Source organism: Phaethon aethereus (genome assembly GCF_964289735.1).
Source record: "Phaethon aethereus genome assembly, chromosome: 2".
NCBI classification, from domain to species: domain Eukaryota; kingdom Metazoa; phylum Chordata; class Aves; order Phaethontiformes; family Phaethontidae; genus Phaethon; species Phaethon aethereus.
This window is the reverse complement of record NC_138582.1, coordinates 140,620,831-140,749,686: the sequence shown is the minus strand read 5'-3', so window position 1 is coordinate 140,749,686 and position 128,856 is coordinate 140,620,831. Positions and strand designations below refer to the sequence as shown.

The 128,856-nt window shown below is 40.2% G+C and overlaps 2 protein-coding genes across 2 annotated transcripts; both read left to right on the top strand.

The window, feature by feature from the left end:
• Positions 1 to 47,577: 47,577 nt before the first annotated feature.
• Positions 47,578 to 99,624, top strand: SCIN (scinderin; the record flags this gene model as incomplete). Its single annotated transcript, XM_081996502.1, has 16 exons — positions 47,578 to 48,109; positions 52,480 to 52,634; positions 54,184 to 54,345; positions 66,659 to 66,808; positions 84,192 to 84,284; positions 87,441 to 87,573; positions 89,400 to 89,488; positions 89,690 to 89,905; positions 91,093 to 91,214; positions 91,399 to 91,489; positions 93,938 to 94,108; positions 94,611 to 94,788; positions 95,252 to 95,373; positions 97,100 to 97,177; positions 98,479 to 98,539; positions 99,491 to 99,624. The coding sequence occupies exons 1-16, from the start codon at positions 47,911 to 47,913 to the stop codon at positions 99,622 to 99,624; spliced, it is 2,154 nt and encodes a 717-aa protein (XP_081852628.1). The 5' UTR covers positions 47,578 to 47,910.
• A 17,773-nt stretch (positions 99,625 to 117,397) lies between these two features.
• ARL4A (ARF like GTPase 4A) lies at positions 117,398 to 118,694 on the top strand (the record flags this gene model as incomplete). Its single annotated transcript, XM_081996808.1, has 1 exon — positions 117,398 to 118,694. One exon carries the CDS (start codon positions 117,398 to 117,400, stop codon positions 117,998 to 118,000), a length of 603 nt encoding a protein of 200 aa, XP_081852934.1. The 3' UTR covers positions 118,001 to 118,694.
• Between the last annotated feature and the right edge of the window lie 10,162 nt (positions 118,695 to 128,856).

Genomic DNA, 128,856 nt, shown 5'->3' with positions numbered 1-128,856 from the left:
CCTCTGAGTTGATGGCGAACTTGAGGGTTCACGGACTCTGAGAGGCATCCCACTCAGAGGGAGGTGCTGGTCGCAGCCCGCTGCAGTCCAGGAGAGCTCAAAGGGTCTCACTTGGGACCACTCTTTAAAGGACTGGGAGATGATTGACTTCAGGCATCAGTAAATTTCCATCCTTGCCACAAATCATTTGTTGGTAATTGCTGGAATTCTCGACATCCCAGTGACCCTGGTACTGATCCATCCGAATCACGGTTAGATAAAATATGTTCCAAGGCTGTCTGGGGATGGTGAGTTACTCCCATCTTGCAAGAGTGCTTGGTACAGTCAGGGGGCCCTTAACCGCCAAACTCTCTGCTCCAAGGCTGAGGCTTATTGAGCAAGGAAGAGGGTGGAGGGAAAGGGGGGAAATGCACCATCACAAAACCTCACAATTAAGTATGAAAATTTGTCAATGCTTTGATGTCATAGAAAATATTTGCAATTTTCCAGTTGTTGGATGAAAGACAGAGAAAAAATTTTTAAAAGTATAAAAGATTTTTAAAGTATATCCTAAATTTACAGGCTTACACACTTTCCTGTCTAGTTTGACATACCCTTATTTATGAAAGCATTACTTTAAATTGAACAACAAAGGTTTAAGAGGATTCAAGATTTGTAAACTGTTACTTCTTTTTGTAATTGATTATTCTTGTAGTGTCTTGGTTGAGCCATACTGTGAATATACCACTGATTTCTCCATTATTTAAAATATACTTCTATCTATGCTAAAAGTAACATAATTTTGACATTACCTTGGATGAGAGAATAGATTTTTGACTTTTAAAAGGTATTAGTATTATAAACCACACTGATATGAGTTTTTCACAAACGTTATCACAAGAATTTATCTCCCCAGCAAACCCTGTGGTCATGGTCCCCACTTATTGTCTCTAAGTCATGGCCATGGTCCTCCCATGTCTTTAAGTATTGTACTTATGAGATGGCACCTCCAGCAGATCCAAGAACAAAGCTCAAATCTTCTGATCAGTATTACTGTATCTGAAGTGCTTTGGGGCTAGAAGCAACTGTCAAGCTTTCTGTTGTCTCTAGTCAGTCAAAACTCTCTGATTTTGATTTCTGCAGTAAAATGAAATATCTTTCTTGAAACCTGGTTTGTACCTTTGTAGATAGCTACATACTTCTCTGTCTATGAAATCTTTCAGTTATATCCCTGATTTCAAATTTGGATACACACATTTTAATTCCACTTGATCATCTTAAACATGCATCTATTGCCACGTTCATTAGTAATGAATGCGTATTCTTATGTGCATTTCTGTTTGAAAAGGAACTTCATTAATTGTGTATGTGATTCATGAGGCGATGCATAATGTGTAGTGACTCCTTTGTTAAAACTGCTATTGCCTTTCATATGCAGAAATGTATGGAAGGGTCAAAATCAGACCACAAGACACCGTTGTATACTCCTTCATATCTGGTGTGGGCGGGATAGCAGTGGATTCAGGATTTTATTGGTCAGAAAGCCAGATGAAGTATTCTGAGGGGATGACATAAAACTCCAGTGAGGTACAGATAACTATGCTGTATTTGTTCTAAGGCTCCCCAAAATATCAACATAGACAGGTTGGCAATTATCCTGTAATTAGGTCCCCCAGCTGTGCCTATTTTCACCTCTTTCCTTTTCCTGCCAGGAGGTCTGTGAATGCATGGTACAAGAAAAATCTAGACCAAATTAGAGCAGGTTGGCAAAACTTCCAACAAAACAGTTTGTCCTGATGAAAAATATATTCATTCCTGTGAAATTTCAGTGAAGCGATAATGTCGCTCTTTGCCTGGTAGGCTGCTTAGGTTTCCTAAATCAATGGTCTCTGACAGCTTCGTCATGACTTCATCTGAGGCTGAGAATCTTGAACAATAAAACAGGGAAGGTAGAAATACAGAAGACTTTTACATAAGTGTGGTGGGTTGACCCCAACTTGTAGCTAAGCCCCGACCCAGTTGCTCACTCAGTCCTCCCCCAGTGGGGTGCAAGAGAGAATTGGAAGAGCAAAAGTGAGAAAACTTGTGGGTTGAGATGAAGACAGTTTAATAAACAAAGGGGAAAAAGAGCAAAAAAAGCAAGTGATGCAAAGCAGTCACTTGCCACCAGCTGACCAATGTGCAGCCCATCTCTGAGCAAAGACTGCTTTGGAAACCCCCACCCAGGTTTTATTGCGGAACATGATGTTATATGGACTCTCTCAACTTCTTGCCCACCCCAACCTACTGGCCTTTGGTGGGGTAGTTGGAGAGAGCGCCTTGACAGTATGCAAGCACCGTTCAGCAACGGTTCAGCCAAAAAATCGATGTGTTAACGCTGTTTTGGTCACAAATCTAAAACACAGCACCGCATGGGCTGCTATGAGGAAAATTAACTCCATCCCAACGAGCACCCATACAATGAGATTTTTAATAAGTACATTCCTGCATTCCACAAAAAAATGCTGTGTCAGTTGTAACTGTTTTCTAGGGAAGACAGAGTACTTTTGCTCTGTACTGACATCCTAACTCCCTAGGAAAATACTAGGATGTTACGTCAGAACACTTTTGCCAATTTGCCTAGTTTTCACTAGGAAGTGGTGATTGCTCACAAACAATAAAGGCTTTATATTAGCAGATAACCTGTTTGTCAGTCATAACTTCTCCTTCTCATGCATGTTTCCCAAAAAAGGGAGAAAAGGATCCTATATGTACAGTTTTTAGATTTAGATGTTGTATGCTATGCGCTATTTTTCCCCTGCCTGAGTTTCCAAAAGCCTTTTTTGCATATTTGACGTGTACCTGCATAACTTGGTAGTGTAGAAAGGGAAGGAATGCAGCATGAGAGTAATTTCTGCAGAAGTCAGCATGAGGCTTGTTTATCATTGAAGTTACAGATGGATGGTTTAATAGGACTTAAACACCACACTAGCTTTGTACTGACTTTCACACAGTGTGGACTGTGGGCCAGACTCTTAAAATTTTGAATCTCTAGCTAAATATAAATACTAGCTCTTCACTGGAATTTAAACAGATTTGGGGGCTGTTAGCAGCTTATTTATTTTTGTATGTATGAAACATCTGGTACTATGTGGCTTTCAGAATTGGGATGTTAAGAATATTGTATTCTTACCTTAAAGCAGAATCAATCCCACTTGAAATCTGCTGAGGGCAGTGGTGGTTATCTAATTTGTAGTTAATTGTCCTGTAGGTTCAGTCCTTAAAGGTTCTTTTAGTTTCCTAAATTAGGGGTTATTGCACCCTTTTTAGGTATGTACAAATAATGTCTCCTATTAGGAACAAATTCATGGATTTTTTTAAAAAAGATTGTTTTGTTAGAGAAATGAAGTTCACAAATGTTTCATGAATACAGCCTGCAGATGAAAAGCTCTGTATCAGCTACAGATGCATTGCCATTTGCCCAGGTGAGCAGAAAATGACATGGGAAGAGCTGGTGGGTGGTGAAGTTAGTTTGCTTCCTCACACACCAGCTTGGCTTTTAATTCTCTTTATAATTATATATGAGAACACATTATACAAGCAATCAGGCTCAGGAGAACTCCTCTTATTTATTATCTGAATAAAATACATTGACATTAAATAACTATCATGAAGAAGTAAGTCATTGTCTCCCACAGGGAAGCTGTTCTTTTATCTTGTCTTGGAGATTGATAATTTCAGAGCCCACAGACAGATCTCATCTTCTTTTCCATGTTTTTCCATTTACATATGCTAATGGCTATTCTGTCTGTAGATGGTACCAGTTTCCTAAAGCCATTGTTAAAGAAAATTAAATTTCTCAGAATTGATTGATGACACAGTTAAAAATTTAACTTAATTAAAAAGTATAATTAGTAGCATGTGAGCTACTACTTTTTGACAGAAAAAATACAGCATGAGGAGTAGACTTAAACAAGTACTATCACAAAAATAAGCTAATATAATACACAGAATGACCTTTATTATAAACCCTCAGATTCCCATACTGGATGAACAGAACAGCTATTTTATCACTATCAGTAATCAGTATCAGAATTACTCTCCTCAAGGAAAATAAAATTACTTCTTGATTCTCATAAGTGGAAATATAACTGTCTACCTCAAGTTTTGTAAGATTATTTCAAGCCTTCTAGTGTACTAGACATAGATGCCAATACAGTTCATGTTGTTGAATGAGGAGGAAAGAAACATACCACACAGAAATGCCTCCTTCACTACTGTGTAATTTAATGTCACGTCTATTTTCTATGGAAAGTGCCATGCATTAGGGTTTAACCTTCTCATGTACACATGAAATAGGGGGGAGAGAGGAAAGTAGGGTCTCACTTTTACAAGAAATTGCCTGGGTGTACAGATGAATCTTCTACTGCAACTCATATTGCACATACATATTTGAACTTCCAGAGTCCCAAGAAAGTGCTGGCATGGAGAAGACAAAGTGTTTTCATAGCCCTACAACTCTTCAATCAGTGATGATTTGCTGTCTACAGTTCTTATATTCAAAGCTCTCAAGTTGCCCAGCTCTACAGTTGAGCAGAACATGTGGTCAATAAAAGATTCAGCAAAGTTTCCCTGTTGACTTTGCTGAGTGCCAACTCAGTGGCAAACCATATTCTTATTTTATTTATGTACAAAAGCTGAGGTTGCATTTAGAAGACACGGGGAAGAGAGCGTTCTCAGGAACAACTAGATAGCACTGAGTATGACGTCTGCAGTGTGGCTAGGAGGAAGAGGGGACAGGTTTTAACTTATGCCTAGAGCTTCTACCGATCTAACATTACGTCTACATGTAAACAGCATAAACACATTTGAATTTATCAGTCTTGAAATGGAGTCTCCCAAACAAGGTTCTTAACATGCTGGTCTTCATGTTCCAGAGGAGTATGTCTGTAGGTTTTAATACAATATTCCATATCCTCTCTTTGAGTGCATACATAATAGATACAACATTATCGATTCTGGGTGTTTGAAGAAATATGAAAACATTTTTTATGGACATTAAATATTAAATGAGGACATTACTTCACCTGGTGCCTCAACAAAATACATTTGAGTTCCTTTTGGTTATGACTTACTGACTTGCAGCCTTTAGAACATGTAAGTTTTAGTGCTCACAGAGTGGGCTCCTTTCTTTAGAACAGAGTTCCCTTCAGGTCTACTTGCTGCAGGGGAAGGGTGGCTTCATTAGGTTGCCAAACTAGATATAAAACTATTCTGTATTTAAGTTGAAAATTCAGCAGCGTCCCTAGGGATTACAGTCTTGTACTTTTTCTTCGTTGCTGATTTATCCTAGTTCTTCAGGAGGTTAAAGTCACCTTCCACATTTTATTAAAGACAACGTTTCTAATATTTCTCCTCTCTGTTTAGGTCTGCAAGTGTATTGCGTATCTTGCTAAAAAAAAAGTCTGTATTTTCATTTCCTGCAGGAAGAAACTAGAGAAAAAAAGAAAAAAAACCTCAGGAGCTGAGGCTGAGAGTCCTATCTCACAAATGATGTAGAAAAACTGTTAAATGGGACATTTGGAGGTGCCAGATTCCAACAGTACTTCTATAGAACCTGATTTTTCTCAGCAGCTTTGCTTGTGCAACTTGAGGCAATTAAAGCTCCAACGCTTCAGTGCATGACAAATTTCCTTTTGTCTATAGCAAACTACAGGCATATCTAAGAGTATTTTCTGGTTGCTGTGTTTTTTGCCTTGATGCATTTGTTTGGATTTCAAAAATAAAGTAGTGTTCACTCAAGCTTTCATCCCTGCTGTGATTTCCTTCAGAGTGAACCTAACAAAGCAATGAATATAAAATTGGCCCTGTCTAGTCTGGATCTAATTTGAGAGTGAATGTGAGACGACATTGTCAGTTAAAGGAGGAAGGAAATTCAGACAGGGCCCACTGAGTTACTGATATTCCCAGATGCTGCGTGTTGACAAGTAAAATTTGTCTTAGGAGCTTAAGGCACTTTCTCAGTTATGCCTTTATCTTTCTTACTGACATATCAGCAGTAGCAGGAGGGACACTAAGGGACACTAGCTTTTAAAATAGCTTTTCACAGAGGTATTTTTGTATTGTTTTCTTCAAAATTTTTTTCAAAAGGAGTGTCAAAAGCCCTAAGGTTTGACAATGCAGGAGTACAAGTGACATTGTTCAAAGAGGTCAAGCCAAACCACTTGACAAAATGAGTTGAAGTTGTTCATCTGCGCTCTAATATACCCTATCCTAGAACAAAAAGCACATTGCAGGTGAAAGTACACAAGACACAGTTTTACATCAGCATGCTAGTGTATGTATTCAAAAGTTTATACTCTTTTGCAGTCTGAATTCTACCATACTCATACCAATCAGAAAACCATCTTGATTTGCAACAAAAAATTTCCCATATATAAAAGCGCAAAATTGCCAAGAACTTGGTTTCGCCAGAGTGGGACCGCATATTCAGTAGCCACATTGAAAACTGTGTGAGAACTATGGCTCTTTTAACTTTTCAGCAGGCTTTTCCCCTTCTGGTGATGTTGGTACAATTAAAGTTGAGTGCCATCACTAAAAGTTTAATCTTTTTGCTGCATTGTAGTCATATGGTAAATTTTTATAGCTATAACTACTCCTGCTTTATTTGTTATCCCAGCAGGGCATGGCTGAGATATAACGATATTGCACAGCAGGGCTGTCTCTTTTCACAAAACATTTCATTGAGGCTTTTGAGCTATCTCCTACTAATCAGATTTCTCACCGAGGTGCCCACCTACCCAAATCAAGTGTGGTCAGTGGACGTGGCAGGTTACCACGTTCCGAACAGTTTAATGGATATCTACTCATTTAATTTTGCTTAAGAAGAAACAGCAGGGTGGCTTTTTAGGGTGGGATTATTGCCTCTGCATCCTGTTGTTCTTGACTGTGGGTTTAATTCCTGCTTCTGCTATATGAGTTGGTAGTTGTAGTCTGAGATAGTACATTTGATCTTGCTGCTCCTGGCAATGGAATCCCATTGAGCCACCTATTCCAAAACAGTGTGTGGAGTTTTCTTATAAACCTAAGTATTGCCTGACATAAAATAGCATATCTAACTGTAGAGCAACAGCTGGCATTCTGAGGATATATTCATTTTCACCCTTCTGCACTGCCTTAAGCAGATATTGCTATACATAAAAGAATTGGAAGATGACATTAAAATATTATTTGTAGAGACAGTATTTGTTTCCACAGCTGTTTTCAGTCCTCTTTTCTTATTTCTAATGTTTTGCAGTTTCCTTCTTATTCTTGTTTTTCTAGTGGTACCTGTGATGTAATTCTGAAATTTTAATAAACAATATTCTTTGCAGAATCTTCCATGTAGAATTTTAATTTGTTTTATAACTGTTACAATATAGTACTTTTTAGGCATATTATCAGACAGCTTTCTGGTCGAAAGGATTAAGAAATTAAAGCAAAAGCAGATGAAAACCAAATAGATAACTTGGATAGGTTCTGAAATATCCATTATTTTGCTGCCTGGTTTATGCCTTACACAGTGCAAGGCAGCCCAGAATTCAATGTCAGCTCTATATATAATTGTAATTTTTTTTGCTAGCTGTGTTCCAACTTTATCATTAAGAGACTTAATTCTGCAATTGCTTATGAACAGAATTCCCATTTAAGTCCCTGAACATGCATTCAGATTACAGAAGGGAAAAAATGGTCTGTAGAAATATGATTGCAAATACAGCTATAAACAAGTGGGTTGCTGGAAGTGTCATACAGAAGACGATACTTAGCCTACGGGATTTCATCTGATCACAGGTTCCTGTAATACAATAAGAAAGGTATAGCTGTCTGGAAAACAGTTATGTTTTCTCTAAAATGAAGTGAAGCTGTAAGACAGAAAATGAAAGCTTAACCATTTTCTTTCTCTCTCTCTCTCTTTCTCTCTTTCTCTCTTTCTTTTTCTCTTTTTCTCTCTTTCTCTCTTTCTTTCTCTCTCTCTCTTTCTCTCTCTCCCTCCCCCCCTTTCTTTCTCTCTTTCTCTCTCTCTCTCCCCCCCCGCCCCTTCTCTCTTTCTCTTTTTCTGTCCTGCCCCAGCCTATATGGTTCAATTACATTGGTTTTCACTCTACCTCTTACTGTGAGATTTACAGGACATTACAAGCACAGCTCATCATCATTCCTTAACGCATTGTCTCATGGAGATAGAGTTTGCTTTGTTTGTTGTGAAGTGATTATATTAAATTTTTCAGTGCAACTATCGTGGCACAGGGTCTTGGACTTTTCAGAATGGAAGAGTGGCTTAAACACAGAGCAGTCAAAAAATAGAAGAGGGTGTTGATGGAATGCTGTTTTAGAAACTTCAGAGCTGCACTAAACATTTACCTTTTAACTGCCACAAGCAGTCCCGAAGCCCTGATGCAAGAAACATTGAAGCTGCATGGAGAACAAATCTTAGCATCTACACACCGATAAGACCTACCTGAGCTTCTTCTCCAGGCTAAACAGTCCCAGCTCTAAGCCTCTTCTCATATCAAGGATGCTTCAGTCCCTTAATCATCTTCACAGCCTTCACTGGGCTTGCTCCGATGTGTCCATGTCTCTCCTGTACCGAGGAGCTCAGAAGTGGACACCGTATTGTTACAGCACTAATAACTAGAAGGCAAATAGGAAAGAAAATATAGCAGAAGCTCCAAAGCAACTTTTCAAAATGATCACATATGACCACCAGAATTAATATACCAGAGCTGTGGGTTTCAAGGGCTACAAAACTTACACAAAAGTGACTGTTAGAAAATGTGAAATAACTGTTTCCTACAGGAGAAATCAATGCAAACTAGAAATCTGCATTGGACACTTTGGATCATCTTTGCAACAGAAAGGTTTAGAAATCATATTATATTGTTGTGGTGCTGAAAAAAAAAAAAGTAAAATATTAATGAATCTTTTTACGCAATATTTTTCCAGATGCAGTGGCTGGGGGGAGAACACCATGGCTAACATTGTACTCCAGGAAGAAAAATCTGAGAGAGCAATGAAATGGAGTTATTGAACTAGTTAATGAGTATGCTGAAAGCATCTGTCTTTTCATTCTGTTTATAATTTTTCAAAAGAATGCTAATATATTTTGACATGACAGAATGAATGAATAGGAAAAACAACAACACTAGTGCACTGGGAAAAAAGGAAACTAAAATCTCAAGGGGAATGGGAAATGAGAAATTTTCATGTTCTTCCATAAAGAGAATCACTCTTTATCTAAATTCCTAAAGCCCAGGTTGAAAAGCATAAAGTAATGCATTCAATTTCCTGGCTCTAGGTAGTTGCTTATAAGAGACCATCATGGGGTATATTTCCTGTTCATGTAAATGTTGAGCTTCTGGAATAGATCAATAATATTTTATCCCCCTGCCCAGGACCATTTTCAAAGGACACTATTGAGAGATGGTATCAAATTTGAATGTCTGGTTTCTCAGAACTTAAAAATTAAATTCTTTATAACTGCATATATCATCAGGGGGTTAAAAATAATGAATACTAACTTTTTTTTTCCTTCTTATGCTTAAGAAGTAAGATTGAATCCTTCCAAAGTCCGGAAAGTTTATGGCTATACACTGAATGTTCTGTTCAGCATCAAGGCAAATCCCAAGTTAAGCTATCAGAGATGAAGCACAACAATACCGTCGCCTTATCTAAAGCTTTCCTTCAGAGGATTCAAAAAGCATTCAGTGAACATTAGCAAATTTAAGTAATTCTCTGTGAAGCAGATAGTCAGAATTTCCAAAAGCCTGTAAGTGCCAGGAAATCCATTAACTCTCTATTATCAAAGGGCATCCCAGAGCAAGCCAATGAAAAATAGAGTATGTTAGAAGAAAGTCAGTCACAGATTACACAGACTCTTACTGTCAAAAGAGTATCACTTGAGAAAGAGCTGATGTATGCAGTTAGTTTCTTTTCCTTTTATGTTCTGATTAAATGCTCATTAGTGTTGATAGCAATTCTCTCGTTAATTTTCATGGGACTTGGCTTTCATATTCAGAAAGCGTTCTGAAATTTGGTCTGACCATTACAATCTGAAATTGTGATGTTTTTTGAATCTGGAACTGGAATCTCACCCTTGGTCATGTACAGTGGTGTAGTGACTGTGAGGCAGGAGCTTCCAAAATGTTGAGGTCTCTGTGTCATGTGCCAAACCTTTGCTGAACTCTGGTCTTTGCACCATGATCAGATACTGGTTAATGGAGAAACTGAAACACTCATCAAATCTCACTCTATATATAAAATCAATAAACATATTTTTAGTGGCAATAAGCCTTGAAACTAAACTAGGTCTCAAGTCTTATACTTTATTGTTCTTACCCCACACTTCCTTGGTGGGTGGCTCTTTAAATTCGGCATCTGAAATCTTTTGGCACTGTATAAATAACCTCTCTAGTGAGCTGTCATTAGGCATATTGGTTTTACTCCCCCTCTATACTTGCTTGGTATAAAATAACACCATCAATCTTGTAAAAAGGACCCCTTGTTTTCCTCCTCCAGCCCAGTTGCCACTACTGTCTCTCCATAAGTCATGAATACTCCTAGCACAGCAGGAACACATTAATGATTTATTTTTGCTAGGGAATACCCTTATTACAAATGATTTTGTTACCTAGCTTGGTACTGTCACTGCAGGACATCATTGCTAATAGATCCCCTCAAGCATTTGCAGTCTACGTTCCTCATTTAACTGGATCCCAGGTGCTATGCATGTTAAATACCTCATCTATAATCTCTTTAAGCATGAGATTTCTGTCACAATCTCTTTTTTTGGCTAGGCAGTTTCTTGCAAAAACAGTAAAAACATTGCAAGGCTTTTCTAAAATTCATGGAAGAAGTTGCTAGTTGTAGCTGTTTACAGTTGCATGTAGCAATGGGCTCATATTTAGGGAGAACGTCAGTTCCAGTAACTCTGCCACTTTGCGGTGTGGTAGATTGAACAGATATACTGGTTTCCTCCCAGATTCACAGCATCTAATCTTTAAATCTTTGTTGTTTTGGTACTCATCTGTAAATTCTCTAAAGCTTCTGCAATATTTGTCAGTTCTTCCATATTTAAGAAAAGCTGATCTATAAATTGCATATATTATCTAAAAATTTAAGAGTTTTGATAGTGCCTCAGGTATATAGCACAGCTTGGCTCCCAAGCTCCAACAGTTTAGTTGGAAGAATTGTACTGAAAGAAGATGCAGAATAAGTTTCTTTTCTGAGATGCCAAATACACTGGCTTTATTGAAAACATTTCTGCAATTCTGCACTTACTTACCCTATATAAGTAATATCTAATCTTTATTTAGTGAAAACAGCCATTGACACCAATGGCAGGAAGGAACTTGATAGAGTAAGAATGTTTGGTTTGGATCAAGGTGGTTTTTTCCTCCCTTTTGTATAATCTCTCTCTCAAAGAAAAGGCTCATTGAATGAATAGTGTTTGCTAGGACAAAATCATTCTCTTTGATTGAAGACGAAAGAATGAGGGATTAGCAAAGTAGTTGGACCCCATGGTTCTCAGATAATGGATCTGTTTTACCAGAACACTTTACAAGAGGAGACTTCATCCTGTTAGACAGACGGTGTTTGTTCTACTGAACCAGGCTCATCCAATGCAAAATGTAAACATTTGAAATGGAAATGTGATTTTTTAAACTTTTTTTTTAACATTTAATAAAAAACAGGCCCTTGAAACTCTGACAATCTCTATCCCTCATCACTTCAGTATCGGTTTCATGTTTCATTTAGTGTGATGCCAGCAGGAGAGCAAACTTTTGGCTAGGAATATCACTAATTCCATCAAAAACATTTCCCTTTCTTAATAGAATACAGGTAGAAGGTATAGGCTAAACTGCTGGAAATCAATGGAGTAACATAGAGGTAACCCTGGAATACCACTAAATACTGTCACAATACTGACTGTGGACCTGTGCCTGAAATGCCTAAAAGCAAAAAAGACATGTTGACTCTTCTGCATGAGAGAAATGCATTGAGCTTAGAGACACTGAGAAACATTGAAAAGACCCAAAATGGTATTTTGTCTGAAAAAACATCAGACTCTAGGGATTAGGTCCAAATCTGGATTTATTGCCAATGCTTATGTGAACACTCACTTGAAAGTGCCTAGTCCTTGGCCTGGACCTTGCACTGGTTTTTGGCCAGTGACATACATATAATCCATGTATCCATCAAATAAAAAGCAAAGTGTTAGAATATCTTCATCTCTTCCTTTGGTCACATGCTAAAGGAAAGTGGAAGCTATTACTGAATTTTAAAGGGAACCAGCAGCTTATTAGGCATGTGGAGAGTAACCAGCAGATAAAGCCTACCAGTATCTTAGTTATAATGGTTCTGCAACACTGGACTCTGATGATGTGATCTGGATGCCCAACTGCTAATTTCCAAAAGCACTGGGAGAATGCTGACATAGATCTGTAAACTTACTGCTATTTGAAGTTTCTCAAGTGCCTAGGAGTACGTGGTAATTGAAGCTGAGCATGGGGTTTTTGTGAATGATGTTCTGGTCTTAGCTCCAGATATTCCTGAAGGAGTTGAGTTGTTACAGGACAACTCAACAACTTTAAAATATTTGAAAAAATGCTGGGCAGAAATTAATAGTTAATGTAAGAGAGAGATTCTCAGTAAGAAATACAGAAATCTGCACCTGTGCCATGCAATATAGGCATAAATGAGCTGGGTGGGAAAAAGTGCATAGGAAGATGACAATTTGCTGGTGATTCAAATTATTCAGGGTAGTCAAAATTAAATGGACCATGAAGAGGTATAGGGAATGGCTGGGTAGTAAACTGGCAGATTAAATTTTGCTTTGATAAATGCAAATAATGAGTATGGGACAAGGCAATAATCTTAACTGTACATGAAGGGCTTTTATTAGTTATTGCCACTCAGAAAAGATAACATGTTATTGTAGATGGTTCTCTGAAAATATACTTTTAATGTTGTGACTGCAGTCACAAATCAGCAAGCAGAACGGTTAGCTTTACTGGTAAAGGAACAGAAAAAATTGCTATGAGCCTGCATGAGTCTGTAGGGTGCCCAGATGTCTCAGAATTTGTGTGCATTCATATACAGAGAAGGGTGGTGAAGGCACTCATGGTAAGAAATGGCTTCCAGCTCAAGGGAGAGTTCCTGTGAAGCTAGGACTCTTCTGCTTGGAGAAAAAGTGACTCAGGTGAGTCAGGGGTTTATCAAACTTGAGTGGGATGAAGGAAACAAATAGGAAAAAAATCTTTATTTTTCATAAAACAAGAACTAGAGAGCAGTTGGTCAAATAATAAAGTTTATCGTTTTAAAAAAATTCTTTTCTTCAAACCGCATAATTAAACTGAATATTTGGAATATCAAATATTTAAATGGATAAAAAAAAAAGTTTAGAAATTCATCAAAGCAAGCGTTACCTGAGGACCATTAAAGACAGAGATTTGAAAGACACCTGCAGCACAAGAAACTCAATGTTAAGACTGCCAAAATTAGGAGGATATACCAAGGAAACTGCCAGTTTAGACTCACCCTGTTCTTTCACATTTTTTTTAGTACAATTTATTATTCCCACTAGAAACAAGACTTTTCAACATATATGCCTAATTTTGCTGAAAACTCACTTTAGACTTAAACTTATGGTTCTAACTACATTATCTGACCAAGACATTCTGTGTCTCAAATGCTTTTCTGTAAAATGTAGGCATTTATACCCTGACTTTGGGGCACCTTATAACAATAAGCTGTAAGACAGTCAGACACTACAGATGGAAATATCAAAGAGTGAATGAGCCACCCCATATGGCTGCTGTTATGGTTTTATGATAATAGGGATACAGGCTTTGCCTGAGATGCGCTTTAGTGAGAAAGTGCAGATTTTTATCTGAACAACAATTGATAGTAGATGTCTTAGTGAGGCATTAGAAAAGTTCATGTGCTAAAATATTAGAGACAACTGAAAATGAGTGAGTCTACTTCTGGAAACGGTGCAGTGGCATTAGTGTGACGCTCTGCTCAATCTCATTATTTTTGCTGGGAATTCAGGCACCTGTGCTTCCTCTACAATGTGCCATTTACTCTTAAAAGCAAACAGCTCCTTTAATCTTGAAAACTAATTTTAAACTTCCCAGTTCTTTCTCAGACTTGCTACATTAATTTGTGTTACTCTAATCTGTATTTAATTTGCTTTATTTACACCATTTATAAAAGAGGATACTAAGTTCACCTTACAGCAAACACCAAACTTCTCTAACAGAGAAAAACAAACTGTGTAAAATAATTTTATTAACCCTTTTCTTCATAGAGGATAAGAAAACAAGTAAGTATTTGATACCTATTTATGTAACAGGTCAAATCAGAGTGGCTTTTCTTTGTGTTAAAAGATATACACGGAAAAATTTTGCAAAGTTGGGAAAAGAGCCATTAGAAAAAACAAAGTATATTGTTACACTGTGTAATTAGCATAAAATTAGGGATATATCAGAGTATTTTTCAGTAAATTACTAATTTTTTAGTACAAAATTAGATATAACTATTTTATATCTTAAACCGTGTTTTTCTTGGCATACTATCTGTCTTCAACTTTGTTAACAAACCAAAGAGTGGCCTTAGGAAGTTGAAAAAGCAAATCACAGATACATCATTATCAGCAGAAACTAAGTTCATTTTCACAGGTGTTCCAGGTCAGACCAAGCGGGGGTGTTCATTACTGAGAACTAATTTTTGAAGTGCCCTTTGCCATGGAGCTGTAAAAAGCTTTCTGATGTTCAGAGGGCTTAGTTATGTGGATTTCAGCAATGTACACAGATATGTAGGAACAGGATCTATTCAGCTGTGAGCTGAAGTCAGTTGTGAACCAATGACTTGTCATAAATCTTTTCACAAAGTTAATTAATTTTAAGGTCTTTTACATAGGGAAGCTTTGACTATTCCACTGATCATGAACCTCCTGGAAAACTTTCTAACTCTGAAAGGGGGATGGATAGTTGATCTATTTTAAAAATTTCAATCAAATTCACAAAATATAAAGCCTGTAGTGAATTTAAAAGGAACATAAAGATTGTATTGTGATTTCCACCATATTTAATATATCTTTCAGGGCTTGGGTTTTGCCACAGAACTGAAAAGCACAATCCTACCCAGCTGTATGCACATAACTTGTCCATACGAGTATTCAACAGAAATACATTCTGTGTGAAATTCAATGGAAGGTAAGCTGCAAGCCTTGTGTGACAGGAAACAAGTTACGCTCCTTTTCAGAGTAATGCTTTCAACTCCTGACATGGTAAAACCATAAATTCATGATATGTTGACTTAAGAAGTTTCTGTCTCTTCAGTTCTGTCAAGACAGCTGTCAGTGGCATCTGATAGACTATCTTGTTTGATTCCTGTCTATCACAGAGTAATCATGTGGGGAGCACATTTGACAGATACAACACAAAGTCTTAGTCTTTGGAGCAGGTATAAACTGGTTTTGCTTAAGCACAAATCTGTAAAGCGATTCCATTTCCTATTCCATGTTCTCTTTACTGCACTTGCATGCCTGATTGGGACAGACACAGCAGGAAGAGCACAGAGGAAGTTGTGCCCTCTAGTGAGCCTGAGTGATAGGCACAGGAAAAAAATGATTCTAGTGATTCATGTGGAAAGACAGTCTCCATAAAAGGACCCACAACTCCATTTCCCAGGACTTTCACTGAGTGATGGAGTCAGCCAGCTACTTTTTCATTCTCTAACTCCTGATTCTTCCATTACTGATTTCTCAGTGGTCCAGCTCCACTAGAAATAGCAAAGAGCTCTCCCCACTGCCTTCCCATAAAGCACTTCTCTCGGAATTAGGAGCTATTTATGGCCTTCAGCTCTGCCCTTCCTCCTCCCCTTCCAAATGAAGCGGGTGCATAACAAGCTCTTTGGTGGATGGTGCATTTATCTTTATTGGAGTGTCAGCATCACATCTGCAATTGCCCTCGTGTCATGAGCTGGACCTGGCACAGAGCCAGGTATGAATGAAATGAATTAAACAAGCTAAAGGGCTCTAACCTTTACAGAGACTTAAGCACAGTTTTGCAATCCTCTTCACATATCTTGGCATCCCGGTGAATTATGTATCCGGACCTGGGTATTCTGCAGCAATCGTGGGGTGAGGAAGTGAGAGAATAATCTTACCCCAACTTGAAGTAACATTTGTTTTAATCTGTTGACTTTTTTCAGTTTTGTTAGAGATCATAATCGTGCTCTGAGACCCAGGCACCAAAGCTGGAAATTGGGGCAGAAAGCAGATATTTTACTATCAACAAACAAATTGAGTTGGGAAGAAATTACAATGCTTTTTTGGTGCCTCTCTTGAAACAGTAGCAGCTGATTTGGAAATTCAGTCCATCTGCAGTTTGTTTTTCAGTATCTACAGATGAGGAAAAACATCTCTATTGTTCCCTGTGGGGAAGATGCCATCAGTAACTCCAGGTGGCAGCTGGAGGCAGAGTGATACCATGCAGGGCAAAGTCTCTTTCAGTCAGGCTGTCTGAAGTATTCCTTAGGAATACTACACTGAGTGAACAGAAAGAGGAGTTTTCTGAGGTGGAAATATAATCTATCTATCTGACCATCCTTAAATTAAATCAATATTGGGAATGCCAGCAAATTAATTTATTGTCATTATGACTTATGTGGATTAAAAGACAAAAAAGATTTTCCTGTGACTTTATCCTGGCTATTCTAGGGTGTCTGAATTTTTACAGGATGGTGTCATGATGGTGTCATGACAATTTAGGCAGCAAATTCGTTATGAAAGTTTATAATATTTCTAAGTCCTCCAAACCTCTCATTCAAAAGAAATCTGAACCTTTCTGCATCCTTCAGATCTGTGATGCATAACCTACCTCTGTATTGTCTTATGAAAGGACTGCTAATTTTTAATTCTCTGGTGTCTCGACTGTTCTTCAGTGTCAGTTCCCTCTGATTATGCAACGCATTTTTCCTCTCAGAAAGTAAACACTATTATTCCTGGCAAAGTGAAGTGAAAATAAAAATGAGGCTTTCAGGTATTAATATTCATTCTGGCAACACTTATCCACATGGCCATATTCACAACCTTTTTTAGCCAACTCTCTCTGCATGCATACTGTGCAGATGAAGAGTAGTTAATCCAGTTGCAGATACCTCAGCACAAAAGCCCATAAAAAAGCACTTTAGTCTTTGCTAGCCTCCACTCTCTCTTTTACTTTATAACAGGGAAAGTGAGTGTTTCCACTCCATTTCAAGAAGGAAGCATCTAGCTCTTTTTCTTCAAAGCTCTGGCAATAGCTTATCCATCTGTACACTCAGCTGTCCTGATTCAAAGCAATTTGAACTCAGAGGGGCTTTGGGCAGCATTCTCTGCCATATCAGTCACTGTTACAGAAGTTCTGCATAAAGCCTGTCATGAATTTCCCTTATTGGAAAATTATTATTGGATGATTATTGATAGATACGTAGTGACTTCTTCCTTTGCTAGTTTTACCACATATTTCTTCAAGATACAGCGCTGAGGAAATATTCCAGAACATCTGCTAACTGGAGAACATAATTTGAAGCCTTCCAGAACAGTAATTGATTGTGAGGGTTAATTGTGAGGGATACTTGTAGCTGATCACTTGCTTAAAGAACAGCAGCTCAAAATACATCTAGTGAGGGATATACATCTAGATAAGCCTTACCTTCCAGATAATACATCCCAGTATGGATTTAGGACTATCTGTGGTTTCACTCCTTTCACTGAACTCTGCTGTGCTGCCCTGGCTTTCAACATCTAACCCTCTACATCAGTCCTTATTAAAGGCAGTGTGACTGTCAGTCAATATAAGAACTGAAGTTTCTTGCTGCAAAAGAATCTTGATATTCATTTGATGTCTATTAGTATAAGCATGCATCACCACTTGATTTGCAATGGAAGATTTTAGTTTACTTTTTGGATGATACGTACGCAGTCTTGTGAGTGCCAAAGATGCTGTCCTATTTTAGTTTTATTTAAATAGCTTTCTGAAAATTGTAGAAATAGAAATGCTCACTGGATAGCTCCTTTTTCTGAATTTTTCACTACCTTTTGCAAAGACAGCTAAGAGCCAAGCCCTGATCTATGTTGTTGTACTTGCATTAGAAGTGTTACATTTGGAACCAGAGCACATACACAGATATGATGTACAGAACACTGTTATCAGGTTTGGCACACCAAATACTGGGCACTGGTAGAGTTTAATCATGTACCGTGCAGGTTCATGTTTTAGGGCAAGCAACTTGATTCACTAAGGTTCTTACCTGTGTAATTAAATCTATATTTATTCAGAAATTTTCTTAAATACATGCTTAAATTTTATCAAGCGATAGGGTTAATGATATCCCCTTTCTCAAATTATTAATTGTTCAACAAGCCTTAGTAAAACAGATAGTAACAAGGTCTTTTTGACTGTTTTGCTGTTATAATCAAATTCAGATCACTAACAAATGGCACCTCCTTTCAATAAGAACCATGCAGTTAATGTGAGACATTTGAAAGAGAAAAGTTAGGACAGAAATACAATATGAAAGTGTAGCAGATGCACGGATTCATGTACAAAGCAGCATGTAACAGCTCCATGTGTCATCACCTTCTTTGAGATGATACAAGAAAGGATCAGAATTGAGCAGTTTCAGGCAGAGAACAAAGTGCACTTGGGAGAATTGTAGAATTTTGGGTTTTATTTAAAAAATGTGTATAGTAGGACAAAGCACAAATGTGTTATGAAGGAAAGCTTCCTGAAACTCACTTTCCCCTCCAGTATCTGCAGCAGTCCCTGTACAGAGGAAGACATGTACATGAAGACATGGGCTCAGAAGCAGTTGATTAACCAAAGCTGTGCATCTAATTCTCAACATCCGGCTTAGCCAAAAGGTGCCCAACCTCTGCAGAGCCACCAGCTGATGCTACACCACCCTACAGCCCTGTGGCGAGAGAGGATGAAGTAAAAGGAGAAAAAACCAAGGGCTTAAAACTAAGACAGAAGAAGAAAGAAAAACATAAAGAATGAATAGAGAAAGAGGTCAAAGGTGGTATTTCAGCCAAAGGATGGTCGAGGCTGTTTGTTTTCACTGTTCTGTCACAAGGGAACTCCAATACAAAGGTCTAGTTCACAAATGTGAGGGTGCTTTCGTGCTTTCACCAAACACTCTTTTCACAAGGAAAAGGGTTGCAAACATGAGGCAGAGAGATATTTAAGCAGACAAAAGTAATATTTGAGTGTTGTTAGATTAGTATTTTCTTTTTTAATTTATTTTATTGCTAAATAAATAAAAGCTAGGCTTCTTCATGCAGTGATCTACCTACACCAGTCTGACTCATTATTGTTTTCCATTTATTTTTGGGGGGGGTAAGCATATTGAATTATGAAAGCAAACTCCATCCACCTTCATGTGAATATATATTGTAAGTCCCGTGATGTGACACATTATTGTAATATGGTGGTTGAATTAATGATTTCAATTTATAAATGAATAGTGATTTAGAGCTGGGCATATACATAATCTATTCGAGTTGATATTAAGCCTTTGGAAGCAGTGTATATTTATTAGCACCTCTGTAGTAATGCAAATTATACTTGATTTGGCTTCTGAAACACCGAACAAAGAATCTTGGGAATTCAGAATTTTTAACTCCATATTGTACAGTGTATAATTGAGTGTGTTAGAAAATGAATAGTCAACTTACCTGGAAGAGTCCTGGCTGATTGAAATAATATCCAGCCTCTAATGGTAGAATTTTGTATTTATACTATAAAGCATTCAGGATTGCAGATTACAAAGACAATGTTCATTTGGCTGTTTCAAAAAGTATGCTTAGCTAAAGGAATGTAATGGCTTAAGGATATTCAGCAGAGCCAATATAATTATTCTCATCTGTTAGACAAATATGAGGATTACTGGAAAATTAATTTGAAAGAGGAAAGGACTCATTATATAATTAAAGAATTGTCTTTATTAAGCAATCACTGAATTCTAGTAAATTTTGTCTCCCGTTTAAGAAGTTAGTTTCCTACTAGGAAAAACATCCTGCAGAAAATTACTTTCATCTGTATTTAGCAAATCAAGACAAGGTAATTATTTTAAACTGTCTTTCAAAGACCATTTGCAGAGAACATTTATTAGGTCCCTACTTATTCACAGCGGACAGAACCAGTAGGTTTTCTCTTGTTCACCATCTGCAAGAAGTCTGAATGCAGTGCTAATCAAGACCGATGCCTTCTTCCATACCATACATCCGTGCCTGTAATGCTTTCTGGGACTACTCCATTCCTCCTCCCTTCTCTTGCAACTCACTCTTTCCTCTCCCTGGTTTACAGCCTGTTAAAAGTACTGGTAAGGACACCATCATATGTCCCTGTCATATGGACATAGAGATACCTCTCCATCAAAACTGCAAACCTTTGTGGATGTAGGAAGATACTATTATATATGTTTTATGAATACTGACGACTCAACAGGATGTATCCAAAATAATGTTTTAGGAACCATACTGCGTACCGCTCTAATTCCTTCAGGTTAGGTACGTGGCTATAAAAGTTAATTCACAAGACTGAGATAGAGCATATTGAATGAGGAGAGTTAGATACCCAGCATTCGATCTGCAACAATCCAGTGGGTTGTATGAACACCTAATTGAAGAAACAGGATTACCCATTTCTTCTGGTGTGTTGTTTCTTCTTTTTAAAGGAAACACTGTTCTTGAATATATTTCCATGAGATTATGAAAATGTTCTGCATTGCTCTTCATTTGTAGAAGTTGGCCTGAATCATAAAGCTCTGATACCAATATACACGTCTGTAAAGTTTAAAGAAACCAAGGTCTGTAAGGAGAGGTTAGACCCTTGTATTCCTAAGCACATAAGGATGTTATTTTCCACACCTCCCCTACTTACCTTGGGGGGCGGGAATGACATTACGATTTTCACTAATAGACAACCCTCACAGAATAGCAGGTTTTCAGAACATTCATTATGTTTTACACACACTTCGTGTGTTGTGCTTGAACTCATTAAACTATTTGTTGTGTATGATTGTTGCGATGAATCCTCATCTCTCATCCACCAAGCGATCTTCTACGGACAGAAATGTGGAAACTGCAGGACCCCAAATTTATGGTACTGATTAATTTATGGCAGATATTTTCCAGTGTATGACTGAAACGGAGCATATGCTTTCTATGGCTATATTAATGAAAAAATTATCAGCCTGAGTTCAGTTTATGGCTTGCTAGTGTTGGGCTACAAGGAAGCCTTCTGGTGTGTTTTGGTGTACTGGATTACATTGTGCGTTTTGCTGTTAGGCCCAAGACAGAACGTGTGAGTTTCTGTCTAAAACGCTGTACTGTGAGCTGGTGGCAAGGCGCTGGCAGCAGGGGCTGCGGGGCGGCCTCCGTGAGGAGAGGCCGGGGCTGCCCGGTACTGGAGACAGCCGGTTCCAGCCTGTTCTGCAACAGAGCCACCTGAGCCCCTCGGCCAAGATGGTGGCGCCTCTGGGAAAACATGTTTAAGAAAGGGCAGAAAAGCCAGACAGGCAAAGGAATGCGGGGAAGAAAGTGAGAAACAGCAGTACGAGTTTTCCTAGGACACGTAATATTCAGTACAAATTGCAATATTCTACCTCTAGTCCTCTTCCCAAAAGAAACCATTTCCCAGGGTTTTCCTCCTGTATCTCTGTGAAACCTTCTTCCTCAGTCAAGACCTTTTTCTAAGAAAGTGAGCTGTTTCAGCACTTCTTTAATGAGAAACATACCTTTTCCCCAGATGATTCCCACTGATTGAATAATCCAATTTCGTAACCTCAGACAGGTAACTTCAAATGTTCGTTTCCTACTTCTCTGCACTGTGAGGTAGGGTCTTGCCTATGATGTAGCAGAGCATAAAGGCTGCAGTCCCGAAACAGGATTGTGTTGGTAGGAACTGTAGAAGTGGGAATAAAAAGGCATGTCCTTGTTGGGAGAATTTATGCACCCCAGTTGGAAGACTGAAATACTTTAAACAAGGTAGCAATAAACAGCTAATGGTAAATGTTTATTTTTAGGTATCATTTCTACGACTTTTTGACTCCAGACTACATTATCAGTGTGATAAAATGGAGTTATAGCCACTCAGAATTGTCATTCATGACAGAAACAGTCTTGTGCAAGTTATTTAGAAAATAATTTGTGAATATCCTTTTTTTCCCTAGCAGACATTGGATGTGTCAGTGCCTTCAACTGAGATACTTTATTCCTCGTATATCATCTACATGGATATAAAGACCCTAGTTCTGGTGGTTATTTTCCAGCCTCTTAGGTGGATGGTTTCCAGCCTTATGGAGATCATGGAAATGTCTGAAAAAAGCTGTCTGATTTCAGAAAAAGCAGGATTACAACTAAAAACCTCAAAGAGTGGGACCAGGAAAATAAAAGCCAAATGTATGATGATGAAGTTTGCTAGCTCATAAGAAAAATGTTGGACTATTTAATGAAATATATATATATGTTGATCTACTGTGCCAATCTGTTATTGAATTATAGAAATTATTAGAAATAATAGAAATAATAATGTAGTGTCTAGCTTTTGATGAATTAAAAATTCAGGGAATCCAATCCCACTGGATTCAAACTTGGAAAATGGAACATCATTACTTCAGCAGCAACTAATGTAATGACTCAGATCCACAGCAATGTAGATTCCCTGTTTTAGTTTTGTCAGCAATTTGGGTAAATTAAATCCTCTTAGTGAGGGGTTTAAAACTTGGTGATAAAGGCTAAAGCCATAACTTGGCTTAGACCGAGACTATGAGGTGATAGTTGTTTTAAGGTGTAGGAATACCAAATATTTAAAAGCTGATTTTATACACATACACACACTTACATTTGTGGTTCTTACTGGAAAAGCAGACATATGAGGGGGACAAAATTGCTGTCTGGCTTAATTTTGCTTTAGAAGGGCATTGCAAATCTTTAGAGACCTTTGTGCTATCATTTCTACTGCTGACTACTCTTTGTTGTGTGTTTATCTTCTCTTCAGTTCTATGTGGTTTGGAAACAGCAGAATGAAAGACTGATATCAGAATGGATTAGAAAAGACAAAATAAATTTTCTTATGGTTTTATTTTTAATAAGTCACTTTCTAAATTTTCCATTTAAAATTTTTTTTAATTCTCAGAGCAAAAACAGGTGAGGCTTTCAGTTTTGTGGCATACAATATCTTAAGGTAAACTATAATGGAGGTGTTTGAAGGTATAACCAGATAAAAGAAAAAAATTTATAAGGACTCAAATTTGGCACTTATGGGGGCTAGTTTTCAGGTTTGGGTTTTGGTTTTTGTTTCCTTTGTTGTTCTAGGTATCCCAGCTGTTTTTCCTATCTATTGCTTTTTTTAAGAAATTAAGAATTGCCCCTACCTAGCCTTTGGGACGGTTCTATTTTTCTTTCATCTCTGTGGAAGGAACGATGATAAGGAATTATCTTCACAATTCCTTGTGTAGCACAGAGTAACCTTGAATAGCTCTGAGCTGGCTTGCATTTCTTAACTTCAGCACTTGAACGCAATAGAGTTACGTTTGCATGAGGCTAAATACGAAGGCTAATCAGTGGCGATGGATGTATCACCTTGGCCTGGATGTGCAGGCATTGATCCTGGAGTTAGCTGGGATATTTCAGAGTTGCACTGCATGGGGTAGACATGCCTCTAATTCCTAGGCTTGATGAACAACTGCTTAAAATAATGGAAATGAAACAGTTATTTTAGTGTAAACCAGGATTTATTCTACTCAGTCTCTAATAAGATTTCAGAAGTAAGAAGTGGTTTTATGAAATCTGTAGGCTTGTTCTTTACTTACACAAGTTATAGCAAGGGAACACTAAGCCACCATTTGCCCTCAAACACCACTCTATGTCCTAGTTGAAGAAAGATATTACCCTGTTATCACATTCTGATCAGCATTTTATAGAGTAATGCAAACTTCTGTATTTTAATCCTCCTTTCCTGTTGCTGCAGCAGTAGTTTTAAATAGTTAATTCTGATTCACGCTGCTTTTACACTAACTTCAGTGGACATACTCAGATTCCACATGAAGGTAAGAACTAAATCAGACCTGTAAACACCTACTGACATCTTCCTGATTTTCTTGAGTTATCACTGGAGCATTGCTACAATATATCCCAAACAAGGGCCCTGAACCTATTTGGTTTAGCTGCCACAGAAATTAAGGAAAAAAGTAGGTCACTATCCCAAAAAGCTGAGAGCCTGAGGAAAGGAAAGATTCTATTTCTAACATAGGCTGGAAACTGGTGATAAGAATTGTTTGTCTGTTTTCCAAATCAAAAGTAAATCTCCTTTTCTCTTTTTTCTTTTTTTTTTTTTTTTTTTGACTCTTTGGAATCAATACAACATAGAACAATTCAAGTTTAAAAAAGCCTAAAAAATATTGAACACAAAATGCTCAAAAGGCCATGCTAATGGTCCTGTCAAGTGATGTGTTTCTCTTATGGTCTGGGTTTTGACTGATAATGCTTCTGTATGATATGGTGTTTGAACAAAATATTTTTCATCCCCCTTTCTTTTACCTTTTATAGGTAATGAATGGGCAGATTTTTTTTTCCTCTCTTTTTTTTTTTTTTTATGAAAAACCCTTTTTCAAGATAGAAAGTATAGATACTGTTGGCTACTGTTTTCAAGGTTAAATCTGGGTACGATATTCCATCTGGGTTTGCTTGTCCCTAAGAAGATTCTGCAGCTCAGACTAGGATCCTGACTAGCTTTACTGCTTTTTCCAGCTTGTACTCTTAAGGTCTCCATAATCTTATTTAAGTCTACAAAGGGCTTATATTTAGCTGAAAACATGAGGTGGTTTTGTGTAGGAAAATTTCAAGCCCTCTTGCTAAGCTGCGGTAGAGCAAAAAGATTTACTCCTTAGCTTTCCTGGGTCTTAAAACTCCTTTACCTTGTAAAATAGGTAACATGCTGCCATCTACTGGCAATGCGAAATTATTTTATTTCTTCAAGTGATTTTAAGGAATTTTCTTTGACGATATTTTCTCTTCAGTAAAACTGTAGGTATCTCAGCGGCATAAACTTGCAAAGGATCATCCAATTATATCTTATCATTTACTTTAGGATCGCTGTGAGATCTTTCTGTATGTGAACTAACACCAAGTCCTGCCACAAATCTGAGCTGCAACCTCCAACTTCCTGAAACTCTGAAGAAATGTTAATTTGCTTAAAAATACAGAAAAATGTATTGTATCAGTGTACAGTGTAGCCTCTCAAAGGATTCTGAATGTCATTCAAAACGAACAAAACAAAAAGCAAAAGTGTCTTCCCAGATACTCCTTTGGACCTGACTCTGAGCAATTGCAATAATACAGATGTTGAAGGAACTTCATGAAAGTGCTGCAAACTTAGAAACACTTAAGGAAGAAAGTTTTTTTCTTTTGTTTTGGAAATAGTATAAGAAGAAAAACAAGGAGAAATAAATATGAAAACCATTCAGGTGGCTCTAGGTGATTTGTCACCACTGAATTTTTCTTCCTCCTTTGTCTCCAGTTAAATCCACTATGTACACAGTCATATCACATAGCTGAACAATACCGCTTCATGATTTTGTGATGAAACATCAAAAAAGGAAAAAAAACCCAAACAACTGAGCCCTGTTTACTCAGCTGAGAATGATAACTCAGTTCAAACTTGGCCTACTCTGCTGGAGTGCTGGCCAAAGTTTCTGTGTAATGAAGTTCTGCAACCAGAGGGAACAGATTTTACAGCAAAATAGCTGATTGAACCAATGTAATTTCCAACAGCACATAATGACCATTTGTTAAAGTGAAAGGGTACTATAACCTATTTATAGTTTTATACGTGTGCAGTGTTCTTATTTATACTTGCACAAAAGCAAATATAGAAAACAGTCTATGTTTATGTAGTAATTGCTCCCAGTTATACAATCCATGCCATTTTAATTTTGAGGCATGTGTAGCAACTATTAAACTATTCTGTTGGCAGAGTGCTTGAAAACTGAAATACAAACTGGAAATTCATTCTGCTATTCTGACTCTTGTGTTGTCACTTATACTGCACAAGCTGAATATTCAGGAAATACTGGTGTAAATACTGATGCTACTGTATGTTCACTTGTTATAGTAAATATGAACCTGCTCAAAGCACAGGGTAGCAAAGCATCAGATCTTACAGGTCATAAAAGTATGTTTAGTAAAAGATAGTTCCATCACTTAGGGTAATTGGTGATCCAACAGCTCTGTTTTGTTTTCAAATTACTGCTTTCTTTTCCTCAGTCATATTTTCCTTCTAAATACCCTTGTTTTCTAACATGTAAGAGAATCACATTGAACTTGTGGCCTTGTTGCTAGGTTTCAAGCTGCATTTATGCAGTCTACTGAGACAGTATTTTCATTTTTGAATTCTGAATCAAGTCCCAAGGCAACAGCGCCCTGTTTCTTAGCAACACAGATGGGTAGACTCTGTATTCCAGCTCTCTTGTACTATGGAAGAATAAACAATTTCCTGAATAAGGGTGTGCTGCAAGTTCATCCCTTTGCTTAACTTCCCCTAGAAGAGAGGAAAAAAAAGCCTTCTGTGATACAGCATATGAAGATTGTCAGGAACTCCCTGGTTTTACAGAGTGGTAACTGGTATCTCTGTCTTTTCTGTTCGCTGCGTCTCTTTGGGATCCTTATTCATCTGTGTGTATGGATCTGTAGGTACTTCGGAGCAATGAGTTTCAGTTTCTAGGATACAAACATATGCATGGAAAATAAATGGTAACAAAGCTGGTAGTGGTGGGATGTGTGAAAATATACAGACTGTATGCTTTGGTGAAATTATTGGAGAATTATAGAATTACATCACTTGAGAAACTTTCTCTGGAGGCCAGACTTTCGTTTTAGGAAACAAAATGTGGCTGGAGAAAATAGGTGGAGGTTTGAGATGTAAGGAGGAAATGGGTATTCACGTGACTTAGTAAATTAGTGGTGTATGTTACTCAGTGTATGGCATGGAGAAGAGTTGCCCATTCGACAGGGTTGCACAGCTTGGAAGCTTCTTGGCAATATAGACAAGATCTGAATTTTGCTGCCTCCAGGCTATGGGACTGACATTGCCATGGTTAAGGAGGAGTGCTAGGAAGAGGGAGGGGGGCGGAGAAGGACAGGCAGCTCCAGGGCTGAACCTTTCTGCTCCTGACACCTGTGGAGGGGCATACATAGTCTTTTCATGATGGCAGCAGCAGCAGCAATACAAAGTCTAGGTTATTACAGTTTTGTTACAGACGAGAAAAGCAGAAGTACCTTTGCTATTCATTCTGCTGACCTTGTTATCTCCCTATTTTACCTGTAGCTGAAGCTGGCCTGGTGAGTCTGCCAGTATCTCTGTTTAGTTGCAAAACAAGAAAAGGCTTCTTTAAATGTATAAATCATCAGCTGTCAATTTTTCTCCCCAGTTTATTAATTGATCAGATGATAACCACAGCAGCTGGTCATGGTGGGACAGCTGGCTTGGCTCTAGGCTGACCCCCCTGCCCCTTGATGAGAAGCCTGGGCCATCTTAGAGGAAAAAAGCGGAGTGCCCACCCAAGCCTGCTCACCTCCTCCCAAGCAGGAACAAGGCCAGGCTGTGCTTCAGTGTTTGGATAGCCTGAGCATAATTTGTGGAGTAGGGACTGTGAGTTTTGGCCCCTTCCCAGATGCTTTTCTGCAATGCGGTCCTGCTGCAACTGGGAGTGCTCCAGCCAGTGGGGTCCTGGACTGGAAGGAGCCTGGCTTGACAGCACAGCACAGCTGAGCATGGCTTGGGAACCAAAATCATCTGAAAAAAAGAGCACAGAAATGTTACCTTCCAAAAACAGTTTGTGGGAACTTACTTGATCTCCAGTAAGCTGCCTACCCAAATCCTTGTTCAGAAACATGCTTTTGTTGGTAAGGACAAATTTCCATTTGCCTTTATCCTTCAACAGACCACCATCTTCTCTTAGAAAAAAAAAAATCTGTTCTCAGAACGAATAAGGACAAAGAAGAGAAAGTTGTAAGGTTATAGCTTTCCTTTAGGTTTCCTAAGCATTGAATATTAAAGGAAGTAGGAAAAAATGATTTGTACTGTGTTGAGTGCCTGTTCCACTGATGATCTATGTTCTTCTACCAAATTTTGCAGGACATACAGGGAGCTCTTTAAGGTTGCCATTATAGATATAGTATAAGAAAGGTAACAGAGTCTGGGAGTGTCTTTAAGATCAGCGAGAAACAGAACAGAGATCTAGTATCTAGCTCGTGCGCAGAACGAAATACTTCACTGCCTATTAGGGCGTTAATGCTGCTCCAGTGGTCTTTCACTCTGCGCAGGGGCATCCTTGGGTATATGACAGGGCCTCCTTCTCCCTCTGGGCAAAAAGGGGAAGCTCGAGTGGCACTGACTGTTGAGATAGCCCACAGCAGGACATAACACCTGGGTGCATATTAGGATAGTGATGGGGCAGCTCTAATGAATGTTGTGGCCTGGGTGGGCCCAGGCATGTAGAGAAATATTAAAATGCATCAGGAAGGGTGTTTCCCTGATTTGAGGATCATATTATCACTCCTTCTTGTGCAAAGTGAGGCTAGTGTGCATCCAGCACTGCCCAGTTAACACCAAATCCCTGCTGTGCTGTGCTGCACGTGCACAGGTTTAGTGTCCCCTCAAGGTTGTACTGTTTAATGAGGCAAGAATAAAAAGGAGAGGAGGTCCTACTTAGTGATGGGTATTTCAGGCAAAATAAAAATCAGAGCTTCCTTCCTACAGGCTGGTATGAACATGTAGATTCCTGAACATGCATGCTTTTGGCTTCAGATGGGTTTTCTCTAGAGTTAGGAGTTTGCTTCTTCGGGTTACTTTGCAGAACTGAGAGAAAGAGGGGAATCAAGAAGCAATAGTTCTTCATCTAAGCACAGCTACAAAATAATATTAAAGTGCAAGGACACATTTATCTTCAATGAATGTAGTAGGTTACACAGGCAGGACTAGCCAGACTGCAAGTAACAATCAATAATAAAAGTCCTGTTGTATATGTGTGTGTTGAGGGTTTTTTATTTTTCTTTTTGCCAGGGATTACAATATCTGAGAAGAAAAAAATCCATCATTAGGCCATTATGTTCACCCTCCACCAAGACAAATGCCAATTTTTATTTGAAAACCAAGCAAAATTTTCTGCGAGCCTCGATTGGCCTTTCTCCTGGCAACAAACTGTAGTGCAGCAACCCAAAGCCAATACAGGTGTATGGCTAAAGCAGCATCCTGATTTTAGCTGCTGGCTCTATAGATCATCCAACCCTTCTCAGAAACCACAAGGAAAGTGAGAAGGGCAACTGAAGCCAAAAATTATCTCTGAGTCCATAGGCATGCAACAGCTTTCCAGGCTTAGGTCCAGGCTGCTCCTTCCTCTCTCAGAAAAGGGGCTTGCCTCAGCTTGTCACTCGCTTTCCACGGATCAGCTCTTACGAGGCCAAAATACCGTTTGTGAAGAATGGAAAATATAAGACTGGTGTATATGAAGACCCCAAACCGCATGATTATAGGCAGGTAAAGTGTCTGGCTCCCACACTTCTATAAAGCAAACACTCTTAAGAGGATGCTTGGGGATCACTAAATGAAGCCACTAGATGTCAGTCTCACTAGCCAAAAAAAGAGAAAAGCCAGCCGTTAATACCGCAGTTGGATTCTAACTTTGGTAGATAACTTTGTTGTAGTCACGAATTAATTGCCAAAAAGGGGGAAAAAAGTGGGGAGGAAAGGCAAAGATGATGAATACAGGTTTGTGCTTTGCAGCTGACAAGATGGGTTTCATTTTGGCAGAGCAGATTGAAATACAGATGTCAGAGCTAATCAGTTCATCTTTACCTTCCTTTCTGTGACAAGTCTGCCTGTTTTTTCTGCTGTCCCCAGATCAATAAGTACCAATTGAATTGCTTGACATGCTGGATGGACGGATTTTATGGTAATGTTTCCATTTAGCAGCCCTAACTGAGACAAGCATCTCATTGTGCCAGCTGTTGTGCATAACATATGGCAAGAAACTTTCCTTTTTTCACAATAGCTGAAAATCAAATTATGTACAGAAGAGTTGCAAGGAAAATTAAAAAAAATCCAAGGTACAACTTAGATCAGTGCATCTCTCCAAAATCAGTGTGTTTAACATTAACTGCTAAGGAAGATAAGCCTTCAATCTAAATGGCTTTTACTCAGATTTTTGAAGATTTTTTTTTCTTTTGGGGAATTATTCTTTGGTGGGCTCTTTTGTGTTTGTTTGGTTTTGTGGTGGGGTTTTTTTGTGGGGGTTTTTTTTAACACCTTTTAAAATCAGATGCCATAAAAACAGAGAGAAGAATCTTTTATTGAGATTCAGTATTCTATTGATATTCAACTAACTTTTAATTACAAACCTTCCTATCTCCTCTCCCTCTGAGCTGTTCAAATAATCTTGCCCAAAGAGCAATTCAGCAAACTTACAGTTTCTAAAACAAGAAACAAAACTGAGACAGTAAACAAACCCATGTCTCTTCTCCAAAGCAAACATTTATATCTGGACATGTAGTTTATTGAAGAACCACATAAATGGCATATAGCCAATGTTACATTTCCATGGAAAACAATAATTTTTTTTTTTCCTTTTTCTGTCTTCATGAGAGTATAAATCATGTCTGCATTTATTTGCCAAGCTGCTATAGCAGGAATTTAACTTCCCTGTTTTTAAGTTTACATAAGGTAATTAAAAGCAAACTTCTGGCTAGCTATTGCGGCCAAAAGAAATTTTTTCCAATAATATTCTGTCTCAAGGAAAATTTGCTTCATTTCAAGATGATCAAGTTTCCATAATAGTAATAAAATGCTAATTTCTCTTGAAACCTGCTAAACAAAACCTTTCTCTTTAAGCAAATGTGTCTTATTTTGTCTTAAGTCTTGACCAGTAATGTAAATTTGCAAAACTAGCGGAAGGGAAGGAAAAGCATGTTTGTCCTGCAACTCTAATGTTGTGCTTTCTAAGGTCACCACTTCACCACTTAAATAATTAACTCAAATTAATTTGAGTTAAGTTTTCAACACGTAACTTCATGCACCGCTTATGTTTTTCTCATCCTGCTGCCTAACCCCACAGTTTTGACCTTATCTCTTTCAGTTAATCAAAGAAACACATCTTCCTATTCATGCAGATGATACTGATACCTCCAAAACATCATGGTTATGGATTTTCTATCTTGTAACTCACAAGAAATCAACTGTTTTATGATATCCACTTCAACCTGTGAAGATCAGGGGAAATTGTCAGTCAAACCTGTGTACCTAGCGATGTAGTCTGAGTGAACTACTCGAAGAATCAAATTGCTTTTCAAGAACAAGCTGATGGAGCAAACTCACTCTCTTAGGACAGCTTGTCACTGAAAGATTTTAAGACAAATGGGGTGGTATCATATCTGGTCCTACAATTACCTGACTCTGCCAAATGTGGTTTGGTGCACAAAGAGCAGCACTACCAGCAGCTGAAATCACGATTTCCTCTTGCAACTGTCAGAAAACATTACCAGTTATTTAAAATCCTATCCACTTTGAATGCAAATTCACTTTTGTTTCCAGACAATGAGAGTACATATCTAAAAAATTATGTGTCATTGATGTTAAATGACCCCCTTTTTTCAGCCTTGCTTTTAAACCTCTCATAAGTTCTCCAGCAACAGAAGGCTCTTAAGCTCATTGTAATGCAGATGGCTGTAGGGTATGTTAATGATTAATTAAATTTACTGGAAAGGTTTGAAAAATAATGAAAATAATTCCATGTAAATAACTCCAAAGCATGCAACATATTTATTCCAAGAAATAAACATATTTATTCCAAGAAATAAACATCCCCTGTGTTTTTAGTATCACAGCTCCTTTCTCTAGAAGGGTGTTCTGTTTCTTTTATTATTCCTCATCTCTATTGTAATAGGAGACCTCTGGACTCATTTGAGATCAGAACCGTGGTGATAGGAGTTGTGTAAATAAAGAATTTTAGGGTAGCTCTCATCAGCTCGACGGCTTCACTTGTTAACAAGTTAATGAACAGTTAATTAAATCTCCTAAATCTTGCATTTTTTGAATAGAAGTGTTATGGGTATATATTTTTTACCTTGCCTAAAGCCAACAGGTAAAGTTTACTCTACAGTTAACTTCTATGTTCTTGGTTCTAGGCATGATGGCTTATCTGATGTTACAATATATTTTCCTTTTCAAGTGCAGCATGGAGATAATTTACCAAGTCTTCTTACAAGTTACTTCAGGGATCCTTTAAATCTGAAGTTAAAATCACAGCATTTAAACATAGGTAAGCCCCTGAAAACATGCACATTGATTGCGTTAAAGAAATTAGGAATCAGTACGTGAACAGTAGGGAACAGGAGTAAGAGTGTAGAACCCCTCTACTGCCAGGTAGCTGGCTTAAGCGGCCTCAGATGAAGCTTAAAGAAAAACAGCAATGTTTTGCCCTAAGTTTCAGTATCAGAAAAAGTCTGCTGCTTAGCTTTAAATAATAGACTCAGATCACAGAAAATGCACTAGCTCACTCATGCAAAGTCACTAACTTTTAAGGATACCTGGTACAAGCAGGATTATTAGCTCAAAAAACCTGCTTGCCAATGTAGATTTGCTGATAAGACTGCAATTTAAACCTTGTAATGGTTTATTCCCAAGTTTATTCCCATTCCTTGGCTGAATCAAATCCAATGTCTGCTGTCCTCATAGTAGCTACAATAGTCCATAACTGTATTCCTACTGTGGTGGATAGTCCATAATGGGATGTCTCCTTCAGTTTCTACAGCTTCACCTCTTAAAAGGATAGCTTATTTGAAAATAATTAACTACACATTAGTTAAAGTACACAGACATACATACCCTGTAGCATAAAACACTCCTTTCTTTGTACATTCACAGCAAGGCCACAGACAGAATATTTTTTTGCTTATAATATTTACCGTATATATCTGGGTGCTTCTTTTTTTGAATCCTCTCTCATTTACAATAAACAGAGCTTTTCAAATCATAAAGTCCAGACAGTTTGTCCTACAGCTTATAAATACTCTTTGCTTAATATTTTCAGATCCTGGACTTGAACCACTGAAAGGAAAGCAAAAGGACTCTTATAGGAGATTTCTTACATACAAGCCTTGTGAAAGCAAATGGGATCCACAGCTGCTACTACCAAAGAGTACCTGACAACCTAAATCTGCTTCAGTTATGGTTAGTGAGATTAAAAGACAACTTCCTGCCTTTCTCTGCATCAAAGGTTTTTTAATTTATTATTGTTATTATTATTGTTGTTGTTATTGTCATTGTTACTGTTGTTGTTATTAGTATTATTCCTTCTGAGTTACATTTATTTCAGAGTGTTTTGGATCATGCAATAGCTGAACTTGAGGGGATAGCTGGCATGTCCTAAGGCAAGCGTCACTGTACTGCAGATCTAGGGACATGGACCACCAATTTCCTTCAGCTTTCCAAGATTATAACTCTGTTTCCAGCTCTTGTTGACTTTGATGGAGTCTGAAAAGATAATCTCTTGCGGTCATGCTCTTATTTCAGCCTTTAGCGGAAAATTATACCGCACTGCACAGAGCAATTCATTTGTAGGAACTAAGATATCCATATTGGACTGTTCAAAGACACAGAGTATTTCAGAATATGCAGGTACTGGGTGGATGGTTTGGTGATTTATAAATATACACCAAAGACTTAAATGTAGAAATCTCCAAAAAGACATTGTCTCTATTTTCATTATAAAACAGCTCCCATTAACAGTACCGAAGATTAACAAATAGTGGGTTGAGGGGAAAATAAATTGTTTAGGGAACTCGTGTAGGTGATGACAGATTCTGAGTTGTGAACGTAACTCTACTGAATAGTGGCAAGTCAATATGCACATTTGTAAAACACATGAATTGGCTGAACACAAATGTCTCTAGGCATTTTGACATGTTGTGCTCTGATTCAAGGCTGAAGCACGGCTGAGAATGAGTTCTTTGATGAACCTGTCAAATACCATTCTCATGACCGCCACTCCTGTTTAATTTTGTAGCTCTGCTATACCTCTACCTCTCTGCTCTCAGAGACACAGACGGCGGCATGGTGCTCACCCAGCATTCTTGGATCGTGTGGAGGAAAAGCTGTGCCAGCTGCAGCAGGGAGAGGCAGGCAGAGACGTGAGTGTTCATCCTGCTAGAGTAGGGACACTGGATCTAGTCTCATCCAGAGGGCAAACATGACTTTGCTCTCCTGTGGTCTTAGATGAGACAAGATTGATGGGTGCTGGCAGAAGCCATAATTCTACTAGTTTGGGAGGATCAGGAGGACACTGATGCCCAGTTAAACTGAGTAGACCCAAGCCTGACTTTGAGTCCAGAGCAAAAAATGCAGATAGCTTTGCTGGCCTTTCGTCATGCTGGCTTGCAGTAGTGAAAAGTTACTATCAAGTGAGATTCTTGCAGCATTCAGGATGACCCTGGCTTACATGGGCTCAGTGTATCCATGCAGAGAATGCAGCATTGTCTCAGAGTCTGAGTTGCAGTGTTGATAATCTGAGTGAGGTGAAACAATGAAAACGTGCTGGTCGCAACACTGACCTTTGATGGAATAGCTTGTGTTTCTTGGAAAAATACACCTGCCTGAGCAGAATCATCTGCTGCTATAGCCAGGATCTGTATTTCCACTTGTCAAATCTCTTGAAAGAGATTACTCTCTCAAAACAGGGTCCTGGTGGGTGACTTTCTAAGGCGGGTAGAAAGTAGGACTGCTTTTTAATGTGTTGAGACACCTTTTTAGCTTCCAACACAACTCTCCTTCAATGTTCCTGGGCTGCTGACACTTTACAGTGCCCTCCAACAGTATCCATGCCTGGCTGACAGAGTCCTGGGAGGAAAAGAAATCTGTCCATGAAATGCACCATCTTCTGCTTCCCTATTGTCTAGAACAAACATCTCATGGGGGAATATCTTGATCTTCTCACTGATGAAACCAGTTTGCTGTAAACCTGCATTTTCTCCCATCATGTTTGATACTAGCCTGAGGTGACCTTATAGGGTGATGACTGTATTTGAATGACAAAATTTAAATGACTCCACAACATTATCCACACTAACATACCAACCTTCTAGTCCCAAGAAATGTGTTGATCTGCATATGCTATGGAAGACACTAGTGGTCCTGAGCTGTGTCTTGTGTATAACCTGTGAGGTCAGGTATGAGCTCTCTGAAAGACCTGGCTAACTGTAACAAAGCAGGCCTAGATCCTTCAAAAAGTACAAAACCTGGCACAGAGGTGCCCTTTATCAATGATGTTCAAATATTTTAGGAAAATATCTGTTTTTTCCTGTAAATACCAGCATGGAACAGAAACACATTAAATGTACTTTGTCCGGTTTATTAGTGAGTATTTGAGCTCTTTCCCTTAGGTTCTAATTTTTGAAATAACATGTGAGGCGGCATTATTATCTCTTTCTACTTAACAAATTCCTCTCTCTATACCTCTCTCTGTATTGCTAAAAATTACTTACCAACTCTTCTAATTCATTAATTCTTTTCTCTAATCAGTCCTTCAATCATCTGGAGGTAAAAGAAATGGCACAGCCCTTCACACTCCAGAGAACTAGAGAGGCTGAGTGCCATCATGAGCTTACTTTGGAAACTCCCTATCCTCTCCACTAAGAGCTGGTGATCAGCAGACTTGTGCCAAAATCAACCCTCCCATGCTACTTCTTCCTTTCATAGGAACAGCTGCTCTGCTCTTGACTCTAATTACTACGGGATTGACTGCTGAAAGCAACCAGTCAACATGGTCAGGTAGTTTCAATTCCTTTTATAAACAGTGTAGGGAGGTGTTCAGTGTAACAGGGGAAAGCACTTTTTTGTCATAGTCTGCATTGCTGAGGGCTTTGGAGGCATATCCAGAGCTAGATGTGGATTGAAATCCCTAGATTTAAACTATAAGCAAGCTGCACAGTAAATGCACCCCAGATAATGATTTAGCATAAGAAAACTGCATATTAGATTATTTTGCCCTTTCCAAAAAACAGTGAGCTACACACCACTGTGGAAAGCTTGGGACACTAGTAAGAATCCCTTAAGCAATGATCTCATAGCTCTGTGTGCACTGTTGTGGAGTTCGGCATTTCTCCAGGATTTCTCAGATGCAACCCTTTAGTGAAAAGAAAAATTGTATAAGATGTTAACACTAAAAAAGGGCATATTTTTTGTTAGAGAGAGATTCCTACCAGTCAAGAAGCAATTGAATTGCATCTCCAGACACTTGTTTAAAATTTGGGGTTCCCCAAATTTGGTTTGGAAAGAATAAAGTCTCCAGTCTGCTTGGAAATTCCCTATTTTTTTGAACACCAGGCAAATCCAGCCCAGTGAATGGTACTTTCTCTGTGCATGGAAAATTAAAGACTTAGGACAAATTCAATTACAGAAGTTGTTAGGATCTGGACTTCTTGTTGGTAGACATAATCATAATATAATAGCATTGTGTCTATGTTAATCATGGATAATGACAAAATTTCATCTGGGTCTCCCCATAGTAATAGGGGTGACAGTGTAATGAAGTGATGCATTTGAAGGAATGCTATTGACTTGGTCTTTTTACAGATGGGAAAAAGTAAATTTATTGCCCCAAAAGCATGAGGGAAGAATCAGTTCCAGGCAAACTCAGGTAAACTTAATCTCTTATAACACATGTCAAGACAGTTACAGTGTTTCTGAGGAAAAGGGGTATGAACTTGCCCTTAACCTCCGTGCATGACACCTCATCTTCAAAAATGTGTATGACAGAGGTATATCTTTGTTCTGACCAACAAGATGGGGTTGTTGTACTTGCTTGCAGTGGGGCGTAAGACACACAGGCATGTTTCAGACACTTCTGCCTTCTCCAGAATAATAGACTCCTTAAAACAAGAAGTTAAGAAAATATATTAATTCCCATAAGATTAATTTTCGCCTTGGAGTCTAGGGCTGAGGGAGTTGCATGATTTGCTAATCTGACTTGAGTTGATAGGAAATGTATGTTCTTCAGAATTTCTCATGAAAAAAACTTGTTCCTGATGAGTGGCAAAAAAACGTTAACTTTCATTAGAGGAGCCAGGAAAAAAACACACTGGGCTGCTCTGCAGTGAGGAGAGTGCAAGTTGCTAGAGCCTCTGAGGTACAAAGGCTATTAAGGAAACTAAGGTACCTGCAATAAACCTAGGCATGGATAATGCTCTTTCCTGCCAACTATGCTATAAGAGATATCCTAAGAGTCAAAACTGAGAGATGTGAACCGAAGAGTTCCTTGAAAATTCTTGCTTAGTTTGTTCACCTACTTTGACGTAATTATTGCATATACTATATACATTTACCATGTAATATATAGAAGTAAGAAAAAAAACAACGGTTCCTTTTAAGAACACTGAAGAAGTATCAAGTTTTCTTTTTCTCCAGCACTACATCCTTGCTAGGAAGCAGCTTAAAGAGCATTATTGCTACTGACAGGACAGAGATCTTCCTTCCAAATTCCCACAGGGGCGTGTCATATTACAGTGATAGCAGTAAGGTAATTTTATTACCTTAATCACACAGGTACAGTTAGCTAACACTATACAGCCATGTGCTGTTTAGTTCATGTAAGGAAGAAAAATATTAATTTGTTTTAAATAAGAGACTGTTTTTAAAAAGGCACTAACAGCATCTAGAAAGACACATAGGAGAGCTGTGCAATACTAAATAGAGGAGCGACACTCAAATGAAAAATATTCTGGGATGTCTCTCTTCATTTTGGCAAGACTAACACCTTCTTTTACTTCGCCACCAACCACTGTAACAGCTCAGGAAGTGCTGGGAACGTTCTGGCTGAATTTTGCATGCACTATGGTGAAAGGCAACAAGCAGAGATGAGACTGGAGAGAAGGGGGGTAGGGAGCCATGGGGTGAGGGCCTTGGAGGAGGCAGCGGGATGCGCGCAACCGGAAAGGCTGCTGTCGTTGCAGGATGCCTGCACATGGTTCTCTTAATAAAAAGCCAGTTTAGTTTTAGTGCCATGGGATTTCCTCAAGCTACAAACCGACAGGCAGCGCATGAAGCACACAAGGTCTGTTCAGTAACTGTTTTAAAACATAAAGCTTTATAAACATTGAAGCGCTACTTTTCCTCCACAGAGACCTTTTCTTAGTTGGAAAAATAAAACAAGGAAGTGCCTGTCATGTAGGTTGTACTAAAATTATATTTAGCACAATAAACTTACCTGTAATAGCATGTTCCTCAGCTGACTCTTTACCTATCATCTTTTTATTTTGTAAAAAGAAACAGTTTGTTTTCACTTGCTTCCTACACAGTTGGAGAAGATAGTAACTAAGTAGTGGTGATACTCCTTGAATGTTCATCTCAAGAGATGGATAGGAAAACAGCAATCACCTGGTAGACAGTGGAAAGTCAAAACATAAACAGATGTGTTCCCGTATGTGTTCTCCTGAGAGGATAATTGTTCTTGTTGATAGTTATGTACCTTTGATAGTAAATCACAAACAGTGTTACTAGTGAAAATAACTAGAAACGGAGAAAGTCCAAGGACACCAAAGGGATTTTTCTTTTCCCAACAGAGGAAATTTTTCTGGCCCTGTGGGAAAGGCAAGGAAGGAAAGGGAATATAACAGCTTGGTGTATTTTAAAATAATGTATCAATATGCACCCTTCCCCCTGATCGTGTCTCTAAAAGCTGCCCTGTATGAAACATCAGTCCAAGCACAGAGGGGCTGTGTAATCACATAATGTTGGCTACCTTTCACCAAGTAAGGAAAAAGCTTCTCTTGAATCGAGGAAGAGTCGGAAAAAGCCTTAAGTGTCTTCCAGATCTGGAATTTCAAGCACACTGTCCATGTGCATAGTGTTGTGTTGCTGTGTCACTGAAGAAAAAACAGCACAAAATTCATCAAATTTATTTATTGACTTCATTGATCTGGGTGGGGTTTTTTGGTTTGGTTTGGTTTATTTTTATTTTTGGGTTTTTTTTCTAGCACCTGTGTATCACAGTTTCACAACATTGTAGGTCACATAAGAGTGGGCATCCCCCAGTCTTTTGTGGTGCTGTTCAGGATTTTATTTTTAAAAGTAGAAATTTCAGAAATGTACTCCCAAAAATCATATATATAAAGCAAGGAAGGGGGAATGTTTGGGATAGAGGTAACATTTATATTTGGCTTCTAGACAGATCTGGTCAAGAAGGCTTAGGAGCAGAGCTTGGAAACATGGGACAGGAGAGTGCCAGAGACCTCAGAGCATTGCACCAGGATGGTGGGATGGGATTTACCTTAGCAGGATAAACCGGAGAGTCAGGGAAAAGAGGTATCTAAACTACTGATTTTGGGGGGAAGCTAAAGGGTATTTTGTAGCTGTTCAACTGTTTAATTCTGAAAGGAGTGAATGCTGGGAGCACAAGTAAATACAGTATTATTGACACGAAAGAGATGAGGGAATAATATTGGAGACATTAGCTCTTGTTTTTTACAGTCAGATGATTCATTTATTCTGGGAACTATGCCTAATGGTAGCTAGGATTGAGGGTATGTAAATAATCTGTGCACTTCACTGTCTCACATCCATTATGCATTTTACCTTACACTTTACTTTATCTGGTATCTGCCCTTTGTCAGTGGACAATCAAATTGGAAAAGGAGTCAGGAGAACAGGATCTGCAAAGGTACCCTTGTGTCCCTGAGGACATGCCTTCTCCAGAATAATAGACTCCTTAAAACAAGAAGTTAAGAAAATATATTAATTCCCATAAGATTAATTTTCGCCTTGGAGTCTAGGGCTGAGGGAGTTGCATGATTTGCTAATCTGACTTGAGTTGATAGGAAATGTATGTTCTTCAGAATTTCTCATGAAAAAAACTCGTTCCTGATGAGTGGCAAAAAATCCTAACAAAATATTGCTCCGTTCCTTTCCTTGTCACTTAGATTTATGAAATCAACTTTGAAATACATGTTATGTTCACAATATAACTTTTAATGTTGAGGCACCTTCATGCTGTCTATGCATAGTGCTAATCAGAAAACAGAGATTAGGTTCTTTTCCAGTAAGTATGTCTCAGACTCTTGAAACAGGAATCAGTCCCAAGCTTTGATTTAAAATAGATCTTTCTGCAGACATCTTGAGCAACATCAAGACCCCATCTTGAACACATGCTACAAAAAGATAACTATTTTAGAAGCTGCCTCCAGCAGGTTTGCAGATCTTAGCAGCTTTTTAGCACATTAGTATACTTTCAATATTTCAGAGAAAAGGAAGAAGTTAATTTTGTAAATCTGGTGACCCTGATGTAGAAACAAATTTGTGGATGCTTTTGTTCTCCTTCAGAAAGCTTTGCTTTTAGATCTGCTAAACTCAATGGGCAGATTCCCAATAAATGTCAGTGATCTTAGAAACTACTCACTTAATTTGGGAAGGCTCATCAAGGAAACTTTCTTCACCTCTTCTAACTGAAGCAATGCTGAGCGTATTAATTTTAAAAGGCTGTGACAGGACTCTCGTTAGTGATCTCAGTGTTTTGTGCTGTTATAATTAAACTTGGCTAATACAGAAAAGCTGATACACAGTAAGAAAATTCATAATTCTTAAATGTGTTATTCTTGGAGAGTTTGAAACCACCTTAGCCCTTCATTAGTTGAAGTATAACAATACACTTGTGCTTTAAGAAAAGAAGTGGGAGGCATAAATAACTCTCTTATATGAGCTTGGATATTTTGAAGAATCTAGAAAATGTTTATTCTCCCAGGTTGGTGTACCATATTCAAGAAACCTTCAGACTATTTTCAAAAAGTCAGAAAACAGAAAGGTCTTCCCCTTCTTTCCCACAGTTTCCTTCTTTTCTGTTTCAGATATATGAGTGATTTAAGTAAGTGTCCAGGGTCAGTGAATTAAAACCTGAAAACATTGTTAGAAGGTGTTTCAAATTTTATGTGAATGTCAATGAATGTTTTGAAAAAAGTAGTTTCAATACATGGTTTCCAAATCCAGAATAAGTTCATATGTGAGATTAGATGAAAAATGTAATTTTAAGTACTCAGCTGAATACTTGCAGATATCTATTAATGAGGAGCTACTCTGTATTTAATAAGCAGCCATAGCACTACAGTAAACTGTGTTATTCTGAAAATGTAAAGATGCTTAAATCCTGTTTTTATTCATAGTTAAATTAATCTTAGAACTGTTTTGCCTGGAATAGAGAATCTGGCCTACTCCATGTATATCATCCACTGAAATCAGATGCAATGAATGAGTTTATTTCTACTCTGAGAATTCAGAGGCACTATTTGCTAAACAGGGGAAGGAGATGCACATGCTTTGAGTACTCTGCTTTTCACACACACTGCCTTTAAATGCATACAGGCGTTGACATATTATCATCATTCAAGAGAAAAAGCTATCTCAGAATAACTTTATTTCAATATACACGTGCAATTAGAATCTTGGCAAAAATATCCTTTCCTTATAATCTTAGTTTAATATCTCACAAAGATTGTTCCTTTTTATATTAAATTTAGTAACCCTCTCAGATGAATTAGTATAAAGGAATTAATGAAGGAAATATTTACCATTCGAAGAATGCAATGAAATTAATTAAACTGAAATCCTACCTCAGTTTAGATAACTACCAGCAGTTTTGCTTTTTACCACTTTTCTACAGATTTGATAGTTCCCCCTTCCTCCTTTTTGAGTAGACATCTAGAAGAGCCACTGATTTATGCAGCTGGAGAAGGATGTTTTCCCTGGGTGCTCTCCATGCCCCTGCTTGCCACATCCAATACTTCAGGCCCTCCTTCCACAGATTTAGGGATATCTTGTTGGAGACTTGATCTATGAACTTAACGGGTGTTGCATATTTAATTAATGGGTCCAGAAGATGATTGTGCTTTCTTCAAATTGTTGCTCATTTCTTGTGTTTGGCTAAACCTCTTTTCCTTGGTTTTACTTAGATGCTTTTAACTTTAATTATTGCAGTGATGGTAAATGGGAATGCGGCAGTTTTCTCGTCCCTCTTTTCCAAGTATTCAAAAATAACTTAAACCATCATCAAAATCTGTATGCTGCAACATACAAATAAGAAACTTCAATTCGCACTTCTTGACACTCAAAAGATCATTCTGAAATTATAGTCAGACCCAAATCAGAATATTTTCAAATTCAAAATGGATAAACAGCACTCTTTGACAGTTACAGAATATCAGTCTATGCAGACAAATGTTGTAACTACTTCATACGTACCCCTTCTAGACTATCTATTTGAACTTTACACAAGAAATAAATAAATAAGTCAGGGTTAAATTCCCTACTGCCTTCTATTCTCTGTAAAGTGTAATGTAAAGATGCCACTTCATCTTTTGTAATGGAAAAAAAGTCACCAATCTGACACAGAGCCACTTCCACTTATGAAACATAAATGGACGGCTGGAGCAATCAGCTGATACTGACTCGTGCCTTATGACAGGGTATAACCGTTACAGTACCATGTGAATTACATGAATGGAACCAACCGTTTTTCATGGGGCATCTTGTTTCACAAAGCAGTGTGCAGCTGAATCCCAGCAATACTGTGGAAATTAATAAAAAAGAGTGAAAGAGGTTGTGTAACAATAATCAAAGTTATCAGCTGGTAACTTGATTTAACTAAACTTTCTGAGTGATAATTTTTGGCCAATATCTCTGAACCTTTCCCAATAAAGAATGGCCTTTCCATTTTCCTGTTTCCAACCAAGATACACTGATTCATTGAAAACCTGAATCTGAACTTTTTGCAAAGACCTGGAGATTTTCCCCAGCAGACTTAAGACCACTGTATCTAAATATAAGGAAGCAAACTTAAAGGATCAGTGGAATGTTTTCAGTGAAACTTACTGAGCCACGTACCCGTACAGAACAGCATGGTTTATTCCTGTGGTAGACCAAATGAGCAGAAAACGTGGACAGGCTGATAAATCATTGATATGAATAATATTTCTCTGTCTAGATAGCCAAGGTGGGTAGAACGATGAGTCTGAGAATGTTTTTCTGAATTTTGTCTACTCCCATGACCATGCAATGAAATGCCATGTCATAAAGGAGACCTTCCGTCTCTTGGAAGATAGGCGGCTGCTGAAGGAGTGCTTCAATTCCCTCTCTAAACTCCTTGAGATATAATACTCTGTGCCTTGGGATGATATAATCAGAATTTCTTGATTAAACTTTCATGCTGCCCGTTGAATATTTCAGGGGAAGAACATAAGAAAAATGCAGGGAGCTATAACACACTTCATAATTAACACTTCACTAGCCCAGTGTCAAAAATGTTTTCCTAGATTCTTTGACTGAAGCCAACATTCAGATTTTTTCTTCTGCGTGCCCTACTTAGGCAGCACCATTGCTGAAGAATGAATTTGGAGAGTCAGAGCTCCTCAGCTGCTGGGCATGCGGTGTCCTTACCTGCACGGCTGAGAGTGGCGGGTGCCACTGAAGAGCCCCTCATTGCCTGTACAGGGGACACAGACACTGCCATAGAGGGTGAGAGAGCACTCACGGAGGCAGAGCAGGACATAGGTAGGAGCCAGCCAGATGCCAAAGTGGAGCACATAGTGTAGCTGTGATCCTACCCACTCTATGCTTTGGATAGATACCTGCCTCAAAGCTACACACTAAGGCCCTTTATTTGCTCTGAACTTGGGGGACTAAAACCAGACTCCTCCCTTGAATGTAAAGGAGGACTTACCGCTTTTATGTCAGGGGACTGGCCGGGATTCCGCATACCTCTCATCTGGCAGCCTCTTGACTCAGACTTTGCCAGCAAGGAGGAAAGCTAGGTTTCAGTTTTTCTTCAGCATGTTCTGTCTTTGCTAAAGCCTCTCCTGTCAAAGTTGGGCTACTGAGCAGCATGATTTGAGGGATGATGAGAGAATAGAGAGAGAATTAGCAAGTGGTAACACAATTGTATAGCCTGGTTTTGATAACTTGGCTTTTGATGCTGTATGGTCTAATTCTTCTGCTCATACAGTAATCAGTGCTTTATTTCTTTTTAGATGTTGGAAATAAGAATTTAGCTTAGAACTGTGACATGACTTACTGTAATTGGGGTAAATCTGAAATAACTACTGATTTGTAATTCAGCAACACAACAGATGAGAACAGGGCTTGACCTCTGCGATTGTTTGGAGAAGAGTGTGCTTTTGACACACATGTGTACAGCAAACACTGTAATGTGAAACGGGAGGAAAAACTAAACATCTGTAATCCCATTGCTGAGGTAGGGTCATAGAGTTCAGGAGGGTATTTGGCATATGTGGTGAAGAAGAAATAAGCTTTGAAGAAGGAAACACTCATGACATTTGAAAATATTCTCTCCTCACATTCCCTTTTTGTTCCTTCCATTATTAGTTCCTGGAACTGTAATTCAACGCAGGGCATCAGCCTTATAGAAGGATTTAAACCTTAGACTTAAACAATCCATACGGAAAGTTATTCCTACTGGGAAAGATGCTGGAGCTCAGGTTCTGGGAGCCCTTTTGGGGTCCTTGTGTGCCTGGAAACACCACTTTGTTTTGCTGCAATCCTGATAGGTATAAAAATCAGAACTCAGTACATTGCATCTGGTTTTTCATATGTTACACATATCCACACCGTGCAGTATATGACAACAATATTTTAAGGGGAAAAGATCCCCTAATCAATATAACAAAAGACTTTGGAAGTGAATTAGCAAAATTAAATGGCAAAGTTTTTTTAAGTCCTTGAATTCTCTGAGTCATACCAAAGCTTTAAACTCAATACAAGTTTGAATCTCTGCTGTTTTAAGGACTACATGAGGAGCAGGAACACCTTCAGCCACTCCTGTGTAACTTAATACATAATTGCACTCAGGACTTGGAAAAAAAGCAGGCATTTAAAGATGGCAATAAAACAAGCGGTGCAGTTGAGCAGGTAGAAATCTGTGCATCCTTACTCCACGACTGTGCTCCTGATCTGCAGCAGCAGTCACTTGCTACATCTGCCCTCCCACTGAGAAAAGGGTGTGAGGCAAAATTATTTCCCTTTGTTACTCCAAAGCTAACACAGCACTAGGCCTTTGCCATCCTTCTGAGAAAGCCATAGTTTATCAGTAAAATATAATCTTTAGGAAATTAGAACGGAATTCTTTGAAATGTTAAGGTAGTCTGAAATTCCATTCTAGCACAATTTTGAATAAGTGTAGTAATTACAATTTGACCTGGGACTTCTGACTCACAAAAACAATGTTGTTTTGTAGTCCTCCCCACTTCAATTACTACATCAAAAAACATGCAAAATCACATAACAGGTAATTTAAAATATTATTTCTGAATGTGCAAATCCTAGGACACTTCTCATATTTTTTCTCCAAAAATTCACTTTTGAATAACTGCATGTTAGAAAGTTTTTTATTATTTAAAATGTTACAAAAATCTGTGTACTGTTAACAATGCCAGTGCTTATTTTTGCTACAAAAAATAGATGGAAGTGGATCAAGACAAAAGACAGTACAACATTCACAAGGAGGGAGATTGCAAAAGCAAGATTTGCACACAGACAAAAATTGATGTTGTAGAGTACAAATAAATATGCTGGCACTTACGATACAAACTTCAACCCAAGGTTTTCTTTGCTAGCAGCCAGTAAGTGATTACATAGTATGTAATCCTAGTAAGACAAACTTGGGCATGAGAAAACTCTGCCGTCAGTACTAACATCCTTTGTGTCTGAGTAGTGCCAGAGGCTCCAAGACAAAACAATTAAACTGTTCTTGTGTCTTTATCCTGTGTCCATTGGTGTGGGATACTGGGCATGGTCAAAGCTGAACAAATAGCATTGGTGTGCATCTCATGGCAGCAAGGGAGATTACAGCTGAGGGTAGTATTTGGTCTGTTGTTTGAAAATGTAAAGCCAGAATAAGGAGATGTAAATTTGTCTCAACTGGCCTGTGCAGTCTGTGTGCAAACAATCTCAGCTTGGCAAGAGCAGGCAGAACAGGTAGGAGACAGGAGGCTGCACAACACCAGGCTGGTTTGAGTTCAGGTATGGGCAAAACGCAGCGCAATTCCAGAGCCAGTGCAACTGGCCAACTTCAGAAGAACTTGCAATTATAGAGTATGTGGTAAATTCTACCCACACTGACTAAAGCTAACTAATGCACAAGAATGCAAAAAAGCATGCAATGAGAAAAAAGAAAAAAATGCTTGGTGTAACTAAGTGAGTAAAAGTGAAAAGAATAACAACTGGCATAGATGGGAGGGTAAATCTGAGCAATCATGAATATTTCAAAACATCTGATACCATATTGAAACTGGAACTGCTGGAATTTTTTGGCTGCTCCTCCTGAAGTTTTTTTTTCTTCTTCACATGGTGAACAGTCTGGAGCAAGGTACTTCATTTGTGAGGCATAGTGCTTTATCAAGCAGGCTCAGCATCACTAAGTCCTCAGCTCTGTCAGAATGAGGGTTAAAATATTTGGCCACGAACTGGTGAAGGTGAGCTGTAACATGTTCAGCTGGACCTTGAACAAAGCAGAGCATCCGCAGGTTCCTTTTTTAAACAGTGGGGATAGCACTTAGGGTGCCTGTACGCCTCACTCGAGCAAGATGATGCTCACCAAAATGGGAGATGGTAGTAGGTACATGTTGTGCAATGGCATCTCTTCCTTCAATAGCTAAACTGTACACCAGACAGTACAAAAAGAAGGCAAGGAATATAGTTAAATTTCTTTTTAACTTTCCACCAGAGAAGATGCTCTCCAGTGGCTCTGTTGCATTTAGCAGTACCTCTCCCTCTTATTGAGGTAGCCCCGATCTGCCCATGGGTGGATACCTGCACTGTTCTTGGATTGACTTGATAAAACAATGCAGTGGGGAAATCATGAGCTTCAAAACTCATCCAGGTGGACAAGATGGTGAACCTAAAAAAAAAACCCTCTCTCAAATGTATCTTTTGATATAGTGACAGCTGGAGCTGTATCTACCTCTATCCTACACAGGTTAATCTACCTCCTATCAATATCAGCTGAAAACAGTGATTTGCTCTAATTTTCATGTTGTAATGACCTGCCAGGATGATGTACCAACCATTTATAAAGGAGACAGATAAGAAGGAAGTCGGTTTAAACCTTTTGGGTTGCTGGCACATGGTGGTGGAACAGCACCAGCACAATGCTTTCCATTATCTGAGAAGGGGAAATGTATATTAATTCTGGGCCTCTGGAATCTTCAAAAAGAGACAAGATGTTTTTCCCCAACAAAAAGATTCCTTGGCAATAGTGGACAAACAGAATGAAATTACTGGATGGAGAATGAGAGCTATGCTCTGCCATTCCAATCTGGGATAAAAACAGAGCCCAGCAGCAAGCGCAAGCTGTAGAAACTCTTTGTATTCTAATATGAGCAGCTTACAAAAACAAGGCAGATGTGATAATTACATAAGCAAACTGCACAGGAGGAGGCCGGTTGTGCTTTGTTTTCTTGCCTTTTTTTTTTCTTTCCTTCTCATTTTAGAATTGAGAAAAAATACCCATTTGCAGCAAGTGAGGCTGATTTTTCATCTCTGCCACGGCTTCGGGGCACAGAAAGAAACGAGGTGCCGGGTGAGTTTCGCAGACGTGTTAAAAACGAACAAATAAGACCTCAGCCAGCCCGCACCGCGGCCGCCAGCGGGGGCCGGCGGGACACGCGGTGCCCTGCGGGGACCCGCCGCGCCCCTCGGCGGGCTCCCCACCCGGGGCGGCTGCCGGGCGGGGCTGGCCCCGCTCCGCCCGGGGGGCCGGGCCGAGCGCTATAAAGGCGGTGCGGGCCGGCTAGCCGCGCCGCCTCTCGCCTCCCCGCTGCTCGTCATGGCCCCCGATCGGCCCCCGCCGGCCTTCGCCGAGGCCGGGCAGCGGAGCGGGCTGCAGGTGTGGCGCGTCGAGCGGCTGGAGCTGGTGGCCGTGCCCCCCGGCCGCCACGGCGACTTCTTCGTGGGGGACGCCTACCTGGTGCTGCACACCGCCCGCCGCGGCGCCGCCGCCGCCTACCGCCTGCACTACTGGCTCGGTAGGCAGCGGGGCGGCGCGGGGACTCGGGCCGGGGCTGTGCGGTGCCTGCCCTTGCTGTCGCTGAAGTTTCCTGCGGCTTCGCTGGGCTCCAGGGGATCGGGAGATGCGTTTTTCCCCCGCCTCGCTTCCCTTTTCACGGAGGGCTGCCTGTGGGCAGCTGCCAAGTTGAGGCGCTTAAATAAAACGAGGGCTACAGCCAAGGATCCGGCTGATGCCAAGCCTCGCTGCTTCTGATGTGGTGGTGCTGTGGGGCTCTGGGGCTGTGAGAAAGTGGGGTATAATAGGAAGGTGGATATTTGCTTGCTTTGTGATGTTAGTTTGGAAAAGTGCTGGAGGGTTAAAGTCGAGGCTTGGCTGCATCCAACCGAGACTCGCAAGTGCAATCCTGCCTTCATTCCAATGAAGAGTTTTCTCGCCTTTGTTTCCACTAGGACCAAAATTTCTTCTCAGCCATCTCACTGTGGCATTGTTGCACTGCTTTCTGTCCAGTTGTTGTCTTTTTCAGCTAGATTAAGTTTTCTTTCTGATAACAGAGATGGGAGGCAAAGTCAACATGTCTTCTGTAAAACCTTGTCTTTAATATCAGTCTGACAGCCTAGTAAAGCCCCTCCTGAAGCAACTGGGAACACTGGAATTGGGCTGCTACCTTTTGCCTTCAGCCTTTACTAGCACAGTGTTTACAGCAAAATAGAAGTCTGACATAAGGATGCATTTCAGGTGACTTCCTCATCTTCTGGAGATCTCCTGAGACCTCCTTGTCTGGTCACCAAGTCATCCAACCGCAGTGGTTGCTGTGTAGTTGACTGAAATCAATTATTTTGCTTTTGTTTCACCATCAGGTTTGTGTTCGTAGGCAATCATCTCAGTGAATGCACATAAAGTCAGGTCAATGTGTATTAACATTAATGTGTTTGAATTGCTGTGGTTCTCATTGTACTCTTGGATGCATTGAAAAAGAATAGCAGATAAAGCTCGGATTGTTTCTGCATAAACGTTTGAAGCTTGCTTAGTTTTGCGTGTGCTATGAGTTATCCAGCTGGCATGTGGGATAGTGTCTGTCTCTGACAAGAGTATAATCATAGATGGCAGCGTAAATTAATTTCTGGCAGATGTTCTTATTTCAACAGCACTGCTAGTTAATAGCAGGGTTTGGCTATTTAGACCTTTGTTAATGAAGTTTGAACTGTCTCTGTAGTAGTTAAGGTATAGTAGACACTTCTAAGGGAAAGATGCAAGGACTCCTTTCAACTGGAAGTGAAGTCAAAACAGTGACTGACATTTGCACTAATTAAAACCTCTTTGCTGTTGGCGAAAGACCTTTAGTTGTACACACTGATGCACATCTCCTGCTGTGTGGTGATATGTGGATATTGTAAATAGCTTCAGGTAATCTGGGCACACACTGTTCTTATGCAGTTGGCGGGTTGGCAGCAGCTGGGCTAACTGCTGGGAAATCCCTTCCTGCTTGCAAGATACTCCAGTAGTGGGGCGGAGATGCTCAAGCACTGCTGTAAGCTTAATAGCAACAGGAGAGCAGAACTTCATACATGGTGTATGGGGAAGGGTGGTCACAGCCAGGGCAAGAGTTTGAATCATTTTGGTATTTTTACTGACTGATTCTCACCCCTGTTATGCACAACAAACTTTTCCCTCATTAGCAAAGGCTGTATAACCTGTGGGCTAGGATGACCTCAATAGGGTCTTTCTGAAGACCTCCCATAAGCCATCTCTGAACAGCTATAGCAGTCATTATCAGTCAGACTTTGGGATGGAAAGAACTCTTGTGAAATTAGATTGGTGGAAACCCTACAGACTTTGGACTTAAATACTTACAAGGGCCTTGCCATTTGGTGACACAGTTCTACTCCTGCCTGTCATCTGTGGCATGTTTTATTGTGTGGGCACCATACAGTGGCTTTCAGTCAGCACAGATTCTGACTTCACCAAAAAACACCCCAAATTTATCATAAAAGTAGAGCATTGAATTTTCATATTATATAGTGGCACACTTCCTCCTAATACCTTGCTTGGGCATACCCAAGGTGTTAGAAGGAGGTCTAGACCATGGGAGGATGGTCTTGTGCTATGACTGGCATCCTAGGGTTAAAGTGACCAAATAGTTGTTCTATTGGCCTAAAGCTTCCTATGCAAAAGCCACTGTTTTACCAAATATTTCACATACTGTGAAGTGCTGTCCAGGTCAGATAATTTCTGAACAAGCTAGTTCGGGTGCTGCAATGGTGTTGGCATGGCCAAGCAATCAATGTGGATCTGTGTCGTGGTAGCTGTATCCCCTTTTAACTTTGCTTAGAGATCCTGGCGTGGTTGTCTGCGCTGGCACTTGAGGGATGTCTTAGTAGCTAAACTACTAATCCTAAGGGAACTGTCTTGACTTGAAACTATCACTAGTGGAAACAGCATGTATTATGCCAGTATGAGGCTACTTGTTGGCAGTAACACTGACTATGCCCCACTTAATATCTTTAATAAAATCATGCATGGTGTTTTAAAACTATTTTTTAACCCTTGTACCCAGAAATTAAGTGATAAGATGTATCCATGTGAACCAGCATCTAGTCTAGTAAAAAATTTTCTTTTTCTTATATACTCTGGTTTATTTGTAATCGTGCCTCAGACTATAAGATAAATCTGTTTCTCATACAAGCTTGAATAACCTACACTTGGATTGATGATCATATGTTGTTTTTCTTAACAGGGTTTCACGGAGTGTTTTATTGCATACCAGCTGTGAGACAGTGTGGTAGTTATTCTCATCTCTAACACTGTTCCAAAACCAGTTTTCTTCAACCCCGAACCCTGTTGTCTAATTGCTTGCAATAAATATGAAGGATCTAGTCCTAATGGACATTAATAACCCCATTTAAAAGAAACAAACCCCAAAACTTTAAGGTGGTACCCAGGTCTGAGAAAGCATATTGCTACATAGCAAGCTCTTCTATCACTGAGTGATGGGGATTTTTTTTTTTTTGAGAGGTTCTTGTGTTACATCCTGCTTTCAGTAATGTTTTTTTACCTTTTTTGGGCAGGCCTCATGCTCTTCCCTATGCCTCCATTGTTCTTTGTATCCCTTCTCTGTTTCATCTTTGCTGCTTTCTGGGGGCTTCCATTGCACCTGTGTCCCCACAAAAGCTGTGGTGGTGGTGACACTGCTGTCGGATGAAGCACAGTTGGTGGGTGAAGGGCAGTTGCCTTGTGGCATTTGTACTGCTTGGCCATGAATAGGGCACTCTCTCTCCTTGAGAGGAGCTAGGTCAGTGATGTCCTTAGGCATCCCTGTTCCCCCTCTCCCATGCTTTATTCTTTCCTAATACCTTACCAACAGGCTTCCTGTGACACCAATAACTCAGAACGCTGTGAGGTGACACCAAGACCTCACTACACGCTTCCCCTTTTGCCACAGCCTGTGAGAGGTATCTCTCTCTGGACTGTCTGGTGCTCTATGGTATTTTTCCACTGAGTCACCTAGAAGCAAGGAAATGGTTAATGTAACTGAGAAGCTGCTCTTGAGAACTCTTGCTTGTATACCAGCATCTCTCTCTTATTTGAAAAGAAAAAATAAAAAATAAATGGAAAACCTTGCCTTCCTTTACTCTTCAAAAGTTCTTGAGAAGCCAAAATTTTGAGACTTAATCTTATTTCCAGTTTTCTTGAAATGATCAAAGCTGCTGAAAATGTATGGGCCCATGCTAAAAGTTTTGTTTTAATATGCATCCTAGTTTGCTGTGTGGTTAGGCCATCAACACACTAGTTAAGGAGGCCTTGAGCCTGAGAAGAGGCTAATCTCTAAATGGTACAAAACAGTGTGACCTCATGAAGCAAATATCTGAGCCCCAAAGCTGCTTTTCTTTCTCCCAACTGTACCAGGCAATCTAATAAAACATATCTAAGCAAAATATCCTTTTCTTGCATTATAGTGTCAATAGGACTGCTTATGGCTTGGTGAGTTGCTCTTAGCATAAATACATGGTTTACCATCTAATCAGTCCTTTGACATGACCTTCCTTGGTCTTTTGCACTTCAATTCAAAGTCCTAAAATCATTACTGTAGACACTTGTCATGCTAAACTCACTTAATTAAAATGTTTTATTCAAAGAGGCTGAGAGAAGACAAATGGGTATTTTTCACTTTTTTTTCCCTTATGAATCCAGTTTTACAAGTAGTTAAGAAGTGGTCTGGATGGTCATGCATTTGGTGAACAAGGTTGATGTATATCATGCAACAAAGCATCACATGGACTGTACAACCTGCTGAAGGCAGTGCCTGATTGTCACAGAAACAATTTCTCCAACAGAATTCTAATAAGTTATATTAGTGCTTTATAGACATAGTATTTCCTATTATTTCAGGGAAAGAATGTACCCAGGATGAAAGCACAGCCGCAGCTATCTTCGCAGTTCAACTGGGTGACTATTTAGGAGGAAAGCCTGTGCAGTGTAGAGAAATTCAAGGATATGAGTCTACTGAGTTTGTGGGCTACTTCAAAGGAGGAATTAAATACAAGGTAAAAAGCCATCTGTCAAAATATATTCTAAAAATTTATGTAACATAGCCCCCAAATAAAATCTTCTGCTTTGTATCTGTTACTGGAAGTTTAAAAATTTGTTCTTAATGTTTAGTGGTTTTAGATCTGAACTACCTATCCTAAACTACAGGAGTCCCAGTACTCGTACAGAAAGCAGCAGCTTGCTTACCAGTACCTCTTCTGATAACTGAAAACCTGTCCCAGTGGTCTCCCCCTGCCCCTTCCTCCCCACAAATCAAGCTATCCTGAGATTTCACACTTGTTTGTCTAAGGCAGCTCACAGTAGGGACTTTCGGTGTTTGGGAGGCAGTAATTTTCACAGAGACCATTTTGATGTTCTAGACTGAATCATTTTGTTCAAATGCAGAACCCAATGTGCTTAAGTGGTTAAAAACATGAGCAGAGTTGAAAAGACCAAAACCTCACTTTAGTCTAAAAATGGTGCTTTTGCAGTCTTACTGCATGGGTTTTTTTTCCTTTGAGGTAGGTAAAAAAACCTCCTAAATACTTTTAGTGAAAATTTATACTTTAAAAAGCTGTAGTGTCAGCCTTCTCTTTGTGTCACTGCCAGAAGCAGAATCTTTGGAAGGAAACTTTTAAAGACATCTTCTAAGAATAAAATAATGCATCTCCTGGGAATCTCCTTGTAGTAGGAGCTTTGAGAACCATCGCTCAGTCAGCCTTTTTCCCATTATGGAGGTTTGTAACTTGCAACAGTCTACACAACCAGTTTGAAGCTTTTAAGTCTTGTGTAAGAGAGCTTGACAGTGACCTGCCCACTCTTTTACATTTTTTTTTTTTCTCCTTTGTAATTTCAAGAGACACTTTCTATTCCAAGCCAAGGTCTGGGTCTCTTGGAGGAGTGGAGAATGCTGCCTCAGAGGCAGAGAGCCAAGCCGGTTTACAAGAATAAGTTAGACTGAAACGTAACTCTTTACTGATTGTAAATCAATAGTTTGGTCTCGCTTCCCCCAGTTTGGTGCTCTTTGCTAGGTTGCCTCCTAAATTGCAAATAGTCCTTTCAGAAAATTACAGAGCTGCTGTGGAATGACTCCTCCCTCTATACATAACCAGTCACTAAAAACCCTCAGACCTCTGAATTTAAGGAAGTTGTGAAAACTTGTACAGGAGCTGCATATTCCTCTGCTTTCCCTCAGTCCTTATTTGATAACCTGCTGATTTTTGTCCTAACAATGTGGTTCAGCATTACTTTATCCTCTGGATGATGCAGGAAAGTGCTGTAAATCCTGTGCTTTCCCCTTCCCCACTCATCTGAAAACCCTCTGAAGCAGAGTGACATCTGCTCCCTCAGATAAAGGCTCACACCCGAGTTCAGCAGTAGCAGTGTTCCCCGAGTCTGTCTGGTCTGTGGTCAGCACTATTAAACAGTGTATTATTTTGGCTCACCTCTCACTGCATAAGCTTTTTTTTTTTCCCCCTGCTAGCTCCTCAGCTGTAGCAAAAAGGTAAATTTGCAGAAATCAAACTGAAATAAAGCTTGCTACTTTGTTGGTTTGTTTTTTTTCAGGCAGGTGGTGTTGCCTCTGGATTTAATCATGTTGTTACTAATGATCTGAGTGCTCAGAGGCTTCTGCATATCAAGGGCCGGAGAGTTGTAAGAGCCACAGAAGTCCCTCTGGCTTGGACCAGCTTCAACAGAGGAGATTGCTTCATTATTGACCTCGGAACTGTAAGTCTTTAGTAGAGCAAAACACATTGAAAAGTAAGGCATGCAGCATCACTTTTAAGGTCTGAATCATCCCTTAAAATCCACAACTGATTTTGTCATTCACGCAAACTGACAGGAAGAATCTGCTTTAGAAAATCAGTTTCAGGGTCGCAACACTTTGAAGGTTCAAAACTGCCCTAAATGCTTTCTGAATTATGCACAGATTATCCTTCAGGAAACAGTTCTCTTCCCATTCAAGGCATTGGGATATTTTACTACTGATGTTTGAACCTTAAGCTGTTCACAGTAAGTCCTGACTTTGACACTGTCTACCAGCTGAATGGGATCAGTGCTAGGGTTCAGAGCAGAACAGATCGGACCTTTCTCTGAAGAGCATTTCTTCATATTCATAAAACTTTGATCATGACAACTGACCATAAAGAAATGCAAAAGAAGTGTCATAATAAACTTGTCATACAATGTGTTATAAAACTACTTGAGTATTTAAAGAGATCACTTGAGAAGCAATCCCATACTTCAAGGCTTTCTGCTGAAAGCAAGTAGAGAGACTTAGTGCAGAAGCGTATGGACAGATAAGATAATTTTGCTTGCTTCACATGACTTAAAGTATAGTACTGTCACCTTAGTATCAAGAAGTTTTAAAATGAATTCTAAAAGTAGCAGCTGGGATGTAGTCCATGCTAGTTAGATGCTAGTTAGCTGTTTGAAATTATTCCCATGCCTAAGATGCTGATACGTATAAAATTAAGAACGCATGAAAGAAAATAGTTTATCTGCAAGGCAGAAACTGCAGTTGGTCTTAACTGTAGTGCTTCACAAGGAAGTGGTCAGCCACTTCAGCAAGATTTCAGAGAATAGTTCCCTGACCTCTTTAAAAGAGGAGCTATTCTGAACCCATGTTACAGGTTTGGTTGTTTCTTCTGAAAGCATCCCTTGGTGTGATAAGGGATATTGGTAGGTATCCCTTGATATTGGTAGATATTGGTACCAAGATACCAATTGAAAATTGAAGATATCTTGATATTGGTATCAAATAGCTATATTGATCATGTCTGTTAGGTTTTATCATGCTTAGCAGCCTTCAGACAGAAAAACCATTTTTTTCCTAATGTTATCTCATTCCTCTTATGGCACTGTGGTCTAATCATCTGAAACAGCCAAGTGATCAGTAACCAAACAGCTATCTCTCCATGTCACTTTGTATTTAGGATGCATAGGAGACTCCAATCATCTGTTCTCCTTCAGAGTTAACCCAGGGGAAACGGGAAAGTTGGAACTAAACATTGACAGAAAGTGCTGCTTTTGCAGGCAGGCTGATAGTTTTCTAGTTTGGAGTTAACCTCCCATGGACACCCTGTGGAACTGGGTGTACTCCATGAATTTGACTTGTCCTGACCCTTATTGTGCCACAGTTACTCAGTTCACCTAAAGTAATTACTCAGGTCACACTGTGGACATGGCAACGACACCAGTGAAATGCACTATGTGTATATAGTGGTGGTACATGTATAGCTTGGGGCTCATCCCTTTTGATGAGATTTGAGATTTGTTGAGGGGACATCACTGTCAGTAAGCAATTTAGATGTAATATGGCTTTATAGTCTTGATTTCTAATACTGAATGTACATTGTGAGCCTTTTTCTTTTTTAGTATAGCATCACTCTAGTTTCTGATTTCATGTTTGACAAGACAGACTTCAAGCAGCAATGCAACCCTGTGCCTTTGTGGGAAGAAAAATTAGATGTGAACAACATCTAGATCTCTTTACTGTGCTATGGGAAATGTCAGTCAAATCGCATGACTAATAACAGTTCTTGGTCTTGCTGTGTCAGTGGTATATGGGCATGGGTTTTCTTGACTGTATTAACAAGTTAAGGAAGAAAGTGTTTCATCATCCAGAAATTTGTAGTAATTTCATCATAGGTTATTATGTAAACCGGACCTTTCCTGTGGGAGATGAAAAGGCAATGTGTGACATGCTTCAAGATCTGTTAAGTCTAGTAGGTGCCTGTAGAGAAATAGATGTGGTAGAAAATACACTGTCACAGTGGAAATCTTGAGCAAGTTTTACAAGAACTATACTTCAAGCTGAAATAAGTGTATTTCAGATTGAAATTTTCCATGACTAGAGGCCCATTGTAAATGGGTGAGTCTTTACAGGAGCTCTTAAATGAATTTAGGGGTCCTTGTAAAAAAAAAAAAAAAAAAAAAGAAATTGGCTCAAGTAGATTCCTTTACTTAATAATTGAAATAAAATGAATCTTAAATAGGGTTGCTCTAGAGTCTTGGGATTTATTTTATTGCAGGGCACTACTGAATCATTGTCTGAGAATAATGGGCAGTAATTGCATAAAATAATGAGCTTATGGTCAGTGCTTTTAATATCAAATTATTGTAGCATATCAAATAAGATGTATTTCCAAGACTTGCTTTCCCCAGTCTCTTAGCTAACCAGGAGGATGGTCTCCATGTCACTGCAAAACTGCTGGTGCAGTCCATTTCCTGTTACATTTTATCAAGCCACTTATCTAATATAATGAAACATCATTTCTGTTTTCCCACTGAGCTCAATTACAGAGGTATTTTAAATATGTGATTTGAACAGATAAGGGAAAATTAAGTAATAATGATCAGGAATAAAATCATTCAAGTCACTAAGGTTTCTCTCTCGGTGATAATGCCTTAGGTAGAAAGCATTTGTGTGCATTTCCAGCTAGGTTCACATATTTACAGTTCAGGTTCTGATGGTTACCTCATACCTAGATAACCCACACTTACAGCACTTCAAATATCCTGACCAAGTCTTATTTTGCCTCCTTTGAACCCTCTAGGCTGGAACAGAAGATAGCTGCAGATGGCAGTGAGTCATTAGCTGTGGGTAAAAATCTTCTGTAAGACCATGACATGAGCACTGTGACCGCCAGACTGATGTTCCAGTGCAATGAGTAATCCAGGAGGGTGCCAGACTCTTGATTTATGATTTTTTTTTTTCTACAAGGGATTTCCATGACACCTCCTTGACAAACTTGTAAGGAGCCTTTGGGACAGGGCAGGCAAGACAAGTGCAGGGCAGTTGCTGAGAAGGCTTTGTACAGGCCTGATGTAAAAGACACTTTACCTTGTTGGGTACTGCTTAGCACATCCTGTCCTGGCACAGCTGTGCTCAAGTCCTCCCAGCAGCTGTGGTCTTCTGCCACGCTTCCCATCCTGTCCTTTTGGCCAGAGGGTGCTGAGCTCTTCCTGGTGTCCCACCTGAGAGGCACCAGGGTGGGTTTGGCAGTTCTTGGTGGCCATAAATTGTCTGGCCTGGCTCTGTGCTCTCCTTTTCACCTCCAGATGTGGCTCTCCCTGCATCACTCCATGCTTCAGCCACCTCCCCTTAGCCACATCCCTCTTTCTTTCTCCATCACCAAGATGAATTCTCAAACAGCAAGGAGCATGAGAGGGCATGGAGAATGATCATGGAAGGGAAAGAAATAGATTAAGCATTGTGCCATTCAGTGAATAACATACACACTGTTTCCCAGGCTATTTTAGTATTATCCAGATGCATAAGTTAATATAGCTTGTATATGTCTGATAAGATGTGCTAAAGACTTTAATCTCTTTTCTCAACTTTCTTAGTGATTGGTTTAAAGTGGGAAGGAAACTTAGCAGTATTGTCAAGTTTACCCTATGTACATTGGTGATGTACAAATGTGAATGTTGAGACATGTTGATAATTTGGGTAGTTACCAAAACATGGAGCAGAAGTAATGGGAGTAGCAATACAATAAAAAACCATGAAGAGATCAGCTGATTTTCTTGAAAGCTACTCAGCTCAGTTTGGGAATCTCTGCTGTATGAAGGCTGTCTAAAGTTGTATCCTTAATGACCAGCAAAAATAGTCTATACACATTTGTTCAGATAGAGCTTTGTAAAATGCAAGACTTGGTTCTCTCTGGCTGACTCTCCTCTTGATGGGAGGCAGCAGCAGCACTATGAGCCAAGGGAATGCAGAGGGCAGGGAGAGGGCTGTGTGCCACTCAGCATCCTGGAAGAAATTAGGAAACAACTGTTAAAAGGGGGCAGGAAGAGAAATGTGTGATAAGTAACAAGCCATTCTGAGCTTGGGCCTGATTGAGGCTGCAAAGTTTTGTCAGTACAAAGTTCTGCTAATGAAACGTTACCCTTCTTCCCAAAGGAAGAATGCCAATGGTGAGGTGATAACTATATCTCAAGTTAAGTGAAGACTGAAGGTAAACTGCACTCAGTTGCCCATCCTTCCCATTCCTACAGTGGGGCTTATAAACTGATTTATAAACATCCAAGAGGTGGCTAGTTTGAAATTTAAGAGCCTGCGGTGTGCTTAAAAACAACTTGTTGTTCCAGCCAGCAATCAATGTATGTACTTCTCAAGGGCTCCATGAATCACAAACGAAAATTATGATGCTGGAACTCAAAAGTATCAGACTGAATAAAGCTGCTGTAATCATGTATCAGTCAGTATGCTCCTACTTGAACTGCTGACATAATAGGTATGTCAAAAGGAAAAATTGCTGTCTTGCACAAAGACGCTAGAAAAAATACACCAAGAGAAAAGGCTGGCTTTTTTGACAGCTGCTTTTCATAAAAACTGTTAACTTGCTATAAACGAAATTATATTCAAAAAAAAAAAGAAAATTAACTTCTGCTTTTTAATGGTAGAAGACCAAGAGGACAGATACTTGCTTTATGATTCTGACTATGGGGTATGATTCAGCATCACACTGCAACCTTAAGCACAGTTGTAGCTTTACTTCTGTAATCTCCCTGCCTCTTTCCTGCCCTGTCTCTTCTAGGTGGCTTTGCTTCTCTTCCTTTAGAGAAACCAGATCATAATCAGCATATTAATTGCTTTAATAAAGTCACTGTTTGGGTATAAACAGGACTGGAAAAGCAGATTCTTGCATGTTGGGGTTCATCACTATAAGTTTCTCTTTCTAGTTGCTCTCCCTGGCACTAACAACTGACTAGTCATATCCTTTTTCCATTTTTTTTCATTCACATGTTTCTCCTACAACTAACCTCTTCCCCAGTTTCCCCCAGCTGAGAGTTAAACTGTCGCTCATGCTGCCACAGGGAGTTGCCAAACAAGTAGCAGAGCTAGAACAACTGCTTTAGTTCTTTATTAACTTTATGGACTTATTAATGGCTTAAAAATGTGGTTATACCTATGCACAGTGTATCTTAGTAAGCATTTTTCTGTAAATCTGTGAACCAATTATTTTTACGGCTCCAGCATTCTGGAAATTGTTATAGTGACAAAGTCATCAGATGGAAAAAAATAAATATTAAGCCCTTCCCCCCCCTCCCCCACTTCAGTTAGAGTATTCAGGGTATGTAATTTTTCTTCATACTCTATGGACTGGGAAGCTTCCCCTTGCCCCCAGTTGTAAGCAGAAAAGAAGCTGAAACAGAAAACATCATTAAAGCTTCAGGTGGACAGGACATATATGTATGCACAAGGATTCAGTTAGGTTACTTCCTGATGCTGTAGGAAATCCAGAAGTTTTGCTGCTTGAGCTGCTGTCATTTAGAATGAATATCATCCTGGTACTCACCCTTTAATGCACTGTGGTTTAGCAACAGCTATTCCCAGAATATACTAGCAAAACAGGTGTGAGAGGGAAAATGAATGTAGTAAGTGTATGACTGTGGTACATTTGACTTATTTTTACTCTGACAATTTGTTCCAGCTGAATCAAATGGGAGACTCCAAGACTGATTACAAAGATGCTGTTGTACTTATACCAGGGCCTGGCTTGTGGTGGCCTCAGCAGGATTCTGGCTGAATGAATTCAGAGTTTGTTTTGGATTATCAAAACTCCACAACTTTCAATGGTTCACTGTGTTACAGTTTCAACAAATGTAAAAGGCAGATTTGATGCATATGTGAAATGATTTTTCTATTTTCCCTGCCTGTATCAAGAATTCAACAGTCAAGACAGGAAAAAACATTGACTAATTTAAGGAGAAAAATGTCTCCAGAGCCTGGATTAATCCGGTTCGGTCCAAACATTCTTCTCAATATATATCATAGAATCTTTGGGTTGGAAGGGGCCTTTAAAGGTCATCTTGTCCAATCCCCTGCAATGAGCAGGGACATCTTCAACTAGATCAGGTTGCTCAGAGTCCTGCCCAACCTGACCTTGAATATTTTCAGGGATGAGGCATCTACCACCTCTCTGGGCAACTTTAATATATGTCAGTTCCTAAAAAACTGAAGGTCAGTGAACTGACAAAAAGTGCTGTATCCTAGTCACTTTTATTCAGTTTTACTGTTTAGTTGCTTTCCCCACCATTTGGACTTTGTTTTCTTGATTTAGCACTCCTTTTTTGCTGAAGAAAAGATCCACACTCTTGCTTTAGGGCTCTCCATTCAGTTTCCAAAAATTAGGTGTTTGAATTGCAACCACCAAAGTAATGCGCATTTCCTTTACAAATACTTTTTACTGAGAGCTGAAGGCACTGGAAGCATTTCTGTTTGCAGTGCATATAAAAACTTTTTTCCAAGTCTATTTTCATCTTCTATTGGCATTTTCCCTTTAAATCTGTTAACATTAATTTCAGACTAGACTTTAACAAAGAACAGTTTCAGCTAAAATGAACTCTTGCCTTATCAGAACAGCTGTTTATTAATGACCATGAAGAGCATGAATGGAGTCTCAGCTGAGTGCATGCCAATTAGTTTGATACAAACATAGGAGCATGATAAGATACGCATAAAAGCTTTGCCAATATTTGTGCATGTTCAATCTGCCTCTAGCTTTGCTAGTTTTTTCTACTTCACTCAAGAAGTAGTATCTTAGGTTCACTCTCAAGTGAGCTTTAGGAGCACAGGCTGCTTTGGGCACTCCTGCACCACAGCTCTTCTCCTCCTGACCCGCCTTTCTTCTACCTACCTACTGTGAAACCATCACAGTGGCTTTCTGTGATGTGGTTATTTGCCCAGGCTCTGATCTGATTCTGTTTAATAAACAGAAGCAGCTAAGCCTAAGAGAAGAGAGGAATTAAGTCAGTAATAACTTTACAAACCTTCTTTTCTTGCTTTTAGCCCTTTTGTATGAGTTGTGGGAGTAAAGAGAATGTGGTAGGGTGTTTCACATGAGCAAGCAGGTTTAGCTGAAGGTGGTCTTTGTGCTAAGCCCCTCTGCTTCACAGCCGTGCCTCCATACTTAATGTTGTGGTTTAGAGCAACAGAAGACAACATCCTGACTAATATAATATGTCAGCTATAATATACTATAATACAAAATCAGCTATAATATACTGTATTGCATAAGCTACATCATGTTGACAGAACACTATCCACACTACAGATTTAGCTGACTCTTAACTAAGAGTGGTATTTTTTTAATTGAATTGCAATTACATTCTGGAAGCATGTTCTGGGGCAGATGCAGGCAAAGGTGGACAGGCTTAGGGTGCATCAGCCTGCCAACAAAGAATAGAGGCACACCGACTTGTGATACTTGGCTTAAAGTCTTTCCTTTAGTGAAAGCTTAAGTTTTTATTTTATATTTTAAGATTAGTGAGACTTAACCCCTTAAACATTTCACTGTTATTTTCTACCAAAATTTATGTTTGCCACAAATTTGCTTTGAATAGAGTTTTGGAACCTATTTAATTTGTTTAGCTTTTTAATGTCCCTTCATGTAAGAGAATGCAAACCAGTGGTTACAGTATGGGCCTGGAAATTAATAGGCACTTCAACAAAGATACAGGATTAAAACACTTTTATGTGCAGGACATGTTTGTAACCAGAACAAAACTGTGAGTTCTTCACAGATTTAAGCTTCTTGGTTTTGCTTTCATAGTCCTGGCTAAGATTCATAGAAAAGACACCAAGACACAGTATATTTTCATTTGCCTCCAAACCGAGCAGGCTTCCAGTTGAATACAGAGGTGGCTGTGTGTTGGAAAGGAAAATTTGGTTTTAAGCCACTTCTGAAATAAGCACGTTTTTTTGTTAATTTTTCCTTGTCTTGCTCTACGTGCCACTTGGGGCTGGAGCACGAAGGCAGGAGGTGTGCTTTCACAATGCCTCTCCATAGAGGGATAAGTGCTCAGTTACACAAGCCATACATAATCGTCCTGCCATACACTTCTGTATAGAAGCTAAGTGTTGGGTCATTTTTAATGTGCTGTAGAAATCTCATGTGACTTGCTCAAGGTCACTCTGCAGGCCACAAGCTATCAGGAATAAAAGCAGTGAATCCTGCTACTCTATAGGAGACCAAACTGCATCCCCCCCCCAAAATGTGCAGATAAGGAGAGACCTTGCTATGACTGCAGTGTGCGTGGCTTTGCCTTCCCAACCTCCCTCAGGAACTCTAGGGTGGCCACTGTGATTATTCATGATAACGTCTTTCTCACTCTCAGCTGATAATTGTCCCACTGTGATCTGACAAGTATATTGATATCAACAACCATTAATATCGGGCAGCAGAATAGCTCTTTTCCATAGCACCTCTCAAACTCTGTTAAAGAGATTAAAAAAAAAAAACCACACTGCTAGTACAAACTTCTGAAAATAAACTGGGCTTGGCACAGGAATTACTGGTGAATGAAGTTCCCTTTTTTTGAGTGGAGGGAACACTTGAAGTCTATTTTCATTTTAATGGAAACATTTTTTGTCAGCCTGCCAATTCAAAATAAGGTTAGCAAAACAAGCCTAAAATTAGTGAAGGTGTAGTACAGCTAAGAAATTGTGAAAGCACTGAGTGAGCTAAAGCTAAATACCATATTATGGCCCTAGTTGAGCACTTTATATAGGTCTAAAAAATACATTAATAATAAAATAAAAGCCAAAAGCTTGGGGGTCTGTTGGGACATGGTTAGATAATTAGCTCACTGTATGACAGGTAAATTCAGATCCAAATATTAGTCCTGTCAAGAAGCGGATTTAACTTTAAAAATATCTTTTTTTCTGGCTTTAAATTGTTAAAACCCCAATCTGCCTATTGTAAGTTATATCAGGAAGGCAAACTTGTAAATATCCAGCCAAACTTTTACCATGAAGGTAGAATCAAATCAAAATTAGATACATTTAAAAATAATGGAGAAGATTTTACTTAAGAGGAAAATTAACTAAATCTAAGCTCCTGAAGACTTGTGGCACTGAATGCTTAAGGTATTTGTTTAGTGCTCATAGTAATTACAGTAAAATATTATACACTTCGGGACACTTCCATGACTCGTGGTTGCTCACTTCCTTCTATTGTACATGAAGTTTATCTTTCAGGGTTTTAATAAAGAATACTGTCTCCATTCCCTAGTACTGAAAAGAATCAGATTCTTGTTTCTCTAGCTTTTAAAATCACTATTTTTTTTAAATAACCGGGGAAGATGGAGCTTATAGGAGTGGTATGGCTCATCCAAGTCCAGATCAAGGATGTTTTCAGATACTGATTGTTGATTCAAGGGGTTTTTTTTATGTGGCAAGAGAAAAGCTTACCACACAAGGTTACAGCTAACTATTTAATATTTAGTTTAGTTTAGGACAAAAGTATTTAGACCATTTTTATTTTATGGGAATGTTTCTGTAGTTTAGGAAGGTGGACTTCATAAGGAAAATAATGAAGTCTGCAAATCAAAAAATCTGAAATCCATTACTGTATATCTTCAAAGGTCTTTCTCCTTCCTCAGGCTGATTTGAAGCCTAGAGCCAGTAGACTGTAGGAGGGCCCAGTTTAGTCACTTGCTGACTGAAGGCAAAGTGGGAAAATACACTGTGAATGCAGGGTAGCCGGGATGCACTGTGCAGTAGGACCTTTAGGAGATGCTAAGAAAAGAAAATGTGAATTTATTGTCTGAGAGGTAAAGGTCTTTGTAATTTGCAGTGACGGCTTAAGTCTCACAGTATCCTTTGTGGCCAGTACAGTAAATACTATTTATTTTGTAGATGGGAATACTTGTTCAAGGTTGTGTGTCCCATTACCAGAAGACAAAAATGAGGCTGACATGTACAACTGAAACTGAACTTTTACCCTTTCTGAATGAGTAATCTCCATGAATTGCAGCATACATGCTGAGATAAGGCAACAGCTGCCTAACTTCTTCAGCTAATTCTCTAAATATGTCTTCTTCCTCTTCCTTATTGTTTCTATAAACTGTGGGAAATAAAGAATTCCTATTTATTGTTTCTATCTCTCTAGTGACTCCTGTTTTCTTACATAATTTCAAATAAGCTGAATTAGTAGGAGGTAGGCCAAGATGACAATGAGTAAGTTTGAGGGCTGAAATTCTCAGAATCTAAAGGAGTCTGCGTTTTGGGAAATCTCCCAAAACTTGGGAGATGGCCGAAGCAGTATGTGGCTGTAATAACTATATTAAAAAATCTGCTCAGATTGAAACCTTTGACTTTCTACACACTCAAGGCAGTCTTTCATTAATTTTTCATTAACAGAAAATTCTGGTTCCCCAGGTATGCACAGATATTTTTTTCCTGTGGAAATGTCAAAAGTTAGATTTAAGATAAGGTTCAGACCTGAAGCCAAGTGTATGTCCAGATTTTGAATACATAGTAAGCTGACAGTTTTTAAACCAGAACTTGGAAGCAGATTTTTTTTTTTTTTCTTGTCTTAAGCCTACAGTCAAGTTGGCAAAGGCAAACTGAAAACCTCATAGCTTTCATTGCATAACATCTGCAAGTTGAAAGGGATCCAGTTCTGGGAATCTGTAAGACTGACGTAAGCTTAAAACTTTGTCTTTGAAGCATGCTTACAAAAAGGGAAGGGAACTTGTCTGTGAGATCACTGAGTTTTTGGGGGTTTTTGTGTCCAAGCTGGTGAAAAGTACATATCAGAAGTTACTAGCACTGTTTCGCATGCAGATGGCATCAATGTTGGCTGTCTTCTAAAAGTTTGCATCTCCTAATATGGAGAAGCTGGACTTCATCTCTTGCTTGTCTCAAGCCACCATTTCAAGGACTATTAAATAACAATAGTGGTCAGCAGAAATAGCTTAAAGAGCTTTTTTGAATGAAACAGGTTTTCATCCAAAATCTCAGTTTTACACAGTTTTATATACATTGTAAATCTAAGACCCCACTAATTTTTTCAGTGAGGGCTCTAATTAAATCCTTGTTATTTGCCTTGTAGATGAACACAAACCAGTTCAACCTTTTTTAAAGTTGAAAATTGCTGTGTATCTTTATTGCTGTACTATTCGGGCTATTTGATAGAATCATGTGAAGAAGAATCAAATTATTTTCTTCCAGAAGAAGGGGAGGGGGGGAAGCAACCAGCCAAGCTGATTAATTTCCTTTGATTAGCTCCTTCCAGCTCAGCCACTAGCGTCTCTGCAGCTTATGTTCTTCCTCTTCTTAGTAATTTTCATCAAGACTGAAATCTAAATTCTTTATTTTGAAATGCTTTGCATTCAGGATGAATAATGGCACTTGCCAAAACTGGGGTTCTTGGTCTGTGGTGAGGCATCTTTTACAGACGTGTCTCTTGTCTTTCTTTTCGTCAGTTCCTCAGCCAGGAAGGGGGACCAGGTATATGTCCATCTTCTGCTAGGGTGGAACTCGGTGGTTTAACTGACCATAAAAACTGTGTATTCCTGATCTGTAAATCTTTAGGAGTAATTTATAAAGTCATTTGTGAATACTTACAGTTGGAAGGGCTTGCATTAGTCTGAGGTTAATAAAATTTTATGAGCATTGGATCAGCTGTACACTGAGGAAAAATCTTCAAGTGAAGAAAACTTTTTATTGAAAACATCTATGTCATCTGTTTGCACTTGAGCTGGTTTTGTGGTTTGATGCAGCAGAGTGAGTGACAAATACCATTATACAGCAAAAAGTCACCAAATAAAAACTGTATTGAAAGATTTAACTTTACCTTTGAGTAGCAGATATGGTCAGGGTTTTTCTGGAGATTTTGAAGTTACTTTGTTTCTTGCCACAGATGAGAACCAGCACTACTGGAAAGTAGTGTAGAAGAGGAACTGCCATAAAATAAAAACAATTTGCAGTAGCAAATTCAGAAGTTTCAAGTTCTTTAGATAGCTGAAGAGATATCTGTATTTGGGATAAAAGTCAAACCAAAACTCTGAGGTTGAGCAATCTCTTAATATGTGGATACTAAATTACATTCCGTAAATATCTTGCATATTCCAAATATACAGGTGACTTAGCAAATCTTTTCCGGAAAGTATTTCTGAAAGATGTAGCTTCACTGATGTTCCAGTGGTTTACATCCAGTAAGATAATTAATAAGATGAATTTTATAATTTTGCTCAGTGTTGAATCTTATAGCTAATGCATGTGTGCTTTTTGTTATTTTAGGAAATCTATCAGTGGTGTGGCTCATCATGCAACAAATATGAGCGGCTGAAGGCTACGCAAGTTGCTGTTGGCATTCGCGACAATGAACGAAATGGAAGGTCTAAATTAATTACTGTGGAAGAAGGGAGTGAACCAGACCGACTCATAGAGGTATTGTAGTATGTGTACCAGTTACTGATGTAGCTGTGAATAAAGTGGGTTTTATACCTCAGGAACTAAACAGGATTGGGCTCAAACCTTATGTTTTTTAAGGACTCCAGGAAGTCAGATTTAGGTTATGGTAGGCCAGTGTATACTACTTTTCCCTCCTTATCCAAACAGCATTAAGTTTATTGAGCAGTAAAGTCTGAGATAATTAATCATCTGAGAATATTTTTTCAAAAACTACATGCTTGCTTTTTGAATCAGCTATAGGATAATAGATATGAGCCATGCTATTAATTCAGAACCCCACGCTATGTGCTCCATATGAGGAAAGAGCAGCTTCAAGGTGGGCTGATCCTCACAACAAGAGGAAAGACATAGAATTACTATGGCTAGGCTGTCAACAAATGTAGCAGAGTGCATGGACACGCATGGGGCCAAGCATACTGGTTTGCATAACCATTTCTATTACAAACTCTTATGCACCTAGCCTTTAGTAACCCTACTGAGCCCCTTCCTCGTATGTTTAGAAAGCTTAACCTTTTCCTCAAAAACCAGAATTTAGATTTCATAACTGAGTTGATCAAAGTAGATTGCAAAAAAAAAAAAATATCCTCAATTTATGGAGTTTTCAGATCTTGAAAAAAATTAATGAGTACTAATGCATTGTTGCAGGCTGCATACTAATAAAAGTATTGTCACTTGACATTTGTGTGATAAATTAAGGTTTTTCTATTCATTCTCTAAAAGGAAAGAAGAGGGAAGCAGCGTCGTAAAGCAGTCCTTTAATAAAATGGAAAATGTAAAGTTAGAACGTTGTCTTAGACTTCAGATTAACTTCAGGAAGTAATGCTAATGGTGCATGCAGGTATGCCATTATTGTTGGTGGTGCTTACATTCAGTTTGGTCACATGGACTATAACTGGTTATTGCGTAATCAGCAAAACATGCCAGGTGCTGAGCTGCCAGCCCTTGGCCATGCTAGCTGTGGTGACCCCTTTGGATGATCTGTCCATCTGCTTGCAAAGACTATTTGCCTGTGGATGCGAGTACAGATGTGGCTGTGCTCAGAGGCACCCAGGACCCCGGAGATTTTTGAAGGAGAAAACCCACAAACCAATCCTCTATCTGGCTTTTTACTTCCTTGTGCAGACTTCCCGCGCCGACTCTGTTGTGGCACATACTTTACGCCTGTAACTTTTACGAAAAGAGCACAGGTTGACAATTGGAGCCCAACCTCATGCTCCTTACTTGAATCATGGTATTGGGTCGCAGCCCGCTGTGTGCCGCGGGTGGGTGGCACCGTGGGAACCTGCTGGCACATACCGTGGCAGCAGCCTCCTATGGCCAAGCCTGTCCCGCGGTTACCGCTCGCGGCTCTGCACGGGGCTTCCGATAAGCTCACGTGTGAGCTGGGAGCATTGATCAGAAGAGCTGCACTTTGCACCTCTTATCTGACTATGGTACAGATGCAGATGCAAAGTCAGACTTCTGTGCCGCCGCAGCAAGGATGCGGACCCAGTGCTGCGATGGCCGTCGGGAGGCAGGGATATGCTGGCCTCGCCCCTGCATCTGCTTGCCAGGCTTTTTCAGCTGGGTGTAACTGTTGTTTTGTAGCAACCTTGGCACATGATTAAGAGCAGGAAAAAGGCCAAGGTTGCATTTTGATCCTCTAGTGCATTGTTATTCTATCGGAATAAATCTTTTCTTCCCTTGCTCAGCAGTGTATGCAAAGTCTCTGCTTTTCCTTTTGGATTGTGAATACAGAGGGAAGAAAAATGGGTAGTTCCATGCAAGCAGATTCATGGATTTTATCACCACTACTGTAATGAGCCTGATGCAGGTGAGTTTGTCGGCTGCCAGGGCTTACCTTCTCGCCTGCATCGGGCTGGGTAGCCTTGCTTTTGGAAGTGCTGCTCACATAATGGGGTTTGCAGCTGGGCCATCACCATCCCAGTCCAAGCTCTGAAATGTGCTGCTAATAAGCCAGTAAAATAGTTAACCTCACAAACATATAAAAACTACCAAACCCTATTCCAGCTCAGATTGTATGCAGTTCCTGGTGTTCTTCGTTTTGATTTCTCCTTGGTCCCACAAAATTGTCTCTAACTTGCTATAGCAGTTGCCCAGGCTGACTGCTCTGAATCTAGCATTATGCTTGTTTTTTCCCTCTGCATCAGGAAGGATGGATTTTTGCCATCTCCAGCTTTCTTAGAAAAAGGTTGATTTTTTTTTTTCCTCTAGGGAAGAGAATGATGTACTTTAAATATTCATTTTGTCATCCAGTATGCCTCTGAAATCAGAATAAGATTTCCTAAAATTATGTCCTCTAATAAATGTCAGGAATCATTCCCCCTTCCGTGAACTAGAAATCTGCTTCCGTATCAGCGGCTTAACTTGCTCATGCAGCCCTGCTAGATGATGTTCGCCAGGCAGGGGCTGAGTACCCAACCATGAGTACCAGGGTGCACAGGCTGATTCAGCCTCCCTCCTGCTATGGGATTAGCGGAGGCAGCAGCGGCCATGCCAGGCTTTAGTGCTTCCCGGCCTGCCCTCCTTCCCGTTGGGAGTGGGAGAGCAGTGGGTGAGGTGAACTAGCCTGACAAGGGCAGCTGCCCACTCCCAACTACCATTTTCAGCAAGCACCTGGGAACAGGCTGGCACTGCTTGAACAATTTGCCCATGGGAGAGAGCTGTCTGGAGCATGCTGTAGAGCCGGATGAATTGCTGTGGCAGGCCAGCAGGATACAGCTTGCTTGCCCTGGGAAAGGCGAGTGGCTAGAAGCTGGGTACGTGAGTAGTTTTGACAGCAGCAAGCCCTTTTTTCATCTGCCATAGTGACCAGGGGCCACTCAGGAACACACTGTGACCATCCTGTGCTCGCACTCGGGAAACGCAGCCTGTCAGGAAAGCTCAGACCTGCAGTGGGTGCACAGAAGGTCTCGCTGCAGGAATCACTGTAACTCCTTGACTGCAAAGAAGAGGCAGAAACTTTCTGTGTGAGCCCATCAAAGGTGTTTAATCTACCTAGTTTCACCTCCATGTTTGCACTTTAGGTGAGGTACTGACTGGCAGGTTTAAATAAGCAGTGCTGTATAAGGTTGCTGCCTCGGAAATTTAAAAAATAAACTGACCACCTTGGACAAATTGCTGCTGGTGCTGCTCAGTAACTGTGACTGGTCTCCGCAGTCGCAGCTGCCCATAGTAAAATTCACCAGATGCCAACTCTGCTCTGATTTTCTCACATAAACAGCTGAATAGAGTTACTCATTCTGCTGAATCTTAGGCATGAATGTTCAAACTGTGTTACAGGAAATTCTTCATCTGCATGGAACTAATCAAAAAATAGGCCTTAGCAACACTTGAGTCAGTTTGGTCACTCTACAGTGACCACATTAGGGTTAGAGCTAAATACATTTCTTTTTTTTCCTTTAGCCAAATGGAACACTAAATATATGGTGTCTAAGCTTACCAAAATCTTCTAGGGTCAGTTGCTAGCCCTGTCAAACCCCCTTGGACTGACTGCACTGACATTGATTCTTGTCCTTCTGACTGCTTGCAGTGGCAGGCAGAGATCTCACAGCATCGCATTTGTATACCCAAGGGATCACTGAGATCACCGCGGTCTGAGAGTGCAGCCACAGTAACAGGTAGCCGTGCTCAGGATGGAGAATTTTCTAACTGTAGTTGGAATCTCTGCTCTAACTTTGAAGAGAGGACAAACTGAGGAAACTGAATTTTAAAAATATCTTCCCATGATCTCATTATTTAGCATTATGAGAAGTGGTGAGTGGGATGGGTGAATGACTGAGGTACCCTGTTTTCTTTCTCGAGTGAAGTTATTGCCTACTGTTTGTCCAGTGAATGTGTAAGCTGTGTCTCTGCTTTCAAAGTAATGGCAAATTAGAGAAACAAGGAATTAGAAATGTCTGGTTTTGTGAAGTTTTCTAGACAGTCAGCAAGCCGAAGCTGTTTGCAGTAATGTAGGAAACAGAAATTCAGTTCTGAGTCACCCAAGGGAAAGATGCAAAGCATCCAATACTCCCTGCATAGCGCACCAACACCTTGATCTGGTATCATACCTCTAGAGATGATGTAGGAGAGGAAGAGAAGGTCTTAATATATTTGCTTTACTGTACTTCTGTAATTTGAAATATTACACACCCTAAAAGATTTTTAGATTGACAGTACTGTTCTGACTACAGTCTCATCTCCCTGTGATAGATTTTAAGTATCTCAGGCAGCTGTGACAGTCTGTGTGCAGGATGTAAGAGCCAACGAAAAAATAAGATAATCAGAGTTTTAACTAAACTAAGTATTGAGCCTGCATCAGTCCCTTCTACTTGATGATGAAGTGTTCAGTTAACACTTTTCAGGATGGTTCTTGTTTTCTGTGCAGTCAAAACTGTCTGATTCTTAGGACAGTTTTATTGTTCCCCCACAAATGACTCCTTTAAAACTGCAGCTCTTGGTAGCCAGTTATTGCTGCAGTTTTTACTGCTGAGGCTTTTGGCTTTTGTTTCATTTTTGTAAAGGTTTTTGATGTCATGGCTGAAACAATGAAACCTGAGAAACGTGACTGTTGAGGTCTAAAATCACAAGAAAATGAAGGGTCATGTTAGTACGCATCTTTGAAATCACTCCTCTGCCTTTAAACAAAAAATGCCACAACCTTTGTTTACTCAGCATTTGCAGTTGTCGTGTGCTTGGTTTTGTTAAGAGTTCTAGTGGCCTTGCAACAGATGAGTGCCAACTCACTTCTCATAAAATACTTGGGTAAATATTCACCTAGTTTATATCTATTTGCATATTGAGCAACAGAAGGAACCTCTTCCTCCTTGCTGATAACGCAGCCTTTCTCTTCCCTCCTTTTTCTTTCAAGCTCCTAAGAAATACTTAATCCTGAGAATTCCTGAATGCCATTGTATTCAGTGATGATTGTTTTTGCACGTGGTGTGAATAAACACTACTCGTGGAGGTATGGGAATGGCTTGATCATATTACAGCCAGTCACACCTTTCCACCTCTGTAACTGGAAAGGGACTGGTAGCACTACACAGTGCTAACTCAGTCATGTGGATAAAATCTCAAGAGCACAGAAGCTAAGAAGTGCCCGTCACAAATGCAAGTTACAGAGACTGCTTCTCTAGAGACCCAAATAATGCAAACATCACCACGTCAAGCTCCAGTAAACCTTAAATTAGCTGGAGAAGATGTCTGGACATATGGACAGAAGAGCAGGACCACCCCCTCCTTTGTTGTTAAATTCAAGCCCCTAAAAATTATTTGCTGCAGAACAAAGTTATTTCCAAGGGCAGCACAGAGCACAGTGAGGTAGCTTGGAAAAACTAAGGCTTGCTGTGACTTGTGAGTAGCATAAATGGGTTTGATAGTGCAAGGGCATGCTGCTCTGAAGGAGCTAGGCAGGTTCCTGTGGTCTCTGGTCCTGTCACATGGATCATTGCATAAGGCTCAAAGAGCAGCGCGTGTCCCACCCGGTTGGTACCTGCTCCATTCCCAGAGCTGGCAAGAGTAGGATCTGCTGTCACAACTCGGTAAAAGTAAAAAGTTGCTATTGCTGCTCTCATAACATTTGCATTTCTTTGTGTTCCCTTGCTTTTGGTTGTGTTATGAGGTCAGGTCACACTAAGGAGAGGTTTATTTGTTTTGTATACAGAGGAGTGGAGGAACAGTGGGGGTGAGGGTGATGCAGGATGAAGAGGAGGAGAGGTAATCAAATTCCAGGCATTTGTTAGGCATTAAACATTTGTTTAGTCATGTAGCTTGTACACAGATTTACTCGAATGCTATGAATTCATATGCTAAAAATTGCATGTAACTATTATGGTCCAGCCTGACCAGTTCACTAGCAAGAAAATGCTCAATATGAGCATGTACAGAATCACAGAATCACTAAGGTTGGAAAGGACTTTCAAGATCATCAAGTCCAACCATTAACCCAACGCCACCATGTCCCCTAAACTGTGTCCTGAAGCGCCACATCCACACGTTTTTTGAATACTTTGAGAGATGGTGACTCCACCACCTCCCTGGGCATCCTGTTCCAATGCCTGACCACCCTCTCGGTGAAGAAATTTTTCCTAATATCCAATCTAAACCTCCCCTGGTGCAACTTGAGGCCATTTCCTCTTGTCCTATCACTAGTTACTTGGGAGAAGAGACCAACACCCATGTTGCCACAACCCAAGTACACTAATAAAGTCACATTAGGCCAAAATATGCATGGCTTTGGGAACATGTAAGCCCAAGTATTATCTTTTATTACCTAATTTGCGACCATTGGAAAAAAATGGACAAGCTTCCAGAGAGTTTTGTGAAATAAATGCCAAAAACTAATTTCAGTCCCAGAGCAGAGGCAGTAAATGCCAAGAATTAATTTCAGTCCCAGGGCAGAGGCAGTATTGAACAGGCACATACAAAGAAAAATTAACACAGTGAGAGAGGGGTGAGGACAATGGAAATTCTACCAGTGCCCAGTGCAAAGACTCAGCTATGCAGTCAGACACACAGAGAGAATTTAACTACATTTTCATGAGAATGCAAAGACTTAAGAAAGCTAATAGGCAGAAAACAGCAAAACTACTAGCTATGGTTATTAGCTGTAGTTGCATAAGCTACCCAGATGAACATGTAACTTTCTCAGTCTGCTTTGAAACTATGGGACAAGTTTACCCCTCAGGAAAACAAATACACTTCTTCACTGTGGTTTTGGTGGAATGGTTTTGGGTATACACAGGTGTCAGCAAGAGCACCATTTCTGTCTTCACATTTTGAACAGTGAGTAAGAGTCTGTAGGATATGAACTCAAAATAGTCCAGGAGGAAAAACACTATGCATGCTAGTGCGTGTTTCACAGCAATGTCTGTCCAATCTGAGGAGTGGAAGTTTATTAATCATTACACTGTTTAATTAAAATGTTTGATGGGCTATGAGTGTAGATACAAAGTACAAACCACTTGCTCTGTGGGGAGCCAGTTTCAAGCTGTCAAAACCGGCTGTCCTGTTTTCTTTCTAATTACTGAGTGTATCTCCTTTATTAAGGACAGTCCTTTTTCTTGATGCAAATTTCCATTTAAAGGACTTAATTATGCAACCTGTACTCAGACAACACATGAATGGCTTGGATTTCAGTATAGCTTAGATGCTTTGCACTGACTGTTTGGCCCAGTGTTTTCCCAAGGCACAGGTAGAAAATCAGCAGGGGTTTTGCCTGAGAATGTCAGAGAGCGGTGGGAGGACTCTTCAACAACATTGCGAGTTACCCATAATGTTCTTCAAGCTGCAGTTTTCAATCTTGGCTGACTGAAGCCAGGTACTTAAATGACAGTCGACTGAATAGGAGCTGCAGGTGGCAAGTACATCTGAAAGTTGGGCTTTTAATTAAGTCCCTAAATATGAATTTCAGTGCCTGCATTAGAATTTTGCTTCAGAAAATGATCAGGTATATCCTACTGCATGGCATGAACCAAATCGTTTATGAACAGCTCTAATAATAGATGGATGCAGACCTAATTTCTTACGCGAGGAAAGATACTTCTATACTAGGTATTTTAGTGAATTTCTAAAATCATAATGTGCTTGGATGTGCTTGCAATTAAATTATAATGTGTCTTGTTTGCATTTTTGTGGGTGAGAAAACCACTCATCTTTGTTATGTTTTCTTCTTCAGCAGCTGTAGGGCTTGCAGGGTTACCACATTAGTCAATTATAATCTTATAATTACGTATTAGAATACTAATGGCATTTGTAATGGCTTTTTTCCTTTCTCTGCTAGAATATCAAGAAATCTATTGATGAAAAACCACTATAATTTTCTGTTATTAAATGAGCATAATTAAGAAGACAAGGCCAAAGAAAAGAGTTGTTAGCAGTTATCTCCACATGGAGTTGTTAGCAGTTATTTGCATGTACCTTGTAGCAATGGGGGGATTTAATGGAGAAGAACTGAAAGGGCAGAGTTTCCTTGCTGTATAAAAAGCTCAGAGATCACAGAATCATTAAAGTTGGAAAAGACCTTTAAGATCATCATGTCCACTAAACCATGTCCTGAAGTGCCACGTCTACATATTCTTTGAACACCTCCAGTGATGATGACTCCACCAACCTCCCTGGGCAGCCTGTTCCAATGTTTGACCCCTCTCTCAGTAAAGAAATTTTTCCTAATATCAAGTCTAAACCTCCCCTGGTGCAACTTAAGGCCATTTCCTCTCGTCCTATCGCTAGTTACTTGGGAGAAGAGACCAACACCCACCTCACCACAAGCCCCTTTCAGGTAGTTGTAGAGAGCAATAAGGTCTCCCCTCAGCCTCCTCTTCTCCAGACTGAAGAACCACAGTTCCCTCAGCCACTCCTCGTAAGACTTGTGCTCCAGACCCCTCACCAGCTTCGTTGCCCTTCTTTGGACATGCTCGAGCACCTCAGCACCCTTCTTGTAGTGAGGGGCCCAAAACTGAACACAGTATTCGAGGTGCGGCCTCACCAGTGCCGAGTACAGGGGCACGATCACTTCCCTACTCCTGCTGGCCACACTATGCCTGATACAGGCCAGGACGCTGTTGTCCTTCTTGGCCACCTGGGCACACTGCTGGCTCATATTCAGCCGGCTGTCAACCAGCACCCCCAGGTCCTTTTCCGCCGGGCAGCTCTCCAGCCACTTCTCCCCAAGCCTGTAGCGTTGCATGGGGTTCTTGTGACCCAAGTGCAGGACCTTATTAAATCTCATACAGTTGACCTCAGCCCATCGATCCCACCTGTCCAGATCCCTCTGCAGAGCCCTCCTACCCTCCAGCAGACCAACACTCCCACCCAACTTGGTGTCATCTGCAAACTTACTGAGGGAGCACTCGATCCCCTCATCCAGATCATCGATAAAGATACTGAACAAGACCGGCCCCAGAACCGAGCCCTGGGGAACACCGCTTGTGACCGGCCGCCAGCCGGATTTAATGCCGTTCACCACAACGCTCTGGGCTCGGCCATCCAGCCAGTTCCTCACCCAGCGAAGAGTAAACCTGTCTAAGGCACAAGCCACCAGTTTCTCCAGGAGAACGCTGTGGGAGACGCTGTCAAAGGCTTTACTAAAGCCCAGTTAGACAACGCTGTTCCTGGAATCCCACATCTCCCCAAGACAAATACACCTTGAAAGGAAATTTATTTTTTCTTTGTCTTTTTTTTCCCCACCAGGTCTGCTTCATCCCAACCCCTGTGCAGAGCAACTCTCAAGGGATCTCTGCACAAGGTTGCCTTTGAATTTTCTTTAGTGAAAGTTCTGCAGTGCAGGAAGGGCTCAGAGAGGAAAACTTTGTAGGTTTTTTTCAGAGGAGTCTGCACATGCACAAATTGCTGTTCCCTATCCAGGCCATAAACACTGGAGTAAAAGTCCTCTCACATCTGGGCAAGGGTGAAGAACAGCTCTATAGAAGAAACTGTTCCATGTATTGTGGATCAGTTCAGTATTTCCAACACCACCGAGTGTGTAACACTGAAGAAATATGTAAATATAATTACTATATTTACTGCAAAGCAGGTTATTAGGGCCAGGTCTTTTGCTTACGTAACTGCCTATGACTTTGATACTACCTGGCTTTGCCTGTAAAAATAAGAGGTAGATGAAATTACATAAGCTGGATTGAAATATTGCAGTAATCAGTGTTGCAACTTCCATTTTTTAAGAGCTGTAAATCATATCCCTTTTGTTGAACATTTTGTCTGCTTTACACAAAATTTGAGGAGAGACAGGAACTTAAAAACAGAAATTAGTTAGTGGAGGGCACCTAAACTGGCAGGAGCAAATTATTTTCAAAGAGCTAAGCAGGATGTATCTCCTGTACAACCAGGTGAAAGAAAAATTCTTGCTCTCTCTTTTTCTGTCATAGTAAATATTTAATTTATTTCAAGATTCAGCACGAGACATTAGAGAAAATTTATCAAGATACTCTCTGATTTGCTTTCTTAAAATTAGAGTCCAAATCTGTGCTTTGTCTTGGATGCAAGAGTTTAGATGTCATACCAGAGAGGATCCCCTGGCATACCTGATCTATTGGTCTGTATGGGACTGGAAATTCTGAGCTTGTAATTACAGCCAGTGGTGTTCTAGGAAAATATTTCAGTGCCCTGAGTATTTTTTTTCACCTTCCTATCTCATGGGCTGAGTGCTGAAACACCTTCCTGCAGCTCCCTCCGCTCGCTCTCATGCTGCTGTGCATCCCTGCTGCCTGCCTCTCCCTCCAGCCACTACGGATCCCCTGGGAACGCTGGTTTTCTAGCAGGGTCGCTGGCTGCCCATCACCTGCTGCCGCCTCCAGCTCATTCCCTGCTGCTGCAAGCTTCACAGAGTACGTGCCATCCTCCTCCTCTTTTTCCCCCAATATTGATATGGTCACAGCCTTGGGACCAGCGTGTGTGGTGGCACTGCAAATGCCCTGCTGCAAAAGTGGAGGCACTTTAAGGAACGAAAAGCTGTGAGTTTTGTCGATTTTATCAGATTAATATTCTTTGTGTCTGAGGCTCCCCGTGTGTCATTAGTTACTGATTTATTTCCATTATTTTCCAACACTTAGGCATGTACTATCATGCAGCACATAAGTTTTTTTTATCCACAAGTCTTTCAAACTGAGATCTGCAAAGCTACAGAGATGTCAGTGTCTGCCTAACTTTATGTTCCAATAAAACAGAAAAAAATGGGCACCTCAAGCACATGTGCAAATCTCTGCAGGATTTGGGTCTCATTTCTTCTTCATTCTCTTCTGCTGGTATCAGAGGAGGATGGAACAAAGGAGTAAGATTAAAAAGATGAGGTAGAAAGTATTAGTATAAATGCAAAAACGATGTAGGGGTGATTACTTAACTGTATTTTTAATTATGCTGCAGGTAGGCAGGTCACTGAACAGCTCAATTCTCAATGTTCTGTAACCAGCAGTAATGGTTGCAAAAATTCTGCTGTGTTTGCATAGTCACTGCCATTCTCCCTCCTGGTCTCTTTAGTGTCAGATCCCAGTTCATCTTGGAGGCATCCTAAAAGCCAGACATTTGAAGACAACATAGGCTGGGGGTTTCCTCAACTCATTTCATGCGTATCTGATCTCAGCTTAAATAGCTAGCTTAGATACTGCCAGCTGTGCAGTCCCAGCAGGACAGAAGGTATCTTGCTTTTCCTCACAGGCAAACTATTGAAAAACCTCGAATTTGTACTCTCAGGACTGATCTAGATACATTTTTTACGAACATGTTATCCGTGGCCTGTTTCACAGAGCGGAAAATTAATGTTAGAATGTCATTGTCATACCAATAAAGGCTTTAGATTCAAATTATCCCAGACAGATATATAAAGTTGCAAATATTATATGAAAAACTGTCAAAGCCTAATGCCCTATTTTTAGGAAGTTAAGCACAGAGCTATGAATAAAATTATGATTTGCATTTGAAATTCCTGAGACAACAGAAACTGGCTAAAAATGTAGGCCATAATTTATGCATCAAAAGTGCCATGAGCAACTGATGCGTTTTGCTATTTTAAAGCAAGCCAAATGCATACAGATCAGGTTTAGACCTTAATACCAGAAAGTCCTTTTGATAAATGATATGGTAAACCACCCCCCAAAAATAACAATGTGCCAGAACTATTTGTTAGCATAAACCATCCTTGTGTCTGCTTCTCAGTACATTATGGTTGTTTCTGTCTTATTTTCACTCTCTGTACAGGCAGGTGGGAGGTCGTCTGCTCAGGGTGAGCATGTAATGACATCTTTTGTTGCTGGAATTGTTAGTGACAGGCAATTTCAGGCAGAAATCCTGCTAGGTACCTGGGAGCAGGTTAGTGACGGGATATTTTTTTTTCCTGTTGGGGAGTGTAATTTTTTGTAAGACTATGAATATTTGTTCAGATTGATGGAAAGAGTTCCAGCTTACAGTAACCACTGAAATAAGCATATTCAGCTATTCATTATCTGACCAATGTCAAAAATCGTTTTTGCTTGGACCAGAATATCCTCTGCAGTGGTTGTCCTCTGGCAGGAGAAGCAGTAAGCCAAAATGATTAGAAATGAAACTGTGGCCGGTTACTTTAGCAGCGAAGCCCTAAAGGCACCTTTGCCTGACGATCCTCTGGGCATACGTCTGTGCTGGTACCCGTGGTCAGCCAGGTGGTTACTAGCCTGCATCATGGTCATCCTTTCCTCTCTCTGACGGGTTTTTTCCTTTTACTGGCTAATGAAGTAGATATTTGAGGCAATGTTTATTTCAGAGAGACATTCTTTGTAATATTCTTCTCTGCTTTGAAGGTTAATAAATATCTAATCCTTTATCTATCGATGAGTTCACGCTGTGCCTATAGTTCAGACCTGTTGTCCTGCACAGAGGATTTATTCTCTGTCACAGCCTACACATGTACCTTCAGTTTGTGGAAGGAGGATATACTTCCTTATGTCAGAGCGTGCAAGAAAGTAAATGATGAGCTACTAATCCTGATTGTTTTCCAAAAGTGTTAAGTAATAAAATATCAGGCCCAAAAGACAGCTTTAAGCTATGTAAATGTCTTGCTTTTCTTTCTATTGCTCTTAGCATATAAAGAGGGGAATTTGAGTGTTTTTGAGATTTGACACTTGGGATCACACAAATAGTTCAGTTTCAGACCCATAAACCTAACCCAAACTGTGTGTAGTAAGAAGAAACACAAACATAGTGCTCGTGTACACAAGTTAAACTGTACAAAACTGGTTCTCTCTCTTAATTAACCTTCACCTGACGTGTTCTATTGTTTTCCTAGTTGGATTTTCAGCCTCACTGAACTATTTAAACTTCTTGCTCCCATTAAATCAATATCAACTGTTTTATGATGCAGAGCTGGCTTCTCTAGTTATGAAGACAATGTTTGCTAAATTTCTTCTTTTGTTGAATTTATTTTAAATTATTTATCTTGTCACATTCCTACAGATTAGAAACCTTTTGTCTGTGATTTATTCTATTCTTTTTTAAGGGCAATGGAGTGGTATTTCACTTGTCAGTAAAAGATTTGCCTCTGTATTTTGCACTTCTCTGAGGGGGTGCAGATATTTACAGAGAAGAGCTCATGCACATGAGAGTATGAAAGGGGATTATGGTTTTGCAGGCAGGATATGGTACATTGCATCTATCACAAGATAAGAGTGAACTTGGGCAATTGTTGTAGAGGAACTGACGTTCTGTTGGTTTCCACTGTGATATTCTTGCACTAACCTAAGAGCATCAACACAAAGGTTTAACAGAATTTTAAAAACCAAAACTTTTAAAATTAATGCAGATTGACTTCCTGTTATACTCCCCATAGACAGTATCTAAAAGTGTGGAGTTAATGAATACTTTTGCTAACTCGGCAGTCTGATGCTCTCATTGAGAGGTAAGCTGGCATTAGGCTGTAGCCATGTACAGCAAGGTAGGTGCTGCTGTAGCCAGCTATGGGCATCTTATTCCGAAATAGCTGTGATGCAGACTAAGCTTCAAGTGGTTAAAGAACCTCACGTATACCGTGCGGTTGGCATGTGCGCACCGGCGGTCACTGCAGAATAGCGGCACTACGCCTGTGTGCGCCTTCGCTGGGGCCGGAGTTGCTCATGCTTTTCTCCAGGACTCTTGAGAAACCTCACGCAGGAAGCAATGGTGGGGAGAGGATAAGCATCATTCTGTAGTGGAGCAACAGAGAGCAAGGGGTGGTTTAACACCTTAATCTGTCAGTGGCAGATAAGGTGAAGAGATTAAAATCGCTGTGGTTTGGAAATCAGCAGCTGCAAAGAAAGATGCTAAGCCCAAAGAATGAAGAAGTTGGGGCATGGGTATGCTTTCAGGGCCCATAATTATTCTTCAGATTATTTCTACTACAGTAAATAATAATAATAATTTAAAAAGTGGTTTCAAAACCTGTGTGTGCACCTGTGTATTTATGAGAGGTTATAGTTTGAAGTTGCCAATACGGTTGGAAAGATGGGGAAAAGTGTGGCCAGGCTGTTTTGTGTCCCCAAGAGAGCACTGCTATTTTCAGGTGCGTAGGGTGGATTTATGGGTCTGAAGTCTTGGCAGGTTTGCGAATCAGGGTCTTGAACCTCAGAGCAGCCCAGGAGAGCCAGCCTAGGGCTGTCAGTACACTGGGTCGTAAGATGTAAAGACCCAGTGGAGCAGCCTTATGTAGATAAGAATCAGAAGACTCATGTCCTTTAAGCTGTCTCTTGGTTTAAGAAATTTTATTGTGGAACCTTGCTGAAAAGCTTTGGGAGCCTTTGACTATAGTCTCAGCTGGCATGATTTGCTTCCTTTTTGATGCATCACATGAGAATTATCTGTATAAAGGCGAGGTGCCCCTGGAGAGCTGCCATTCAGCCAGCCATATGCTTAGGTAACGATACAACCCAGTTCCAGCACAGCAGTTAGTTGTTGTTCGATACACACTTTGTAATCTTACTAATAAAATTACCAGTTGTCATAACATCCAGGCATATGTGTGGCTGTGTGTGGACTCAGCTGCAGCATGGGAGTTTGCCTTACAAGGAGGAAAGACAGCTTCTCTGGAAGTCATTTCTTTGGGACACAACATTTTTTTCAGCATAAATTGCTTTCTGTTTAAGCACAGAATACTTCATATATTGAGTTTATATAGTGCATGCTGTATCTCTTCACAATTGGTGTATTCACATACCTTAGGTCATTTTAACCTTTTATCTTCTGGTTTTGATACCAACACACACAGGTATACATACCCGTTAGTGATTCAGCTCAAGGCTTATTCTAACGGCTGCGTTGGCTGCACAGACCTCCTTACAAGTCCTGGATTTCTTATCTGGTGGGAAGAGAAGCACATCTTGTCCCTTGTTAACAAGGGCCACCAAAATGCCAGGATTTACAAGCAACTGTGACTTCAAATGCAGGAGAAGGGAGCACCCTCAAGACCCTTCTCCATTTATTTTTGGGCCTCTCTGAGAAAGTGCAGAAGAATTAACAAAAATGAGTAACATTCCTTTTCTGCTCGCCTATGCTGAAGCACGGGGCTGGCTTTGGCCAGAGAAACTACTGTGCAAGCTGCTGTTTAGTCAATTGTGAGTCCATTTCCCCAGAACCAGAACATCTCTGCCCTTTCCAGGGCAGTTCATCTCATACCTGTAACTGCACCTGCGCAAAGGAGGTTCTGACCGCTCTCTCTGTGCCAGTACTGATGAACTGAGATTTCCGAAGATAAGACTTGGGGAGTCTGACAATAATTCTCTATCTAGTTCAGGAAAACATTTCTACATGCAGCTTTAAGACACCAACAGGTCAGGCCAGCCATCTAAACTGTGCTGGGGCCAATTTTAAAGTCCAGTTTTTAAATTGTAGAGGCTACTTGGTTTAATTGCACAGTCTAGGTGCTCCACGCATCCATCTCTGAATAGAGAGGCTGCTTCTCTCAAGATGCTTTCACAAACACCAACAGGCACTATTTAGCCTTATTTAAAATATTCGGAGTGGCACTTACATAGTTTTCAAAAACCCCTGGGCAAGCAGAAAATTTTAAGAGCAGTTTATTTTATATCACTTAAAGTGACTTACAGCAAAGCTGCAAAATAACTGTGATGGCACAGGTATTCTATATGCGTGGCAAGGGAAAACACTAACTCTAACTGTATCAGGAATCACAATTTTTTGTGTATTTTTTTGGTTGTATTTTTTTGCTGGAAAGACCTAATTAAGCAGAGAGCTAGTGAGAATGGACTTCTGAAATTTTTATTAACGGGACTCTTTAATCCTTTTAGTTGTTACTGGGAGTCAAATGTTATAAAACCCTCAAACCTATTCAGTGTCTGTTCAGGTAAAGATGCATACCTGTTGTTCGGCAATTTTCTGACCTTTGCATTACAAAGACAACATTATTCTTGGTGCCCTACGGCTTGTGTCTAGGCTGCTGGTCAGTGTGAAAATCTAGGAAGGAAAACATTTTCAGAAACCTTGTGCCGATATGCCACATACGCCCACTGCGTTTAGTCATTCACCAGCACGGTGGCACTCTGCTAAGAACGTGTAGCCCTACTTGACCTATACGTTACTAAATCTGCAGCCACATAGTGTAAATTCAGGAAATGCCGACTGATAGCTACTGGAGAGGTTACGTCTTTCTTAAACCCTCAGGGCATTATTTTCTTGTCTTCAGTGAGTCACAAGTAAAATATTTTAGCTTAAACTGCAGCAATCACACTTAAAATGGCTTTTTTTTCCCACTATTTTACTGGGTTTACCAGGTCAGGAAACTCCACAGACAGCAGATTTATATTAAATATTTAGGTTATATTGGGTTTTTTCCCAAATTCTTTGCAGCTGTATGCTTTGTCAGGCTTCCCTGTTATCAAATATTTACAGTGTTTTTGCAGGTGATTCCACATTATATGCTGATGCACTGTGTCAATAGGAAGGCTGGAACCACCCATGTACTTGATGTTAATATTTAGTTACTCAGACACATCAATTACTGCTACTTTCACTCTGGGACATAATTTCATAGAAATCCATAATATTCTGTATATAACATTTGGATCTGGTCATATATGAATCATTAAGGAAAGGTCATTAAGAAAGGGTAACTAGGATCTAATAATGATTACCTGACCATAACATATTCTTGATGAACCTCTGTAAATTTCTTGTAGTGACTGTAGTTATAACATCACCCATGGTGTAAAACTACTATGATGTAAAACAACCAGAGTGTTAAAATTGGTGGTGGTGGAACACAAAAATGTTTTTCTCACTCCATAATTTTTTTTCAAGACCTTAGCTAATTTTTCCACCTTAAAATGGGATTAAGAATCTGTAATTTTTAAGATTTTTGAACTTGTAGTCTGATATCTTATATTGTCAATTGAAATATCTTAAAAGATAATTTCAACTCATATATTTCACTTCGCTTTAATTTTAGTATTGTTAAACATTTCAAGAGTAATGTCATTCTAAAAATACATGCTTGCTGACAGTTTAGAAGTTACTGGGAGGAAGAGGGGAAGACAGACCTATAAACACACACACATAAAGTGGGATCACATAAACCTTTCTGTTTGGTGTATTTTTGTGTATGTATCCTTTGTAGCTTTTCTATACATATCATTTCCAATCCTAGTATATAGACAACCAGCAAGTTGGCCTGCAGTAAAGACAACATATAGATCTAAAGCTGTTGGAGATGTGACACAGTTCTTTTTAAAATTTTCCATATGTTCGTGAACAAGTCACCCACGGATGTAGTTTGGATTTAGATTGGATTATATGTAAAGATGATCCTGATTAATTGATTACTGGGACAACACATTACAGTGTTTAGGTATTTATATGATAGTATACTCTCTCTCTGCATTGAATTTGTTATTCTCTTGTTGTACAGGTTTTAGGGAGCAAGCCAGTGCTTCCCGAGTGTGGTGATGATGATGATGAGCTGGCCGATATTACAAACAGGAGAAGCGCTAAACTGTATATGGTAATTTATTTATTTGTTTGTTTGCTTATTTTAGTTAGGTACACTCAACAGTATTCTGGCATTCACTCATCCCTCATATATGGAGTTCTGGCTTCAGTTACAGAACTGCAGTTGTGTTAGTTGATTTGCAGCCAATGGACAAGTTTCTCAAGGGATGTCAATCAAGACAGCCCAGGTAATTTGAGGAAAAAAATTGATTAGAGTCCTATTTACTCGGGAGACAAGTTAAGCATGGCCTATCAACCACTCAGTGCAGGTCAAAGAAAAATTAACTGGTCTTAAATCAAACTTTCTCTCCTGTCTTCTTGATTTTAACAGTGAGAGTTTTAGTAGTCATATATGATTTACTTATTCTTAGCAGAGTTTGAGAGATGAACACTTATGTTATATATAAATCCAAAGGAATTTGAATGCAAAACTCCTTTCTTTTGCAATGCCCTTTTCCTCCTTCCTCACTTGCAATGGCTTAACACTGAGTGCCACTCCCAGAAAAATTACCCATAAACAAAATGGGTTAAATATTTACTCCATTTAAATCAGTAGGAGTTTTATGATTACATTCAGTAAAATTATGATTTTTCCCTCATGTCATGCTAGGCATACTGCTCTTTCCTAGAAGAAGGCATGGAATTTATTCTTTGAACTAACAATACAGTATCTTACCTATATACCAGGCTACACAACTTTTTCCTTTTCTTCTTTTTTTCCTTTTCCTTTTCCTTTTTTCCTCTTCCCCTCTTTTTCTTTTTCTTTTTCTTTTTTTCTTTTTCTTTTTCTTTTTCTTTTTCTTTTTCTTTTTCTTTTTCTTTTTCTTTTTCTTTTTCTTTTTTTCTTTTTCTTTTTCTTTTTCTTTTTCTTTTTCTTTTTCTTTTTCTTTTTCTTTTTCTTTTTCTTTTTCTTTTTCTTTTTCTTTTTCTTTTTCTTTTTTCTTTTTCTTTTTCTTTTTCTTTTTTTCTTTTTCTCTTTCTCTTTCTCTTTCTCTTTCTCTTTCTTTCTTTTTTCTCTTTCTTTTTCTTTTTCTTTTTCTTTTTCTTCTTTTTCTTTTTCTTTTTTCTCTTTCTCTTTCTTTTTTGTTTTCTTTTTCGTTTTCTTTTTCATTTTCTTTTTCTTTTTCTTTTTCTTTTTCTTTTTCTTTTTCTTTTTCTTTTTCTTTTTCTTTTCTCTCTTTCTCTTTCTCTTTCTTTTCCTTTTCCTTTTCCTTTTCCTTTTCCTTTTCCTTTTCCTTTTCTCTTCCCTTTCCCTTTCCCTTTCCCTTTCCCTTTCCCTTTCTTTTTTCTCTCTTTCTCGTTCTCTTTCTCTCTTTCTCTCTTTCTCTCTTTCTCTTTCTTTTCCTTTTTCTTAAAAAAAAAAATTTCCAGGCCTATATTTTCTCTCTTCTTCCTGCCCACCCCCCCCAGTTCACCTTTCTTTCATATTCTTCCACTTGAGAAGAGGAATGAGAAAGTATTTGGAAAAGGGGAGTGTTTCTAATGAAATCTAGAAAAGACTTTATCCTCCCCCCTCCCAATAAGAAAAGATTATCTTCTCCTGAAGGCTGCAAGAAGAGTGTTTTTTTTTTAACAGGCTCTCATTAGCATTGAGATCTGGACCTTTCTCTCCAGCACTTTGTGCTCTGGCTCGTGCAATGAGGTTGCCCTGTGTGACAGAAAAGAATCTTTCCCGGGCGTACAATGTACTTTCTTCCCTTCCCCACAGTCACGTAACAAGAAGGGTTTGGTCAGCCAGCGGCAGCACTGCGACAGCACCAGGTGCTACCGCGTCCCCATGTGCGTGACCACTTAGCTGCCACCTGCAGTAGCTTTGAAGCTGCTGTGAAGTGTGAGAGAGGGCGAGTCACTCCCTCTGCAGCTCCTGCATCCAAGGGATGGAGCAGGATGCAGCCACCTCTCTCCCCGCCTGTTTCGGGATTCTTCCTACCCATGTGTGCGGCTGGGGGTTTCCAGAAGCCTGCGCGAGGTGATCACAAGGTGTCATAAGGCGTTTTTAGTCCTTGTCGTCTGTGTGCTGTGTTTAGCTCCCATTAATCGTTCCATTCTTGCCAAAAAATCTGGCACATATTCATCTTTATAGATAATATATATATTATCTATAGGTTTTAGGGAAATAAAAAAACTAATTAAAAAAAAAAAGGCCTGCATGTATGATCAGGACCATTGTAGTAAGACAATACGAGAGAAAAGTGCTTGTAGTGAACTTTGGAATCCTAAGAACTCTCAGAAAATTCTGTGGATATCTAATAAATTCCTTCAAGTACATGGGTCCTACTAACAGAGCTCTGTTAACTAAATTTAAATGTGCTGCAATATAACAGTGAATGTCAAAATCAGAAGACAGGTCTACACTGAGCCCTCACAGTAGGTATAATAATTCATTTTTATTTGTTGTACAGTGGTAATTTCCATCTAGTGCTTCTATAATATACAATATAAGACATAATGGTGTTTTTAAAATTAATATTTAATTATGAAAGGAAATAAAGGCTGCTCAAAAAGTTATTACAATAGTAATAACTTCTTTTCAGTAGTAATAATTGGTCTTTTCAGCCATGCAGGAGTGAATTTTAAAAAGGTTTTAAAGGTCTTCATGAACTTACAGTGGTGGTAGAGATTACAAAGCAGATTCTGCAACAGATCTTATATTACAGTTTCCAGTTAAAGAACTGTAGGTTATAAATGTAGGTATTTCACTTGTTAATATTAGTGTAGCACTATTTTATTATAATTTCAAATGCTCTTATTCGGCACATACATGTACCTTTGGCTTGAGTGCGGGTTGCTTGGTAGCAGAAGATGACACCTAGGGACTCCACCAGTTCAGCTGAGCATATAGGAGGGGCTGAAAATACCGATTTTTAACTGTGAAGTGTTCACTGAATGAGCAGTTGAATTAACAGTAGAAGAGAAGCGGATTTCTTTTAAGAAGTTGTGAGACAGGGATCCAACAAACTTGCTAAAATTAACACTACATCTCCCTCTATTGGATGTAAAATGAAATGAAACAAAAAATAATCAGCCTGCCTTGCTTTCCAGCAGCACACAAATTTCATACAACCATTTATATAGGAACAGTGACTGATTTTTATAGTAATTTTTGGAGCAGAAATTAATTTGGTTATAAAAGACAGTTCATATAAATTTAAAATTATTGCTTTCTTAGGTGTCAGATGCAAGTGGATCCATGAAGGTGTCCGTGGTAGCAGAGGAAAACCCCTTTTCCATGGCAATGCTTTTGTCTGAGGAGTGCTTCATTTTGGACAATGGTGCTGCAAGGAAGATCTTTGTGTGGAAAGGTAAGAGATCACTTCTGTTGCAAAGGCAGAAGCTATACAGACATATCTAAGGAGTCGACACAACACTCCGGGAAGAGCAAGAATTTAATACTGGCTGGACACAGTACCCTGCACACGGTTCTTCCTTGGTGCGTTCTGTGGACAAGGATTGCTCACGTGGGCAAGGGCCTCAAGACCGACTCTTGACTAAGGTTCCTGGCTACTTTTGAGGTATCTGTAAGTTTGGATGCTTAAATGCTTATCTAAGTGGCAATTACAAAGCAGACATAAAGAATTGTACATGTTCTGTATATTGTCATCAAATCCCAATCTTCTGGGACAAAATCCAGATACTGAAGGTTTGATAATGGGTAGATATTATATTTCCATACATTGCTCCAGAGAGGTGTGAAATTGAAAGGTGAGTGTCCCAGGCATCAACTAAAAGCATAAGCTTGCAAATACTTTGATGCTTCTTTTTTTCTGGCAAATATTTCTCTGTGGTATTATCAATGCTTGTAGAAGTGTCTGCAATTGCTTTGACCGAACATTTCCCAGGAGAAGAATACTACTGGGGAATTAGGTCTGGACACCTTGTAGCTGGATTGTTGTGGTCCTGCCATTGCATCCAGCGCTGAGTATCTCCCCTTTTTTGTCTGAGGCAGTGTATTAATTATTCCATGGCATTGCATTACTTTTTACCATATGCAATAGCAAATAATTAATTGATGCAGTTGTCAAACTGCTGAAATTAGTCCAGAAAGCATTGTAAGCGTTTTACTTGAAAACTTAATTTGCAGTTAGGGAAACATCCTTTAAAAGAGCATTTTGAGAGCATTGTGCTCAGATAGCCTAAGGTCTACCTGACCCCCCCAGTTCCTCGTTTTCACTCTCTGCCTGACAGCTCCTAGAAGAACCAAGCCAATAGGATCAGGCATAAAATAAATAAAATACAATTTAGGCCCTTTGAATGTGACCCTGTGTGCTCCTCTGTGCATCCTCACTTTGCTACTGTTGGTAACAATAATGTGTGGAAAAATCCTGTTAGTGTGTGAGTCTCACCCTTGCACTGAGAGGCTGCCGTTACCATCGCTGCTGGAAATCTTCAGACCACTAAGCTGAGGAGTGTGAATTACTTCGCCAACAGTCTCATTCAAAGTGGAATACAATGAATAGCTTATCAGAGCATCTTATTAGACTAAGAGGTCTTTGGAGGACAGTCATTGACAGCTGGCTGGGACACAGACCTGATACACAATGCCATCCCACAGAGACGTTCAGAGCTGTCTACCACTGAGCAAGGCTGAACATGGAGCAACGGATGGGGAAGGGTGGTAGTAAATTGCACAACCCGGCCGGATGAAATGGGTGTTTCTTTTACTCGGACTGTGGCACTGCCTGAAGAAGTGGAGGCAGTTCTGGACAGCAGCTTTATTTACCATGTTGCAGCCCAGCAAGGGAAGATTCAGAGCAAAGAGCCAGGGTGTTCTTGTACCTTGAACCAAGCAGATACTATGAACAGCATTTTTTGATAGAAACACACACACCCCAAGCAAAAAACGATGCCCCCTTTTTATTTTTTATTTTATTTTATTTTATTTTATTTTATTTTATTTTATTTTATTTTATTTTATTTTATTTTAACTGATTTCAAAGCCATTGAGGTACTATTTTGGCCATTCAACTTTGTGTGCATCTTATTGCTCATGCTATGTCCAGCATTTGTTTCTTCAAGACTGAGGCAAGAACAATGTCAAAGAGAACCTGGCTCAAGGACATCTTGTTTCTGAAGGATCTGTGAGCTCATTGCCCTTTCCCATGTATTGTTATCTTTCTGTTTTAACCAGGCAAAGATGCTAACCCACAAGAGAGAAAAGCTGCCATGAAGAATGCTGAACAATTCATACAGCAGATGAATTATCCTGCCAACACACAGGTGCAATCTATTTCTGAGATGATACCAGGGAGAGCATGAGCTCTGTTAAAGACTTTGTTTTTAAATCAGCAAAAAAATATTTTAAGGGTTTATAAGACATAAGGGCAATGTTTCACTGACAGATAATTCAGAAAAGTTTATGTTTGAGTAATTGTGTTGATTTTGTTTTCCTTCCATTTCATGTGTCTTGCTTCATTTCAGATTCAAGTCCTTCCTGAAGGAGGTGAAACGCCAATTTTCAAACAATTTTTCAAAGACTGGAAGGATAAAGATCAAAGTGATGGCTTTGGCAAAGTGTATGTCACAGAGAGGGTGGCTAAAATTGAGCAGATTGAATTTGATGCTACCAAGTTACATGAGTCTCCACAAATGGCTGCCCAGCATAACATGGTAGATGATGGCTCAGGGAAAGTAGAGGTAATTTTTGAGTTGTATTAAACTGGCTTCTACCTACCTCGCTTATTCTGCTACAGGATAAGCTGCTACTCTGTGTTTTGCCATTTACACTGTTGTGTAGAGAACACTATGTTACAGGCAGTGTTACTTTTACCATCAGAAAAAGCACTTTGAAGTAGAAAGTGAGTCTCTTTGTCAGCTCTATGTTTTTTTGGTGCTTATGAAAGGTGTTGTGCCAGTCATCAATGAAATCAAAGAGCAGAAACATTTCCCCTTCTACACAGTATTTCTTAAAGATATACTTTAAATATGATCCTTAGCCTAAAGAAAAACTTCTAACTCACATCAGCTTGAAGTCTGGAATGGGAAAACTTGCCCTTGGAGGCAGAAATTTGTTCTGCGTCTTTATGTATGTATCCAGTCTGCTTTTTAGAGGAACCTTCTTTGTCCCTAGTGTGTCTCTCAGGTAGCCTAGATTTAGAGAGAAAAAGATGACTGACTGTACAGTCTTTCTAGATCTATCCATATCCCACTGCAGGAATATCTTTGGGCTACACAGGTCTGGTTTGGCACTGTACCAACACAGCCTGTTGAATACAGGTCTGCATGTTGGGATTCTGGAAGAAAAAGATAAATACCTACAGTCTCATTGGTATATTTTCTAGGTTTGTAACCTCATACTTGGGATGGTCTGTAGGCTTGACCCAAAGCAGCTTACATCTGAAACATTTTTTGCTTTATAATTTTAACAGTATGTTTTTGGACAGCAGTTGTTAACTGAACTGGGCTGTAGTGAATCAAATAGGAAGAAATCTGCCTATCAGTGTGTTATCTGACTACAGTGTACCTCTCCCAAATGATATGACAGTGCTATGATGAATCATAATGTTGTGCCATTCATATCATATTGTCATCTTAAGATGTTAAGAAACTAAGTTCAACATAGCATTATGAGGTGATCATATGGCATTAAAGCATAAAGCATTAAAGACAAAGAAAAGGGTACTGCAAGGGCTTGATGGTCATTATTCATTCATTTGCTAGGTGCAGGGTGTATCTATCTCCTCCATGAAGAATCCTTCCTGATTTTATCACATAACACTTGGGAACAGAAACAAAGGTCACTCAAGGGATGACACAATGAATTGCTTCTTGAAGGTTCTCAGGATGAAGTTCAGCATTCTTCAGTGATTTCTCTGTTTCCCCAGATCTGGCATGTGGAAAGCAGCGGCAGAGTTCCTGTGGGACCTGAGATGCATGGACAATTCTACGGTGGTGACTGCTACATTATCCTCTACACTTACCCTAAAGGGCAGATCATCTACACATGGTATGTTTTGTCAGCTTTGCACAGACCACCAGCATGGGGACATTATTTTATGCTGACTTTACATCTTTTTGAGTAAAACCATATGTAAATGCAAGGTTGTTTGCTGTGCATTTGTTGCACAGTATAAACTCTGGATTATTTTGAAACTGGACTTAACCATTGTCTTCCTCCTTGTCTTCCTCAGGCAAGGAGCCCATACTACAAAAGATGAACTGACTGCATCTGCATTTCTGACTGTTCAGCTGGATCGGTTATTGAACGGTCAGGCTGTGCAGGTTAGTGTCTTTTGGATAAAATTCAACAGAGCATGTAATATATGCAAATGTCAATGAGAACTGAAAGGAGGAGGTAGCATTTGAAGACTGGGAATATCAGCTGCTCATGGTCTGTATTGAGCCAAGCACCATGGGCTCCTTTTAAAGTCACTGGAGATTTCCCATTTGAATCATTCTTTCTTAATGTAAATGTCCAATCGAACACAGATATAACACAACCTAAAACTGCTTTTTCTTTCCTTCGACTTCCACTGTCCAAAAAAGATCAGGTTTTAGTCCTGCCTAGCCTTACAAACTCTGTACATGGTCAGTGGAGACCGAAGGATAAGGTCCTCCCAGGGCATCTCACTCTGAAGCAGGTGTCTGACAGGGCGATAGCCCTGTGTGAGCTCCCCTGTCTCCTTTTGATTATGTAGGAAGCTGTGATGTTTAGCCCAGACAAGATGCCTGGCTTTTAGAGGGCCAAAACTGGGAGATGTGAAAGCCACACGACAGCCAGAAGGGGAGAGCCTACAGGAGCTCTGCTGCAGGGTCTGGCTTGTCCCTGCCGTAGCGAGGAAGGTAACCTGGGTTTTCCCATGCCATAGTGCTTGCAGCTCTGTGAAAGCAGGATACACATCCTCAGTTGAGGAAATGGGATGTGCAAGGCAAGGTGCGGGACATTGGCAGCTAAAAAGCGTGACGAGGTGAGCTAGTCCTAGCATGACTGAATGTGTGCTCTCCTTTCATCACTAGTGAGGAGTAGCAGGTAGGTGGAGAGGTGAGAGGTCTCCTGTTTTCACAGAAAGCTAGAGCTGGAAGATGACCAGGGATGGGCAAAGATTTTCTAGGCAGTAGGAGATAATTCTGTGCTTCCCATTTCTTAATTACCAAAGTAAAGGTCTTCCCCCACCCACCAAATTACAGTTAATTTAGATGGCAGACCATACTTTTAGCAATTAATCAGTTATGATTTATGATTGAAATTATATTAAGGAAGGATTAGAACACTTCTAGGTAATTACTCCTTGAAATATTCCTAACATGTTCTATATTTGGACAGAGCTCAGCACAATATGGTCCTGCCTCATAACTAAGGCAAATACTAATAATACAGTAATACTATTATTACTACTACACAATAATAATGTGCTTAAAAGTCCTTTTTATTAAAGGTGAAGGAGATCCATCTCACCGCAATGGACATGATACTTAAAAGTACTTTTAGCCTGCAATGAGTTTAGGAATATAGTTATGTGTGTATATACGTATGTGTATATACACACACACATATGAATATACGCGTGTGTGTACTTGTATGCATGTACATGGCTACCTAGAGTATATTACCTGTGCTTAACGTCCGTATTAGCATTATTTGAAAGGCTTAAATGTACTATTTTGTGGTCACTAGATGGCACTACAGTACAAATGACTATTAAAAAGTCGTTCCACTACCTGTTTTTTGCAGGAATATGTTTCCCTCAGCAGGTTTTTTTTTCTCTTCGTGTTTTTTGGTGGGATTTTTGGGGGTTTTGTGGGTTTTTTTGGCATTTGTAAAATCCTGCCGCAGTTTGGCACCTAGAAGTATATGTGTCCTAGTATCTCCTTATCAGGCAAGTGTACCAGTCTGTGGGATACGTAAAAACAACCGCTCCCGCTGCCCAGCACGGCCGCCGCCGCCCCAGCCGCCGGGCTGCCCCACACCCCGGGCAGGGCTGACGGGCTGGGGTCCTCCACTTCTCCCCCTCTGCTGGCTGCGCAGCATGCCTCGTTCCCTTTTCCCCCCTCTTTCTTTCCGGGAGTGAAAGTCACAGCCCTCCACCTTGGCGGGTGGTGCTGTTATAAAGGAAGAACAAACGGTGGTATAGAAATAACTTCTCTCGTACATTAACCTACAAATAGTCGTTCTTCATAGCTCAGTGTTTTTCAGAGATTGCAATAACAGTCTTTGCATCTGTAACGGAAGTTCCATTTTTGTCATCCATGTTATCCTCTGCAAGACAGATTTATGCTCATCTTTTTCATCCTCTTGTACGTAAAATACACATAGAAATAATGAACAGGATGAATAACCATTCTCTTCTGCTTAAATACAGGGTGCCTAGACTTCCAAGATAGTTTTTCAGGGGAATTAAGACACTCTATAAAACTTTATGAAATGACAGTTCTTTTGAAAAAGAGTAATTTTCTTATTACAGTAGATAGCAGCCATTTTAATCAGCTAAACATTATGCTAGAAGTTTGAATCTTGTCTTTGTGACTGCATGATTGACAAAAAATCTCACAAATGTTCTAACTTTAATGTGTCTGGAACTATATTTTTAGATCTTCTCAGCTTGCCACTTCTCATTCTTGCTAGCATACTTAGCATTATTGGCTAACATCCCCTAAGCTATTCAACAAAGACCAAAAATAACCACTTGTGTCCTTTTGTTTCTTTTGTTGCATTCCTTTACATATGTTCAGATCCGAGTCAGCCAAGGCAAAGAGCCTGCACATTTGCTGAGCTTGTTCAAAAACAAACCGCTTATTGTCTACAAGGATGGGACATCCAAGAAGGAAGGTCAGAAACCTGCTCCTCCCACACAACTCTTCCAAATCCGCAGGAACCTGGCAGCCATTACCAGGATTGCGGAGGTAAAGTCATCTGCTAAGTAAACCAGCTATTCCCCACGGGAAAAGGTATAGCTGCCACAAGCTTCTCCGACTGATCTGGTTGGGTAGTCACGTCTGGTAGGAATGCAGAACTCCAAATCAAATCCACTGCTCTATGTGACCAACCCATGTAATAAATCACAGAGAATATGCCGTAACTGGCTGCAACCAATCTACATCTTTCAGAGGATGCTGTAAGAAAACATGTAGTGGATGGTCAGCTGACAAAGAATAGACAAGAAATCAGCAATCCTTGTGAGACAGTCTTTCCTACTGCCAAATAGTCCTAACTTTTGCCATTCACATCAGTTCCTTGTCTCAAGTTAAGTTCTTCTCTAATTTGTATCAGTATAAATCCAGAGAAAAATTGAAGAAAAAAAGCACAGCTGATTAACATATATCTACAGGTTTTAGATAAACATGCAACATAGTGGTCACATTATTTGAAAATATGAAGAATAAAACAATTTATTTCTTGCTGTAGGTTGATGTTGACGCAATGTCATTAAACTCTAATGATGTCTTTGTTCTGAAACTGCCAAACAACTCTGGCTACACCTGGGTAGGAAAAGGAGCAAACAAAGAAGAGGAACAAGGAGCTCAATACATTGCCAGTGTTCTTAAATGCCAGACTGCTAAGATTAATGAAGGCCAGGAACCAGGTTAGTATGAGGCCACGTGGTTGCTAATAGGCAGTTGAGAATATACAGCACGTCATGGAAATACAGCCCAAATGGTTTTTGCAATTGTATATTTTGTAGGCAGAAGCATATGCTCACTCTCTGCCTTTGAAAATCCAGCCTGACATTTACCATGGAGATCTATCCAGAACTGGCTGATGCACAAGGAGTGCGCTGGAAGTCTGTAGGACAATAGCGGGAGCTGCAGAGGAGTGTAGTCCTTTCTTCATCCTGAGTGCCTAGGAGGGGAGAAGGACATAGCACATTGCTCCTTCTAGGTCTGCAAGTGATACCTTTATTGCTATTTTGACAAACTGCAGGAGGAACTGTAAGAAAATGCACACATCTTTGAGGCAGCAAAGAAGATATTGTCTGGGGATTCTAACAAGCTAAAACATCAAATGTTAAATCCATTGCTGAATAAATTACATATTGTGTATTTCAGAGGAATTCTGGAAAGCACTTGGAGGTAAAAAAAAATATCAGACTTCATCACAACTCTTGACAAAGGCTGAAGATCATCCCCCTCGCCTGTATGGTTGTTCTAATAAGACTGGCAGATTTATTGTGAGTATAGGAGGGATACTTTCCTTTCTGTTTTATTACATATTTTCTGGTATATTTTGCCTTGGGAATCAGCAGACATTAAATGACTTTGGGGATCTGGCTTAGTTAGCCATGCTTGGCGAGAACTAGAGAGCTGAGGTTCGGTGCTTGAAATCCATCTAAATGCAAGAGACGGACAGAAGAAGTAATACTGCAGACGTTTGCATGCAGAGCCTGCTCCAGCCTGGGACTAGAGGCTTGCAGGTTCAAAAAGATAAAGTGTTTGCCCAATCAAAGGCAATTGGGTCCTTGCAGAGCATTGCCAGACTGATATTTTGCTGAGAAAGTCCAGGTCAGTGTCTTGCCACTTACATGTTTGATAGTGGTGGTGAGGAAAAGAAATGTCCCTTGCCAAAAATCCCTAGCAGTCTGGAGTTTTCCATAGAGCGTTAAGACATGTAATTATGCCTCTAAGATATTGGCCTCTAAGATATATGTGCTTAAGGAGTTAAGGAAGACCTATTTCCTTAGCAGAAATACCCAGAGCTGTGTGCTGGGTATTAAACCTGTGATTCAGGCTTAATTATTTACTGTATTCTGGGAGGGCAACGCTGTGTCACTGTTTGGCAAGGATGCACTAATTTTTAGGTAGGGAACGCAGTTGGCTACCATCTCTGCACTCTCCTTAAGGCACAGCCTGTTCATTTGGAGCGGGATAAAACAAACAGGATCCTTTAATACGGACTTTGAAATTTTATGAGAGTAGTGAAGTGTATTCTTCTAAAAAGCTTCTAAAACACTCCTGTGAAATACAGCAATAGGAACCAACCTCTCTATAACAGTCTGCTGGGAGCTATGCACTTGAATGGTTTTTGTTTTAAATTCCCTCCAGATTCTGTGAAATTCCCTCTTTCCTGTAGCATTTCTCTAGTAACAGAATCACCCCTGTTAGAGCTCACCAGAAGAGGTAGGTCAGATCACTCTGACCTTCTGGCCACCATAACACAGGGTGGGGAAAAGGAATGTCTTTTGCACCATCTGCTTACTGTCCCTTTAGCACTCCTACATGACCAAGCATAGCCAAACCCTTGACAGTCCATTAAAAGTAGAGGGCTGACCACTAGCTACATTATTATCTCTCCTTCTCGTACAGAATAACATTAAAACTGCTTTCCTACCTGGCTGCATAGCCTTGGATGAAGCAAGCAGTCTGTCTTTCCTTTGGGGACTAAATCTTTGATGGCTTAGCCAACTGTAATGTCCTGTTGTCAGGTGACTGGAAAGCTTGCTTGGGTGTGTATTTCATCACCGAGCTGACCCACTTGCAAACCAAAGCAGTTTCTTTTCTGTATTAATGAATGTAAGCTGCATGAAAATATCAGCTGATACCTGCTGATTGATTTAGTTTGCTTGGTACAAGGTGCTCTATGGAAACTTCCCTGTCCCCTTCTTCTGGCGGGGGTTCCAACTGAACAATAGTCACAATTACCAAGTAAACCTCTGCCTCTCCTGAGGATATCCTATCAGTTCTGTTATAGGACATGCAATTATGTGATTTGTTTCCTTTCAGTGAAACATCCTTGACACATTCATCAAATCGGTTTAGAGCTTGACCCTTTAGGAGCAAAAAGAATTGCACACCAGCTTCTGGACTTTCCCTTAAAAAGTGTCTTTGGTCTGTGCAAAATCAGAATATCTTGATAAATTATTAAAAAGCAAAAAGCTCAAAACATAATATCCTTTTTAGATTGAGGAGGTCCCAGGAGAATTCACTCAGGATGATTTGGCTGAAGATGATGTCATGCTGCTGGATGCTTGGGAGCAGGTAAGCTGTGTACTTGACCACTGCTTTGTGTGGTAAGAAGGATAATTTATTCTTAACCACTTTAGATCATAAGATGGGAGGAAAAATCATCTCCGTGAGAATGGAAGAGGTTTTGTTTTCTTTAAATTATACCAGAGGGAGTTACATTTTTTGAGCTATATGATGTGCTAGTGTGAATATACACAACTGAATTTCCAAGCATAATGTGCGACCACGGCAGGCACTTCCCATTAAAGCCAATGGAGGCTGCAAGAATATAAGCCCCAGCAGCGTTCTGAAAGGCTCTCAATAATGGTCTCAATTTTATCACTAAAATTTATTAATTTTTAAAAGCTGTTTTTTGCATAAAAGGTATTCAGAAGCCACAAAATCCCTCAAAAAGTCTTTCTAGGGAAGGGGACAAACACTAGACCCTTACACAGATTTTGTCAGAAGAACTGGGTGAAGGGTGACAGAAATAATCTTCACTATTGTCCCAGGTTCACTGAAAACTGAAAATGTTGAGAGCTTTTTGGATGACAGGCAAACTTAACTGCGGGTGTGGAGAGCACATCTGTTCTCACAGTATATTCTCTCTACCCTTCCTCTCCCCTCAGAGGGAAAGGGGGAGGAGGCCACAGATCCCACACTTTAGTTGTCTTCTTCAGCCTAACCCTTAAGTAAAAAAAAGCTGAGGTTTTTGGAAATGAGAAGGAACGTCCAAGGTCCATGTGGGAAGGAGTGATGGGGAAGGTGGGTGGGAGAGCTGGATGGAAAGTAGTTGGGACATACTGATTCGGGTAAGAAAGAAAGAAGTCCGGGACATGTAGCTGGTTTCCAAAAGGATCCTTGTCAGAAAAGAGATAAATGTGGGGATTGCAGATCAAGGCTCTCGATGTTGCGTTATTCAGTGGGTTACCCTGGGTAGCATTGATCACAGGGCACAAGCACTGATGCACGTGCAGAGCTCAAACTAGAGACAGCTCCTGTTCAGTATTTTCACCTGCACCTAAAGAGCAATTCCCTTGCCAAACTGTAAAAAGATGTCCGTGGAAAAGGTAGAGTTCCTTCCATCACAGTGCATAAAAGGTCCGGCCTTCCAGAGTCAAGAGAGCAGACAGATTTCAGAAGATAGAACTACAGTCTCTCACAAGGGAAAAAAAACACCATCAACTGTGGTTTGTGAGAGCTGTGTATCTCTGCAGTCTTTTCATAGTGTGTGTTCTTTCTCCTAGTGGAGTCAACTGTTTGGTCCTTTACCTGCTGTACACAACATCCTTATAACAACATGGGAGCTAAATCTTTCTCTCCTCTGTCTGCAGGTTTTTGTCTGGATTGGGAAGGATGCTAATGAAATTGAGCGACAGGAATCTGTTAGATCTGGTAAATCAAATCAATCTGGCAGAATTCTGAGTGAAGTAGCATCAATATTAGTTAAAGAAGTAAAAAAGACAATGTAGAAGAAATCTAGTTATGTTTACAGTGTCTAAAAGGGTTATTGAGCTTATTAGATTTAATCCTGGAGATTATTTTCTCCTTTAAACGTGATTTAAAGCCATTGTATCTTTCTTATCTGTATGTTTGGGAAGAGTAATATTAATCAACTAGGTTGCAGAGCTTTTGTAAGAGTACACAGGAGAGCTCCATGAAAAGAAACTGCACTGAAAAGAGAAACAATTTAAAAGGAGATACCTACTGAGCTGCACCCTACACTAATGTATATATTCAAAGGAATGCCAACAAATCCTCAAGTCCTTACACTGCCACCCTTCACTGATTTAAATTTGGAGGAGGGAATTCCAATTGCAGAACAAGACAACTTACATGGAATGCCCATCCTTGAAAAATCACGTGTCACCTCTGGAGTGATTTCACATAGTTGAGCCATTCTGACAAAGGTCTGGCTAAAAACACTTGCAGGTATTTCCCTAGAGCAGCTAGGGTTGCCTCGCTACGTTTCCAGTAGGTACTGATGTCCCGTTGTGATGTCAAGGGAAACTATACTGGCTTTTACATGGGGAAAAATGGGAATGAAGCTTGTGCATCTGCACAGCAACAGCAAACACCTTCTCCTGTTCAGGAGCCAAAACCCAGCTGCATGGCAATGAACTGTTCAGAGCCACAATCCCTCGGTTTTAACCTCATCAAAAATTCCTTCACTGGCAGCTGGGGGAAATCAGCAATTACCTGATCATTTCCTTGCCTTAGAAATAATTTAATTGAATACTGTATTATAATAGCCCTGGGTTCTTTCACTAGGGCTTTTCATGTATTTTTTTTATACCAAAGGAATGAACTAACATATTACATGTTTTATTTCGCCTCTGTTTTTAGCCAAACGTTATATTGAAACAGATCCTTCTGGCAGAGATAAGGGGACCCCCATTGTAATCGTGAAGCAGGGGCACGAACCCCCAACATTCACAGGCTGGTTCCTGGCTTGGGACTCCAACAGGTGGAAGAGCTGATCTATCCAAGGAGGCTTCAGCTTCAAGCCAAAGAATGATCAGAGCCCAGCTACTTTCTAGCATTTTTTAAGCATAAGCTTATGCAACAATATGATGCATCTGTTGTTACACTTTCCCAAGCTTTGATATATTTCTGTGAATAACCTTGAAATTCTTAGCACTGGAAAGGATAAATGATAATTGTAAACTGCTCAAATGGGGTGAGTGGGGCTTTTTATGTAGTAAATAAGGAAAGTGCTACCAATACATTAATCTATTGATTTTTTGAACGGAAGCTATGGATCAGTTTACTTTAATGTGCTAAAACGGGCCAAATTCTGCCTTCACTTAAAAATCCAAACTATGCCAAAGAAATTCCTTTAGACTAAGGTCAGCATAACATTGTGCAGAATTTGGCCTGATAAAGGACTAATTCTACATCTGTTGCAAGGGTAGGACTGGACATGATTTACTTACTAGGCCAAAATATTGCTGTAGGCACTCAAGTAAAATTTCAGATAATGCCTGATCCAGAGTGGGAGCTGTGTCTTGCAAGGGGGAAAGGGGAATGGGTATTTTGAGAAAGCTGTGCTTAACATGTTTGTTTGTCTTGTTAGCACAAATATTTGGAGCTTTGGACTGAATGGCTGTAAGACTGTGGTGTTGACAAAGGGTTTTTTGAGGGACTGTCTAGCTCATTGTAATGAATTTCTTTAGATATATTTCTGTGAACCACCTCCAGCTCCAACAGGTCTTTTTAACCAAAGCTCTTAAACATATTCTAGTGCACTCATGCTTTTAAGTGGAAAAAGAAGTAACAGCTTCAGAAATACGTACTCTGCCTTAACCAGATTGCACTTAAGCCATACTTTGTCTCGGTTGCCTTACTCAGTTCTTTTCCAGCATGCAGACTGCTCACCTTGTCAGGTGCAGGATGTGTTTCTACTCGTTTTCTGTGCAGGTCTTAGGCAAATATCAAGTACATCAAGCACAAGGAAACCCCTTGTTTCAGTAGCATTCCACATCCTGGGAATTTGGAGTGTGAGTACACACCCTAGAATGTGGCCTTCTTTTTTCTCTTGGACACAGTTATTTGGGCTTTTTTTATTCTGGTGAATTTAAGAGTACATTTTCAAAGTGTTTTTTATTTGCAATTTAGCCAGAAAAGTCTATGTAAGGGCAGTGGGAAAAATTCTACTTCAAATCTTTAGCACTGCTTTGATCATTTATCCTATAATACTTGTTTTAACCAACAATTTGTACAGCTGTAAATCATGTCAATGTGGCTTTTTAATGAAGGCATTTCAATGGTTTTATTATTCTTGTAAGTTAGGTTGGAAAGTGAAACTTTAGACAGTTTTGTATTTTTTTTAACATAATGTGATTTTGAATCTGAGTAATGCAAAAGAGTGAATTTAGTCTGAGCTTGTAATCGATATCAATGACAAAAGAATTGTGAAGCCAAGAGTAATTATAGGAGTTTGTTAGCTTTAAACATTTGTTTAAATCTCTGCTAATATAACTGGGCTGCATCTGAATGTAATTTCATTTAAAATAAAATTACAAAAAACAGTATTCTATATGCCAAGCTGATCTTCTTCTCTCTGACATACTGTTCGTCAGTGCTTCCACTGAGGTCTAGCAAAACTTCCTAAAAAACCCAGTAGGTACCTTCCTTTTTAGTTGGACAATGCAATGAGAAGTTACTTGTTTTTACTTTGGTGTCATTTTACCCAATGGAGCGTTAACTCTTCCCAACAACTTGAAAGTTACAAACCTAAGTGAAAATCAAAGAACTGGGTGCTTATTAGCTTGTGATTCCATCTTTAAGAAAAACTACCATTGCTGTTATCAAACTCTTTGGCTTTCTAACTTCCTGCTTGCAAAAATGATTGATTACAGAAATTACCATCTTATAAAATAGAAGGAAATAGGTGTATGTTTTTTTTAAAGGATAGGTCTTGCTTTTTATTTGTGAGAGTAGATAAGGAGATGTCCTTCTGCTGGAAGGAGCACAAAGACCTTTTGGTTCCTTAGCTACTGCACTCCGTGCAGCCACTGAGCAGCCTGGAATTATCTGATGGCTGTCTTCAACACACACATATGATTCTTCTCATTTTTTAAAATAACAGTTATAGTAGTTTCTTAACCAAGGATTAGACAAGATTTGCCTTCCTTGTACATAAAGATCTTCCAGAACACTGAGGGCTCTAAACTGGCACAATCTGACAGCATATTCTGCAGCACAGTGAAAGCCTCTTTTCAGCTCCCTCGCAGAAGACAGAGGAGCTTTTGTGGTCTCCTGGCCTGGGCATTTGGGTTTACAATACATTGTCCTGGCACGTTGATTACTGATGTTGAGAAGAGCACCAAGAGCTCATAACGGAACAGTGTTCTGGTACAACAGCTGCTAGCAACGTTGTTCTTGGGTTTGCTTGCTACCGAGGAAGTTTATTTTTTGTACATATATGTGCGGTACACACAAAGATGTGTTTGTTTCTCTCTGAAGAAGAGAGAGAGGGAAGGAGGGAGGACAGATAGGATGGACTATGAATGCTTGGTAATATTAAAGATTAAACTGTGTTCAAGAAAATATTTAAGCACGTAACTTTATGAATACACATAGCAAACCTATCTGCCTTGTTTTTGGAATAAATAGAACAAATTGTGCAGATGTATACACTACAGTCAAGTTCATTCAAGAATAAGCAGTATCTTGCATTATTATAACACAGTAATAGTACGTTCACTCTATTTGGAATGGCAAAATTAGACCCTGAGTTAGCAGTTTCATCGTGGTACCAAACAGCAAGCATTCGTATGTTCTGTTGGTTGTAAATACAGCATCATTTGTGACCTTTGCTTTATGGAATTACATTGCAACAGAACGATGTTAGGAATCCTCAGAGCCAACAGGACATTGTAATACCACATAGTATTGGTAGTTTACATAAAATAGCATAATCTTAGAATATAACTACACATTGTACACAGGAGAGGAGCCAGCCTCTGCAATCACTGCTCTAAATATCCATTTTGACCATAGCACATAGTGCTACATAATATCAGAACTGCTGTAAATTATTACGTTAAACATAGCTAAACTCAAATGAACAGTTTGATCTCTTGCCAGTTCAGACTCGGGCAGGCTTCACCTGCACCAACAAGAAAACAACAAAGATGGTAGACGGTGAGAGTGTGGTACTATCCCTCACAGGAGAACTAAGGAATCAAACGGAAAATATTTTGCTCACTGGACTATAGCAGGAGGTGCTCTCAGACATCTCTACAGGATACAGGAACACTTCTTGTTATAAATTTTGAGATCTTCTTGTGGTGTTCATTTTTACTGGATCTAAAAAGTCTTTAAAAAATTAAAAAATAAGCCAAAACAAACTTATTATTTTCCATGGACTGAAGTTGCTCTTCAGGGTCCACTTCTCTCCAGGAAATCCTGAAAAAAACTTCAAATTTTGCTTCAGAATACAATTGCTTCCTCAGCATCCCACTGAATTTGTGCCTTTATGGATTAATTGAGCCAAATGTAAGCATATAAGACAAAAAAATTATCATCTCATAAAACTAGATTTGGTTTATAATTTAATGTGCTGACTTTCCAAATCCTTGGCGGTTTTTCTTTTTTAAAGACAATAGTTTGTCTTTAGATAAAGAAATAGTACATTTTTCCCTTCTTATGGTTAGGACTTTTGCTGCTAAAATCAAAAGAACTTCCGATTTCATTGAAAACACAATCAGATCTTTAATCAGATCCACTACACCTCCTTAATGTCTCATTACATCCTCTCTAGACAGGCCGAAAGTTACTTTGACCTCTCTGACTAGTAACACATTATCTCACGCTAAAAATCAATAAACTACCCTCACTTCAATTAAGGCTTCCAAGGTGCAAGAGGAAGAAGGGCAGGCCAATGGGAATTTGGAGGCCCACCATGCCATAAAATTAGGCAATGACTGTTCTGGCCCTTCTCCCCTGCATGCCATTTTCCTCTTGACATTCAAGCATACTTGCATTACAGAAAAAAAAAAATTATCTGTACCTACAGAAGAGAAGATGTAAACTGATTTTTATTTTATTTCTAAATAATAGTAAACTGAGTTATTCCAGGGGAGCAATTAGAAGGAGAATCGCCCTGTAACCAAACTTCTTCCTAAACACCTCCACCCTGCAAGAGCTCTCTCCTCAAAAGAGTGCTATGAGGATACTGAGATGGACAAAATTATACCTTTTACCACCACATTTAATCAGCCAGCAGTGAAATATGGGCCTCCGCCCAAGCCCAAATGAAATGGAAGTGTTACTTTTTATTGTTTGGTAGAGTACAGATGATTTGCTCAGAAAATTACCTGGGTGGGGGCAGTAGGGCCAGTGAAGGTACGTACAACATTTCTTTGGGAACGTTATCAGGCAACCAAGCTGCGAGGCTGGGGCAATCGGGACAGCATCCCGCCGCACAGCCCGGAGACAGGCACATCTGCTTTAGCAACAATAACGCTTTGATTATTCTAACAAAGCCTCTTGATTGGTGCTAGAAGAGCGCAGCTCTCCCTGTTGCCCTCTTAACAGATTTCACAGGGGTGACTCAGGGTGATTTCACAGCAGTTGGCAATATTAACATCAAGGCTGAATGCAATCAGGTAATTTTAGCATCATTTACCTGACAGTTGACTGTGCTTTGTGTTGTCTGACGCTCTTCCTGCGGTGGAACCAGCTACAGCAACAATCCTGATTAGAAGAGCTTATTGCTAGGAGGAACCTAGACAAATTTCCCTCCAGGCTCAGGTTTTTGAGGTGGCTCAGAAAGGCCATAGACATCTTGTAACAGGCATGGCAGCGCAGCTGAGTCCCTGATTAACCAGCTGAGTGGGGCTGTAGGCGTCTTTGTTGGTGCCAGAGGTTGCTGTCCTTCCCACCACTACCTGGCTGCTTTCCTACTGGACTTGGGTGAGAGGTCAGTTGTTGTAGCAGGGTGAAGTGACTGGAGTAGCAGTGAATGTCCTATCGGCAAGGGCAACAGGTAAGAAGCCCGCTTTGACGACCCCCTACTTTCTTGCTAGTTAGTCCCAGTCAACAGTCGATATCTCATGCACTTCTGCTGCCAGACTCTATCCCATCCTGGCCTTTGCAGATGCACTCCAGCATCCACTAACTAACTAAATATCCCACGTGTGAATTCCCAAAGCTCAAAGTGATCTCTTTTTAAGATTGCGTGAGGAAAGGTGATGGAAATTTGCCCCGTACTTAAAGCAGCAAACAAGGATTCTGGTAACCTGCGCTTCCTGTGGTTAATGCATCCTTGTGTAACCTGAAGTAAATCACTGAATTTTGGTGCTTCTGTTCTCCATCTATTAAATGAGGATTTCTTCCATCCTTTCCCTGTTTATTTAAGCTGCATTGTCTTTTACCGTGTGTTTGTCCAATGCTTGACCTAGTGAAGCCACTTCTCAGCACTGTCATCTTGTAGGCACTGCTCATAATCCAGACAGCTGCCAGGGTTATTCGTGCCGCGCTGCGTAGGCTTGCTCAGAGCCAGGTTAGATGACAAGTGTGACAACTTGGAGGCTTGCTGAAGCATGGGTGCAGCTCCACCAACGGTGGCATTGGGGCAGCAGAGAAAGGGCAGGAGCCAGCTCGGCTGAGAAGTAAAGCTTTTACGATGTAACACAACATGAGCAAAAATACCTGTGTGTGTCCCCAGCAGTACGGCTCAGGGGTGCTTTGTCAGAGCACTCCATAAGCTGTAGCTACAGGTCCATCTGCATCAGGTCCATATGAATTCCTCTCCAGATCAGGAGCAGCTGCTGTGGGGATAGTAAGTGTGAGGGGAAGACAAGGCTCTGCTGTGTTTACAAAAGAATAGCAAAACCCCTTTGTGCTTCTTTATTTTGACCTGGAGAGTGAGAACATTCACTTTTAAAAGGTATGTCACCTTGTCTGATCTCCCATGTCCTTAAATTTATTCTTCTGCTGCTGTTAAAGTCCCAAGGCCTCTCTGCACTACAGCTCATTTTGTTTCTGGCAAGTGGTATTTGCTGAGTGACTCGGGGACTGTGGCTGTTAATAATTTATTGGATCTTCTTTCATTACTGGATTATACTGGGTAACAGACATCTGCAGACGTGGCCTCAATCCAGAGGCTGAGCATGAGGGGTCCTGTCTACAGTGAAGTATATGAACGGAGAGGACCAAAGAGGGCCTGCTGGCTACAGGTGGAAGGATGAAGATAACTGCCAAATATCTGGTTCATTTTGAGGCTTTGGTTTTGCATTTTAATGGTGTCTCCACTCTTGAAATGTCTGCTGGCTGCTGCTATTGGTTTCACACAAAAGGAAGAATTTCATAGTTTTATGTGAAACCAAGTGAAAGCTTGGCATTAGGGACTCTGAGGTGACTGCTAACGGCTATCATTTTGTCTCAACCCTGAGTTATTACAGGTCTGAAAAACACAGAAAGATAGATACGCTTTACGGGCTAGACTGCTGGGCCTTCAATCAGTCCTCACCAAGGACTCAAAGATCAGTGATTTGAAGGGAGTGCAGTGGGGCTCGCCTAAAAAACCCTCTATCTGGAGTTGTGCTGAGACAAAAGACTCTGCAGATGTCAGTGTCCCTAAACAAAAGGGCTGGGCTCCGAAGTGAGACTTGGCAAGCAGGATCTCTAAGACTTAGTAACAGGCTTTTGCAGAATGACCTACGGCTTCAGAGGCCTTCCATCACTAAAATAGGAGGAAAGGATGCAACCATTTGTCCTCTTCAAAGCTTTCTGATGCTTCCTTTGAAGATTCAGATTGGGGCTGCATGCACTCATGGGCTGCATGCATCATATATCTATCCTATTACTCGCCATCTGAAATCCAAAGCCTTCAAAGCATGAAGAATTCCCTACACAGACCCTCTATGCCTATGCTTATTTTTTCCTTGCATGAAGAGGTATTATTTGTTTTATTTTCCTCTTATATACCTGTAGTAGAGGTGCCTTGAATGGAATAAGTAAATTGGAAAAAAATAAGATTATGTTGATAGTATCCCGCTGTGGCTTCAGCTTCCTAGAGTCCTGCCTGGGCTCTTCCTTAATCTTCTTTCTGTGTACTGTCTTGGTAGAGGCGTAGAGGAAGGCCTTCAAAGACGAGGTGGAAACCACGGAGTTTACCCTTGCAAAAACACAGGCTCTTGCGGCATCGTCTCCATCCACTGGAGTTAAGTGACGTGATTAAAATCTCAGCTAAAGAATCTGTTCCTCTCCAAGTTGGTTTATCTGCCTTCCATACTTTGCTTAAAGCCTGCTAAGTAGTGTGGCATGGCCATGAGAGCCAGAACAGGGCACACCTATATTCTGATAAAAAGCTGTGATGTCAACATAAGGCTTGAAAATGTATCTATTTAAAAATTAATATTTTGTCAGGTTTTTACATAAGCAGAGTTTACAACTCTAGTAGCAACAGCTGTTAGGTGCCAGATTCTCTGAAAGACTTCTATTCTTTTCCAGTATTATGAAACTGGAATGTATAACGTGGTGCGTTTTGAATCATTCTCTGTGAGATGAAAGCAAAAATAATTTTTCAGAGACGGCTTTTATAAGGTCTTCAAAGTGAGTTTATTGTTGTTTCCATCCAAGAATTGAAACCTAGGAGCACGAAATAAAGCTTTCTGCCTACCACACTTGTGATCGGCTTTCAAATCAACTTTCAATTGACTTCGCTTTTGCACTTCAGCAAACAGTAGGGCCAATCTTGCATTCATTGGAATAATTTTGAGATTTACTGTTAACTTGAAAAGAAGACATGGAGAGCTGATAAGACTTAAAAATTCTAGACTATAGCTGAGCAATGAGCTGAAATTACTGCTCCCCACCCACACAATGTTTGTCTTCCCTGAAACCTTGTTCTTTCATCCTCCTTTTCTATTTGCTTTGTTTCTTCCTCCTTTTTTCGCCTAACCATAGTACAAGCTTGTGAGTACCCTAGGATAAGGGTTTTCCTTTTGCTATGTTCATATAGCACACAATAGGCTCGGCTTTCTCACTGAAACTCTTAAGTATTGTGACTCAGAAGAACAATTTTTTTTTGCTGAAGTCTTAGAAACTGCAACAAATATCCAGTACTACACAAGTATCAGATGCCTACTGTGTGCCCATGTAAGAGACTGAAACCTTCACGCAGCAATTAGGCCAGCTGGTGAAACTGTCCATGACCCTGGGGGAAAGAACTCCCCTGGTTGCACTGAAACTTTGTAGTTCTTATCACCTGCAGCCATACTCTGTTTAGGCTTGAGAAAAATGCAATCTAGAATGCTTAGCCTGGTTCACATTCTGCTGATTGAAGTCTACTTCTAATGCTAGAAATCAAAGCAAGGGAGTATTTGCTCTTTCCACTCCCTCATGTAAAGCTGATGGGTATTTTTTAACACCCTTCTGATCCAACGCAGAATTTAATGTATTGGTCAAAATCCAAACATGTTCAGGGGCTGGATGCAACTGCTACACACCTGGAAAAGCTCTAGACCTGCACAGCTGCTACTACATCACGGTTTGTGTGTGCTACACCCTGGAGTGCTGTTGGCTTGCAAGAGGGGAAAATGCAAATAAGTCTTTGCTCAAAACTCCTTGTATCCAGTAAATCCGTAAGTGAAAAGCCAGTCAGAAGTCTGTCCTTCCTTGCAAACAGTGAAGCGGGCCATATATCATTCCAAGTGCAAATTTCTGTTTTATTTTGCTGGGTCAGGTTAAGTATTTTCCCCCGTGCACTTCCGATGCCTATTGACCAAATGGCAGACTAAAAGATCTGTCCAGTGACACAGTTCTTGAAAACTCCTCACAAATGCCTCACAACCAGTGCTAAAATGAAGTGACTGGGAAAGACTTCTCGTAGGAAGTGAGGCAAGCACTATAGAGGATGAGACTAGTGGGCTGCACAGATGCTCAGTGGACTTTATTGGTTTTCTGTGGTTTACACCACCAAGTTAATTTATCTGTTCAAGCATATATTGTGCTGTTTATCTTCAGGAAGATTGTTAATCTATTATTTACCTCATTAAAGAAATTACAACTACACCTAAGCTCAGTTATCTGACTAAAATTTGTAATAAATTGTTGCTTTCTTTAAAAAATAAAAATAATCCCTCCCCCTGCATCTAGGGAGCCAGGAGCTCCTTCTTTTTACTCATCTAAGAACGAGATGCTTTTGGAAAGCCAGAGAGTAGCTATATTCCATACCTGTTTGTTCCGTAAGTGACCAGGAGTTAGAAGGAGCACTCACAAGCTCTGTTATTAGAAGCACTGACAAATCGCAGAACAGTGGTTGGAGAACATCAGACAAATTGTCTGTGCTCTATTTCATTGTCTCAGTAGGGATTTGCATTAGCTGTTGCCTCTGAACACCAGGCTCAAGGAGCTGTGACGTTATCTCTATGCTACCTACAACATTATACACTGAAGCAGAGACTTCAGATTGTTTGCAGCCCTCATGGGTGTTTAGGCGTATCTCCCATAAAATTTTATTTCCATACACCGTAATCTCTGTGAAATCTTTTTCTATTGCTGCTATGCCTTTTTAGGAGAGATGAGCAACTGAGTTTCCTTTTCAAGATGTGCACTTCACTTGATTTACACAAAGATATTACAGATCAACAGCCTGCTCGTTTTTACAGTGGACCCTGTACAATGGGTGGGGATCTTCACTCAGCTGTTGCCGAAAGGGTCAGACCGAGAGCCAGCTGTGCGCACATCAGGCCGGCACGCGCTCCCTTGGCCCCTGCCAACTTGTGGAGCTGCAGCACTTTGTCTTTTGTGACCACCTTTGAAATTCTCTCACGGCTGGTTTCAGCGTACGGTACTTGGCATTTAAGCATTTAATTAACTATATGCTAAGCCCTACTCAGTGAACTAAGTGCTATACGCTTCTCCCTGTCCTTGTGCTTCCTTTTGGATATATGCAGTACCTGAAGCACATTAAATAAGTAACAGTTGCAAGTAGATGGATTATTACTAACTAAATGGCTTAAATGAATGTTTCATCCCACAAACACTTAGTCAGAAGTCTTTTTCCACTCTTTTTTTCCACTAGTCAATCAAACGAGATACAAATTCATCACAAAATAATCCTTCTTAGTTCTGATGTTCAAGATCTGTTTGCTTGTCCAATCTTTTACAATTCCAACAAATCTCAGCACCCTTATAAATGTTAGATGCTTATGCAATATTTAGAAAGTTCTTTAGAAAAGCAAAAATTTAATTGTATTTTTCTCTTCATCATTACTCTGCTAGCAATATTGCAAAGCAAACTGCAGTATCTGATTTACTACTACTATTTCCATTATTATTCTAGACTGGGGAAAATACCTTCACATATTAAATCTAGCTATGCAGGAACAAAATACAACAGATACTGCCTTGTTTGTGAAATTGTAGTACTTTTAATCTGCTTGCAGACTGCTTCCATTATATTAAAGTGATATATTTAAAAATTGTGCAACCCTCTTCAAAGGAAGCATTGTGAGGAGATGGTAGCTGATATTGAAATACCAACTTGATAGAATTTTAAGCTATTTAGAATAACTCTGGCATACAAAAAAGCTCTGAGGTGCCCCTGGCACTTTTCTGGGGGAAAAAACATCGGGGAAAAAATAAAGCTCTTGGAACCGGTGCTGTAACTGGCAAGATTTTCGATTAGTAGCATTGAGTAGCCCAGCATTCTCAGCAAAATAGCATGTTTGACTCAAGTCAGTAGTTCCAGAAAAAAACTAAAATGGTGTCACAAACTCAGGGGGTAGGGGGGAATCTGTTGCTGTGGTGAATATAAATACAGATGTCTTTAATCAGTATAAAACCAGTGAAGAAAATACGCAAGCCAAGGCTGTAAAGCTCATATGTAGTATCACACATTGAACACTGCTGAATTTCTCATGGTACAGAAGTCTTACCTCACATATTGAAGGGCTACGGTAGGAGGTATTTTTCCATTTATTGAAGAAACATCTTTGCTATTTTTTTTTAGTGCCAGCTGCTTAGTGAAGTAGGGGTAAGGAGACTGGAAACCAGGGGTACTTGCAATAATAATGCTTTCTTCTACTCTTTAAAATTGCCCCATAACTAGTTGTATGTCTGGGATTGGATTTTATGAGTATAAACTTTGTATCATATGAAGACAGGATCTATGCTTAACCTTCATTAATTACATGCTGCTATTAACTGAACAATTTGTATGGTAGAGAGTTTTGCGATATAAGTCCTTAATATATAGAGGCTGCTGGGGACAGCCATTCTGGTGCTCCACCTGATCTCAGGCAGAAGGCGTGCTACTCGCACAGGTACGGAAAGTGGCCAGATGTTCCCTGTGCTCTGCAAACCTGGAGTCGCTGCCATTCCAGCCATCCCATCGGAGGATGAAGCAACTGGAATTCACAGAACTTGAAAGGTGGACATTATAATTTTAGTTGCCCTGAGACAACGCTTCTCAGTAGGACTAGGAAAATTTATGAGCTAATACCACATTTTTTTCAGCTAACACACCTAAGAGCATTGAAGATGCAACTCAGTGTGACTGTCAGTATTGAAGAACGAGGCTTTTTGTTCGTTAGCCTGCTGTATGGCATGATGTTTGTTTATGAAAATGAAAGCAGTAAAATGTAAATGTTAGACTTCATGTGAAGGTACATATGAAATGAGAATAGGTTTAATTAACTGGTCTAATCAGAGTGGTAACTTAAATTGTAACACACAGTGACTCCATCTCCTACTGGTCTAAGCTTTGTTATTTATTGTGAGGAAATAAATTAGATTTTCTACCACCGACTACTTTTTAATAATCAAAGCAAAATAATTCATGCAGCATGTACGTTATGAATTCAGCAGACATAGCAAAGATGATAAAAGGCTTCTTTGTGCAAAACATTTTGTATGTCAATTTAAGAGACTGTCTTAAGAACAAAACTTCATGTGTTGCAATTTGTCAGCAATTTCATTATTACTTTATTTTCAAGGGGCTTCTCAAAATCGACCATGAAACTGCTGTAGTTAATGTAGGAACTTGATCTTCTTTTAGAACCATATAACGTTCTCCCAAAGCAATAATTTTTTAGCTCTAATCTTAGATCTAGGGTATAGTTTGATTTTTTAAATGTACAACCAAGCTACACTTGGTTACTGTAATAATAATAAACATTATTATTAATACTTATTACCCTAGCCTAAGTCTGCTGTATCATTGTACTGAAATGCAATCGATTTTCTCTTTTATATACATTGGGAAATCAGCTTGGTTTCTGCATGGAGCAGCAAGAATTGGTAGTGTGAGGTGGCTAACAGGTCTCGTTCATGAAGACGGAGGTGTTCAGATCCCACCACTATATGCCAGCTACCTGGAGCTGGCAGTGCATTGTTCTTGCAATAATTTCATTCTCCTTATGACTTCGTTCTTTTGTGTTTTACAACTAATTCAGCTCCACGATGCAGCTGGTTTCTTCCTCTCCCTCCTTCTGCATTTGCTCATATTTGATTCTGTCCTTTATGGTTCTACAGTTCTGGCCATATCCTTCTGCAACTTCAGTATATGGGATTTGGTTCATTTGTCTTACGTTTCATCTTCATTTGATTTCTATGCTACTCACAACACGTGGTGTTATTAAAAAAATAACTGATAGGGTGATTAGCTATTGAACTGGATAATAAATGTCATTAGCCTGTTCTCAGAATGATGGTATTTAGCCAAAACAAAATGTTGTGCCTATCCGGCCAAGGAAATTCAAAGCCTTGGCTTTGCTTTGGAAAAAATTTCTGATCTGCTGTGTCACTAGATGTGCTTGTGTAACAAAAAAATCATTATCTACTTGAATGGAATTTACCCTTAAAATGAGCGGCACTAACTGAAAGCTCTGATTTAGTGCCTTGCTATGGTGAAACTCTCATGAACTGCTGGTTTTAATTTCCATGAACTGCTATTTCCATATGAAAGACTATTTCTTGTGAAGTACACATGCAGCGTTGCAAGTGGACATATGATGATCCTTTGTGTTTTTGTTGGTAACCTAAGTCTCTGTTAGGTAATAATGTTAAAATTTCCAAGAGTCCTCTCTTTCCACTCTAGGACGATTCCTTCTTTGCAATGTTTTCAACCCCCACCCCCACCAGTTTCACAGTCCATTCCCCTAATAAGGACTATCTATGTTTCAGAGAGGTAGTTAACGGCTACAGCTTTAACCTGCCCTGAACCAAAATTATTCCTGGACCATGTAGGAATAGAAGAAATCCTATTTTACCATAATGAAGAAGCCACACGTTACGCAGCTGCTGCTTCTTTTTCTTGAAACACAAAGGTTCGTCCCAGGCTACCTTTTTTGTCTGGAAAATATATGTATGAAACACATGTAGAAAATAATATATTAGCATTTACCCTGGTAAATTGGTATCACAGAAAGAGGAAAAAGTTTTTAGCCCAAAGAAGCTGTTGCAATTGTTTTGATGAGCTAAGGAATTCTAAGCCAGGAAAGAACTCAGACAAGTTAGATAGGAAGTGGGAAAAGTATCAGTAGGCGAAACAATCCCAACACCAAAATTAGGCACCTCCTTATTTCGCATTACAAAATCTGCACATGGCTCAAGCCTTTTTCTATTGTTTCCTCATACATGCATCTTGCAGTTATTGTCACCTGTCATCTAACAACAGCCCTCCCTGCCCCCCATTGAGCTACATACTTGAAAAGAAAGTAAATATACTTCTTGCTGTACATCTCCTTCATTCAAGACTTCTACACAATAATCAAAGCCTTGCTTCACCCTTACCTTCAATTCTCAGAGGTTGAATGTGTCAGCTTTCTTACACTCCCTCTAATTTAGATACTATTACTCCCTTCGCAACACCTGGAACACCTGCCCAGTCTGCACGTTTGACTTCTAAAGTAGCATGAAGTGCATGGGAGGAGTTGATCAACTTGGATTGTTATTTAATAGCTGTATTGCAGAAATGCCTACAGGCATTAATTAAGATCAAGGTGTAAAAACTAAAAAGACTTACAATGAAAAACAGTCCCTGCCCCAGAGAGTTCATAATTCAGTTTATAGCAAGTTACAACAGGTGGATGAGATAAATTAACTGTCGGGAGGGAAAAAGTAGTAGAACAATCTATGTCTCCAAGCATTTTCTGGACAGTGTGGATCATTTTCATGTATATATTTACAAATACAGCTATGCTAATTTTGCTGAAGACGTTCATTTCTCTCAAACCCTAAAATGATCTCCCTTATGTCATAAAACTCCTCTTCCAAAGAAACATGTATCTATGAGATTCCTTCTCCACCTAGTGTGTTGGATATGCTATACTCTACAAAACCATCAGTTCTGTACCATTTCCTTTTCAAGGGCACCGAAATCTGTTATAATGTATTGTTTTTTCTGCAGAGCAAGAGATAAAGGCAATCTTCCTGCATTTTATGCTTGAAATTAAAATACCTCCAATAAAAGTAGGAGCTGGCCCATATCCTTCCTTGTGGAATTAGCTGTAAAATATGTTACTATAAAGCTTTGTTAAAAGTGTGATCAGATCTTGGTAACAATCAGACATTCAAGTTTAGAAGACTGTAATATCTAGTAGGCTTATTTTTCCAATAAAAATAGGGAATACATAATTTTGTAGGTGGAGATAACGGTCAATTTGATTTATTTCAGCTTGTCAAGTTTTATTAATAAATCTGTTATCATCTCTGGTAATATTCCTTAACAAGGTACTTCTATCTGGCTTCCACCAATCTTAAATTACTGAAAACCACGCATGAAATAATTCAGATGCACTTCTCCTGTCACTATAAATGCTCTTCTACTACATGGTATGCTGTGCGGTTCTTTATACTATGCGAAAGTAGTGTAAAATGCTGCCACATCAGAAGCCTTACTAGTTGGCCTTAGGGGTAGTAACTTACCCCTATTTTTCCACAGATGTAAAATCACTTTCCTATACAAACAGGTCACTTCTTCCAAAGAGTGTCATCTGCAAGATCAGGATGTAAATAACTCACAAAGATAAAAGCAGTGAAACATTAAGCTCAGATGTAAGCAAATTAGAATTTTGCTGGTTTTATTAGGACTATAATGGGTATCTTAACACTTTAATAACATAAAAACTTGCCTGCAGCACACTGTGGAATTTTTGTTGCTATACAATGTCCCTTCACTATTAGATTAATTCTCTTTTACAAATCATAATTCTTTGTGATTTAAAATATAAAGTACAATGCTTTCAAAGACAAACAAAAGAAATACGACTGCCCAAATATTTTTTTAAATTGCTTCCCTTTTCAGCAGCCACATCAAGAAATTTGAAAGTCCTCTAGAAAAAATGCAAGGTTAATATTGAAAATGCCCCCTCTTCTCTTTTATTGGAGCCCAGCTGGTCAAAGACTTGGCTAATTGTAGTATAAACTAGAGAAAACATATACTTGGAATGGTAGACTTCAGTAGCACAATAGCTTTAGTGAGTATACTTTTATCAAAAAGATTGATTTATCTAATTTTTATCTAACTAAGGGTTTTGAATGCAGACTTTTCTAGTATGCCCTGCCTGAAGTCAGCAGATCTGATCCTTTTATGTGCTATTGGTATTTTACACTGAGCTGGTGTACATCCAACACAGGCAGAAGTAGCAATCTGCATTGCCACAGCACAAACGCAGTAAGTGAAGAGAGCAGTGGGAAGGAACAGCATGATGGAGGGACTGCAAGCATATCCTAAACAAAATACTCCTCCAGGCCTCCTATAAAACCTGTATGCTCTGGAAACACACAAAAAATGTCTTATTAAACACTAATAATTAATTCTGACTTTAAAAGACTTCACTGTTCAAACCAGGCTCAGATACTAAAATGCATAATTACTTAACAGATCCTCGTGCTGTGGGAAACCTTCCTTGTAACTAAGCTAGGTGACTTTTATGTTGAGACCTGAGCACTGCTGCCATCTCCAACATCCCAGGCGTGTTAACAGGACGATTTCAGCCACACATTCTCAGCTCCTCCCGGACTGTTTGTCTCGTGTTCCACGGGGACAAGCGAAAGGCGGGAAGAGTACGGCAAGAACATACAGTCGGGCCTGCGGCCCTGAACCGCTCACTCTTTATGCAACATCAGCAAGAAACCCCGCTCACAGCACTTCCCTCCCCTCTAACTTCGCTCATATCGGTGTCTGCAGAGGTCCCGAGTGGCGGGAGCGAGGCAGCCAACGGGCTTTTCCACAGACGCTGAGGCAGGACGGTGGCCTAGACCCTGGGATACTTGCTGCGTCATTCCAAGAGATCGGGAGCTGTGAGACAATTTATTGAGGCTCCGACAGCAGTACCGACCGCACCGCAGCATCCCAGTTTCTCCAGAATGCTCGGGGGAGGGGGGCCGGGGAGGAGGGGGAAGCCGCCACAGCCGCATCTTCTCACCGCCGCGGACTGCTGGGGCAGGCGCAGCCCTGTGAGCGGAGGCCGCGGCGCGTCACGTGGGCAGGGCCGCCGCTGGGGGAAGGGAGCAGCCGCTTTGAAGCCCGTTGTTAGGCGACGGCAGGGCGCCTACGGGAGCGGCCGGTGGGAGGGGAGGGATGTCGCTACCGCCGGGCGAGCCGAGCAGCCTCAACGGCGCCTCCTTGCCGCCCCGGGGAGGCGACGTCTACCCCGCGCCGGGAGGCTTTCAGCGGGAAACGGCGGCCGGAGAAGGGCGCCGCTGCTGCCGGCCCCCCCCGCGGGCTGCGCACCCCCGACAGTGGCGCAGGTGCGCTGTGCGGCGCCGCCGAGGCGTCTCCCAGACCGCTAGGGGGCGGGGCTAGAGTGGCAGCAGCCGCATCCAATGAGCGCACGCGTCTCCGGCGAGGGGGCGGGGCGCTAAGGCCGGCTGGGCGTTGCCGCCCGCCGCAGGGGGTGAGAGACTGCTGGCACCGCCCGCCCGTTGGGGCACGGGCCCGCGCGCCGTGGCCGGGAGGCGCGGCAGCGGCTTTCCCCGAGGAGGCCGTGTGAGGCAGTGGCTCCGCCCCGCGGGGGGCGGAGTGGGGTCGCTCAGGCAGGGCGTGGGCGGAGAACGGTGCGCCCTCGCCTTTGCGGAGGCCGCAGCCCGTTCCCCGGCCGCGCTCGGCCCCAGCGTTCAGTTGAGAACGGTAAAAATCGGGGTCTCCGATGAGTGGCCGGTGCCGCCGGCCAATAGGCGAGGAGGAGCACGCCCTCCTCCCCGCCCCCGCAGCGCTGCGGAGCCAATGGGGGACGCGGGGCGGGGCGCGCGGGCCTAGGCGCGGGCTGGGAGGTGCCTGCCCGCCAGATGCGGGGGAGTCGCGGCGGCAGCAGCGGTAGCGGTGGTGGCGCGTGCGGCGGATGCGGCGCATGCGGCGCGTGGGCATGGGGGCGCGTGCTGCTCTCGCCTCCCCGCGCTGAGGGACGTGCCCGCCGGCGGGGCCAAGGGGTAGGCGGGGGCGGGGGGGCGGTTGGCGGGGTGGCGGCCGCCGCGGTGAGGGGCGCAGGTGCCTGCCGAGCTGCAGTGTCAGTAGCGGCCGCCGCCGCGTCGTGGGGCGGCAGAGCCCGCTGGGCCGGGCGGGGGGACGTGCGGCGTTTCGCGTCGCGCTGCCTGCGGCCGCCTCCGCAGTCGGGGCGGCGGCGCTGGCCGGCGCGTAGTGGCCGGGAGACCCCGGCCGAGGCGGAGGGGAGTCAGCTGTGGGCTAACGCGGCTTGTGTCGTCGGCAGGATCCGAGCCTAGCGCGGTGGCCAGCGTAGCCGCGGGAGCCGGCCTCTGCTCGTGGCAGCCTGCTGTTCACCTCCCCTTCTGGCAATGGGGAATGGACTCTCGGACCAGACGCCCATCCTCTCCAGCCTGCCTTCTTTCCAGAGTTTCCACATTGTCATCTTGGGACTGGACTCCGCTGGAAAGACGACCGTGCTCTACAGGCTGCAGTTCAATGAGTTCGTCAACACTGTCCCCACTAAAGGATTTAATACGGAGAAAATAAAAGTGACGCTGGGCAACTCTAAAACGGTCACTTTCCACTTCTGGGATGTGGGCGGCCAGGAGAAGCTGAGGCCGCTGTGGAAGTCGTACACGAGGTGCACCGATGGCATTGTGTTTGTGGTGGACTCTGTCGATGTCGAGAGAATGGAGGAGGCCAAAACAGAACTTCATAAAATTACTAGGATATCTGAAAATCAAGGAGTGCCTGTCCTTATCATTGCTAACAAGCAGGACTTGAGGAACTCTCTCTCCCTTTCCGAAATTGAGAAAATGTTAGCAATGAGTGAGCTGAGTTCTTCGACTCCTTGGCATTTGCAGCCTACCTGTGCAATCATTGGAGATGGACTCAAAGAGGGACTGGAGAAACTACACGATATGATAATCAAGCGAAGGAAAATGTTGAGGCAGCAGAAAAAGAAGAGATGAGTTATATTTTGACCTTTCTATTTTAGAGTAGGTTACATGGTCAAAATTTGACATAAGACCGCTTCCAAACTCAGGCCTGCGTGTTTGGATGCCGTTAAGCTTAGTTATGTTAAACAATCCGTTGCACAACCTTGCCGTGTGGAAGGCTGTGCAGTTATAGAACTCTCTCTTTTTTTTTTTTTTTTTTTTTTTTTAAACTAGTCTCTTCTGAGTTTTATGGCTCTGCATTATTTCAGAAGCCCTAATAGATGATGTAATACTATCAGGAAATGGATGGGTGGGTATATGTGACATGGATGTCTAAATAGCCAAATAAAATGAGGGTTTTCTGCTTAGTGTTGTATTCATATGTTTGAGGGTGCCCTCTGCAAGCAGTTTGCATTGAAGGTGTTCTGTGTTTTTAAACTTCTGATGCTCGTAAGTGGAGTGTTTAAGTGAACATTATACAGCTTTAAAAACATGTATGAAGCTAGTAACTCATTATTTCGAGAGGCTGTTTTTTATCTTGTTTGGGGATTTCTATGAAAGCTTGGCTACCTGTGTAGTTCTCTTTTAATTTGGCACTTTTTGAAATTTAATCGTTCAGTTCAAATACTTGAAATTTCAAGTGCTGTGGATTCTTTAACTGATACGAGAGAGACTTTTTGACGAGTAAAAAAATGTAAACAACACGCTGGAGCATGGAAAAATGGTTTCCCAAGCATGTTTTTGGTATGTAAGGTTTTTATTTTTTAGAAGTAGCCATTCATCATTACACAGTGCTGATTAGGTTTAAACTGTTACTCAAAGTTAGTAATTTATTTCTGAATGATGAGTATTATGTCCTCCTCCTATCAAGTTAAAAGTAAATTAATTGCAGTAAAGGAGCTATAAAGAACAACTCTGGCGGCTGTGGTTCTAACCAGTGCAGCATTCTTCGCTCTACTGGTGACTTTTCTGGCAATAAAACAAAATTATAATGAAGTAAAGCTGGAGTTAAAATTAGCAGAGCACATCTTGTATCTCCCCAAAATACCCCATTTTATTAAAGTGGTATTGCTATGTCACTTTTAATGTATGATTTTTTTTATTGTGACTCTTAAAGTATTTTGTGGTTAGGAATGTAATAATGCTTTATACACTCAAACATTTGACACTACCGGGGCGGGGGTGGGGGGGGAGTGGGGGAAGAAGATTTTCAAGATGGGCCTGTGTTCTGCTTTAATTATGCTTTAAGCTGTTCTTGTTTACAGAGTGTGCAAACAGTGTTAACTGGGCAGGATAGTGCTTGACGGAAAAGGGAGGGTAGTTTTTTCTTACTGGTACAGAACTTCAAGTGACTCTTTAGATACTTGGCTCCAGTTAAAAGGGCTAAGATAGAGCCTGGGTTTTTAAGACTAACTTTAGTGGTGCTGTAAAAATTCATCAGAATGTTAGATTCTCTTTTAAACTTTTGTTGGAAATACCAGATTAAAAAAGAAAAGTGTATATATAAAACAAAGGCAAAATCTATTTCCTCCTCTTACTTAACCAGCAAAGTAATTAATTTTTCTTACCTGCTGCCATGTATCGGGAGGATGACAGCTACAAACCTGAATGTCAATCGATGTAACTTAGATATGTTTAAAAAAAAAAATCAAACTTTTTAACCAGCAGCTGTTCATCCAGGAGGTAACCAAAAATGCACTTTAGTGTCTTCAATAACTGAAAGTGACAGCTGTTTTTTTAATGACATCTTGGTCCTTTTTGAATAAACTGAAGTAGCTTCCAGTGGAGCTTTTGTATGTTGGTTATATATGTACCTGCACTGGTGACATTGTAAGTCACTTACTCAAGTAATGTCTATATTTATAGAAATGTGGATGACTTCTTAAACCTCAATAAAGAATTCAAAACAAGCCTGCAGAGAGAAGGTGTCTGACTTCTTGTACTGCAGTGGTACGTTCTCATCAACCTCTGTGCACATATTGATTCTAATAACAGTAGAACTACTTCTGCTGCAAACCGAAGTCTTATAAATGTGGTGAGGCTCATAAATGTCACAGTATTATAAATTGCAGGTATCTCATTAAAAACTTTAAATCAGTGGCATGTCTGTATATTAACGGAAGAAATATTAGCTGCAGTGACACCTTTCTGAAGTGATGGATCTTGCATAATTTGAAGAAACTTTTATATAGCTGAACCTATTTTGTGTTACGTGCAATGTTTAATAGGCGACGTTGGGCATTTATCACATGTACCCGCAGATGTTACTTAATTTAGTATCTCCAGGCTCATATATTTGAAGCTGTCTGAGGGATTCACGTGTACTTGGCTGAATTTCCTCCTCGGATTTTACGGCAGTAAGTAGAATGTGGTAAGAGATGTAGAAGCTTCTTATTAGTTTCTAGGACCCCAACATAAACCAAGACAAACCTCATTTAGAAGCCTGCAAATCAAAATGGTGAAGTTTGAACAAGAATGTCCAATCCTATCTCTCAAAAACCTGGTATTTTCATTTCTGTTTATGTAACTGATGGCACATCAAAATGTAGGTTACTAACAGCAAGTCTTGGGAAAGCTATATTGGTGATGCTGAGCCCTGTTAATTTGGGGTGTAATTGGTACAATCTGGCTAATGTTTTCCTTCCTATCAGGTACATAGTGCTAGTAGGCTGAGGAAGGTGAGATGGCAGGCTGGTTCTTTGTACTTGGTAAACAAACTGTACAATAGCAAGTAATAATTGCTTTGTTTTGAGTATTCATTAAGCTTCTATTGGGAATAGTTGACAAGGCATCCTGCTTGAAAAAGTCAACTGTATTTTGTTCTGCATATTAAACATGCTAGTGTTTATATGGTGGCAGTCTCCCTAAATTCTTCTGTGTATAAAAACTTCAGTGAATGATTTTAAGTACAAAGACATGACTGATCTGTACTGTAGCATGCCGAGAGGAAGAAACGGGAGGTGGTGGAGAGCAGTGTTTCTAAAATGCTATGGTTGTTATCACGTGATATTTAATATTGACTTGGAAGTAGAAAACTGAGTGGGGGCTGAGTTTTATGTTCAAGCTATACCTTTATCTGTACTAGAACTGTTTGGCTGGAATATTACAGTAACTGTTCTGAGTAAAAATATACAAATGTTGCTGTACCTCTGAAACTGTGTTTTGTATTACTGTGACAAAGTCTTCAACTATGAACAAAATGGTGATTGCAGTAGAGCATTTGGTATCTTAGCTGATCAAATTTCTGCTGGCATGGTTCCGTGAGCCTGGTATCACTCTCTTCCATACGATGAATTGACAGTTCTGGCCTAAACACTAGTATGTGTAAGAAAATCTTTAGAGAAGCTGAGTAAGCAGATGTAATTTTGCGTAACTGCAGCATTGTAACAACTTGAATCTTAAAATAATTTTTGCTAAAATGGGCTACGAATGACACCGTTCTTCAAGGCACTAGGTAAGTTAAATATCTTAAACTGCTTCTACTTTAATGAAATTGCATATAAATTGTATAAAATTGCATATAAATCAGTGCAGTGCTGTTAAACGAACTACAAGGCCTTGTAACCTTACCACTGTTGTCTTAGCTTACAAAAGTTGGTATGGCATTGCCTTAGCTGTTTATGCACAGGCAATCGTTTAAAGTTAACCAGGCTTCAGGATCTGGTCTCTGGTTTCCAGCTGCGTAGCTGTGTGTTGGCTTATCACCGTTTTGGCTAGAAGTAGTACTGCAGGACAGCGAGAATCCTTCAAGTTCATGACATTGCTTTTAAGTTGTGTTGCACTGAATGTGCATTTACATTTGAAAAAAAAATAAAATACTGGTTTTCAATCAGGTGATAGGTGAAACCTTTCTCTCTTCAAATTTTCATGTTTTGTTGAGACACGACTGATGCTTTGTGTGGAAAGGAGTACCCACAGCCAGGCCACGGTTCCCAGCCTGACTTCGAGAGGTGCTTCCATGCCCCCTTATGCAGCACTTTGGTCCTGCAGGAGTTTGTTGCCCGGGTCGCAGTGGCCAGAGGAGCTGAAAGCAGCCTCCTCGGGGGGAGGCTGGCTAAGCCCGTCTGCACCCCAGCAGGTCTGCGTGAAGGCAGCTCTGCCTTCTTGCGGGGCCTGCCTGCATCTTGGATCATTTGTTTATTGATAGCAGGGTGTTAATCAGTGTCTGGCTGAAACATTTTGTTGAGAGGAGAGATTTGTTCTTGGCATGGGAGGAGGATTTAGATACTACGAAGAAGGAGTTGGTAAGGCGGAGTATGGAAAACGTAGGCAATCTGGATACACTATAGGTAGGGCACTGACCCTAACATGCGGTCTTGACTCGGGTCTTGACTCAGCTGTGTGGACTGCAATGCATGAAGGCTAGTACATGTGTACGCATAATGCTATCTTCCTTTAACTTCTTTTGAGGGAGAAATCTAGGAGTGAATGGGTGCTTTTCTGGATCCGTGTTTTCACTTTACTGGTGGGTGACTCGTCTTTTGAGAGGGTTGCAGCTTACAGCCCGACTCTGACAGCCATAGCCTCCTGCCTCTGAGCCAAAACGACTCGTGTTGCCGCTGGAAGGGATGTGTAGGGAGCTGTGAATGGGCACCGTCTCCTGTTTGTTTACTCTGGACATGAGGAAAGCATTTTATTTTATTTTTAATCCTGACTGCCATAGGTATGTGAAGGCCTGCCCCTCTCACGCCACTCTGCAGGCTGTGGTTATTTTTAGGAGTAGTGCAAGGCTGCAGAGCTGTGTGGATAAACTCCTGCCGCTGTTTTTAAACTGAAGGGAAATACACGGGCTGACTTCGCAGCAGGGTGATGCCTGGGGTTGCCACATGGGCTCCCCCAGCCGTCCTACCTATCTGAGGACAAAACAAAGGGGCGATACGTAGCTGGTAGCTTGCCCTTCTTTAAAGCATTAGTCAGTCTTCTCAAGCCAGCTGTAAGGAAGCAAAAATGCAGTTTCAAAGACCTAGCTGAAAAAAAAAAATCCCAAACAAGCTAGTGAAGGACTTGAGTTTCCTCCCTGCCAGTGTCCTGTTTTATCGGTGCTGGCCATGGGCGATGTGAGGGACCTGTGCGGTGCCAGGGCCACGCTGCCTGCAGCCCGCCGGCTCGCCGCGGGGCCTGGCGAATGGCACAGTCACCGAGTAGTCACATCTTGATGGTATTCAAAGGCAAACCCAAAATCTAACAAGAAAAAGTAGGCAGGGAGACCAGACAGTGCTTCCAGACTAAATACCTGCTTGCAAACAGCTCAGGAAGGCAAGAGATGCTAATCCTTGAGCTGTGAAGATTCTTAGTTCCAGCTATATTTACACAGCTGCTCCACCAGAATTAAGAGCTAAAGATGACAGAATAGTTAGAGAAGGTCGAGTACAACTGTTGACTGTGAGGTGTGTGGAAGGAGAGAGGATTTGAAACTATTGGGTTTTCCTAGCTTTTCAAGACACCTTGAGCCCTAAGGGGAATAGATAGGCTTTTAGGCTGCTTAATTGGTTTAAAATCTTTATTGTTTTATGCACTGTAGTTTTCCTATTGCTGAAATGAGACAATACCTCATTTAAGAAAGCCACCTCATCACCGCATTAATCTCTGAGCCCACTGACGAAGGAGAAGGTTAGCAGGGGTGTTGAGCCTTGTTAAATGGGCTGAGGGCTCCTGGCTGGTTCACAAGCTGCTGTATTTCAAGGTCTTTTCTAAAAATAGCAGAATTTAGGTCAGGCAAGGTAAAGGCATGAAGCCTCAGACACCACACACAGTCGAGAGGTACCACCAACCCTGTAACTGCTTATCTTCTGTTACCACTTTAGGAATTAAGAATAATTTCCTTTGGAGCATAATCTTTTCATCATTTTCCCGTTCCAATGTCATTTGCCCTGAAAGCTTTAACAGGTTTGGATATTGGAACATCATTGAGTTGGGTGTCACAAGGATGAGTTTGTGAGTGAAGAGAGTCAGGAAAAAGTGTTCACCTTTGCTGCAGTGACTTGGTTAGCTAAAACCAATCTTTCTTTAAAACTGGCTTAACATGGATGACCTTTAAGAGGGAAATTTTCTAAAGATATCTTCTTGTTTCTAACATTAGATGAACTCTGCTGGTCTTATAATTATTGGATGGTGTTGTAGGCTTGGGCTGCTGCTGGTTTTTTTGATACCAGTTGTGTGATGACCTCTAAGATGCCTTCAACAGCTTACAGACCATCAATCAGCACAAGGTCTCTACCATTTTAAATGGTAATACTGAACTTATATATCCATGATGTATATTTTTAGCTGTCCATCTGAGGTGCTTCTGTGGGTCAATCTAGTTTCTCAAAGAAATTTTTGATTCTCTGTGATTATTGTATCAATGTCTTCGAAAACACAGTTTATTCCTATTTGTTTCCTGTTGTGGTACAGTAAAACGGCAATCTATGGATTATTGTTGTTTCCCTTGAACTCCAGCTATTGAATTTCTATTTGAATCAGAGATATAGATTCCATTTTTCTTGATTATACTGTATTTCATATAGGAGCTGAATTGTGCTAACCTTAAAAATACTAGCCTCCCTGATTTTAATTAGCTTAGAAAATTGACTTATACATTTAAAGTCACTGTAATTCAGCTATAATCAGTCATGTTACACTGGAGACAAAGGAGGTTCATGGACTGAGCCCACACTGATTCTTTTTGACAGATCTCCCATTGGCACATCAATACCCATCCCTCACTGTGTGCTATGGTAGCACTTGCACCAGCAAACTATATTTCTATATGGTTCAGCAACTGTATTTCTGCCACTCTGTCATATGATTTGCTTATATACAATGTTTGCCTGTGTCCTGCTGTTGCTGTATTTGTGATAGGGGACTGTTTGAAAAAATTCTGTACAAAGACTCATCTGTGCACTGCAACTTTAAAACAAATACATCAAACTATGTAATTTAGTTTTAAAGTACTGGAATCTATGCTGAAAGCTGGAAGTTTAAGACTGAAGATTGGTACAGTCAGCCCAGCCACTGGCCATTTCATCCCTGAAGTCTCTTCATCTATGTGTAAAGCAAGAATCTCATAGTTGCTCTTACATTTAAACTCATGATTAAAAGTGCTGCGAGATATTAAGATATTACAGAAATACAGTGTAATGGAAAGTAATAGAAAGACTGTAACAGTAATTTGGATTTTTTGATTGACTTGTAACATATTTGTGTTCAATCGTCAGGCATCAGGAAATCGTACCATTTCAGAAGTAATGCATGTGAGAGTTTAAAAATACAAGTTCAACATATTATGTTATCTCTGACCCCAAGAGCTTCAGCTTCACAGAAAACAAAAATATTTCTACAGTTGAAAATAATAGTGTTTCATATTCATCAGTGAATAAATATTCATAAACTGTACCTGATTTTTTGTTTTCATTCAACCATAGCTGTTAAGCAAAAGCAGTCAAAATTATTCTGGTTTATGTTTTAATTAAATTGGATGAATATATGGTCTTCCAAATCAGGCAAATATAAAGTTTTCAGGTAAAGGTGGTTTGCAAAGATCTTGAGTTAAAATAACACATTATCTTAAAATAGACTTTTATTTGGAATAGTCAGTAACAAAAATGGCTGGACATTCCTTTGAAATGATGGCTTTATTTTATAAAGTACAGTGAGAAAAGTATCTTAGAGTGATTTCAGAGCTCCGGATTCAGAGGGTCTCCTGTTCTCTCTGCCTTTCTTGGCTGGAATGAATCAGTCTGCACAGGATGTGGCTGCTAACAGATGATAATGCAAAGTGAAGGGCTGGGCCATGAAAAGCCCCAGGGTGGCTCAGCGTGGTGCTGAGTTCTCACGAAGAGCTGATAGCTTTCCAAAAATAAGAACAGGAACTAGGGCAGATAATCCATGTAAAATGCACTTTCCACCCTTACACATTCACAACAATTTATTATTTTCAGCATTGTGGAGCTTTACATGTTGATTACATACATAATCCACCTAGGCACACACACCTACCTGCACACACTTCTGTTGTTTTCTTGCAAACCCCGTTTGGGAGAATTTTTCTGGGATCCCGTTTGGTGGGTGTAACTTGAGAATATATAAATAGATTCCTGTTTTCCATTCATTTAAACCCAAATGTGACTGCAAACACAACAGCACTAGAAATATGTTTCTTTGAAATAACTTCCTCTGTTCTACATCTTTCGTTTTGTTAGAGTAAGGTAATCTGGGCTGTTCACACTGTATATGAACCGTGCTGTCGTGGTGGTATTACCACTGCTCAGAGTTCAGGTTGTGTCAGCACTTCTTTTATAAATATAAGTCCTTATTTCAGAAGCTTAATAACCTAATAAGTCTTGAAATTTCACACTTGTCTGAAACTTGGCACAGAGTATTAACTTTGCCTTTTATCACATTAAATAAAAATATATATTAGAGGGGAATGTAAATAAAAGTAAGCTTATTGTGTTTTGCTGCCTTTGCTATCTCAAAGTTAATTTTGTTTATTGAAATGAAATAGTGTGAACTCATAGTTCCAAACTGAAATCTTTGAAAATTTTGTCTTAAGTTAAAAGTCGCAAGCATTAGTGTTTGCAAATCAGACCTACACAAAATCACCTACCTAAATTTCTTCTGGCTTTTTCCTTATGGATTCACTTAAGTCTCTGCACGGGGTGTGTAGAATCCAGCTGCTTGAATCTACAATATTTTATCCTCCCTTTGCATTCATTTTAGCTGCGTGTACATCAGACAAACTTGCAGAGCTCACTGCCGGCGAGCGAAGTTCTCTCAATCAGTGTCAGCAGAGCTATTCCTAGGCAGTTACAGTTGTAGGACTGGACATATCTAGAGGACAGAAACATGGACACGTCTTTCCTTAGTTTCTTTGATATGTAATTTCAAGTCCTCTCACTGGCTAAGTACATTTTCTTAGCAGTGGTGATGTGTAAAAGTAAATCAAATGCAGGGTTTTCTCTGTCTTGTGGAAAAGCCTGTGCTTGTAAAATCCCCAGGCTGTTTTCTAAACCATCAAAAAAATAAAAATTGGAGAAGGCTCTAGTCTCAGTAGAAGTGATGTTTGCTCACTCCATCTAGATAACCCTGAGATTATCCTGAGGGTTACTAAGGGCATAGCTTGCCTGGGTATAGTATCTTCTTGCATAGACAAGCATTTTTTCTTAAAGGTAGAACTAACACAGAGATACTGTATTAATGATGGCTTTAGTCTGACCTAAATCACTTCTGGCTTTTTCCTCATGGATTCACTTAAGCCTCTGCACAGGGGGTGCAGAATCCGGCTGTCTGATCTGCAACATTTTATCCTCCCTTTGCATTAATTCTAGCTGCACGTACACGCCTGCACAAAGCAGCTCTTGCGCTTCCTTACCAGGGAGTGTTGGTCTGCTCAGAAGGCTACACATGCTCTTCACTCTTACTTTGCCCAGCCAGTTTTATAGAGAGCACAAAACCTATGTAGCACCTTTTTTTTTTTTTTCCCCTCCTTCCTTCCTTCCTGTGTCTCCCACTTTCAGTGGGATGGCCGTAATTACCTGTTTTCTTTTGGAAAATCCTTACTCACTGCAGGGGCTTTGGGTCAAGTTTTGAGTGCCCTTCCACTCAACCTGATTTCCTTTTCTTATGTACCCCCCTGAGGAAAGTTTAACACATCTGTAATGCCCTCACAGGAGCAGTGGGTTTTCAGTGCAATACAGGCACAACAGTCAGGATTCGTTTTGCCCAATAATAGACCTCTAAAAATTAGGTGTTCTTGTCTGACTTAGGCACCTCTAGATCTTTTTACAGTTCACAGAAAGAAACATATTTGTCTAGGGGATGATTAATCTTAGTTCAGGAGTAGTATCTAAGACAAGTCAGATAAATGACCCTGTGGTGCAGCTTGTGTCTCTCTCTGCTCTACAGAAAGCATAAGCTGATTAACTCAAATATAGACACCTGCCTTTTACGCCGACTGCCTATATTTATAACCTAAATGATAGCCCCACATCTGTGCCAGCTACTCTGCTGGAAAATGCACGTGTCTGCCATTTGAAATCTGTCAATCTACAGAAGCTGAGAGCTTCTTGCAGTGCTTTTCCTCAGCACATCCACCCCAGTGCTTCTGGGTGCTGGTAAATGACCACACTGTTCATAGAAGGAAAATATAAAGACTGGTATACTAAATAATATATATTAAGAACAAGTGAAGTGAAAGCTTTTATTTACAGTGAACACTACATTTCACAGTCCAGATATTCTCAGTAGAGAAATCAGTAAACCAAATTACTTCCTCTTGCAGTGAGTGTTTTATGGCTCAGTGAAACCACTTGTGTATGCAAAGGTAGCTTTTTCATTGAATTCAGTGGGAGTGCGCTAAGGCTGTAGAATTGTGCAACAAAACTGCCATCTATAAAAGCTTTTAGATAGTAAACTTTATGTTTCTTTTTTGAAAACATAAGTAAATCCCCACCTACTCGTTGATAGTGTAATTGAGTCTAGCAACACCTGTGCCTGCTTCTGCATGTGTTGGGAGCTGCAATCGCTCTCCCGTGACTGTAGAAAGGCCACCAGCAATCAGGCTGGAATTGTTAGCAGGTGTTAAAAGAAAGTTTGCTAGCTGGTATTTAGGGGTCACCCGAGCAGAGAAACAAGGAGCTCTGTAAAGAGGAAATTATGAAGGGCTCTGCTATCTCCAGCTCTCCTTCTGCCTGACAAGGTATGAGTAACTGATAGCCTTTTTGATGAAACAAAACTTAACTCAGAAGGGGGTATGAAAAAGGGTCTCTCTTGTCCCAATGTTGTGAAAATTGCAACAATTTAATGCTTTCTTAAAGCTATTAGAGTCAATAGTCTGAAATTGCATGTAATCTAATTCCTTAGGAAACCCAACTGCAATGCTGGCAGATGTAGTAGAGGAAGGAAGAGAC